At 34.1% G+C, this 144,179-nt stretch overlaps 3 protein-coding genes across 9 annotated transcripts; 2 read left to right on the top strand and 1 right to left on the bottom strand.

Moving 5' to 3' along the window:
- The first annotated feature begins 8,029 nt into the window (after positions 1-8,029).
- Positions 8,030-35,808, top strand: TCEA1_1 (Transcription elongation factor A protein 1). 5 transcript variants are annotated; one of them, XM_051210626.1, is made up of 9 exons: positions 8,030-8,148; positions 8,197-8,374; positions 8,413-8,590; positions 13,711-13,995; positions 14,037-14,245; positions 16,918-19,287; positions 21,389-21,640; positions 22,825-23,057; positions 28,939-30,085. In XM_051210626.1, exons 2-6 carry the CDS (start codon positions 8,315-8,317, stop codon positions 17,077-17,079), a joined length of 894 nt encoding a protein of 297 aa, XP_051070638.1. In that variant the 5' UTR covers positions 8,030-8,148; positions 8,197-8,314; the 3' UTR covers positions 17,080-19,287; positions 21,389-21,640; positions 22,825-23,057; positions 28,939-30,085. The 5 variants fall into 5 exon arrangements, with proteins under 5 accessions (XP_051070638.1, XP_051070641.1, XP_051070637.1 ...); XM_051210629.1 differs by lacking the exons at positions 21,389-21,640; positions 22,825-23,057; positions 28,939-30,085 and adding an exon at positions 19,364-19,938 and having other exon boundaries at positions 16,918-17,064; positions 18,001-18,072; XM_051210625.1 differs by lacking the exon at positions 28,939-30,085 and adding an exon at positions 31,753-35,808 and having other exon boundaries at positions 13,711-19,287.
- Positions 35,809-47,833: 12,025 nt separating this feature from the next.
- MS3_00010321 (uncharacterized protein) lies at positions 47,834-67,579 on the top strand (the record flags this gene model as incomplete). Its single annotated transcript, XM_051218683.1, has 12 exons — positions 47,834-47,897; positions 48,335-48,406; positions 48,448-48,575; positions 49,537-49,723; positions 50,889-50,974; positions 53,091-53,158; positions 54,827-54,877; positions 57,926-58,071; positions 60,240-60,375; positions 61,489-61,615; positions 65,091-65,320; positions 67,307-67,579. Coding segments are annotated over 12 exons (1,467 nt in total), but the record flags the coding sequence as incomplete, so codon positions are not given.
- A 2,525-nt stretch (positions 67,580-70,104) lies between these two features.
- On the bottom strand, positions 70,105-133,217 carry MS3_00001103 (uncharacterized protein). 3 transcript variants are annotated; one of them, XM_051208610.1, is made up of 28 exons: positions 133,085-133,217; positions 132,692-133,043; positions 128,980-129,027; positions 125,688-125,907; positions 121,931-122,062; positions 121,049-121,290; positions 117,780-118,199; positions 113,764-114,176; positions 110,945-111,009; positions 110,044-110,105; positions 107,416-107,498; positions 105,948-106,355; positions 104,072-104,152; positions 102,773-103,048; positions 99,554-99,765; positions 97,629-98,088; positions 93,755-94,282; positions 92,688-92,834; positions 90,377-90,784; positions 87,392-87,838; positions 86,516-86,745; positions 84,711-85,042; positions 83,117-83,453; positions 80,712-80,827; positions 76,926-77,645; positions 75,422-75,777; positions 73,836-74,197; positions 70,105-72,428 (listed from the first exon to the last, which is right to left on the bottom strand). In XM_051208610.1, exons 2-24 carry the CDS (start codon positions 132,741-132,743, stop codon positions 80,743-80,745), a joined length of 5,688 nt encoding a protein of 1,895 aa, XP_051070635.1. In that variant the 5' UTR covers positions 132,744-133,043; positions 133,085-133,217; the 3' UTR covers positions 70,105-72,428; positions 73,836-74,197; positions 75,422-75,777; positions 76,926-77,645; positions 80,712-80,742. The 3 variants fall into 3 exon arrangements, with proteins under 3 accessions (XP_051070635.1, XP_051070634.1, XP_051070633.1); XM_051208609.1 differs by having other exon boundaries at positions 70,105-77,645; positions 80,712-83,453; positions 84,711-86,745; ... (3 more) ...; positions 99,554-103,048; positions 128,980-133,043; XM_051208611.1 differs by lacking the exons at positions 70,105-72,428; positions 73,836-74,197; positions 75,422-75,777; ... (10 more) ...; positions 99,554-99,765; positions 102,773-103,048 and having other exon boundaries at positions 103,144-106,355; positions 117,780-118,878; positions 132,692-133,217.
- Positions 133,218-144,179: the final 10,962 nt, after the last annotated feature.

The following is a 144,179-nucleotide window of genomic DNA, read 5'->3' as shown; positions in this document are numbered from 1 at the left end:
GCATATCTCAAGGGGGCTGAAAAATAGTGGAAGGAAAAGAAACGACACGAAACAGAGCGAACAATGTTCTTCAAGGGATAGTTAGGCTATAACCACTCACTCTAATTCTCTTTTATTAATAGAGCCGTCACAACTAGGCTGAGTTAGGAAAAGGTCCTGCAGTACATGCGTAATGGATTTTAACGATGTTACTTGCGTACGTGACAAAAAAACTAGTGTTTATACCATATCTCGATATTAAGAAAGCTTTTGATGAAATACGTCATAATCTCCTAATCAACGAACTTTTGTCAGTTAAAAATACAAACCCCCTATTGCAATGGACTAAGTCTTTTCTCGCAAATAGATAACAAAGAACCAAAAGTGGCTCTACAATATCTACACCTCGACCAGTAACTAGTGGTGTTGTGAAGGGTGGTGTCATAGGTCCACTGTTTTCTACAATCTACATCAATAATATATGCATGTGCTTTAACACAGGTAAGACCCATCTTTACGCTGATAAATTAAAAGCCATCCATAAAACTAACATTTCGATGTATGTGGTACCATGAAAACAATCCAACAGGAACTCAACAAGGTAGACAACTGGAACAAGCGCTGGAGGTTGGAGCTAAACACAGAACAACATGGTTATGTATTGGAGCATGCCTCTTAAAATAAAACTATCACGTAACGAGAACACACTTCCAAAACTCACATCAGTAAACGATCTATGGGAATATTACTCACACACTATTAACTTCTGTGAACATATCCCAAACAAAGCATCTAAAATGTTGAAATTGCCAGGCTTCACTCTTCGTCATGTCTTTCAAAATGAATCTAAAATCATTCTCTACAAGTTACTTGTAAAGCCTACCGTTGAATATTGTCCGTTCTTATTTTCCGACTTACGCCAATCCGATATAGTTACGGTGGAAGGAACACAACGGGATTTCACCCGCACTCATTGACTACAGGTCCCAATGCCATCTTTTAGAACAAGAACCCCTATGGGAAAGAAGGGTTAGGTTCAATCTGATTTTCTACTTCAAACTCTTCAAAAACCTTACATACTCCACATGTGATATAGTTCTAGCCCAAAGCTTACATGAGTACGACATTCGAGACAAATTATCTATGGTCAAGGCTGAAAAATATGGATCAAAAACTCGGGAAAACTTCTCATCAAGTATGCATTAATATGGAACAGTCTTCATTCTCAAATACGCATGGCAGGTGGATTATGTACGTTTGTAAGACTTCTTGATCAGGCCCTCACTTGCACTAATCTTGCACGATCGAACACATCTGTTTTTCATACAGACATCATACGACCTCCGAATGTATAGACCAAATTAGACTGTAAGCTCAGTTAACCTTACATTCCTATTATGCATTTGTATCAGAAACATTTTCCTCCTTAATTTTTTACTTGAATTAAGCAGGTAACTCACTGGGCTTAACGAAGCTGCTCGATCTCCTAGGGACGCTCATTACTACCTTAAAAAACCGAGGCCACCTGCTTGAATATCTGGCTACCTATCCCTGTCATTTGGATACTTCGAAAGGCCACCTGTTTCCTTCGTTATTTCAACACATCATTATGCCTATTACTCACATAGCCTATTCAGGTGCGTTTGTGAAACGTTTACGACGTTTTGCTGTTAAAGTTACAAAAGAGCTCAATCAGAGACATCGTGATTGCCGGCAATATGCATCTAAAAGAATATACATTAATCGATGCCATTAATTTTATTTCACCACTCGTCTCCTTATCTATAACTCATATATTTCTATACTTTTCCGGCTCCTTCGGTTAACAACTACTGTGCATTATTCCTTTCCTAATGCCTACACTTTGTCCGGCAGCCTATACTTTATAACATAATCACTTAAAGTATTGCATCGATTCCTCACCCACATTCCATAATCTGTAATTGCCTGATAAGCTTGAAAAATGGTACTTGTAGAAAAAGTGTTTTCTAACAGTAAGTGAGACATAGAGCATCATGTGAGGTATAATGAACCTAACATCAAACAAGGAGGGAGGGTGAAGTTACTGACCAACAAGCATTGATGGTGAGGGAGATGACTTGAATCCACCGATGTCTATCAGGCTCTTTATGGCTAAGAAGGAATCACTCAATGTGTGATATTGAGGCTGTTCTTCTACGCTTAGCATTCAGACTCATGTTTTCAATTTTATGCTGGATTATCTCTTCTTCATAGACAGCCTATAACATTTTAACTAGGACTTTAACACTAGGACTGCGTAGCTGGCATCACATGAAAAACAATCAGACGATAGAAAATGTAGTTATTTGTTTTCTTAACACTTTACTCTCGTGATTCACTTTCCATTCCGATAAACAGCTTTCCTTATTCTAACTTCGGCTTTTCTTCCATAATTTGAACCCACTCCACCTGGTTAAATATCACAACTTATTGTTCTTTATTACTGCACTCTCTCATCTGAAGCCTCTGATCGCATTTCACTATAGCAACAAGAGCTAGTATGATTTAAGCCTACTAGTCTTTCGTAACTCTGTCTGTTCCACCACAGCATGTTAGGCACTGCTTATCGTTTATATCCAAGTGCCTTGCTACTCCTTTTTTCTTTTTTTTTCGGGACCTCGATCTCAGAGCATAGCTGTGAAGATTCTGACGCCTGTAACAAACTTGACGTGTGCGTTTTCTCAAGGTCATATTTCACACTAAGCGCTCTACAATCTACTTTATAACAGCTATAAACTTAAAAATTGTACTGCATAAGTACTTGGTACAACTGGGATTCCAGTTGCGCCGAGCTTGGATCATGTGTGAAATTGAATGCGATACCACTTTGGGAAAATATTTCAAAGACTGTATTCAGTGTGTAAGGTCCATTTTGGATGTTTTGTGTGTTGGTGAAAATCCCTCCATGTATATACTTGTACTTTGTTCCTATTGATCCCCTTAGTTGTACATTGTTGTCTTTTGATTACATTTGAATTGTTAATACTTGTATTTTTTATTATAGTTTTTGTTTTTCTTACGCATTCACTAAGTTTGTGTTTCTTCCCGAACTGCATCCGTGTTGTTTTACTTGACACTTGTTCTTGGCGGTAGCCATATTGATTTATTCCTCCTTTTGTGTGTGTGTTCTATCCAGTCAGGATAGAATAACGTTCATTTGTTGTGACTGGTAATTTTCCCTCATCTTCTATCAACACCTTTATTTATTGTAATTTAGATTTTATTGATTGAACAATTATTGGTTGAATAGCCGGGTAGTAATATTTGTTTAGGTAACGATTTACATTTAAATTTATGATGAATAATAGAACCGCTATTTACCCGAATACCTGTTTTGATTTCGACGGGAAAGGGCGCGTGTCTAACGTATCTGGATGGCTATTCATCTATCCAAACCTTAGTTTGGATTCTACACAGTGTGATGCTAAAACATAAGCCTAATCATTTACTCTGTAATACATTTTGTTTATTTAACGGCCCTACTTGGGAAGCTTACTGTAGGCGAACTAATTTTTGATTAGTAGCTCATGCCCATAAAAATGGCATGTGTTTGTCCTTGCAAAATTATGTTAGTATTATAAGTCAGTCAAAGAGGTGTCCAGGTCTTCAGCATTCAATCTGTGTTGGAGAGAGAACTTATAATCGTCTCTGCTTTAGGACTGCTTCACCCACGGTGTTGTCACCAACTAGAGTTTAGAGGTGAGTTGAGAACTTGGATGATAGCCTAGCACTTAATGTCTTCTCTCGTAAAATGCTTCGCATTATTCGGCAGTCTTACAAAGATTAGAGATTCATTATCCCACGTCTTAAAGTGGAGGACGGCTGTGATATCGTGTGATTCGAAAATAGGTTTAGGAACTCTCTGCAAGAGGTGGGAGAACGAAGCCTAAACCTTAGTATCGGACTCCCTCAGATTTAATATTGTTCAGCGTGAAGTAATTCATCAGTCGAATGAAACACAACTCAGGGTCACTATGATCAAATTCTGGGAATCATGGTTTTGTAGTCATAATACTGTCTATCTCGAAAGGAGCAGAGTGTGGTTGTACCACCGCTTCGATCGACCCATGTACTTGATTGGTCGACCTGGTTCGGTCACGTGTGATCTTAACAGATTATGCTCACATTTTTGGCTTTCACTCTTTTCTGAGTTCGACATTTTACAGTATACAGCAATTATAATAGCGAAGCGTAAACGAGGGAAAATAAACTTGGAGTTAAAAATAAGCTATCAGAAATCTATTTAAAAATATGTGAAAGACGCAGATAATCTTCGTGATATGTCAGAAGGTTTGCCTTATAGGGATTTTTCATGTTCAAACAAGCGCTCGCCACTTTTTGGACTGTTAGTTACCCCTTTTTCGATATTTACTGAAAGTTCATAGGGTGGTTACAGTGGGTTGTCACTATCATATCGCTGACACAGCTTAAGCTTGAGGTCGCAGGTTAAAAAAACAAACCTTTCAACATCCAGCTGAAGATAATAGGGGACTTAATGCCTACACAAAATAAAGTGATTTAGCTATAATGTCTTGACCTAAATAAGAGTTTCTTGTCCGACTCTCAACCATCCAACTTGAGCTGACAATTGCGTTTGAAGATGGTTTATGGTACTAAACTACTTTCTTTGTATTTCTGACTGTTACACTTTAACGGATGAGGTGTGAGAAGGCGATTAACTGACTGAATGACATGATCTTTCACAGAAGTCACACTGTACGATGCTTGATGAACCTGGTTCACTTTGACCTAGTGGTTGGGATGTTCTGCTTTACAAATACCCCTAGAGAACGGACAAAGACCTTCCCGAGTAATATTTTTATCAAAAAGAGCGGAGTATGATTGCACTGCCGCTTAGATCGACCCAATGTAGTTAATTAGTTGACCTGCTTCGGTCACGTTTGACCTTGATAGAGTCACAGACCTTCCATTTTTCACTGATCAATCTTCTAAAGTAGGGGCGGTCCATCTTGGTGGATGGCAGTGTTTTATGATACTTTACTGGACTTACATATCTATCTACCTTTGTCCATATTTGATGTTTTTCGTCTGTCGTGATACAGAATATCTTGCGAATCTTGTTTTTAATGTTAATTAATTATTCTTTGTTGCTTTGCTACGGTGATCACTTCTGTTATTCATTTACAATGTGGGGCCCAGTTAACTAAATAAACGAGATGATCCACAATTGTACTACTAAATCTGTGAAACGGAATTAAGAATAGCTAGTTACCTTGTTAAACTTAACATCTTTCAAGATTTGTGTGATAAGGTTGAGCGTATACATTTACCGACTTTGTAGTAATTATGGCTGAGAGATCGGTACAGGTATATCCGTTAGAGATTGGTTCTCCCTCATCTACACTCGTCAGTTTCCCTGCATTAAACGGTTGTCTCATTTGCATTTAGTTATTGGAGGGGTAGAAGTGTATGAGACACTCAAAGTCATATCATCCTATTCCGCTAATAAATCCATTAAATCTATCAGCGTTGACATAATATTTCAGGGATCTAATAGGGATGTCACGATAATGCATGTATCACCAATTCACTGACCATTAACAGAGAAGAATTTAGACGGGTTCATGCACTTGCCTCATTTATCCTTACCCGAAAGCTATATGAGGTGATAAATAAATTGCCGCGGCAAATAGATCTGTAAGTGTTCGACGTCGGTGCCGGCTTGATTATTTTCCCCTGACACAGTCCTTGCTGAAAGCGCTTGATCAGGCATCCGCACTAGACCGTTTTTCAGTGTACAATACCACACATTTCTTACACCAACTATTGGGCCTAAATTACATACTCCTCGACGTACTGGTTATTTTTCTTAATAAACCTTCGAACTCATTGAATATTGACTTCTGATTTGATTATCTTTGAGATCCGTGATTACTAAGTTGTTATAGTGTTGTTGCCATGCCCTAAACAACCCTGTCATTTTGACTTCTAGGATGTAGGAAAAATCATTAGAATATATGTTCACCTCTACAAGCTTAGAACAGTATATATCCAGTTACTGTGAAACTAGGAATGCTTAAAAGGCGTTCATAAGTAAGACCAGACAGTAATGTGAAAACAATTGGTTAGGGACTGTGAAAATAGTCTGAAAAGGTTATTATCACTTACAAAGAGGTGAACTCAGAGAAGTGATGGAACCCCACTACTTTCAGTACAACAAAATCCGTCGATATTGGCAAGAAATAATACCAAAAAGCCGAAGCTTTATCGAAATAGTTTAGTAAATCGTTTTCTACCAGCAATAAGGAACGGCTAATGGTTAATTGCGATTGGGGCGGCTTGTCAATGGATCCTGTATTTACTGAAAAAGGTACTGTCTTAAAAATACTTCAACAATTCACCTGATAAGTCCAGTGGTATTGACGATATTCATCCTACGATTATGAAAGCCCTATGGAATTTAATTACTGAACCTATAGACATACTGTTCGATAAGTTTCTTCAGTAGTCTAGACTGCCAACAGACCGGGAAGACGCAATAATTAGTCCGATGTATAAGGTGGGGAGCAGAGACTTATTTATTAACTATCAACCCGTAAGTCTGACTAATGGAGTTGTAGAAAAGATTATGTGGAAGGGAATAATCTTTTAGCCAGGGCACAACATGGTTTTTGGAAAAGCCTATCATGATTGACAAATTTGCCTATTCCTAGAGAAAATTGGGCTGCAGTAAAAGGTCGAAATATTCATGTAGATGTAGTTTTCACAAATATAAGTAAAGCTTTAGACAGTATCCCCCATTCGGGTTTTAAATTAATACTGGAAAGTTTTGAAATCCATTAAAAAGTCACATAATGGATAAGTGAGTTTCTCAGTGATAGGAGATAGCGGATAAGGGTGAGTCAAGCTCTCTCAGCGTGGGAACCTACAAAAGATGGAGCCTCACAAGATTCAATCCTTTCTCCTCCTCTTTTTTTACTCTATGTAAATGAATTATCAACTGTAGCAAATCCATCCGTTCTTCTCTTCACCGATGACATAAAGATTTGGAGACCCATACATAGTATGTCAGATAGAAGAGTATTACAGGATGATCTCATTTCATTGGTGGCATTGATGGGCGGGTTGTTACTAGAAGTAAATTCTGACAAGAGTGTTTTGATGCAAATAAATAACTATAATGATTCATATCACCACCCAATGTGATAGAATATGAAGATTTAAGAGTCGTAACAAGCAGCGACCTCAAAACTAAGAGTAACCTCAAGGCTGCTACTGCCAAAGGCTTAAGGGTATTATGGGCTGTTTGTACGTCTTTTCAGTACTTGGATGAAGAAATGTTTAAAGTATTATAGCCAACTGTCGTGAGACAGCACTTCGAATATGGGATTCAAGCAGCGAGTCCTTTTTTCAAGTATGAGGCAGATATGCTGGAACGACTCCAACAACGAAGGACTAAAATGGTAAAAGATCTCCCTTGGCCTATCTTGTGAAGACAAACTGAGACACAACTTATTTTCGTTATCGTACCGTAGATTACGGGGTGATCTAATATTGGCTTATCGTATACTGGACAATGACCTTGGTATTAATGTCTTATCTTTTCTTTCTATTTAAGACTGGCCATTTGGAAGGAAATTCTAAGAAAGTTCAAGAACGGAGATCAAATCGTCTACGTCTGGGGTTCCGTTTCTCTCACTGATTTGTGAATCACTGTAATTCTCTACCAGTCCATATAATATCAGCACCTTCTGGTGATACATTCAAAACTACACTGGACCTTCACAGCGTTACAAACTGCAAGAATTAGCGTGATTCGATAGACCTCTTGTCCTTATTACTGAAGACTGAAGAGTGAACTATTAGTCTTTAGGGTTAGGAGAGCAGATTATCTAGACAAACATCACTCATCACAATCAAAAATTGTGTAACAGCCCCTTTATGGCAAGACACAATAACAAGGAAATCAGCTATCTGGTTACTAGTACCTTGATAGTGAGGCAAAAAGGACGCCTGCAAGACAGAAATTGAAGGTCTAAAATAATGCTCTTGGAGCGCCCTGTTCAATCGTTGAGCGTGTAACGCGTTCAAACAGTACCCTACCAACTCTCAGTTTCGGTTCTCAGATTGTCCTGATCTTACGCTCGCGTCATTGCTAATTGTTGTCAACCGCTTTCATTAATAGATGTAACTTCATTTTGTATTCTTGGTGATTCATTTTCCTTATATCTCCAGATATCTTTGAACGTTCCCCCAGTACACAACGTACCACCACATATTAGCATCTCATTAAAGGATTTACTCCTACGACAATTCCAGCCGTTTAGTCGAGTTGCACATTGCAAACCACAGGATGGAAGAAACTGAACATGTTGCCCGGCGGCTTGACCGCATGCTAAAAAACAAAAAAATAGTATGCTTTGGTCCAGCTTACGTAATGTATTTTCTCAGGATGATGAGTCTGCGCTGAAATACCTTAGGAGATTGCGAAGCATCGAGATGACTCTGGAAATCTTAACGAAAACCGGTGTAGGTATAATTATCAACAAGATAAGAAAGGAGTCAGAAGATCCGGAGGTTGCTACATTGGGGAAAAACATGATAAAGCAGTGGAAAAAGCTGGTCCCAGGTAGGTGAATTTTGTGCCGAAACTCTTGAACATATCTCTTGGCTTCTGGGTTTCGTATTAATGAAATGTCTTGGGACGATAATCTACCGTTTACTGTCTTGAATTTTGACTCAAAATCTATTCGTTACTATGACCTTTATTCTAATTCCTTGTCCCAACCTATAATCCTAACTTCTAGTCTCGTTTCCTCACACTGATATACAAACATGTTTCGACCACAGCACGTGGTCTAGGTCTCTCAAGGACGCTAGTATTTCTCAAAGGTCGTCCGTAAATTTTATCGCCGTAAAAGTGGTATCATCAGTAGTAGCAGTAGTTGCGGTCAAAGTTTAATGATCACTCGTCCCAGACTGTTGGTTGAAGCTATCGTACGGACCTAAACCGGGTGATTTACACTTAACATGACAGTCGAGCTTCATGGACTGTCACATCCTAATCTGGCCACACTTTTGATTCATGCCCACTCCTACACTCCTACAAACCTGTTGGCATAAGCGGTAGTTGGACATACGTACTGCACATCCCGACCACCCTGATTGATGAAAATCAGCCACTTCATCAAGTGATTTTCCAGTTATCTAGTCCTTATAATGCAACTGTTGTACACTCAAACCAGTGAGGCGACACCTTTCTTTTCTTATGATAGAGTAAGGCGTACACGCAGTCAGTCAGCTACAACTTAGGACCAAGCACATATATGCATCGATCCAAGTTGCCAGACCTCATTAGCACAAGATGAACACCTAATTCATAGTAGTTACTTCAGTGGTAGTAATATATAATAGAAAGATTGTGCATAAGGATATAATACACGAAGAAAGGGTTAGTTCGTAGAAAGAAAGGTATGAGCCAATTTTAATCTCACGGTTTAAAAGAAGACAGTGTATACACTTACTCCATCGTGACCGATTCTAAGCCGTCACACAGTCTCCAACTACTAGTTACTATAGTCGCGCGGATCCCAACCAAGTAGTCTGAATCTACCAACATGGCTCAGACCAGATGTTAGTAACTTTATGGACTGATGCCACGTTTCGGTTTGGCCGCCCCTAACTTTCTTCCAACCATCCCGAACACTCGTCAGCATTGCACGTCGTGGTAGTCGGTGTTCAGGCATACGTAACACGTGGTCCAACTATCTCAGTCGATGAAGATTTACAATCTCATCAACTGATTTACCATCACTCCCTAATACTCTGCGTCTAACCTCACTATTACTTACCCGGTGATCCCAGAAAATGCCAGCAATATTTCTAAGACATCTGTGATCAACTACTAGTAACTTACGACTATCCACTACTCTTCATGACCACGTTTCGCAGCCGTAAAGTAGAACAGAACGAACTGTCACGCAGTATACTCATCCTTTAGTTGATAAATGAATATCTCCCCTTCGCCATAGACGACGTAAGGTGGAAAAAGCCAAACGAGCTTTTTGAATCCGTGCAGAGATTTTGTCAGACACCAACCCATTATGGCCGATCAGACTCTCAAGATAAGTGAAGTTATCAACGCGTTCTACTACTTCGCTTCTCATTCTTAGTTCAATTGTTCACACAGACCGGTCCTGAAGCAACAACTTGCATTTGAGGGGGAGTAGCGCATCCCAACACATACTGGCATCGTTGCTGTGTGCTACCTAGAGACTCTGCATTTGATCAGCGTCTTCACTAAACAGGACTATATCATCTGAGTATCCTAAGTCGATAAATGGACCATCCCTAAAATTCAGACAAAGAGAGCGTTATTTCCAGCAGTAGGTCTATGATGAAGTTGAACAAAAATGGGGATAGTAGATAGCCTTGCCGGACACCACTTGAGGTTGCAAAATCAGATGACAAGTCACCGTAAGCTCGGACTCGACTGGTGGTGTTCAAGTAAAGAGTCTTCACAGGGTCTATATACTTCTGAGGTACGCCTCTCACTGCCACAGAATCTCGCTGTCTGCAGAGTCAAATGCTGCTTTTAAGTCAAGGAAGACCACCATCGTTGGACGCCGATAAGCGTGCCCGTGTTCTAGAACCTGACGGATGACGAATATGTGATTGATGTTGCCACGACCAGGTCTGAAGTTAGCCTGACTTTTTCGTGTTTGCAGTTCACGAGTCTTTGTTAGGTGCCCGATAATTATTGGGGCTAGTATTTTAAATGCTATGTTAGTCAAACTAATCCCTCTATGGTTATCGCAGGATGATTTTAACCCTTACTTATATATTAGGACAATAAATGATTGAGATCACTCAAATGGGATTACGTTTAACTCCCAGATTTTAGCTAAAATATTAGTCAACCTAACCGCTAAGGTTAGACCACCATCCTTAAAGACGTTTGGAGCCAATCCATCTGGACCAGCTGCCCTTCCTCGTTTCAGATTAGCTATAGCTTTCGGAAAGTCAACTAGAGTCGAGGGACCTATTACCATTCATGCTGCTTGGGAATGGTATGTAGTTGTAGAGTAGCTGTAGGCCAGCTGAACTGCTCTTTACAGTGTTCCGCCCACCGTTCTCAACGTCTGGGCTGAGGGCACATAAGAGTGCCGTTTTTTCCGAGATACTCTCACGCTTGACTTCTTAATTGCAGTTTTTTTATTAGTCTGAAAAGCTGTCTGGTGTTACCTACAGCCGCTGCTGTTTCCATTTCTTCTGCTTTCGTTGCCCACCACTGCTCACAGTCGTTCCTTAGACTTTTGGTTAACCTAGATCTGATTTGTTTTCGTTCTCCATCGTATTCAGAGCCTGATGGGATGAGTTTATGAGGATCCGTCAGTGCAATAGACTTAATAGAAATCCACTGGTTTTTCGTAACCCCTTTGGTTTAAATCACTATTAGATGTCCTTGTTGTTCTCACAGCTGTTCGTATCTTTTTCCAAGTAACATCTGGGTCATCCTCGTTTTCAGAACTACCTAAGTGTGACCTCAGTTGTTCCTGGAATCTACTTTTGGCTTTCTCATCACTGAGTTCAAATTGATTTGGTCTTCTTAATGTGATTTTTCTGCGTCCAGCGAGGCGCGAGCAAATGCGTGCTTGTATTAGAGCATGATCGGAGTTCAAACAGGTATCCCAAAACGTGCGACAGACTTCTATAAAGCTTCTCCAACAGTGACTGATGGCAATATGGTCTATTTGAGTCCATCGTTGGTTTGGTGCAAGGGTTCGCCGTGTTGAACGATGTCTCTCCTTATGCTTAAAATTAGTGTTTGCTAAAAATAAACGATTGTCTGAGCACAGTTGCAGCAGACGATCACCATTATCTGTTCGCTGAGCCGGAGTAATGAAATACCTACCTAAATGTCTTTCTATTTGGTTTAAGTTACCTACTTAGGCATTAAAGTCACCTACTATGAGTACTATATATGAGTGTTTAGCTTTATGAAGGTGTTCAGAGAGCTTTCTGTAAAAGTTATCTTTCACTTCACTCAAGCTGCAGTTAGTGGGAGCGTAGTCAGAAATGACGAAAAGGCAACGACGTGTCCCTGTCTTTCCGAGTTCTTACGGAGCCGTTCAGCCGAACAGCACATAGGCGACTGTTAACAGGGATCCATTCTAATAGTGCTTAGTGCTATACCTACACCCACCAGTTCACGAGAACTACCCATCAGGTTGCCAGACACACGGAGGGTGTATCTCGTCGGTTCTCCGTTTTAGCGAGGTGAGGTCAAGTGAATGAACACACTAGAATCCTGTATGCGTGTTTTGAAGACACAGCATACATCAATGGTACGACATTCTATGGTTTTAGCCAGGGAGGCCTGTTGGTCGATTTGAAATAGAGTGAGTACGTTGAAGTCTCCAATCTGTAGTTTTGAGCGAGGTTTCAGCAGACTTGGGACAGTGTTTCGCGCGCTAAAATCGTTGGCCATGATGACACTTGAGGAGGAAGTTTAGAGTTGGAAGTCGACGTAGGAGGAATAATAGGGATTGTATAGCGAGATTGATTTTGAATACGAAGGTCTTGAGTACTGTTAGAGGTATGTGGGCGGTTATCACTTCCCGGTTGCCCACACTGTAGAAGAGATGTTCTGGGGGGACCTGAAAGTGAAATTCGGTTAGTGGTGGTCTTAGTGACCTGAGAGCGTGACCGCAGTACCCAAGGGAAAACTGCTTGAGGTTGTTCACACAAGACCATTTTGTGAGTAATTTTCGTGTTAGCTCCGTACTTGTTGAGACCTTACTGCTGGAGACGGAAATCCGTGGGATAAGGCGGTGTGCATGTTTAGGGTCGATCTATTCTAACCCCACCCTTCGTTGTGGGAAGGCAACATCTCTGTCATGCGAGTTGTCTGAAGGAGACACCTTACTGCTGCCACACCTCGGTAGTACGACTTCGCCCTCGGACCTTTGGTTTACTGCTTTTGGTCTTACCGCTTTTCAACCGACTTACCTGGCATGGTAGGACCTCAAGGGACAATTGTTCCAGCCAGTAAAGCTCGATTGGTTCATGAAGATAGACAAGCCCGACCACCGCGTCAAGGTAGCAGCAACGGTCGAGTTTTGATAGATTGGAAAACTAAAGATGGGTAGAATAAGGCATGAAGTCCATTCAGTCTTTCACTATCGTTTTTCTTGTGAATGTGAAACATTGCATCTAAGAATCGAAAGCACGCAGTGGTTGATAGCATTTGGACATAGCTGTCTGGAAGGGATTATTGGTGTACATTCAGACTTTTTGGCTAAGCAGTAAATCTTGGAATGCTACGTAAGTAGTTGACTGCCTCATATTACCAACTTTCAACTACTGAAGTAGCTGGGATAGTAAAGGCTTCAATGTAAAGTGAGATCGGAAGGTAAACAAAGATGGTTCAATGTTTTTATTTATAATTACTTCAACATATCGTATTAAGATATTAATAATAGTAGTAAAATCAAGCTATTTGATTTTGTTGTTCCGAATCTGCATATCTTTAAAGTATGTTATGCTTGTGTCAGGTTCACCTCTTAAAAGAGATCTTGTTTCTGTTCCCCAGGTAAAGCAATTGTTAACCTTGATGGCATATTATTTTCCAGCCAAGTGCTTAATATAATCATAGTGCTAAATCAGGGAACTATACAAACTATTAGTCGTTACTGATATTTTTGAGAGGTTACTAACGATTCCTTTTTATATTTTGTTATATTTTAGACAAAAGTGAAGCTCCTGCTTCTTGCACTAATAGTGTTGGCAATAACAATAATGACAATGGCAACAATAATGACAACAAACATTCACCTGAGTCAAATAACTACAATGTCTGTGACGATGGAGGACCACAAGAAGCCAAACGGTCTCGGCCAAGTGAAAATAAGGAATCTACAGAACTGTCGGGAAATGCAAGTCGTGGCTTTTTTCCTGTCCACACTTTGACTACAACAGATCAAGTACGTTTAAAAGCCCGAGAGATGCTTCAATCAGCACTAGAAAGTGGCAGTAAGTGACAGTAGCAGACCTACACTGATTTCATTTCTTAGATATTCCTAGCGGTGCTTATGAAAGTGAGTTCCTAGCAATACGAATAGAAAGCTCCATATATGATCTTTTCAACAATACTGATCCCAAGTACAAACAACGAGTACGTACTAGAGTTATGAATCTACGCGATTCTAATAATCCCAATTTGCGACTTAATGTCCTAATGGGACACGTGAGTCCGGACAAACTAGCATCGATGACATCAGAAGTAAGTTTTCATTATTTTGTTGAAAATCCATGTATATTTTTTCTCAGTAATCTACCATTTTGAAACTACCTTTACAGATCAGCTGATATCTTACCGAACTTGATTCTGTCATCGATTAATACTCCTATTTTAATAGTAGTGTGAATTAATCAGTTTATAACGTCTGGCTTTGCTCACATTAAGCGTGAGTTGTCCTAAACTCTTTCATTTGTATAGTTTCCTCAATCTATTCACAGAGTGTTTGAACTTGAGTGACCCACCTAACTCATTTAGCTGACCGATCTTTTATACAAATAGTTCAGTGATTAGTAATTTGGAAGCAGTAGCATCGTAGAGCTTGATATGTATGTAGATCAGTTCAAGTTACCATACCTCATTAGCACAGAGATGACATTGTCAGACCAAATCCAAGAGTGTCAGAGGTAGTGACAGTACCAGTGGTAATGGAAAGGATTAAACATCGAAGATAAGATTCAAGAAAATATAAGTTAGTGGAATAAAAACAAAATTATATGGAATTCAAAGATAATCTTAGGTGCTATTGGAGGTATGAGGACGATTGTTACTTCGCGGCTACCCACACCATGTAACAATGTTTTGCTGACTTACTAGCGAATAACCACTTGGTCTCTGTCAAAAAGTTCATCGAAATGTCGGAAAACCATCCGTTTTCTGTATCATTTATTTAGTAACCTCAATTTTTATTATCCTAATTATTTGAATGCTTATCAACCCACTTTGCAAGTTTGAAGCCTACTTTGCTTGAGTGTTGGTAATTGTCTTCTAATCAACATGTACTTAGCTAGTTAGTTGCCTATTTAAAGTTTGTTGGTTAGCGTTATATCAACGATATCTCACTCAATATCAATCTATTCAATATTCGTCATAGAAGTACCAATTTAAAAAGCATTGTATGATTTTGGTCAATTTTGGGATTCTTCGGATAGCTATGGAAGCAAACTTGCTACATTTTTGATCTATCTGTATTCAGTTGTAAGACGTGGTTTCTCGTATGTAAATCAAACTTAAACCTTTTACAACCATGCCAACACTACCACAGTATTAGTGTTATCTAAGACTACCACTGACCATTATGAGTTGCACTTTAAAGGGTTGATCGGATCAATCAAATAACCATCTAGGTACACTTAAAAGTAGGTTATTACGTACTGTCACTTCACTGGAGGCGTTTTTACAGTTTCCAACATACGTAACATACTCTTCCGGGGCAACATCCAGCGGTTGTAATGGAAGAGGTTGTACAAGTTTCTTGTGCACATATATTTCTTGTTTTTCCAAATATGTAGCAAATGCCTCGGCAACGCTAAGAAAACAGAAGCTCACTGTCCTTGACAGTTTTCTACTCACTTTATAAATGACTGGATACTGAGTCCTCTTTGGTGAGACGACTTACTTCCACATGGTGTTTGATTAAAGAGCTTCCTATTGAGTCATTGTCGCCTCTTTTTAGCCAAGCTGGTTAATGTTCTTGAAGTCTTTTGGATGAAGTACACATCGAACGACATATATACCTGGCTCCACAGGAATATGTTATTTGATGAACTCACATGGGATTGGTCAAATGAGTTAATTCATCTTTGAGGTTATTACTAAACATTGGCCGACTGGAGGACACTTATTGCAAGGTTGCTGCGAAGAACAATCTATTGAAAGTCAGCAATTATGCTCTTCAGGATATCTTTATTTATTTTGCCTCACTATTATTGCCATTGTTATTATTTTGAAAAATATGTATAGATTTGTGATTATACAGCTTTGAAAATGAATTCGCCGAAGAGACCTCTTCGCCAAACCAATCTTCCTTAGTTAATATGACAAGCTATTAGGTTAGACTAAATGAATACCTATGATTTCCAAATACGTTATGTAATTCCTTTTCAAAATAATCCAGTAATTCATTATCCGAATATTATAGTGCACCCAGTTTATCATTCATTCACAAGTATTTGAGGTCATAAAAATATTTGCATGCATAAATCCTCTACAAATTATTAAAGTGGCACAATTTTTCAAGTCCGTTTTTTAGAAGTATTGCTCTTGTTATCGAATGGTTTAACGTTTTAGTGACATATAAGGTTGATCGATTGAAGTGAACTAATACGTTGTGACCAATTAATTGACAACTAATCACGAGATACAACCTCCTGACTTGTTACAACAGCCTAATTATCCGTGCTATCTCTACTGAGTCAGTTGGTGGTCATCAGTATTCAGTCTATTCGGGTTTCTTTGTAATGCTCATTATTGATCATACAACTAATTATTTTCAGGACCATGTATACACAAAATCCACTTTAGTTTCCCGAATCTATTCATTAAAAGCATATAATGATACCATATGTGAAAGTTAGATCTGTGTTGTTTACGAAAGCTGCATGCACCAATTCAGAATGATTAAAGGAATAGCAACAGAAGTACTAGTATTAGTCACTTAAATACAATAGGACCTTGTGCTGTTTCCTAACGGGGCTTGCTTCAATAATGTTTTTGATTGACTGTTACAGACCATCTATCGATCAACATGTTATCCACTATTCTTAACCGGAATATGACTAAAGCTAATTCGAACCCCCCCCCCATGTTACAATTTAATTTTAGTAGGATACGTAACTATTTTCTTAAGTTCCTTATTTATTGATTTGATTGTGTAGGAGATGGCTAGTAAAGAAATGAAAGAACTTCGTGAGAAATATACTAAAGAAACTATAGAAGACCATCAAATGGCTGTAACTGGTGGAACGGAAACTGATTTATTACGATGTGGAAAGTGTAAGCAGACCAAGTGTACATATAACCAGGTTAGTTGCCTTTAATTATCCTCAAATAAAATCTGGAAATAAAAGTCATCATTGATGACGGTAGGTGATGATCTTACTGTATCACAAATTAACTGAAATTGTAAGTGCAAACCATTAGGTCCAAAGTGAGTGACTTATAAGTTGCAAACTTGCTGCGTGGCCCTAAATTTCTGGACTCAAGCTCCTTCGGAGTTATGAATGTGCATTGCTAAGAAATTTCAGAACAGGTAGATAGTGCCTTTTTCTTCTATCGCTGATGTCCTCCAGTAATAAAGCTATATTCACGTTAAACTAAGTAACATATCTTACTCGACTGAATACGAGATTATATAAAAGTATTTGTTTTTGATCACAACTCATATTCTATAATTACTTGTTGCATTAGAGAAAATCTGTTCACGTAACTGTTGTACGCTGACTAACAGTTACATGCGTTTTGCAGTAATGCAATCTTGTTAATGTTTAGCTTTAGTTCATTTCTGATTTAGTGCTATTTCTGTCCATAATTCGTTATGCATGAATTCTATATTCTCAATTATCTTGTATATTTTGTCATTCGTTTTTGTCTATATCAGGTTATTATATGAAATGTTTCCAAATAAAACATATTCATTTCCACTAAACATTTTTATGTGAATGCTTTTCCATGTTCTGTTATTTCAATCTAAAAAGTGATAATAAATGCGAGTCGATCGGTAGTCAGCACATTTTGTGATATGAAAACTTCAGTAAATATGTATCTGCTTTTCATAGGCACTGGTATATTTCGCTTATGCTATCCTTTGCTCCCTACCTATTTATGCACCTCACATTTTAATTAAAAGTTACAACATGCAGTGTCATTTTATTTACTTGATACGGTAGGATTCAGTCATTTTTGTCTTCTTTCAACTTGTGTTGTATTCTTTTAGAAACATATACTTCTTCTTTCCATAGGTCCAAACTCGTAGTGCAGATGAACCAATGACCACTTTTGTCTATTGTAACAATTGCGGCCACCGTTGGAAAGTAAGTCCCACTTAATTGCTTTGTTATAATTTCACATGTCTGGACCTTACTTTAGGGGGCTTATTTATATTAATCGCAATAAATCTCCCTAGTTATCTCGTGCGCTCTCAGTGAATACTCTTTTACTTGAAGCAACTCTAATATACTTTTGTTGCTTAGTAAAAGCTTTTCCAAATGAAGATATACTAAATGAAATCTTGAATTGTAACAAGTCTCGAACTATACATTTTCACAACTGGGGTGTTGTTATAACGTTCTCTATCATACTTATTTTAAAGCTGTTGAGCTTAAACCCTAACTAGTGATGTTATTGGATTGTGGCGCTGCTACATGGCCAGGAATAGTCCTGCACTGTTGATTGTAAAGTGAATTAACAAATTGACCTAATTTTCTATAGTGGTTACGGTCTATTTCACACTTACCAGCTCATTAGCATGTAGGTAGCTTGTTGGAGATTCAATCGATTACTGTTGACATTGATTCCAAATCTTTTCGCAAAGCCATGCCAAAATAGAATTTCCGTAATAAGCTTAAAATCTATGGTTAAACTACTTCTATGTTTTTAAATGCCATTCGCTAAAAAAGCATTTTTGGCGGGTTCTTCCAGAGTCCCAACTTGTGCTTATTTCTTATTCTTATCAATTTTGAACGTTGAATGTATCAGATGTAAACAAATAGTTTCTCATTGGAGACAATTCAATATAGTTGACAGGAACTAGTTTCGTGATGTAATGAAGTTGGAAGTAAAAGTGGATGACAATGTGAATATCATATAATACCACAAAAACTAAAGCAATTGAATAACTTATTTTTTGCATAGTAAGATTGAGTTGTATTAACTCCTCAGTCTGTTTTTGTATATTATGTCGTGATTTAAAAAAAATAGCTATGTTACTGTTCAGGTTCCTGGATCCAAACAGTTGTTTTTCCGAGGGAGCTGACTATCTTCAAGCTTGTTGTGTAAAAGCTCAATCCATAAAGCAATTAAACAACGTTGGGGAATGCATTTCCATAGTATCCGATGACTAGGTGAACGTAGATTATTACTCTATTTCCAATCAAAAGTCAAAATGATGCTTATATGTTCACGAGTAATAAGGAGTTTAACGCAAAACAGAAATCTGTTGTCATTAAGTTGGTGTTCATTAGCATGCGCACTCATGAGCTGATTTATTTACAACCCAACATTAATTGATCATCTAATCATTTTTTCAAGTAAGTTGTCTGTCTTTTTTTCTTGTAATTATAACATTGTTTACAACAAGCATTTGAAAATTTGTTTTTCTAACAGTTTTGCTGACAGCTCGGAAAAATCATTGTCCAACCACACTTATCCACTAATCTTCTGCTGCGATACTTAATTAAATTGTTTCAATGTGAACACTAATACTAAAGAAGAAACTAGAGAAGAAATATCCATCTTCGTTTTTGACTTTGTTCATTCTCGAAAATCTGTTTTTTAGGAAGAAATAGACTCATAGTTGGACAAAAAGATGAATTATTTTTTTTCTTGCGACTTGTTGTCTTACATTGTCTGTCCAAATATATCTGACACTTGTGTGTAAATATTTTGCGTGTATATGTTGGTGTTTGCGAATCGCTCTACATGAAAATGTCAGTTTTATTACATAAAATCTTTATAATATACTTTGGTAAAAATGTATAGGGAAACAGTTTTCCGCTGAGATTGTCGACCTGTAAAGTTGCTACTATACTCCTAGTGTATATTTTACCGCTTTATGTAACACACAATAATTGTTATTCTATTTTTAAGTCCTCATTGTATTAAAAAAACCATGATTTATTCATATATATTGTTTCTGTAATTTTGCTTTAAGACTTCATAATTAAAGTAATCTTCATTAATTCGTCTACAATATTGCCCTTCCTATAGCAGCCTTAAATTGTACACAAATAAAGTAGTATTACTTGTTTTAATCCGTATTTCAGAGTGATATGGTAAGTTATGGCTAATCAAAGCTTTGCCAACATTGTATCAGTTTTATTTGTTAGAGTATTGTCTAGACGATTCTTTCATCCATCCAGTCATTCGAACGCTATGTAGAACCTGGCATACATGTGCATCGGCTCAAGCTTCCACACCATATCAACGTAGGGAGATGCCAGATTGTAAACTTAATAGCAATATCCGTTGTGGTAGGAAAGATTCGGCATAAACAATATGATTATAGGAGACATGAATTTGTGAGATAAAAAAGTACAAGGGGATTTCAAAACTCGAGATCTGAGATCAGACAAAGATCCTTGTTTAACAAACACAAGTCAACTGGAGAGTGAGATGACCAACTCATTTACCCTTAACAAATCAAAATCATGTCACCTATATCTTACGATTATTGGTTTGTGAAATCATTTTAAACTCGAGTTTTTTATCGTAATGGAGCATTTATCTTTTGTTCAAATCAACTTTGTTTGACCAGCTATATGTATTAGATCTACCACTAACTGATTCATTCGACAAAAAGTTTATATAACTTTTCATGAGTATAGAGATCTACAGTGTTTATTAATTTAAACAACTATCAGTGAAATAGTTATGTTGCCCTCGTAAACACTGCAGTTTGTTTGCTAGATACGAAGCTGAATTGAGAGATTGAATTCATACATAAATTATTCGTTATTTACTGGAAAAACAGGATTTAGAAACTAATAAGTTAATTAAACTGCGAAAATATGTTACTACTGATTATAATCCTACTACAGATTTTAGACTTAGAGTACTAGGTAAAGATGGTAAGTCGGTTGGTGAAGTAGAGAATATCCATCGACTGTAGTGATTGGGATACGTATTATGTTTACCAAAACACAGTGGAAGCGTGTTGTTTGATGGTGTAAGATTTCGTTGGAAGAAAGCTAGGGATGGCCAAACCAAAACGTGTTTTGAGTTAAACTGAGGTAGGTGGATGAAGTTACGAAGCTATAACTTAAGGGTTGGAAGTTGAGTGCTTTAGCCTCTTAGTCACAATGGCTTGAAAATTCAGGTAGAAAACAATATTAAAGACAAATTCTGGTCATCCATATTGTCGGGTAATCTGAATCTCTAGTTTCGCAAAATGTACTGTTAGCATCCTGAATATGTAGAAAATGCAGGATAGGGTGTATCAAGTGCGAAAATATAGAATTATTAAAGTTTATTCTTAAACAAAATGCACACTTTGTCCTCAAGTACCTACAGAGAATTACTAAAGTGTAAAAAACAAGTTTTCCTCATTATAACATATACCGAACACTTAGAAACCCAATGAAGTGTATCATAAGCTTACTACGTTATTTTGTGATTTTTTTTAAATGACAGCTGTCCAAACATCGTTTTATCTACTGTTAATCAACTTTTGAAGAGTGGCTGCGATAAAATCTGATAAGCTTTCAGTTTACATTAAATATTACATTCACATCTGACAATTTTACTCCCATTTGTTGAAGGATTAGTATTTTAATTAAAAAATCCCTCTTACGAGTTTCTGGTTGGTAATCAATTTCATGTTATTGAATCATTAAAGTTAGTGGAAGCATAACTATTAAATCTACAATATTGTTATTCATTTACGTGAGTTGTCAATTTTAGTGTATTATATTGAAAGTTAAGCATTCTACCAATTAGTTGAAAACAAATTATAAAAATCTATCTAACTATTATACTGAGTAAAACACTGTATTGACCCCCTGCTAATGAATACAAACCACTACCAATACTTTTCTTACAAAAAATTAAAGTTTAAACCTTTAATGACCAATATACTCCATTTATAGTTTTATTGTCAGTTCAGTCTTCTCATTTATACATAACATTAGGGCGAATAGTTACACAAAGAAATAATTCACTTTAAATGATCAGCTTGTAACGTACACAGTTCTTAGTCCGGATCGAATTCTGTCGATTAAATTTGTCTAGTGGCCATTAAAGACTATATGTAATTGGTTGCTATTTCATACTAATATATCAATATGCTGCGTTTGAAGAGATTACGAGATCACTTAAAATCAGCAACACAACGACAAGACAAGCTTAACATTCCCGTTGCGTCCCAGCCCCGCTAATTAAAGGGGGAAAGACGTGGTACAGATGAAGGAGAGGTACATTCCACAAGTAGCCAGAAGTACTAACAACCGAACATACATCTCAAGCGTATATATGCAGCATAAAAATGTTCATCTGATACAAAATATTCAAAGGGAACGGATGAATGACATTTAGCGTCCTTTCAAGTAGGAAATACCATCTGAAGGTGAAAATAGTCGCGAAAACTAGGGATTCAAACTTCCAAAATAAAGTTACAAAAATAGGACGTTTACGAAGTGATTTCTTGTAACCGAGCATCCCCAACACAACAGGCGTTACAATCTTTATTCAGGCTAGTCGTGTCTTTGACTTCGACAGCGAGTAATATTGATTCATATCTCTAGGGAAGGGGCTCCAGCTTACCAAGGATTGAAACACTGCTTTGCTAATAAATAGGAACTATCACCAACCCCTTTCTAGGAGCTTTAATACTAGCTGTACCCGATCACAAACCTTTGTTTGTGATAATTGACAAAGATTTTTAGTAGTAACCGGTTAGTGTTAGATTTTATTAGTACAGAATAATGTACACTTAATTGGGTGAATTTCACAGGAAAAACAGCTTTCAAACTAAATAAAAATGTAATCTTCATGGTGCAACGTTTGGAAAGTTTTCGTATATTCTGTACATAACTACGTACAACTCATACCAGTTATGTTTTATTTTTTAGAGAAACAACTATTTTTATCAGTTTCCATTAAGGAAATAGTAGTAAACGGACATTAGTAGGATTCAGATTACATAATGGTAATTGAGCCTGTCATAATGGCGGAATTGGAAACATTTTTCAATCATTCTGGTAACTAATAATTAATTGGTGGGATACGAACAACTTACTAAATAAATCTGATAAATTTACTGCAGTAACGCAGAATTCGTCACGTCTATCAAGGATTCTTTATGGTAAACCTCATTAAATATTATTCATGGTTTTGTATTGTATTTGATTGACTAGCGATTAGTTGATACTTAAAAAATACCACAAACACAACATAGTACTTGTAAGTAGCAAACAAACTAATATTACAATTCCTTCCTTCTCTGTGGTAATTTACTCCCGACTATTCCGCAATAAATTTTCAAGTTCTGACTTATTAAATTGATAACATTAATAAATGTCGCTAATTGTATTCTGGAAGCGTGATTTTCAAAAATGTTGAATAAAATGGAAAGTTAATCGCAGTAGGAACGTTTACATATAATGGATGAAACGTGACGGTTAATTGTAAATATACATTGATAAAATGTTTCTGTCTGATATTTAATAGATTCCATCCAATTAGAGGTAACTCAGTAGAAATTCTCATGAATAACCTGAACATAAAATGAAGTGTTATTTAATATCTTGTTAGAAATCAAAGTGTAATATCAAGTTTTAAAATCTAACATTAGCGTTTTGCGTTATCCCTAAGAAATATATCATGAAATGTTTTTTAATGTGTATTGATCACTAGAAGCTGGTAATTATATCTCAGACTACCTTCATTACTCCATAAAATCTTACGGTAATTATTCGTTAAACGATGTTTCATACCTAGAATTTCAACCAGAAATGTGTTTAAAACACGTTCCAAACTCATTTAGACTTAAAGTAATTTGGGGAAACAATTATTTATACCTGTTACTCTTTGTGGAGGAGCATGGGCCTCTCACCAACATTCTCTATCCTGGGCAATCCTTTCCCGTTTCTATTCATTCTTTTGATGCCTGCTTTTGATTCTCGACTCAGTGTGTTCTGTGGTCTTTTCCGTTTCCCTTGAGGATTCCAGGTAAGCGCTTGCCTAATGATGCAGTTTGGTGATTTGCTCAATGTATGTCCTGTCTACTTCTAAAATCTTTTCCCAATTTTCTCTCCAACTGGGATCTGGTTTGTTCTCTCACACAGTAGGTTGTTGCTGATGCTATCTGACCAACGGAAATTAAGTATCTTGTGTAGACAATTGTTTATAAATACTTGTACTTTCCTGATGATGGTTGTGGTAGTTCTCCAAGTCTGAGCTTCGTACAGTAGGACTGTCTTAACTTTCGTATCGACGATTCTGACTTTGATATTGGTTGACAGTTGTTTTGAGTTCTATGCGTTCTTGAACAGTAGGAATGCTGTCCTTGCTTTGCCAATCCTTGCCTTCACGTTTGTATCGGATCCTCTTTGTTCATCGATGATGCTACTCAGCTACATGAAAGATCCCACCTCTTCCAGAGCTTTTCCATCAAGTGCGATTGGTTTGTTGTTCTCTGTGTTGTATTTGAGGATGTTGCTTTTTCCTTCGTGTTTGTTGAAACCTACTGATATGGAGGCTTCTTCTGAACAGTTTGTCTTGAACCTCATTTGTTGGTATGTATGGGCTAGAAGCATCAGGTCATCTACGAAGTCTAAGTCGTTTAGTTGCATGCAAGCTGTTGATTGTATTTCGTGCTTCTCCTGAGATATGGAGGCCTTCATATTCCAACCACCAGAAGAAAGAGGAAGGGAGATGGTAAGCATCCTCGCCTGACTCCGGTTGTCACTTGGAATGTGTCTGTCAGCTTTTCTCCATACATAACTTTGCACTGTAATCCGTCGTATGAGTTCCGGATGATTATCGATCAACTGGAAGCTGTCTTTATCAGTCAAACTTTAAACACTTAAGTCAGCTGTTAAAATCTTTGTCTCGTCCCACTGGTTTTTGTGATCAAACAGTATGGTTGTGAACTTATTGTGAAAAGAATAAAGCTTATCCATTTTATTTGGATCAAGTATCCAGCTGAGTGTACTTACAAAAAGACTTAATCAACGATACGAGAAATAAATCAAGTGTTCAGTACGTATTTTTATGAATCGATTATACGACTGAACAATTAGTTCTCATCACGGACTAAATTCAATCGGTTTACAATTATTTATCACCCAAATAGACATAAACAATGTCTTTGAAACTGGAGTAATTCATTCAATTAACCAACCGAACAATTAAATCATTATCCTTCTCTTCGCAATAAGTAATGCTACGTATACTAACTTGGATTGATCTTATTATCTCATTATCAAAAAGGTTTTCACTTTAAATCATTTTCATCATGTTGCTGAGAAAGAATTTTAGTGTTTACCATCTCTTCATTCATATCCATGGATATAAATCACAAAGAAAACACTTTAGTATTATTTTTAGAAAATAAATAATTTAGTGTTGGGACTCCTTGATTGTTCCTCGAAAAGGTTTCCAAAAGCGTAGAAAATGCTAAACATAATTCGACCAATTACCGCTCTTTGAAAACTTACAAGGAAAATCTAAAAAAAAGATTGATAGATCATTTCTCTAAAAACTTCTAGAACTTCAAAATCATACATATTCACAATAATAATCGTTTTCTGAGCATAATCTAACCTCCAAAATAAGACTTTCAGACTTTTCACTGTCTGTTTTTTGTTCATGGCTCAAGTTTAGCATACCTCTTTCTATTTGAAAGCGATTCAGAAATTCCTGCCTGAGTGTTCATGTAAAAGGCCTATCAACAAAATAATACAGACTGTACTTTTAAGAATCTGTCTAGTTTGCTTGTCAATTAAAACCTAAAATCTAACCTCTGAAATAAACCTGAACGTACTATATTCTGTCTATTTAGAACTACGCATGGCGTCGAACATATAATACCTAATAATGCGATTATTAATATCAATCTGGACACTAGTCTAATGACCCGAAATTTCATGTGCACTATTTGGGTTTTACTGAGTTGGAGGTTTCGATAGGCCTAGGTATTGCCTAGTCGGTTCAGTAGTGACCGTAACATAGAGTGACGTAGTTTACAGTCCCATAAATGATATCAGTTCCCTCAAAACGACAGATATTCTATGAAATTAATTTTGAGGAAACCCAGATCAAGGTATTCCTGCCGACTGCTTACAACTATGCAAAGCTTAGTTCTCTTGATAACATTGAATATAGAAAATATAACAATTACTTCTACAGGAAAATCTAAATTTATCATTCTATTTTAAATTTTTTCATCATTTACAAACATTTTTAATTTACAAAGAGTCATATGGTCAGTAAACAGACTTCAAATATATCGAATGTTAGCTTAGAAGTATAGGCTATCTGGAACTTGTAAGAAGCTTTAAAAGTAAAGGAGTATAGCACATTTTAGTCACCAATTTTTATTTTCGTGCCATTCAGTATTTATATTAAAAAAATTCTAAATGTTTTAGGCGAATAGAAACGACCTTTAATAAACGAGTTTCGTTTGAAAATACATTGGATCAAATTAAGTCTTTTCCAAACTTCACATCTAGAAATTATTGATACGATAAGTTATAGACTAAGAGGGACTGTACAACTGTTTCGTTCTAGTATGGGACTGTTCAGAAGTGGTCATCAATGCCCCCCTAGCGATTGCTGGTTTTTGATAGTTGTTGAACTGAGATCAGTCCGTGATGCAAACTATGCAATTCCACAATTTCAGCAAACCGTCTATTGTGATAGAAACTGATAAGCAATGTCATAGTATCCTCCATAGTGCTGAACAAATAGATTATGAGGAATACAGTGAAAAATGACTTTATCACAAGTTGACTGACAGATATTTTAGTAATACATTGTTATAGAGGTTAATTAATTCAATGAAGTAAATGCTGTATAATACAATAACAATACCATATAAATGCTGACTGATCTGTATCATAGGAACTGTGACCTACAAGACTTGGTGTTTTTGTGCAAAAATGTTCTTCATGTGTATACTAATCCAAATGAGTTCATTAATCAAATACCTTAAAGTTATAACAGGATTCATTGTAAAGTAAATTATGCCAATATATTTAAATAAATATTATGCATTTTCTTTCACTCTGTGATGATTTTTAACCACGTTCTAGAGCCGTCGATGAGACTTCATTAACTGTAAAATGTTCTATTAGAAATATTTTAATTAACTTCAGTGTAAGGAACGTTAGCTTTTATTTGACCACACATTTTCCAGACAAATAAACAGGAACCATATATCATAAAATATGAAAGTGTATATCATGTCCTCTGAATTTAATTAAGATTATTGATTAGATAATTATCGTGATTCTGTATCGTCTCAAAATGTTTAAATAAGTTTCACCTGAGTGTAAAAGTTAAATAAAGATTATATGCATTTGACTATTTATGAAACTAATTCTTAAATGAATACTTAGGTGGAAAATTTGCTCATAAGCAAATTTTTAGTATTAAATTTATCGAAAGTTAAAATTCAGATTTGAAAGGGAACCATGTCGATTGTTATGAATAGTATATTTTAGTATATATTAGAAGCTATCAAAGCTAGTTAATGGGTTTTTCAATATACAGCTTATGATTTAGGGAAACCGTTATGACTTTCAAGGTAACTAAATTACCTAACAGATTCACATAGCTCACTGCTTATGATCTAACCAAACAACGACGTAGGCCAGTTTTAAAGAATCATTTTGCCTTTAAATAGACAGCGAATCATCTCTAAAGTTTTTCATTTTTACTTTAAGCGTTCAGATGAGTTGTATTTTGGCTAGCATCTTCTTTAAACAGATCTGTCTCATCTATCTATTGTAAGTCAGTGAGAGTCTCGGGGTAGAAGATCAGTCCATGAAGAGATAAAAGATGGATTGGTTATCTCTCGGATCAATATATTATAAAAATAAACAAAAACAAAGATGAATTTCAAACGGAAACATACATAGTACGCTATAAAATAATGGGCTTATGGTTGGATTTCGAATTCACATGGCAAAAAAGTCTAACCACAATTCAGACCCAAATATTGACAACGGCATAACTCAAACTTTTACTAATACAGATCCAAATAGTACAGCTATAACAAACTAGGATTTTCCTTTTGTTTAATGCTTATTAAAATTAAAATAACATAGAAGCTAAACAAACGGTTATTAGTCCAAAATAAGTAGTAAGTATATTAATAAACTAGGATTCTAATGACACTGATTACAACCTAACCCAAATATGATCACCTTTACAGATATTTCTATAACCGGAAAATATATAAACAAATGGACTAGGCTTTGTCTACTTATGGACAAAGCATTTAATTGGCGTGATATATAGATAATGGGATATCGAAATGTTCATAACCTAATAAACGTATAAACTAGAGACTAAATATAGTACAATTTTTCATTTAATTATATAAAAATAAATCAGAATAATGGAGTTAGTAAGTTATGTTTTAACTTTTAACGTTAGTGTATCTTCATTATCTTGAAAGAATAAATTAGTTATAAAACAATTTCGAACTCTGTAAATTAAAAATGTTACATGACCAGTAAGGATTTATCATTAAGCCGTTGGAAATCATTAAAATATTTACTTGACGTCAGAATAATTCATTCGATTCTCAAAATTAAGAAGTATGTTTCATTTAACTATACATTCGTGTCAAAGTATTTATGTTGTAATATTTTTAGTAATCCCGTTAGATTGACCATTCGTTCTAATTTATTTCTGACTTCTCATGCAAACTAACAAGAACGAAACTCCAAAATAGCTGTGGTCGAGTTTCTTTTTCATTATCTAAACTGGTAAGCGAAAAATAAACATTGAGAGATCAACCAAACTTATACAGCTGTGATAATGTGACAGCCTGAATCGATGCCTGTTCATCCCAGGCCTACGTTTTCCATGTCTCATTGAGTGACTGAGAATTTGAATTCAAATATAAGTACAAATTTAAGTGTATAGAATAATCTCTTATTGTTCATCTCTTCTTAATGTTCTTGTTCTTCAAGCAGTAATTGAAATACTTTATTGTCTTTTCTTTTTTTCAGTACAACTTAACAGGAAATTTATAAATGCTTAAAACCTCTGAATTTAAATGTACACAATAGTCCTGTAACTGATTTTTATGCAGCACAGTAATTTTTCCGTACTATTTGTTCGTTTATGTTTCTTCACCCTTTATTTCGAATCCATCCTTTGTATCTCTGAAAAGCTTCCATCATATCAAAACACACATAAGAACAAAGAAAATTCTTTTCAATAAATTCTCTTCAGGTTCTACAGTTCTATTTTCAAATTAGAAAACCAAAACGTGAGCAGGTTCGAGCCAATTACATCGTTTCAAATTATAGTGTGTGAATTCAAGATTGTTTGTAAAATATCATAAAATTGTTAATGTTGAAACGATTAATATGCACCGGTAACTTGAATAGGTTGATACGTTAAATGAAATTGTATGATTATTAATGAGCATCAAATATAGATGACATAAAGCGAGAGAGATAATAATAATAATAATAATCCAAATCGAATTAAATAATTGGTCAATATTCTTCGTTGAGTTACGGGTTTAAAACTTGATTGAATTGCATTGATTTTAGTTGTAAAATGATATAATTAACCACTGCATACTAAATGTAACTCATAGTCTAACCACTTTCGAATTAAGGAGACTCTGCGATGTGAAATCGGCAAAATACCGGGAACTATAAATGATACTAAGTGATTTTGATGAGTTTATCAGGAACGTTTTTAAATTAAAAAACGATTAAAAAATAGTGTCAGCACCATTCACCAATCAATTTTATTAAGGAGTTAATAGGGAATCCTCAACTTTATCCTAAAACATAATAAAACCAATATAGTATTTATACAGAGCAATTCAGTCAATTGACTAAAAGTTTTACTGTATCATATTGTGAAGCATTCACTGCACAAACTAACAATAATATTCAGTGTGTAGGTAACGTTTATCAATCTGATTTCCTCAAAATTTTCTTGCTTTTTGCTCAAAAGAAAAGTCAAGTGTATTTGTTTGGTCTTTGCTACAACAGAAAATACAGTTTCAATTCTTATCATTTGGTCGTGGTTGTTTCATTTGATTTTCACCACATTACTATAAATCACACCTTTTAAAATAAATCGAAATCAATAAAGGAACCTGAGCATCTTTGATGTAGTATTTCCTATTCTTATTTATTAGATTAAAACTGGCATAAAGGTTAACAATGGTGATAGTTTCTGCATGTTTTTCAGTTTTAGGTGTAAATATAGTGAATAACATCTGTTGAAGTCAGTGCTTTTTTGATGTTTTTCCAGTTGTCCTCCTTAGCAGTTTCTTCTGTGAGTAAATCTTATAAGGCGTGGAACCTGCTGTTGAGAGCTATCTTGAATTCGTTCAGTTTGTGAGCATCTTGAAGGAAGGTTGTATTGAACCTTTGTAATTCTGTTTTTCCAGTAGTCATTTCTTGATAGGGTATGTTGGAATGTGCTTTCGCTCTTCTTAGTAAAGTTTCATATTCAGTCTGTCTTGTGTGCTGCTGGGTTTTTAGTATGTTATATAAAAATTTGATCAGTATAGGATGACTTCTCATCCACTTGATTCTCTAACTTTCCAGTGGCAGTTCCGGGGAACAACTCATCCAATAGTTGATAGTTTGCTGTTTATTTCCCTTTTCTTTTCACAGATTGAACTCTTGAGTCAGTTCAATCTGTGAAAATTTCTAAAAAAATCTCCACAAAACACATCCCTTTTCTTTTTTAAACTTATATCACAAAAATCGTTTCTGATAATATCGTAGATGCTTACCACTCCGTACTTCTTGATGATAATGAATGTGTTTTCCATACAACACATTTTGGGTTTGATCACTGGTTATTTGAAAGCTTATCCCTCGTTCGTATATGTGAATTTCTCTGGGATTAGTTGTTTTAACTGTTGAATTGGATGTCAAGAATTCTTATTCTAGTTGTATTGATTTTAACCTATTGAGAAGGTCTGGTTGATCATCAATAACTACCTTAATACACACTTAACACATGCTCTTGGAAGATGGACTATAATTGAAAGTCGTCATTTTATATTATTGCAACTACATCCTTGGTTCTAGTAGCCCTCGTGGCATAGATGTTAGGCTTTTAGATTTAAATTATCAATGTATCAAATACATTTAAATTTTGGGGTTGCTACATATTGTAACTATTTAATTACGCATCAGGAAACAAATATTCCACCTGTTTTATATTCATTCGAACTGAACAATTATGAATGCTAACTGTATGTACTGAAACAGAAACACTGAGGTTCGTAGTACATTTTCCTTTTTATCTATCCTTTAACAATTCGAGAGACAAATAAACTGAAATTCTTGCATTCAGTATCTGCTGGATGAAAGAATAGTTGTATCAGCTTTGGTAGAAAACCTTAATGACTTCAATATACATAGGAGATACTGATTATGGGAAGGATTTTTAAAATTTACTTTGAATAATTACAATTGAATGTATGTTAAACAGTTATTTGTTGAAACAACGGGCGCTGAGAATCCTTTACTTTATTGTATTTTGAAGTAGACTACATACAATTCAACCTATTGTCTCCGTTTCTTATTGGATATAAATTTCTTTAAATTAATTATAATGATGTAAAAATGTGAAAACTAGTGAGTTATGTAACACAATTGGTTATTATATAACTTAATGAGACAAAACAAAAGAAAACATTTTCAATCAAGGTCTACATTATTTAAAATTAGTCTAACTTTTACATAATTTAAAATTTAGTATAATACAATAAACAAAATAATTAGGTTAATCTCATCATATTCCTTTATTGTTGTAAATTTAACTTTAAAATTTCGCAGAATAATCTTTATCTGGATAGAAAGTTTATGTTTATTCCTTAAGTGCGCATTAGTTTGACCTTGACACGATTCATCAATCAATGGAATAGTAGTGGAATGACCAATCATACAGTTAGTAAACGATGTTGTTATGGTTACAATAGGAGTATATAAAATGTATTCCTCAAAGAGATTTTCAAAAATCATATTAAAATTTACGCGTGACTGTATCCTTCTCATATAATAAATATTAAGTGATTAAATCAGGAATAAGTAACATTATTTGAAAGCTTTCTAATCTGTGAAGAAAATACACATATAATAAAAACCATCAGATTCAAAAATGATTTCAACACCATCGTCTGCAATTAATCCAAATCATGAGGACAAGTTGAAATTATTAAATGCTTGCCGTCAAGGTGATTTAGACTATTTAGGTAAATTTATTGTTGATGGAGGAAATCTCCGAAATGTAATCGATAGTCAAACTGGACAAACTACATTACACTATTGTGTTAAATTTGGAGAAGAGAAAATTGCTAATGAAAAAGATGATAAAAAGCCGAATGGAAATGACATTCAGATATTTCAACGACAATTGAATAGATTAAAATGTACACGAGTCATAATTAAATCAAATCCGGAATTTTTAACTTACTACGATCATAATGGATTTACTCCGATACATTTAGCAGTTATTCATGGTGATATAGATTTTTTAAAAGTATTAAATGAATTTAATAATGTAGATATGAAAATTAAGACAAAAGCAAGATCAATAATGTCATCTTCATCATCAACAAGTCATAGTGATTCAAGTGAAATAAATAATACTGGTCGGACAATTATACATCTATGTGTTATTTACTCACAATTAGATGTTTTAAATTATCTTTTAACTAACAGTAATAATCATAATTCTATAAAAGAAATTGTAAATGAATATGATGATCAAGGTGCCACAGCTTTACATTATTCTGTTCAAGTGAATGCTGAACAAATCGATGAACTGTTTGAATTATTAATCAATATCGGTGGAGCAAATTTAAATGCACCGGATACACATGGTCGTACACCAATTATATGGGCAGCTACAGTTGGTTCTGCGCATGCTGTAGAAGTATTACTTAAATTAGGTGCTAATTTAAGTCATAAAGATTCACATGGTTTGACTGCATTACACTGTGCTGCATCTAGAGGTAATTTACAAACAGTTCAAACTATCTTGAATTGGATAACAATTGCAAACAAAGATGGTGAGAGTAAAATTGCCCTGCTTCGTGATGTAAATGATAATGATGGATGTAGTCCATTGTTTTATTCTGTTGCAACTGGTCATATTCATGTGACTGAATGCTTTATTAAAGCTGGAGCCGATGTTATGCATACAGATTTTAAAGGTCGTACTGTGTGTCATTGTTTAGCTAGATTAAATTCATTGTCCAATGGGATTAAATTTGACAGTCTTATCAAAACTCAATTGACCTGTTTAGTTGAGGCTGGTTTAAATCCATGGCTTGCAAATAAAACTGGTTTAACAGCTTTACATGAAGCATGTTTACTAAGAAATGTATCTTTTATTAAACAGTTAGCTAATTTACCAGGTTTTAATACGGTTGTAAATGCAACGGAATCTCAAGGTCATACCCCATTGCACTTAGTTGTAGCAGCTTCATGGAGTACTGAACCATCTGGTATTAGATTGTGTCATTATCTGTTAGAACATGAAGCCGATGTGAATGCTGTCACTCGTCTACCGAATGATGAATATGTTACCCCATTAAATCTTGCTTACTTAAATGAAACTAATGATGAAACATCGAAAAATTTACTCATTAATCTAATAAAACAATATGGTGGTCGGACATATCAGGAACTATCAAATGAAGGAGAAGTTAGCATTGATAAGTTTCAAAGTAGCGGTAATGATAGTACCAAAATCGATATTCGCACTAATGGTAACCATAATGATGTTAATCAAGAGAAAATGTCAGCATCTGGTGTTTTCAATCCAGAAAATGAATTAAAGCCAATAGGTAAAACAGACATTTCAAGTTCCATGGTTGTTGAAACAATAGTGGGAGAAAAACCACAGATGATTGATTCATCCACTGAACCAATAAGCGAATTTATTGTGTCCCTAACATTGAAGGATTCAAGTGTACAAACATGTCTGGATAGGAGAAGGCGAAAAAAGCTGTCAACACAATCTTTACCCTTATTGTCTTCTGAAGAACCAATGCATGAAACTATTAGCACAGCACATAATCGACATGTAACGGATAAATCCTTGAATGAATCACTTAGCGTCACCTCAACTGAAAGCTCTTCATCCATTACTTTAAAGAATGGAAGTGGAAGAAACAGCTCAAGTAATCATGATAATGGACAAAATACAAATACTTCAATACAGCTCATAGTCCGAGTACCAACTCCATCAGATTTAAAATTACGAAATAATAAGTCTAGTGAAAGTAGGACTATGGGAACTGAAAAGAAAAATGTTCCAATCACTTTGATCTCAACAGTTAAAAATAATATTAATGTACAAAATGACAATTGCCATCACTTTACGTCATCTGGGGTAGATGATAAAACTCCGAAAAATTCTAAACATTTACCATATTCACAAATCTACTTAGAAAAAGAACTACCTTTAGCATTGAAACGATATTTGGAAAAAGAGAATTTTAATTATTCACCTTTAACAGGACGTTCTCGTTTGCCCAAACCAAGTATATCACCCTATCTACAACCAGTTGTACCCGGTCTACCTTTATATGAAGAAAATGTTGCAATGTCTAGAAAGAACAATCACAATAAACGTATTTCCAGAAAACAGGCTCAGTCAGCTGGTGTATATAACAATAATCTATCTTATTCAAATAATCAACAGAACAAATCGATCTCTAAAATGAATACTAAGATAATTCATCGCAAGCGGTTTAGTTCGTCGGCATCCGCATCAAATTCTTCTACTATGGATGTTTCTATTCCTGGAAGTTATCATACAAATAAAATAATACAAAAAAATATAAAATATCCACAAGCGCGTTCACAATCATCAAGAAATTTACATGTACCCTCAAACGACAATCATGAAGTACAACAAAGTGTAGCAGATTATGAGTTTTATCGGTTCCTTAACCAGTTATTAAAACAAAATTGTCCAATAACACAAAGAAAAAAGAAAAGAGCCACAACACCAACAACAAAAACAATGAGTTCTAAGAATAAACAATCAATTGATGCATATGATGATCGACATTCCGCTATGGGAGGTGAACTAACACCTATTAATAATCATAGAAGTGAACCAAATGTAGACACTGAAACACAAGCTTTTAATAGCAAGAAATCAACCAGTAAACAGTTAAACATATAATGAAACACAGTAGACAGTATGATAAAAATTAACACCGACAGTTAACCTTGACAACATAAAATTCCGTCATTTAATCAATAAAGAATAGAACATTAAGTTCGTTACGGAAAAACAATATGTTTCATAACTCAGATATTACATTGCACTCGAACAGATGGATAGATGAATAGATATTGTGTTACACGAATGTTATCATTATATATCTATGTAAAACTACCTTTCTTAATTTCAGCAATTCACTCTTGAATAATGAAATTCCTTGTACCTTTTTTGTTGTTGTTTGGAACTAACTCATATGAATGACGTAAAACATTTCGAAATATTTATATCGATTACTTTTTTTACTTTTCTAAGTGTTTACATTTGGAAGTTGTATACAAAATTCAATTTTAATTGGACCATTATTACTATTATCATTATTTATTGAGAAACTTGGATTGGTATGTTATTTTACTTATGTTATACTATTGAATGTTTATCATTTGAATTTATTACGTCTATTAAGAAGTTATTGTTTGTATTATGGTTCGAGTGATAGTTTTTCCCTGCATAGAACTCGATAATTTTTTTTTCTTCATGTTTATAATCTTATGAATTAGTAGTTGCGTAGTTCAGTAGTAATTGCAACTTAGTTAAGAAGAGTAATATTTTATGAATGAATTTTTCTTTTAAAGAAAAAGTAGTTTGTTAAATAAATTATTTTGTGATTAGGTAGAGGAATTTTCAACTAACCTATAGATTTACATAGAAAGTTTTACATATTTGTATGTTGAAACATTTGAACTGCTCCTCGAAAAACTCTGCCCATCGTCATAGACGTCGATAGATGTTAGTGATTAGCATCCCGTCATCTTCACAGATTGTTTCGCTCACACCAGACTTCTTGCTGCCAATGGCTCAGATGAGTTGAAAGAACTTCCGGAAGTTATTAGATCCAGCTGCTGCTTTCAACCTATTGATACGCTCCGACTACCAGGCTTCTCGGTCCTTACTCAAGCTTTGGCCGATTCCATTACGTAACAGTCTTCGTTTGTGGTCAAACACGTGGTTACCTGAAGTAGGCCGACAGGCTTCAATGAGTTGTAAGGAGCCTGAAGAAACCCAGTGACATTTCGCAAACCCTCATGCGACTTCATTCGTCATTTTCATGGCGTCGTGCAACCCATCGGCTACCTAAACAACTCTCGCCAGTACCTACATGCCTGACCTGAGCATTCAAATCTCACGCTAGTACTACAATATCCGTCGAACGCACTTTCTGTAGAAAAACTTTTAGCTGGTGGTAAAACTCATCCTTGATTGCATCCGGGCTGCAATCTGTCAAAGCATAAGCGGAGATGGCGAAAAGACATCGTTTCTGACACCAATTTCTTCTCACTTTGATGGAATTTTCTAATCTAACAGCACATAAGCGACTGTTAATGGGGATCCAGTCTGTCAGTGCCACTGCAGCTCTAGAGCTTAGTGCAACACGAACGCCAGCAAAACTAGACCAAGATGCCACAGGATCCGCGGATCAACGCATGTAAAACAAGCTTTCCGAAGCGACAAACGGAGAGCGAGTTTGTATTATTTCACTAGAGTTTTGAATACGAGTCTTGGACAGACAACAAACATCGATATCAAGACTTTCTAAAGACGTAGCCAACCCTGCATTAGTGTGCGAACGTTGAAGGAAACCAGTTTGAATGGCATACGTGGTTTCAGAAAGACTGTTTCAGTATTCGTATTTGGTGGTAGCATTCAACGTTCGACCAGTCAGTGACTCGAGATCATTTAGATAGAACAGGGTTTCCACCATAGGCGAGCTGCTGTATAAATTGAAAAATAATATACGCGACATGAAAATAAAGGCGAATGCACAAGTGACGTAATATATAAAAAAGTAAAATTAATGCGAATTGTCTGAATTTCAATTGAAGCTAGAATAATATTTCCAGTATTAATTGTCATTCCATTTGATTTGTGTGAGGGCTATGATACTGCCCGGGTGTCCAGACCGAAGCAGGTGGTTTTCTTAGGGGTGGACACCCAGTGCCTTTGACCTAAATGTCTAATCCACAAGGCACTGGAGCAACTTTGAGAGATGCAGTCCCATGGTAGCCGATGACCAACAATTGGTCCATACGCCGTTTGTTCCTTCAGAATACTGAAGTTCTTATGCACCATTGGTTTGTAATCAAGGTTTTCAAACTCTCCTAGTTTAATCCTTTTCGTCCTCTCAATTTCGTACACAACTCCTCTGCCTCGAGAACGTAGTGAGTATAACTTTTCTGACGGTGGCTGTATACACGTGGCCATATGAGAGCATTTCGAAAGTGAGAGCAGACTGTCTCCACTCTCGACTCTGCCAGGGCATTTTGAGGCTATTGATGGTTTGGTTACATATGTACTACGTTTGATACGAATAATAAAGGCTTGAATCAATATTCCAGAACAAGAAGTGGGTCAACGACTTGGAAAATAGACGTTGAAATGACATTCATTAAAAATGACTGACATTAAATTATTAGACAGTGAGGCGCATATTTAAGACACTGATATCTGGACGAATAATATTCTTTTCAACAAATTCTCTTCAGGTTCTACAGTTCTATTTTCAAATTAGAAAACCAAAAAGTGAGCAGGTTCGAGCCAATTACATCGTTTCAAATTATAGTGTGTGAATTCAAGATTGTTTGTAAAATATCATAAAATTGTCAATGTTGAAACGATTAATATGCACCGGTAACTTGAATAGGTTGATACGTTAAATGAAATTGTATGATTATTAATGAGCATCAAATATAGATGAAATAAAGTGAGAAAGACAATAATGCAAATGCAAATTGAATTAAATATTTAGTCATGAGTTACGCAATAAATGGAATATTATGAATTGGGTAAGAATTAGTAATTAGTTGACAATCACTTTGTTGATATGGTAACACAATTTAATTAATGCCCTGACTTTTTTATAACTTCATTTTATTCATTAACGTAATGACATTATTTACCTGAGAGATTAACCTGATAAAATACCTTATGCATCAACTTGAACGCATCGAGCAGATATAGACGCCCCCAAATTGATGAATAAAACATAATGCATCGCATCAAATGCACCAGTGAAATGGTTTAGTTGAGGCTTGGCGGATCCGAACTCTGATCCCGTTAGGTTCCGCATCAATGAACTATTGTGACAAGCCAAAGAACTGCATCCATTGTTATCCTCACGTTTCCACGAACTACAGTCAAGCTTCCATCTATCTCCTTGGAAATTAAAAATCCTAGACAACTGAATTTCGATAAAGCTCTGGATAAAATGGCATTATTAAGTTTTTATAATTACCTTCTTCTGTGAGGACGATTGCGATTTCTCCTAACAGGTTTCCAACCACTTCTATAGCAAACAAACTTCAAATATGGTTTCTGATTCTAGTGAAACTATGAATGACGAATAAAAAAACAGAGAAACGTTGACCATTCGAATTCTCTGACTGTATGCTTTCGCGCTTCCAGGGACGGAAACTTTACTAGAAACAATATGCTTAGAAAAATACTTACCTATTACTGTGATCACGTTCGAACTTGAATCTGAAGTATCTTAAGAAAACTGTCAAACTATTCGTTCTAATCTTGACGAATATTCGTATAAAATATCTTAAGAAAAGTCTAGAACATTTATATTCGAACACCACACGATACAAGTGGTTGTTAATGAAAGAGTGGTATCATTTTTTTTACTCAATACATGGAAAACAGAACTAGATTTGTCCCTTGATGTCAATTGAAGTCATTAATGATTGTGACAATAGAAAAGCTGTAATAATTACGTGCATATAATTTCACTCTAAACGGAAAGACTCTACATATTATCCAAATTACACTAGAAAAAACTGATAACTATTTCTCAGTTATGATGACGATCAGTTTATTGCCAACAGATACTGATTTCTAATCACGTGTTTGTTGTACCTGAAAACTAATAAAATTCTGAATGGATAAAGAGAAAATTGTTTTCCATTTAACTATTTCAATTAATTAATTGAACCCATCATTTAAGCTGACAAGTTTTTTTTCACATGTCTTAAACTTATTTCCATTCACTATTATTCTCTGCCCTTGAAAAAATATGCCTTGACAACGAATGCAAAAGTAAATAAGCATAAACGTAAATATACAAGCATCTGAAATGAGAAACCGGAATTCATTGTTAACATTTCACATTTTTATGTGTTAGATGTAACACTTTCATCCTACAAGAAAACTGTGTATTTCAACCTTTAGCTTTATGTTCAGAGACAGTGATACACATGTACAGATGGTACTATGTAATAAGGGCAATTATAAATTGTAATGATCTCTGTGGCCTGGACGTAACACTGTATGTTCAAAACAGTTCGGGTACTGATTGTCTTAACCGATTTTAAAATATCAAGATTTTTTCTACTATCAAGTAATGTTCTTTTTGATGATCTTCACCAGACAGTAAAAATGCTGCAAATAATTTTTATTTCCTGTAAGATCCACGTTGCAACAGATTGACAAACATATATTAATTCATTAGCGGAATATTATTACGTATATTTTTATTTCCTAACTATGTTATTGCACGTTTAGTATGATTATTTATCACTATACACTAAAATAATATTGACGGAAGTATTGTCTTACCTAGGTAGATTACTAACATACGCTGATGCAATATAACGACCTACGTCGCTGTTATTATCCGATTGAAGAATAAATGAATGGTAGTTGCTTGGAATAATTTATGGTCTATTATTAAATATATTCTCACTGGATAATTATTATGTAATTAGATTATATATATATTCATATTTATCTAGTTGAACTATAGAAATCTCTTCAATGAGTAAAATATCAGCTCAATTAACCTACTCGTATCCGGCATATTTTTAAACACATTAGTTGTCAGAACGTTATAAGACAAATACTCTGTTAAGGTAAAATAATAGACTTTCATCACAATTTTTAGGGTTGAATGAGAATTATCAATATCTTTCGGTACATCTATTACAATGCCTTAATTTGAATAATCATGCTATTTTATGATCTTGGCTCTTAAGTCGTAATTGACTTGTGATAACAATATTTTCGCTGAATATTTTGTATGTAAATAATCGCTTCAGTTTTTTTCTATACGGCCAGATATTCAGCCCGTTAGGCAATGGTTCTATCTTTTGAAATTATTTCAGCCAGGGTTTGAGAATAGATTCATGTGAAAATGTTTGAATCAGTAACATCCATAATATTCAATTTCAATGTTCCATGTTTTCAAGCCATTGAAATTTTTCTGAAATAAATTCAAGACTTTTAGAAAAATCTTGATAGATCATGTATAGGTTAACACCTTATAGTTTAACTCAACACGTGTTCACTAATTCGCCAACTCAATACAGCTGTTTTAATAGTCTCCAGTCTCAGGTCATTTGTTGATAAATCAATTTCGTTTAATTCCACATGTTATATCCTAGTGGAGAGTAAATTACGAATATCTTCTGAGGACTATTAATGAACTAATATTGTATATAATATTCTTATTGTATAATTATTCAGTAACTAGATTATCTATATCTATATTCTTCTTATTATTGGCTTTATTTTGACTTATAGACTATCGTTATACGATTTACTGTTCTTTAATTATGTTCAGTTTATCAATTACCGTCTCCCACGATCACAGTCACTTCTTAGTTTAATGTGTTTTTTCTATTTTATGGCGTGATGTGGTCCGTTTGGCTTGTATATAAACCAGGTATGTTTGAAATAAATGATTCGCATATTGGAAGTTGTTATTTGTGTTCTGAACTTAACTGGAAGGGTTAGGCGGACAAATGATCAATAAGGAAACTAGGCTACTCATACCGGTCAAAAGTCATTGACTCGGCACAGTGCTAAGATTATATGAGTCATATTCCGATTGGCAAATAAATCACATGGTAATTAGCCAGGCTTAAAGTCACAACACCATATATATATATATATATATATATATATATATATATATAATATTCCTAAAGAACAAACCTATTTTTCATAGTATATGAAGTATATCGAGTGGATCTGATGATCATCTTATTCAATCATTAGTATTATTTTTATTAACTTAGAATAATGACTGTTGTTAAATTCTACTATTAAATCTATTGTAGTCATTTCACGTGGTTTAATATGCTAAATTATAAATTAGAGCTGTAATAACAAAAATTATTTACGCACTCTAAACGTTCAGCCTAAAAGAAATATATTAGATTATAAATTATAGAACATTAAAGGAGTAAAATTAATATTAAACTTGATTATACATCAATTTTTGTAAGAAATAAATGACAAATGACAGTGATTGGACTGAATTTATTACCACAATTTTTGTTTATTCATCAATGCTACATGTACTGTCGTGATAAGCACAATAACTTACCCATGTCTTGCGAAATATTGTGTAGAAAGGTTATAAGTTTTTGATATAGCCATTACGAGCTAAAATTGCTAAAACCTGCGAGTAACCAACGGTGATCAGTTCGTGATTTCAACTGAAAAATAATATAATCTCCACGATGACCCCTTATTAATAACACTTATACGCTCACTGGTGACTAGCTTCAAAATGTAACTCTAGGAATTCTAGTGAGCAGCCATAACAATTTTGTTCAAGCCATGTCGAGTGTGAGACAGTTATCCACTACAGACAATGGATGAAGGGTTGCAAAAGATAACGGATCGATTGAAGTTAAACGTTTACACCGCTGGATACCGACTCAGTGGTCTAGATGTTGAGCGGCCGAAGTCCTGGGTTGGAGTCTCACGTGTGGGATTGTGCATGCACATTGCCGAGGAGACGAATGCTAGGACGGAACAGCCGTTCAGTGTTCCAGGTTTACGATAGTGGTCCAGGTAATATCATATCATGATTCTAACCATGAAAGTCACCAATTTCTGTTAAAATAAATTTACAGCATTTAAATGTCACTTAGCCAAGTGGTTGCAGTTCTGTGTCCAACGATAACCTTGATCCAACTAAGATTGATATTGCGTTTCAGTATCTTTAGTTACAAAAGTTGTGCATTTAGTTTGTGGATGATAACGATAACACTATCAGAAAAGTAAGATAAGTTAATTTTTTGTACTTGAAGAGAATGAGGTTTACAAAGTGTTTTACAAGGAGCATTTTATTTTGTGTTTAAGGGTTCGCATCTTCCCGTTGTCAATGATGGTTACTAGAAGCAATTAGTCACCTTCCGCCATACGTGTATACTGAGAGGGTAACCTTGATATTCCCATTTAGTCACATGTTTTTGGTAAATTTGTATGTTGACTAGCAGTAGAATCCAAGTAAATTCAGTAGGAAAATCCCAAACAGAGTGACAAAAGCCTTTCGGGTTTCATTGTCAGATATTCTCCAGCAGTTTATTTTAATTTGGACTTCATTGTAATGAAAACACTTTTTCTGTTATAACATAGTGATCTTGAAATGAAATGCTGGATAGATTAATTTCTGGTTTGACCAGGCGAGAAAATCCGAAGAAACGAGTAATATAACCTGACTGATAATATTCATGGGACGAAATAGGTAAGTTAATGGTTAGAAGCTAAACGGCGTAACGAATCGTCATTTTAAAATAATTCACAAATGATAACGTGAATATGAATCACTCGTCGAACAGTTAATTTATGACAGATTTCTAATTGACCTTACTTAACAACTAGTTAAGCCGGTATTTTACGTCCCATTGTTTTCTTGCTAACGTGAGTGACATCAATGAGAAATTAAGGTGGAAATTCTAGAATTTTTGTATCTAATATTAGAAATAGACTTCAGAACTTTCTCAACACCGAAAGCTTCCCGATGAGTACTAGTAAATGATTTAGTTATAACTTGAATTTAAAGTAATGTGTGTTTCACAAAAGGTGCTTTATCTAACCCTTATCAATGAAGAATACATAAGTACCCACCGTTGAAAATCAAACGGTTTATCTTTGAAATGACGAGTAATTAATGTAAGGTTGCTGATATATCTATTTAAGTAGTATATGGCATCTAACTAAATTAATGTCAAATGAACCAGATTAGAAGTATCCTATCATATAAATCACTGAACATCACAAAACTAAATGGAATATTACGGTTTAAATAGTTTTTTTAGCTAACGATCTGCCTGAATGATACAAAACAAACCCCGTAGGGAAGCCATATGATGACTTTATCAGTATAATCACACCAAAATATAAGTTACTTTTTTCGATTTACTCGTCTGATATATATATATATCAGACATCTATCATCAAATCCGGTGCACAGTGAAAACGAAGCTACCCTACGAAAAGACTCAAAATCTATTGTCTATGATTTATTAAGCTGAAATAGAGGAGTATAATTCTATCCGTAAGTATTATTTCCATGTACTTTAAAAGCCTTCTACATCAAAAGTCATTATGGAATATTATTTTCTCCGAAAATACACTATATCCGAGCACACCACACTTTAGTGGAATACAAATGGCATAATTTATTGATTTAGAAAGTTATTTGCCACATAAATTACTAATGAATAATTTGTCAATAGTTCATGAATATTAGGCATTTAAGCAACTAAAGAAAGCTATGATGTCAATAATGAAAAAATATAGACTATTCAAAGAAGAACATCTTCCTTCCTTTGATATTATTTAATAATGCTTGTACAATCGTATTGAAATTAATGCAATATGTTTATGAGTTTATTATAAATAAAATTTAATTGGATATTAAATTATTTGGAAATATCAAATATCGAACAACGATTAATTACAACTGATTAGTTATTAGATAAGGTAACAAGAAATCTCAATTTTACAGGAGATTATTCAAAGCCTAAACAGCTGTGGATTTGGGTGAAACGGGTTCAAGTTAAAATACTGATGATCAGTTCCGTTAAGATCGTAGGTATGTCGCACGAAGCCTATGTCAACTACCTCCAACTAACTATCATAGCAGGTTATGTAAAGATCTAAGGACCAATTAAAAATTATAACATGAAAATAATTTAGAGATAATTATTCACTTGATTAATAAGAAAATAATAACTGAATAGTGAAATAACAGCTAGTCAATAATTATGAAGAAAATTATAAAGGAGTGAATAACAATTTATAATTAAGTTTTAAAGATAAACAGCCAAGTTCTAACTAAGATAAAATGAGATATCGAACGTGTTATTCTTTGTATAATCAGTTTAGCCTTAAATAGCTGGATTGCCAAAGAGTTTGTAGTGCATAAGTTTCACTTTGTTTGGTTTTATAGATGACTTTACTAGGGCGATGTGACCATAATTTACGAGGTGTTCGAAAAATTGAGCTGCTTGTAAACTCGAACTTTCAAAGTGTTATGATGTTATTGGTCTGAACAGTCCCCATTTTAACTGTACAAAGTACTTCATAGTTTACATTAAGAATTGACCTTTGTTAGGCCCCATGTAGCATATCTACGATCTTAACGGAACTGATACTCAGTATTTAACTCGAACCCGTTTCACTCAAATTCACATTCTGAAAAGTTAACACTAAGTTGTTTGGGCTTTAAATAATCTCTTGTAGGACTGAGATTTCTTGTTACCCCTTCCAATAATTAATAAATAAAATGTGGAGATAAGAGGTAAATGAAGCGATGTATGATCACTGACTCAATATTATCAGTTTCACAGCACCTCAAATGTATTTAGTTATGTACTAGAGATCAGGATTCTCGTCAAGGAATACTATGTATAAGTACAACCCTTAAAAGTCTATTTCTTATCATCAGAATCCCCTATACATATTCTTCTTTATTTCATCAATAATTATTTTATCTACAGGAAAACAACAATCTAAACGACTTTTTATTTTGATAAGTAAACAACGAAAGTAGTACGAACATCTATGATTACATGCATTGAATGAAACGAGAGGAAATAGTTTTCGAAAATAATAACAATAGAAGAAACAAAAAAGACAAGGAGTTTTTCTCATCAAAATTCTTGTTTAACATTCAGTGAATAAAGAAATAAATAAATGCCAAAGTTACAATTGAACATAGTCGTTTCCTGAGTATTTCCTTGTTTTATATTTATTAGTGATATTTGAACTGATGATAAGCAATAAACCATGCGGAATAAACTTGTCTATTTATGCATGTATCCCTTAAAAGTATTTTCAACTTGTCTTAGAGATTTAAATTTCGGTAGAGAAATTTATTTAGTTTTTTAAAGTGATCTCTTTGGAATAACATCTGTCGAAATGCTAAAAAATATCCTTACGCATAAAAGCGTTTAGTTTAACTTCGTTGTTTTTTTAATTTAATTTGAATGAACCAATTTTCATAAACCCCGCATTTTAGTAGTACTCACTTGTTCATCGATGCTAAACTTCGATCAGTACTTTCGAAGTCCTAAATAAGAAGTCATGACGGGTGAGATTCAACCGTGCAGGCAATGAAGTAGACAATATCGAAGATCTAATGATGATGATGATATCGTGGATTCAGTGTAGTCGGAAATATATGCATTTGGTTGGGGTTTCAGATGTCTAACGTTCACTTATTCATCACGCGATATCTTAATTCTATAGATGAGACCGTAAGTGAAATCAGTTGTGTATTCAGAAGCTAAAACAAAAGAATTATCTGGTACATAAAAAACTTTCCTCAGTTGATAACAGTCTGTAACACAGAAAGCCTAACTTCATATTGAATTGTAATTGATGAGGATTCAAAGGTAATAATACCTTTGCTAAAATATAAGTTTGACATAGTGTTGATGGTAGTTTAATGTATACATTACACTAACTCTAGTTAACAGTATTGTAAACTTTTATAGAATACTTGGAGATTAATTCAAACAACTGTTTACTTAGACAACACCGATAAGTCCTGGGTTCGAATCTCGCTAGGAGAAATAACGAATGCGCACTTCTGAGGAGTCTCACAATGAGACGAAACGGCCGTCCAGTGCTTCCAAGTTGCAGTCCTAAACATCAACGGCAAGATCCAAACAACCAATACAAAATTGAATTAAAACTTCACCTCATTGCACAAGCTAGTGGTCATCAGGACTCAGTAGCTAAGCGGATAACGCAGTGCCGTCTGAAGCGGACGGTACTGAGTGTGAGTCCCTGAGTGAACACTAACTTTGAGATGCAGGTACATCCAGCTGACGAGTCCCAAACAGGACGAAACGCGCGTCGAACTGGACTCCACTGCTTCCACCATCCATCTTCTCTTTGGTTTTGTTTACGACAAGAATTCTGGCAAGAAAGTTTTACTTTAACGAAATTCACGTAGTCCGTAAATGGAATCATTTATTATAAATTTCATCAAATTAATGTTGATATAAATTTATAATGAATTTATTTATATCACTAATATGAAAAGTTAGATCAAAGATTTTAACTACTTATTAACTCATGAAAGTAACCATTTAAACACATTGCCATTATTCACTTCAGATTTATTATATTTATTGAATATCGATTAGTTCAGTTAACTAATTAAGTTGCGTTTGTAAATTGTAATGAAGCCAAAGAGAGATTAGATACGAGGGAATAGGATGTTACTGGTAACCGCGTATCTTTCAGTGAAATGACCAGAAAGCAAATAAGAAAGAAGACAATGATGGTTGGTAGGACAGCCGTGTTCTATTTCACTTAGAGGTAGAGTAACGTGAGACTTCTAACTGGGTCTCTAGAGCAGATTGTGGAGTGGTCTGATGTTAATGCATATCCATGCACCTTCAGGTAGCTGGTGTTTTTATTCCAGTTATATTCTTAATCGATTTGGACAATGTGTTTTAGAGCACCATGTGTAGTTTAAAGACTCCATTCCCTAATTTGCAATGATGTGTGAACGTTCTTACAATTACATTACTGATAAACTGAGTAACAGATATCGAGACAATGTCGAATCTTTATTCGGTCCTAAGCTACAATTTTGTCTTGGAGGCTAATGATACTATCCGATTATTCAAACGAAGTAAATGGAACAGGTTTGGAATCTCCTACCTATTTGTTGAATTCGAAGTTCTCCAACCAACTTCCCATCCCTTAATTATGGTTGGTAGGTAGGTACAAACAACTTTTTAATACAAAAGTTTTACTTAGCTAAGGTCTAAACAAATTAACATATCGGCTTCAAATAAACAGCAGACCAACATCGCAAAAGCTGTTTTCAGTTAAATCCTATGATCCGTTTCAACGATATGTTTGACAATAGAAAAGGATGAGCATTTATCTCAGATTCATGAATAAGTCACATTAATCACATAAACTATCTCACTGATGTAACACTTTTTATATTTATTTTGACAGATTATCCACCTGAAACTTATCGCAGTTATTAATTTCAATGATATATACTACATTATACAATCATAATACAGATGTTATCACAAACTGACATTATCCATAGGAAGAATACGGTTATCCCTCAAATCAACTAAAAAAAAAAACAATAAAGGAAGTCTTTGGCGAATTTTTAGCTCTTAGCTTTTTAAAAAAGTTGAAATTTAGGAACCCATTTAAAATATGAACAAAATGCTGACTATGCCGGTTGTATTATACTTTTCAGCAATCCTGATTGGTTATTAAAGTATGTACACTTCCAACAAAATTATTCAAATTACATAGGCGAAAGATCCCACTAGAATTTGATTGGTTTAAAAGTTACTATTATCAAATACTATATATAACTATTGAAATTTATCGTTGATCGGTTTATTTTATGAGCGGGCACATCTGAAATCTAAGCGTAAAACTTTCTTTTCTCATCGTAAGAACAATTTCATAACTTAGAAGTTCGATTTTTTGATGAGTTCACTAATTCCACTACAGTAATTATTAAAATTTCCAAATATTTCCCTAAACTCAGGTATTTAATCATCCTTGATGCATTTATTTGTTGTCATTATAGTTTTTATTTACTATAGTAAATGAAAATAGAATCCAACTAATACACATATCATAAAGGATATGATACTTTGTTTGGATTAAGAGATATGTTTAGGAAACTTTTAAGTAAAGGGATTGAACTTCTGTTAAAATATAAACATATAGAAATAAGGATTATTCACAGTATGTGAAGTCATTTAATAAATTCCATAACAATATAGAGGATTATTTAGTAGAAAAAGTAATCTAATACTTTCTTCAAGATGATATTAAGTTGTAATGTCTATGAAATAAAGTATCAGTGTTTCATGCTTTTAGATAAACTGAAGATGTTTATGATGTGTGACCAAAGCATTGAAAACAATAACAAACCTTTAACTACTGAATTAAGTGAGTTCTAAATTTGAAACATTCTATGAATTAAACATTAGATCATGATGAAAAAAACAGTGAAATACATTCAATTATTATTTATTTTCATCCAATAACTGATGAAAAATCTAATAATCAATTTTATTTACAAGCTTTGCAAGAATTATTGAAATGTATAATTGAAAAGGTAAGTGTTGTTATTCTTTTAGTATTTTTCTGATATATTCTTTACATAACAATGATTACTGTTCTTATATTGAATAACAGTGGCGTAATTTCGTGGATTGGTTAAAGTTAGGCATTGACACCGTTGGATGTCGGCTCAGTGGCCTAAAGGTTAAGAGTTCACGCGCGAGACTGATAGATCCTTGGCTGGAATCTCGCGCGGGCAGGATCGTGGATGCGCACTGTCGAGGAGTCTCACAATAGGAAGAAACGGCCATTCAGTGCTTCCAGGTTTTTTATGGTGGTATAGCTTCAATTGACTCATGAAATAAATTACTGAATAACTTTCTACTTAAAAAATGATTCGTTATTTACTTCTAAATAATGAAATTCATGTTTGTTTGTTTGATCATTGAGTAGTTACCATTATTACGTTTGTCTAATCCCTAAGTGTTAATCAAATCCTATAGATCAAACTGCAATTTGGCTGCTAGTCTGAATGATTTGATATCGTGTGCATAATGTTGAGAAGTTAACTGATTGCAGATATTAACAATATACTCTGGATCTAAGTTTCTTGTTTGTCGACACTTATCAGCAAGATGTAATTATAATCTTGAATGAACTTGTACTCCCTGTGGAATTTAAACTTTACAGTATATCAAGTAGTCATTAGTTGCCCGAATAGCTAGTCAACTCAGATTCAAAGAGAAGAAATTAGATAACTGATGATAAAAAGATGTTTGAGATTGATCACTAGATCTGAATTCAACAGAACCATTAAAGTGTACAAAAACTGAAGAGTATCAAACAGCAATAAGGCATGTTACTGTATATTGAGAAAAACTCATGTTGACACATTTAATTTAAATTCATGTTCGGCAAACAAGGTAAACTCATAAATAAAGTCATTTTCCTATCAGTTTTTTTATTCCTTCTTCATGTCTGAAATACATTTATACAAACTAACCATTTTATTTTAGAAATTGAATCTTGTACACTTTGAAACGAGACCACCTTTAACTTTATCCAATGCAAACCAAGACATTCAATATTCTTGTTTAATAACTTTGGAAACAAATGAAGTAAATATGAATCTATTGTACGAAGAATTACGGTGCAACAGTTTTATTTCTAGAATAAATTTACCAAATAATCAAGAATCTCAATGTAAGTAAAAAATTTCGGTGACAGCATTGAAGTATTTCACTAATTATTGATTCAATTGATTGAATTAATGTGAACAAAGTTTTCATCATTAACTTATGTCAACTTAAATCACATGAGAAAATAGAGAGAAGTGAATAGATGTTTTGTTCTACTTTAGGACTTATCACATCTGTACGCTCACGAAATCCATGAGATTGGACACAAAGCACATTTTATCGGGTAGATGTCTGTAGTCATCTTGAATAAACCATTAAGTAGACGTTTTGATAAAGCAGTTTATAAATGAGTCCAGATATTTCGTACTTAGATATTTTAAACTCTGGCTTGATTCTTGTAAAAAGGTCAGAAACAATCGTATTCTTTCCTTTTTTCAAACGCTCATTCCCCTAATACCAGCTGAATGAGGAAGTATTATCTAATAACTGTTTAATAGAATATAGGATGGTAGTTCTGTGCTAGAACCCCAGGATATTGTTCCTTTTGAATCTAAACAGTTGATATCGTTTGAAGAGTAAAATCGTTGAAGCTTCCTCCTGTCTTATACTTATTATATCTCAGAATAAATTCGAATGATTAAAACTCAAGTGGTTCTACTCTTGTGGAAAATAGTTTAAATAGACTGTTAAGTCAATTATTGACTAACTTACATTTTTTTACTACCAGTAAACATTTATATGGTGAAAGTCCTTGCATAGTGAACATTCTTTTTTAGTCCTCAATAACGCTTAACAGTTATACATTTGAAAACTTTAGTTATCTCTAAGAATACAGTTCATCTATTGACTTCTAAATGTTTATATAAGTCAACATTTTTATATTGTTATTCAAGATATCTGTTCGTTATAGTTAACACAAATGTTTCAGTCAACTGTTTAAAGTTTGATCAGGTAGAGATGTTTTCGTGTTCTTGTTCTTCGTCTTCTTTATGTTAGCTAATCGACTTTAGTTAATAATTAGTTTCATTTGATCATAAGAAAAATAAAAAAAATTATTTAGGTATATAGATGATTTTGGTGGAGTTTTGTTCTCTGAGCTAGATGAAAGCTGCACGACCAAACCATCCATCTCAGAGAACAAAACTCCACCAAAACAAATTGAAAGTATGAAGAAGTAATTTTGTATTTATTAATATTTACAAATTATATTTTTGAATTCGATTTAAAAGATTGGTATCCTAAACACATTTCTGATTTGGATAAATGTCAACATCTACTGCTTAAATTTCAACCTGAATTACAAACTGATCATCCAGTAAGTTTTGTTAATTTCTTTTCTATTTCTAAAGCTGGTAATTTCTGAAATGGTAAAACAATTTGTTAACAATGATCAATACAAATACGTGTAATAATCATGAAATTTCCATCTTCATTTCTCAAATGGAATATTTGTTACATTAATGTGAAATAAAGGCTTTTTGTCAAGTCCGAACAACAGCTTGAATTAGAATCCAGGTTACTCGTTTCATCCTACTGGGATTCATTAGATAGATTTGTTTGGATCTGATTGTTAATGTGCACACTGAGAATCGAATCCAGTACCTTTTGTTTTAAGCCTCGATCCATTATCCACTGAGCTACCGAGTTCAGATGGATACTTAATAATCCAATATATATAAACTTGTCTCTAGGAATTTTTACCTTCCTGTTATCGATATGATGGACCTTAGCTAATCACTCACCATCTTAAGAATATCACCTTGATGCTGCCATTTCTTACGGGTTTTAGTAAAGTTAAATATATCAGTGGAGATTGATCAACTGCAACTTATAACATTAACAACAAGAGAATACAAAGTCTTGCAAAATAAAATTGTGTCAAATATTTCAAATGATAATCTCTAGGTATTAAATATCAAGATGATTTGCATAAGCAATATATTTAAGGAATTTCTTTAAATATCTATGAAGTATTCAATGACTAAGTCTATTTGTATACGTCAAAATATATATAAAAATAAAAATAATTTATTTCATGGAATCAATATCATAATTCTGATCAGTCATTATTTAACAATTAACTTTAATGGACATTTTGTTATCTATAGAACATAAGCCTATATAATACTCACTTACTCATTCCTGTTACCCCTCAGGGAGGAGCGTAAGTCACCCACCAGCATTCTTTATCCGACTCTGTTCTGGGAAATCCTTTGCAGTTGCTATTCATTCTTTTAAATGTCTGCTTCCATTTCTCGACAAGTCTATATATACAGTACCATTATTTTCTTTTCCCTTTAACACCCCGTTACTAACTCAAATTATACAGATACCCGCACTTGTAACCTAACATTTTGAATTTAAATAAAATAGCCACAAGAATTTAAATTATAAATTAAAAACTTTAATGTAACTGAATTAATTATTTGGAATATTAGTTTACATCTGTTCTTATACTTACGATCAACGTGTTATGAATATGTAGAATTCTTTATTCTTTCTAAAAAAAAAAAATTATATACAGTAATAATGTGCAGATGAAATAAATACTTGCAGAAAACTGACTGTGCACGAACGGCATTCAAAATTTTGATAGGTTCTAATTTGAAACTAGTTAGTAATCTATTCAACACTGATGTATATACATAGCATGAGGTAGTTCAAAAGATAGTCTTATTAGTCTTCACATGCATATTTCGTGATTCTTTAGACTGAATTACCTAACGTAATCTGATTTGTGATTCCTTGAGTTCCGAACGAATGTCGTGCTAGACAGAGGTACACTCAGGGTCACGACAGTGTGCAGTGGTAGGTGCACTTTCGAAGAGCCCCATCATAGGACGAAATCAGTAGAAAAACAACAAATTCACATTATGTATTCTACAACTCTTAACAACAGAAAACTTATGAGACAGTTCTTGCTGCCATTATTTTACTGTCAATTACTGGCTCTATTTATAATAGTTGATTAGTTTACAATTCAGATCCTAAGGTTTTTATTGTTATGAGTTACCTACAGTCAAATCAAGTTGTGGAATCAAGAGTGTGTACTACTGAAGAATCCTAAATTAAAAACGAATGGATGTTTATCGATCTTTAGTTTTCAATAATTCTTCAATTGATATCATTTTGTGATGGAAACCATCTTCTTAAATGGAAATTTTTAGGCGCGAAAATTCATAGATAATTGTCAGATAGGTTATGTAGAGTCACACAAACTACTTACAATGTGATGCTGAACTTCTGAGGAAAAAAACGTTTTTCAGATCGCTGCCATTGCTGACAGGTTAACCATTTTCTTCTGTGAGTACTATTGTGTTAATCTTTAAAAATAATATTATTTTAGGCATGTGAAAACCAACCAATAATGATATCTCTGATTATTGAATAATCTTGACAGATAGAGTTTTATCGGATTAATTTATTTATAGGGATTTCATGACAAAGTTTACAGAGAACGACGAGAAAATATAGCGAAAATAGCATTTCATTATAAATAGTAAGTTGTTTATTTCAACTGAATATATCTAGTTGATTAATTATAATTTTACCAAGAGTGTAAACTATCTAAAATTACATGTATTAAATGTCAACTTTTATAAACTTATTTTTACTTCTTATATTTCTGCTTATCAGCATGATGACGGTTGACTTTTGTAGATAATATTATCATATTGCATATTAGATAAGTTGTAAAAGGTTTCTTACTTACTTACGCCTGTTACCCCTCGTAGAAGAGTATAGGCCTCCCACTAGCATTCTCCAGTGAACCCTAGAAGAGTTACAGGCGGAATTTAAAAGGTTTCAGTATATTTTGTTTCAACTGTCTTCCGTGGAAGATGAACAATTTTCTAATGTAAAACTGACTCTCTGAATAGTAATCAATGTCATATATGTCTATTCAGTGCTGACCGAATTCTATCTGTCAAACCGCAGTGTGATCATTACTTTAAATGATGTAATATCGTATGCACTATGTTAGGTTGTTGTAGATAATAGACAGAAAACAGTGAAGCTAAGTTTCGTGCTAGTAGTCACTCACTAACTAAGAGTACCTGTTAATATTTTGAATGATTCTTTATGCAACTACGAACAACGAACCTATTCTTCTTTGTTTTTACCTGAGTGTAATAAATTAAATTTATGACCAGTAAAGTACAAATTTTTCTATAATGACGTGAAAAACAAGCTATTTATTATTCTATATATTGTCATAGTATAAATGTTCAGTGATCATTCTTCTCTTAACCTATGGTTTGCTGCACTCACTAATCTACGTTGCGATGACCTTAGCAAGAAACACTTCTGCTGAGAATTTAGCTAACATTCGTTCTTTTAACCTCAAGACTTTTAAAATGCTGAACTAGAACAATCTTCTGCTTTAGGTAAATGACAAAAGTACACAGTTTCACCATTTGGATTCAATGAATCTTTATATCTCAAGAGTTTCCTTGCTAGGTAAACTAATACAATTGACTATACATTAAAGTGAGTGCTTAAGAATAAACGTAGGAAAACTTATGTTTGTGTTCAGGAATGGTTTGATTGCTCCAAATAGTTACACAAGAATTGAGATGAAAAATCAAAGGACAATTATACAACTAGCCAGTGTTGGAAGCAAGGCCGTAAGTACGTTTCCTGGGTGAAGTATCCATGTTCATTTAAGTGAATTATTATGGTTTATGCGATGTGTAGAAGATGACATATATAAGCACAGAGCGAATTGTATATTATTCCAACTATAACTCCATCTATATCGATTGGATGACTTATTTGAACTGAGTATGTAAAGATAGGTCTTATTGATCTTCTTTGTACTTCTCCCATTTATATACGATTATGTTCAAAAATATGATGATGAACTTGTCACCTTTTACGCCGTTTGTAAATGGCTCCACAGTAACAATTGAACACATAAATATACAGCTTTTATGAAGCTGTATTTTTTATTTCTGATGTTTTTTTTTAAAAAAAATGTATGTTATTAAAAATTTTCCGAATAACTTTTACCTCATTCATTTGGTAGGTCTGTTGATATTTTCTTTTGGGTTAATGGAAATCTCAGCATATTGTAATATTATAACAAATATGAATATTTTAATTTATTTATACAAATGGGAGAGATATTATCCCGTTTATATGTTGTTGCTTTTTTTCACATGTTCAGTGGTGATCGTATACCTGAAGTTGAATATACCAAAGAAGAAATTGAAACTTGGTGAGCATCAGCTTTGTTTTTAATGAAATATCAACACACAAACATAAGAAACTTTAAACAAAAATAATGATAGTAATCATAACACTTGAAATCTTAATCATTAACAAAGTAACGTACCATTAGCTATTTCAGTGAAATAGAAAAGAATATAAGGCTATAGGTGTGTATTATTGATATTTAGTTTATTTTCTTTAAACCGAATAAAAACAAAGTTTCAGTTGATATCATTTAATAGTAGTTATTATCATCACTTGGAAATTGCACAAAAGTAAATTAAGAATTTATTCAAATAACCGGTTATCTCAAGAAAATGGTGTTGTAATAGGTTAAAATGTAGTGTATTTTGATGGACTCTTTGAAATTTCAACTGGACTTATCGTGACTCATTAAGAATTTTGAGGTATAATTAATCACCAAGATGAATAAACTAATTAAAATATAAAATTGCTAAAAACTGCTCAGTTTAATTTCATTTATTTTTCAAATAATTTCACTCTGCCATGTATCTTCAAATTTTTATTGCATGTCTGGTGTTTGGAGGTCTGTTCCAGAAGTCTTTAGATCAAGGTTTTAATGATTAATAATTGTCTACTGTAAACGGCGTTTGTCGCTCACCAGCTTAATTTATATGATTCACTTAGAAGATTATTTCTATGGGTATAGTTGCAAAACAGTGTACATATTTAATATGGTATAGTAACGAGCCTATTATTTAAATGTTTTTTTTCTAATCAATCAGTTTGTCATTGGTACAATCAATTTCATGACCGAATTAAGCTAATTTTTGTTGATGTAAAATGTCTTATAAGTGGGTAACACGTTACTGTTAACATTAACAAGCTGATTGGATTTTGATAAATGACTGACTGTGCAACTTGGTGTGCATGTTTTATATAAATTGTGATCGCATAGGTATATGTACCTCCTGGTGCTGGGAATAACTGTAATATGGTTCAATTTAGAACATCAACAGCAGAAAATTATGAACAATTACGACTATTTATAAATATAAAAATATGTGTGACATAATAATATATATATAGTACCCAGTAACACAAACAGAGGTTATTTGCATATACTAGTTTAGATGTACATGCAAAACCATGGACATTGAAAGTATAAAAAGACAGGTTACTGTACATTTTATTGAAAATAATTCGAAATATGTATGTATCTGAAGATAAAGTAGTTTTCTTCGTTTGATATTGCTCTACCAGATGGATAAGGCACTTTAGGTGGATATAGTAAACGAATTCAGACTAATCACTATATAATCTAACTCTATCTTATTCAAATTCGAGGAAGTGACTGCGACTAAAAGGCCCAAATCTCATCTTAGTGAAACTCTAATTTTTGGACGAACCAAAATGGGTTTAAGATAACAAGTCCTGGATTTTAGTGTGAAATTCATTCATCCGTTTGGCTAAAGAGCATTATGGTATTTTAGCCATTGTCAGTTTTTGATGAAAAATTTAAATCTAATTCCTAACCCTAACCATCAGTTGTAAATCATGATCCTTACTTTTCACAAATATTAATAACTATCATTTAGTGCTAGCAAGTAAGTGGACATTCTCAAGGCCGCTTTATTGAAGCTCAAAGGTCGTCTATAAATTTATAGTCTCACTCTGATCTTTGTTTTTGAAATAGAACTAGTAGTTAACTTTCAGCTGCTTAGGTAAACGTACCGATACTTTAAATTCTTCATTCTTTAATTAATTATAACCATCATTTCAACTTAAATGTCCTTTTATTTCTGAGACTCCTCCGTTTCATTACATTCATAAAATAATCTTAAATACTCTAAAATGTCACTTCAAACATCTATAAATGCCCCCTGTAAACGTTTTATTGAAAGGCAGTTCATTTTTTAAAACTCTAAAGTATGTCAGTATTTGGAAATAATTAAACGTATTAGCTTGTATGTGGCTGAAGGAAAAGTAAAACAATATAACGAATTCGTCATAGTCACAATTTATCAAAATATGACATCTGTTGAAAAAAGGATTGAGAAGAATGGCTCAGTATGTCTTTGTTTCGTGATTTTTTTTAAAAATTTGATAAGACTGTGTGATTTGAACTTCATAAATTCAAGCTCTTATCGTAAATTGAAGTTACATAAAACACGATGGCTGATCAAGAAGCGTTGATATAAGTGTTCCGTTCTAATTTGAAACTCCTCAACAATGACCACTGACTAAAGTCCATAGAATGAAGTTTATAACCCTTTATGTTTCCAATGAACAGGGCATGTTTAGATAATTAAATCCATGGAAAAATCTCCAAAATTAATTCCTTTCCTTAAATCGTTTAATTAGAAATTACTATAACGAAATGGGAGAAGCGCAGAGAGGACATATGTTAATTTATCAACTTCGGTTATTTAATGAAAAATTTTAAACCTGAACAATTTTCACTTGCACACATGTATCCTGCCTTCAATTAACATTATAGAAGTAAGTGCAGACAACTGCACACACAGAAATTTTGTTGATTAAGCTTGATTCAACGAAATTACACCCTTATAATAAACCAATATTCTAAGCACTTGGGGAGTTGTTGTTCAGGTAGTGATTTCATTAAGAACCATACCCTGGTGACGTTATTAAATCATATTTCTCTCATTGTAATTCAGTATTTATTCCTTTGTCATTGCTTGGTGTGAAATATCGTCTAAGAACTACTTAATACCACGAAAATCAATTTGTTATAATCTGTACTGAAGATAATAATGGCCTCTCCCTATTATTGAAAAAACTAACAACGACTAATCTAAAGAGATTTCAGTGATACTCAACAATTATTATAGCGTATAAAGGGTGAATAATGTTTAAGTGAAAGCTTCCAATATATTTGGTAAAGACGTAATTGACTAGGTGTGGCCATAAAATTGCATTAAATAAATGTTTTTTTCCTAAAATGACATTGTCATAGACAAACAACATATGACACGAAATTATATCTCATGTTTTGGTGACAAATTCTTCTTCTAGTATCATGATAAACTTTTGACTTACCTTGATATGTTTTAAAACTTTGCAAATATAGGGGCTTGGTTTTCACAAAAATGAAAGCTGTTCATGCTTCAAGAGCATGCAGAGAATATATTGATGGATTTCAACTCTTAGAAAAATATTGTAATTACAATTCTGAAAGCATACCCCAACTGCAAACAATCTGCGAATTTATGCATCGTAAGTTTTACAAAACTGTAACAAAAAGTAAATGGAAAAGTTTTCCATTTTATTTTATTTATCCTAAGACTGGTTCTGGAAACCTGTGTATTTTTAGAAAAAAGACGTCTAATTAACGATTAAAAGAATATTAACATGATGAAAATACTTAGCTTCGTTACTTTACAGCTTGACAGATATAAATTGATCTTATATTTTTCTTGAGGGTGGAACTTAATTCATGGTCATTAAGTTGACCTAATCATTATGGAATTCACATATATCATGAGCGTCATGCTTTTCTATAATAAATTATCATTTATATATGAGAAGCAGTAACCAGTGGAGTTCAACCAAGTCTGTTGTGAGATAGTAACTCACTGATGATAATGGTGGATGTGTCGCTCAATTTCGTGGATTAGTTGAAGTCAGACATTAACACCGTTGGATGCCGGCTAAGTGGTCTAGAGGTTAAGCGTTCGCGCACAAGATCGATAGGTCCTGAGTTCGAATTTCGCGAGGCGGCATCGTGGATACGCGCTGCTGAGGAGTCTCACGATAGAACGAAACGACCGTTCAGTGATTCCAGGTTTTCCATGGTGTTCTAGTTTCAGTTGGCTCATTATCTCAACTATTGAAATTACTATAATATCCACAAAAATCCCTTTTGATATATATGACTGTCGTATCAGAACCGATGTAGGACCTAAAACGCTCGTAAATTAAGGTGTAGATTTAGAGGAGCCTATTTTATACCTTATGACTAACATTCCGCCAAATGCTCAGTTTACTTGAAATTATGAAGTAAAACAGTTTTGATACATAAGAATTAATTAGTTTAAACAAACAAAAGTGATTAAACAGAGCTATTCATTTTCTAATTTTCATAAATTTTCGGCTGTTTGGTTAGTTTTTCCTAAATTATATTAATACTAATGTGATACTCAGAAAAACTGATAGAATTAACTCAAAAGTTTAGGTTTCATTTCGAGTAATCATTAATACATTAATTACACTGTTTCTGTTGCATTGCACACTGATACACCAACGACATAATTAATATCAAATACGTTGAATCATTTCGGAATCGCATTGAATGAAATTATTTCATGATTAATTACATAATAATATTCAATACCGAATTATCTAGTTAATTGAACCATGTTAATGGATGGCATAAGTTTAAGTTCAACATTACTGACAAGTAACAACCAGAATGTTTATAGCTCTCCTAACTACTCACGATAGGTTAAAGACATACTGAAATAATTTAAAGCAATTAGTCCCTTTGATAAATTCCGATAATGTAATAAGAACACGATAATCTTCGTCTTATTACATTATCGAAATACTGAAATAAGTCAAAATGTCTACATTTTATTGCATAGGATACCTCTAGTTCAACTTAAATAGTTTTCATTTTTGTGTCGAAATTTGAATCGTGTATCATATCTGTCCAAAATAACTATTATATTTTCTCTATTTGCAGTAAGTTTGAGTAAAGAGAGATTAAATGAGCAGTTAGTTTGCTTGACCAATCTTCAGTTATTCTGCATAAAAAAATCCAGTTTTTCAGCCAAAAGTTTAGTTTCGTGACTGTATTACGCATAAAAAGCACAAATGGATGGTGTCTAGCAGTGGAAGCAAGGACGCGCATTTTTTCCGATTTTGGACTCGTCAGCTCAATTTTCCTGCATTCTAGAGTCGGTGTTCACTCCGAGACCCGAATCTAGTACCGTTCGCTTCAAACGCCATTGAGTTATCAACATCAACTTTGGGATGCAGGCACATCCATCTGATGATTCTCAAATAGGACAAAACGCGCATCTTGGATTCCACTGCTAGCCACCATTTATCTTTGCTTATAATGCTTGTGAATTAAAGCAATATCGAGGCAATTCTCACAGGATGCACATATGCCAATAAGAGACTAATCAATTGCAGTCCTAAGCATCAACGGGAAAATTCAAACAGACAATACAAAATGAATTTATTTCTCATAGTTTCTTTTTAAAACCATTGGACATTTACATTTAGAATTGTGTACATATATTCCAAACCATCGAAGCTACTTGCTAGTAATGAAAGTTATTAGATTCTTTATTTGGTTTGTTTTAAACAGCAACCATATCTATTTTTATGAGAATTTTCAATTTTGTTAAATTGGATAATTTATTTTTCCCTTGTAGGTACTTCAGGATTTCGTATTCGACCTGTTGCTGGTTTAGTTTCACCAAGAGATTTCTTGGCAAGTTTAGCGTTTAGAGTATTCCAATGTACTCAATATATACGTCATCATTCACGTCCTATGCATACACCAGAACCGTAAGTTTACATTAGCAATATTTAAATGAATTATAATTGTAAATACAAATTTCAGAAAATATTACTGACAAATCTAATAGTAGTCAATCAATCGTTATTCTGCTGGCCAATATTCAGAATACAGACTATTTAACATTTCTGTCACAAAACCAAGACCAGAAATAAACAAACAATTACACATAAACAACTATATTGCTAACCATTGCAAGAGCCAATCGCTTGAACACAATAACAGTTGTTTTCAGAATTTAAAGATTATATAAGAAAATCTGAAAACTGATGACACTAACAGATAACATTCATATTTCTACTTACTCTCTTCACCGGCTTTCACTAGACCACGATACATGTAGACACAAGTCAACGGGACTTGACACGAACAGATTTAACCAAAATGGGAATGTAAGGTCCAGAAAACGGAATTTCTGTATAAACAATCAAAACGATTGGTTTCAATACAGTAACTTTATTTAGATGAGCATGGGGAATTCTCGCATGTTTCTGTTAATAGTTATTTCACAGACAATAGTGATACATTAATCTTAATCGTTCTCAAAAGTTTTGCAAACAAAGTAACTTTTTTGATGAAATTTAATTCTTTCATACTACAAGTAGTGACGACCAGTTTTTGTTTGATAAATATTTTAAAATCTTCATAAAGGCTAAGCTCTTAGTGATAATAACGGTAGGTTCTTTTGTAAGAATAGTATATTATTCAAAATATAGCTTATTACAAACAGACACTAGATGCTCTAATGTAGTAAGTAGATAACAATAAAACATCGGTGTAAAATAAGAATCTGCTTTATAAATGACACCATGGTTCCAAAAAGGTTTTATTGAAACAGAAGCAAGAATATGGCAACTCTTATGATATTTCATTGAAATCATGAACCGATCAATGATAGACCACCATTGAAAACCTGGAAGCACAGGACGGCTATTTCATCCCAGTATGAGACTCCTCAGCTGTACGCGTCCACGATCCCACACGTGAAATTCGAACCCAACACCTTCGTTTTCGCACGCGATATGGCATTCATCTACCAATTGTTTTTATAAATGCATGGTCTTATAAAATTAAATAACTTACATCATTTGTTATCAATTTAGGGATTGCATTCACGAACTCATTGGTCATATGCCTATGTTAGTAAATAGAAAATTTGCTGACTTTTCTCAAGAACTAGGTTTAGCATCTTTAGGAGCTTCTGAAGAAGAAATTATGAGACTATCAACAGTAAGTACATTAATTTAATGAATGTTTCGTAATATTTTATTGTTCAGTGTTTAGATAAATCCTTAAATTTACGTTTCGTACCAGATGACCCTAATTAACTGAGAAATTTTTATATCTTAACGGAAGTGATTCTGTCTGTTAGGTTCAAACTTATGTTACTCTGCATCAAAACTAGAGAATTACTCCCCTTATGATTGATTTGTATACTAACAACTGATTACTTACAGAATAGTTCTCGAGATCATATATGTCTACTCGTCAGTGTTGATCGAGTTCTATCTATCTGTAAATATGACCTTAGTGATAAAAAACGATTAGAGTTTGATGGGTTAAACTCAGAGATCTTAAAGAGTGATGATCCTGTTTTAGCTATTAGATTGGCTAAAATATTTGGCTAGAGTCAGGGAAGTGGACATGATCCCACCTGACTTGTGTCGATATATGGTTATTCTAGTCTGTAAGAAAGAAAAAAGACTCCTTTTGTGTTAACTACAGAAAAATAAGTTCAGCTAATATAGTGTCAAAAATATTGTCTCCAGAATCCTTCAGCGCCTAACTGAGACTTGTGAAGATCAAACATGGATGGACTTTCAGACAGACTTTCGCCATTCGTCATGTTCTGGAACACAGACAAACCTACCGATCTCCAACCATAGTAGTGTTTCTTGACACTAATGTAGTTTACGATTCCCTAGGTCGACAGGTTTTACGACTATTTTTTTCACGGAGAAGCGTACCGAAGAAGTATTTTAACCTCGTACGACCTTTATTTGGACACTACTGACTGAGGATTAGCTTCTGGAGGACTGACATCAGGATTGTCAATCTCGAGTGGCGGGCCTAATGGCCTTGTTCGCTGAACGAAACTCCAGTACAATCACCACCTTGAGTAGTGTTCCTCAGGGCTGTTCGGTTTCACTGTTTTTATTTGACTTCGTCATAGACATTCGCTCAGAGATAACAATCTCATCGTCTGAATTTTCAGGAATGACTTCTTACGAAGAAATTCACTTGTCAACTTAGAACATGCAAGTAATACAGTATTTTTAGTGAGGGCATTGACAAGACGCAGAGTTGTCTGATCACCTTAACCAATATTACAAGCATTTTCGGGATGATCTTCTTTTTCTCAAAACCCAAATTATTCCTACAGGACATTGCTAATGCCTGAAATAATGACAGAGGGTAAAGTTGTTGAGCGCGTTGTTAACGTCGTTTATCTTTGGAATATTGGTTGATCGGTGTTTGACGTGATCTTGGCACGAATTCAGAAAGTTCACCGGGTTTTCGACAAGCTGAATCACCTGTGAAGTACACGAGATGTCCGTCTGCAAACCAAATGACGAGTATAATTCACGGAAGTTCGATCCATTCTACCTTATAGTTATGAAGCGTGGTCTTTAAAAACAGAGAATGTTCGTAGGTCATTAGAGTTTGTTCAAAAATAACCTCAGAACGTTGCTCGCGTGTTGGGATCACGGAGTGAGAAATGGTGAAATTGGACTCAGGATACTAAGTAAAGATGGAAAGTTGGTTGGTGAAGTAAGGAATGTCCATCGATTGTAGTGATTGGGATACGTATTATGTGAGCCAAACCACAGTGGAAGAGTGTTATTTGCTAGTGTAGGAGTTTGTTGAAAGAGAGCTAGGGATGGCCAAGCGGAAACTTATTATGAGTCAATGAGAGCGTTGACTGCTGGACTGGGCTGTGTTTATTATGTATAAACTACCTGTTTAGGGTTTACGTGACTGTCGTGATTAATCGTTGGCTATAATGAGTGAGGTGGCTCAGAAACAGTCGCAATGAGGCAGATGTATTTACTGTCTTTCTTTAGATCCGAAGTTTCTAAATTATTATTAACTTTTTATCTCACATATCCATATTTTATTCTAGAATCATTTTTTTCCATTACCACTAATACTGTTGCTACCTCTACTTCTCGGGGATTTGTCTTGACAGTTTAATCTGGTTGTGCTAATAGGTTGTGGCAACGTAAACGGATGTATACATGGGCCAGGTTTTCTATTGCGTAAGACTGACTAACCAATCTGTGTGAGATGTTTTACTTTGTAGATGAAAGTTGAAATCTTCATGATTATAAGTGAATTATTACTCTTCTATCAAGAGTAGAAATATACATTTTATTGAACTTCTCAATAGCCATTTCATATGTACAAAATAGGGTAATTAACATCCACCTAATAAACTAGTCTGAAATAAACAAAACGAGCGATAAATATTCCGCAAACAAAAACCCCAGAATCCATCACAACAACGAAGTCATAAGTAACTGACAGTAAAAAGGGCAACTTAATAAGGAGAAAAACTCTCATTTCTTTCAAACTGGAACAAAAATAATGCTATAACATAGTTTATCTCGTTTTTTACTTCTGTTCTGATGGAAAGGTATTTATCTAAAAAGCATAATTTTTATTTTTCAAGTTTTTTCACATATCCTTTAGTCTTTTTGCTGAGTAGATTGTAAGAATGACTGGTGTCAAACTCAAAAGTCTTAAGTTTTCGAGTTTGTTACTTTATCATCATCACTAGTATACAGTATAAATTCATTATTTACACGTCACTTCACATAACGCAGTCAAATCCAATTATGTAACAAAAAGTATTTTCTAAAGTACATTAGTATATTGTGCAAAGCATATATTGTACAAAAATGTATTTGTCGCTATGAAATGATACCGATTGAAGAATCACTTATAACTAAAAAATCATCAGAGAACTATTTTATTCTGATTAAGGAATCCTGAACAGTATGTTTGTGTGACAAGATTGGTACCTTTTGATAGTTATATTTAACTAAGCAGACTATATATTATACTTTATTTTGTAATATTATTCTACAGTCAACGAATCCTTCTATGGGCAAAAACTAGTCAGCTCAGAAACATCTAAGTCAATTTCTAGTTCTGATCGCATCAGCGACTGGTATTAATATTAAACTTCAAAATTATCACAAAATGTACGAACCACTGGCGACCATGTTGATCATGAGTCAGATATAACTGATAGCAATAAAAAAGAATCGCCTTTTATCTCGGGTTTATCAAAGTTGAAGATATGAACTGTTAGATTCTAACTCAACTGTGTAAAGATACTGTGACCATTATAACCTCTGAGGGTTCGACTCTATCAAGTATTATCGTGTCCTGAACTAGAATGGAATAACTTTTTAGTGTTTTCCGGTTTCTAATTAGTTCTGTAATTAATGTCAGCTCGTAGCGAAAAATTCATCTACAAAGTAAAATGATGTCCATAAGAGCATAATGCTTGGGTAAAGTCTAAATGAGGATGCTAAAGAAAATAGAACATTAGTTGAGAAGCCGAACTTTCCACAGTTAGAATAGCTTTTTATCACGTCCAATCCTTCTGTCAGAAGATGGGAAAATGTAACATACTTTTGAACAATCATTCGAAATCAATACCTGTTTGAAAATAAACTTATCTTTTTTATTATAGTTATACTGGTTTACTGTTGAATTCGGCTTATGTAATGAAAATGGTGAAACACGTGCACTAGGTGCTGGAATTATGTCATCATATGGTGAATTGGAAAATGTATTTAGTGACCACTCCGTGAAACAACCTTTTGATATAAATAATGCGGCAGTACAAGTATACGATGATTTTGGTTATCAAAAAGTTTACTTTGTGACTGAATCTATCGAATCAATGAAACGGGAACTTCGGTTTGTTCTTATTTGATTTTCTTTTTAAAACGATCTATCGAGAGGTCATTATAATGATAAACAGTTTAGTGATGAATATGATACCACTTATAAGTAGTATGTTTCTTTGACGTGTCAGGTTTTTCAAACCTTCTCTTTTGTAGAAAGGTTTGACTTTCTGTAGTTTAGCTCAATTTGGAATTGAAATGTTGTCATGAGCCGAAGGAATAATTGTAGAGCGACTTATATTGAGTATGAATAGCTTTTTAGGTCATTAGGTCTGTAGATGCTGGAAACCATAAAACGAACTTTAATGACTTTCTGTTGATAAAATCAATAAATAATAATTATAAACAAGTTAGTTTATTTCTTTCAAGTCACTTAACAATGCATCATCCAATATTTCTGTTAATACATACATTCTTCATACAGGTTGAATGTTTCAGTCTCTTTTTGGGTCATGTAAATGTAACATCTGCTTTGATGCTGATGTTGTACACTAACTTGGCGCTCACCGACAACGTTGTCATAGAATGTAAAGAAGACCTACTAGTTTACTAGAGGTCTCTTAAGTTTTAGACTATTGAATCGGGGTTTAGTGATTCTGCTTTCTAATTTTTGTTGATCTCAGATATTGCTTTTTGTGATACCTGACAGATGCCTATAAATTTCTGAACTCCACCGGTCATGGCTTTTCACTAGAAATCCAGGAATCAATGTCAAATTTAGTTATTAGTGAGAACATGATAATTATTATTGTAGATAGCATGAGGAAATTTTTCACTTAATGACTGACTGAATGATTGTACTAATCTTTACAAATATTCAATGAATAAACAAGGCCAAACAAATAATTCTATGAATTGTGTAGCTGAACCGAGTTATGGTAATGACAAGATTGTTATAGTGAATTATACCACTGAAGTGCATTATTTTTCTATTTATTCCCATAGAACATGTCATACTTAAAAGTTATTTTCGACTCCATAAGTGTACATACAATTTTACATTTAAGACGATATGACCATCAATCAGAAAAACTTTTAATTACAAGTTAGACTGTCTACAACAAGAATAATTAAGCAAAGGTATTATTCAAACTATGTAACAGTATGGATTGAAGTCAAGAGTATAAGATCATGTACCTGGAAAACTTACCAGCCTAAAATAATAATTGATAAACTACTTACTTCTTATTATCATCACTCAGATAAAGTTTTAAGATTCATTTGTAATAAAATACAACATGAAAACAGAAAATATTCGCGGTAAATCAACTTGGATAACCCACTATTAATGGATCAGTAAACCAATCTTTTGACTTGAAAAAAATTAGTATCAGGAGAAGTTTTGTGGATATAACAGTAATTTTAATAGTTGAAATCATGAGTCGATTGAAGCTAGACCACCATGGAAAAGCTGGAAGCAGTGGATATCCGTTTCGTCCTATTGTGAGTCCTCTAATCAGGGATCGTGGATGCGCACTGCTAAGAAGTCCCACAATAGGACGAAACGGCTATCCAGTTCTTCCAGGTTTTCCATGGTGGTCTAGCTTATATATATATATATATATATATATATATATACGTTAGTCTTTCTAATATCACTGATTGAAATCATGAGTCAATTGAAGCTAGGCCACCATGGAAAACCCGGAAGCACTAGACGGCCGTTTCGTCCAAGTATGGGACTCCCCAGCAAAGCGCATCCACGATTCCGCACCCTGCGAGATCCGAACCCAGGACCTATCAGTCTCGCGCCAGGCGCTTAACCAACTAGTCTTTCTATTACTATAGTAGACATGCATTGGTCTAAATCCAAATAAACCTATCAGGTTACGTCAATTTATTAATGATTATACAGATAAGCGAAGTGCTACAAATAATAGTTATCACTTAAATTTAAACAGTTCATGATTAAGTAACAACTATACAACAAACATTTTTTTAAAATTTTTCTAACAATCTTTACAAATCGTTTCATCATTCTTTTTCATTTATTTTTTAGAAACTACATAAATTCATCTACAAAATCAACATTTCCAATTTACGATCCATTCACAGAAACAGTGCATATGAAATCTAGATTTTCCATTCGAAAAGAAATCCTGCAACATGTGAAAGAAGAGACTGATCAGTTGGATACATTGCTTAATCATTCTAACTTTACATTGTCATGAAACATGATTCTCGATATAGAATCTTTATCGTAAATTTATCAAGTTAAAAAACAGTCATTATAAAACGATGACTGTAACTATATGAAAGTTATTTGCTACTACTCAGAAACTTCTGTCTGTCTATTGTTTGTCCATGAACTAAACTTGACGTTATTTGTAATGGATAGTTTGACATTAGTTAAATTACTGATACCAATATCAATATGAAGCATAAATGTTCAGTGGTTTCAGTATATTAAGATACGTGAAGAAAATTCATTTCTAATTTATATATATATAAGGGATCCTCAGTATTATTCACCATGATCGTACTATGTATTGGATCCGGAACCTTAAGGTTTTACTGTGAACGTTTAACAGATGTTCTGTTTCTCCTAGTTTGCAATGGTGACGGAAATTCATGATGAATACCACTTAGAAATTAACTAAATTCACAAAAACTTCATTCATACTATAATATCTCATTTAATAAATTCTCATCGATTTCAATAGTTATTAGGCATTAATTTAAATGAAAACATGACAATAATAATCGGGATAAATACAGATAACTGAAACAAACGAAACCAAAAACATGTGTGCATTTATTAGCAGCTGCCTATGCTAAATACTTTAGACCCACTGGTCAGACGCAGACAGCTACCAGATGGGAAAAAATTGGGACGAGACGTCAGAATTTTATAGGACACACTTCACAAGTCATCAAACTGCATCATAATCCAAGCCCAAACATCTGGGGAAGGAGTATATACATAAGCCATATTAGGTTATTTTTATACTAGGGATGTGATCAGTAGATCGTCGGATCTGAGGTCCATCAAGTTAAAGGAAGAGGATGAACCTTCTAATTCCGAAAATTGCTTCAAAATTTTATTTCTGAAGGTGATTGCTTTTCTTAATTCGATGATTTTAATCTTAATCATCTCAGACAAACTACCGATAACAAAGTAGATGATTGAAAATAACTATTTCGTGTTAGCATCATTGTTCATTTGAACTAGATAAGTTAAGATGGATCAATTGAAAATCTTCACCAAACCATTATTTCATCAATGTGAAAGATATTCATAAAAAATCAGCCAATGAAATCGCTTCTAAGGTGAAAATAAATTATAGGTTATGAAACACTTGTCATCATATACATAATCAAACATCAAATTAGCTTCAAAAGCAATCGTACTATACTGTAAACAGTGGACGGACTTTGGTTATTTTTATATTTAGTCTACATATTAACCTACACGAACTTGCTAAACTATAGAAATCAATGTACATTTCAAATTTTTCCAAGTGGAGAAAGATGAAATGATTGAATCTGTGAAGTAAAATTTATTTTTCAATGATGAATCTTTGCTAAAATATTTTTGTCAGAATCAGTATTTATATCCAGCTTATTACCATATCCTTCTTACATCCACACACCCTATATAACTGTCAACAGATCTTGGTGTTCACCATCTTAAGCTACTGAATGAAGTATAGCTACGAACCTACTAAAGTTTTGTTTAGGAAATAACACTTCACGGTTTTATTAAGGAAAGTTGATTGCATTATTTTATTGCTCCTAAATATGATTTATAAATGGAGCATACAATATTATATTCTGCTTTGCATTACACTATGTATAAGGGATGGTGAAACCCGTCGACTAAAGCGAAGTTAGTGGTCTTGGGACATAAGCCGGTGATCTAGTGATTTAAACACAGGTACTTGAAACAATAAACGACAATAACACATTGTAATACATATATGGAACTCCATAACCTTATACTGACAATTATAGTGTGCTCACAAGTAACTGGCCTTGAAAAAGAATCCTCTGATTTCTAATCAGAAACCGTGACCAGTGGAGTGTAACCGTGTTGGGTGTGAAAGTTATTCATCGAAGACAATGGAAAATGGTCGTGTAACCTCGTGGATTGACTGAGGTTAGACCTCAACACTTGGTTGCCGGCTCAGTGGCCTAAAGGTAAAGGATTCTCGACCGAGACAGGTGATGGGCTTAAGTACCACGTGGAGCCGCACTCTTGAGGAGTCCCACTCTATGACAAAACGACCGTCCAGTGCCTCCAGGTTTTTAACATTTTTCTAACATTGATCTGTTCATGATTTCAATTATTTTCAGCAATCTCCACAACCTTATACTATTATACAACAGTAAGAGGTGAAAATATAATGCCCTCAGCAAATGACAGTGACTTAAAAAGTAGAAATCTATTACACCTAGTCTGTTTGTTTGTTCACAAGTAACACTAACATCATGTAATTCATTCTGTGAATTTTAATTTGTTATATTTGGCTTCTGTGTTTAAAGTACTAGTCAGCTGTTGAGTTAAAAGTCTCAAGCAGAAAAGTCTCTAAATAAGTAATTCAAAGGCTGGGGATTCAAACCTTTTAAATTATATTCCATTGTGAATTAACGAATGACTTTGATGCCTATCTTTTAACTGAGAAATAATAAAATTTCGGATTATTCACCTTATGAAATCAACCGGTCGTAAATACAACTCAACCAAAATATGAATTTGCGTTTTAAATTCTAAGAAAAGCTATAGGCAGAAAGATTTCATTCTGTTTGTTACTAATTGCTAAGGTGTATCTACAATCGCGTAAGAAACTATGAACCCTGCAAGATTTTAAAACATATCACTCACTATCATAAAAAACATTTCACCTCTGAACTGTTTAAGACGTAAGTGAACCCCAATAAGATGGGAATATTCAGCATGTGAAAAAGCGATAGAACTGAAAATAACTTTGGTCAATTATAACTAAAAATAAATCATTGTACGTTTCTCTTACGTAAGAAGCCTCAAATGTTTTAGCTGCTATTAGATTACAAAATTATTCACTAATTTTTAATTGGTTTAGTGACAGTATCTTAGTGACATTGAAGAGGGGAAATTAATGTTATTAAAATGTTTGATATCAACGCAAGTGTGAAAATCATGAGTAAGGTTGAATCTTAAAGTTTACATCACGGACTGAACTTAGTTAAACAACCGCTGCAAACCAAGAACAACTAGGAAGCTGTTTTATCAACGTATAGGATTCGTCAACACTGTGTATCCACTATCTTACAGGTGACTGGACCATCAAATCTTATGGTTAGCCTTAAACAATCTCCACAACCCCACACTGACAATTCATTGTAACCAATCAAATTCTTGCTTTAATGAATGTTTATTATCTGTTCGCAGAATTTACCCTCCTGTTCGTTGAGTGACGAACTTTAATGTTGTCGTTTGATATATATGGGCTACAAATTTTAAGCCCGGGTGGTATCTGGCTCTCCTTTTAAACGGGATTGAGCTGTACTGTTTGGGTTGTCACGTGAAAGTCTGGTTCTCCTGAAAACCAATGTAAAATGACCCTGACCCACAAGAGTATATTATATAACTTTCAGTTTGATAAATTTCGCTAATAAATATTATACATGTTGGAATTATTTATGAACTGAGTTAAATCTTCCTTGATTTCTCGTCATGATGCTAAGGGCTTCGATCGCTTATGCTATGTTGTGCGAATGGACGTATTCTATTGTGACTGATTCTGAGCAAATAACTGTTAAATAGAGATAATAGTTACCCCACTTTATATAAAGAAAACAGTTAATGCATTCAAGGAATTTATTACTATGATTTTATTAATATTGTATGATTACACAACCTCTTTCGATTTCATTTTTTTTTTCTCTCCTCTAAAAAATTTTTATTGCAAAGTCATATACATAAAAAATATTGACAAACATGAATAATTAATATAAAACAGAAAAGACAGTGAGAGGGGAACACTTTGTTAATCGCATCACAAAAGCACATCCACGCATACAAATGGCGTAAAACTCTATTAAAGACAAGGTGAATGGATATATGCACATTTTAGAAGGGAGAAATTTATCAAAATGTGTGCATAGACGACATTTAAAGAATTACTATACATGCACAACACATATGTGCAAGAAAGAAATCGTTTTTTTTTTTTAAAGAATCAAGTAACATTAGTAGTGGGATATAAAAAGAGTTTTGTTTAATACGGAAGAAAAGACAAATATGTTGGATACAATTATTTACACGTATAAAAAACATACAAGGAAAGGTAGGAGAATAAAAAATACAGAGATTTTATGAATACACAAGTGAGAGGACAAATAGAATGTGGAGTTTCCAAAAAGATCTACATTTCTCTCTTTGCCCACTAAGTGTTTAGAGATATGAGTTGCTCGAAATAGAAAAAATAGAAGTCGAGAATGAGGGTAAATAAATAAAGGTTCACAGAAGGCAAATAGGGTCATTTCTTTTATGTGGACAGAGAGGCACATGTGTGTGTAAATACACATATTTGTTTCTATATGAATCGATTATGCACATTAATAGTACGATGAAACGTAATCACATTAACAAAGAATCACTCAGTTTTCAATTGATAATTCATTTCAAACTTACTCTCACAAATCTTGCTTCTAATTCGCTTCCCCCTTATATCTTTCACCTGAAAAGCAACTTCGCAATCCTGTTTCTAGTAGTTTCGTACAAATTAACTGTCTAGCAAACATAATGAAATAGAAAATGGAATAAAGAATATATAAAGTGAAAAGTTCGCTATCCCTACCATTTTCCTTTAAAATATATTTTGGTGTAAAACATATATGCTCCTGTTTACATATGATAAAACATACAACAAAATTGAAGGATAGTGTCTAAAGACGGTCTTCGAGATAAATTTAATTATACGACAAAACAGATAAATTTATCTCATGCGATGAAAATCTAAAAGAAATATACAACAGTACACACAATGTACAGTTTATCCACGCAAAGCAAGAAAAGAAAAATGAATCACGTTGATATACTAACATAAACGGGAACTGATGTATTATTCAGTAAATTTTGATTCTGATTTCAAATATTTCTCGACTTCAATTAAAGAATTATTTGCGTCGACCATAAGCTAAACGAATTGGAAAGAAAAATAAGGCGTATAAATGTACATAAATTCCAAGATATTCAAAGTAATAACAAGATAGAATCGTTTGATTGCGTAGTCCTCGTTACTGAGTTCTAAGTGCTAATGGAATACATTCGGTCACTTTGCACAATGCGTGACTAACAGTCTAAGAGAATAAACATCGTAGTGTATATTTTTGGTGCTATAACTAATAGACAGAAATTCCCATGAAACGTAAAAGTTCACGTTCATTTGAACCCGTCAAAAAGGAGTAACAGCAATGTGAACACTTATCTTAGTGGCAATGTCTATGAGATAATGTGAATTCCAATCTGATATGTGATAGTGAAAATAAAATGTGATTGATTGTTGAGAGTGGACAAACAGGCACTTGGACTACTGACTATTAAATATGTGATCTCCTTTCCTCTCGTTGATCTATACTTCGGACTCACTGAGGGTGACTGCTTGCAGCTGTGTTGAATAAAGTATTATCTAGTCTATACTCTGGTTCTCTATTTTGGAATCACGAATCCTGGATCTGAACATAACGTGACCAGTCTCATCATCGTATTAACGCATTATCGTAGCATACTTGAGAGATAAAGAAAAATATTTTAAACCATACGTTATATATCACAATCTTTCAAAGAGTATGTTTCTCAAGGATTATTCATACGACTTCCGAACGAAATCTAACCGACATGGAACATTAATAGTGTAATGCAAGAGAAATAATTATAAACCATATTAGTGAAATGGTTTTTCGATCACTAATCCACATACTTCATTCTCAACCGCTTATAAAATATCAGTAGTAAATATCATATGGCCTAGAAAAAATAGGGCATTTAACGAAGATAAATTTGGGAATCATTTCTATCAAAAAATGACATCTATCACAAAAGTACAGAAAGTGTCCCACTTTAGTTTTAAACAGTTTATTATTGTTTGTACACCACTTTAAATAAAACTAAACCCATCACCTTCCAACGCTGTCTAATGAAGAACGGAACAACTATTTACACATTGAATAGAGAACCTCAATTATCCATTTATTCGTAAATATTGTCATTTCATTCTGTGTGTGGGCTGTGAAACTGCCCGGGTGCCCAAACCGAAGCAGGTGGTTTTCTTAGGGAGCCCCACCCCGGGCCTTTACCTAAAGGTCTGACCCGCAAGACAGTGGAGCAACGTAAGGAGATGTAGTCAATCTAAGGGTACGCAGGACCGTCGACGCGCATTGCTGTAGAGTTCCATACAAAGACAAAAGAGCCGTCCAGTGCTTCCAAGTTTTCAGTGGTGGTCTAGCTTAAATCGACTCGTGAATTCAACTGTGAAAATACTACAAATTCCACAAATCCTCACACAGATTCACATGTTTAAAAAAACACTTATCAATACACTTACTTCATCTAATTGAAAGTAAAGAAATACAGATTGTATTTTAGTTCGTATTGAACGTGAAAAAGGATAGGAACCAAGTAAATCAGCAATTATTGTATAGGTACACGCATTGAAAGGTTGTATAGAACCTTTGGAATTTTGTTGTGTAATTATAGCTTTATGAATAATTTGATCCAATGTATTGCTATTATTATCATGAGATGATGAACAGGAGAATACGTTCGATGATAAATTCGATATAGAATCTAACAGTTGATTACACCACATATCTTGTTCAGTCATTTGTTGGTCACATTGCGAATCTACACCAAATTATTTTATTTGTTTTTTTAAAAATACATACATGTAAACATTTACGGTTAATGCTGTGAATTAATTTCACATTTATCGACAAGGTATGACAAAAAAGAACAACAAAAAGTAAATGATGCAATGATGAAAGGATCATGTCAATGATAGTAATTCGATAAGTATTGTAGCAGTCAAATATCTCGTCTATACAACTAAAAATAATGAGTAAGCAATGGTTGTTTACCTAAGATCAATCTAAGATGTAAACAATGAAATTCAACAATCTCCGCAAACAGAATCTTCTGTTACATTAAATAGGTCATATGTAAGTTCTCACATTTACTGTAACAATTATTCTTTTCACTTTTTAAATATCAAAATATATCTCTTGCAACAACCACATTGTAATGGGTTTTAACTGATATAATCGCTTTAGCTTTAGGCACTGAAAATGTTCCAAAATGGTAAATGTGACAAGATCGAGTTTTCAAACTGAGACAGACCTTTTTTCGTTGTCACGTTTATGAAATAGTCAAGTGCGTCCCAATCTTATAGCCTTCTTTTCAGTAGGAGCACTGAGAGATACCAGAAATCAAACAATAGTGTATTAGCAGTATTCAGAACATATGACTCGTCATTAAATGCTTCTTACTCGAATGTAGACAGACGACTGATTTACAATTTAAGGTAGTAAAACGCAAACTGTTAGATTTCGATTCAATATATGGATAATAATAGTAATGACAACATGCTATTTACGAGATGAATACATTCTGACTTGAACCCAGTTGTTTGAGGGATTATCTTTTGTCAATTTGATTAGTTAATAAAACATGCAATCAAGAAAAGCATTTACTCAACGACTTTACAGTATATGAATATAATTATGGCAATTTTCAACTTCTACCCCTTACACTAATTTCCCTTACCAATTATATATATATATATATATATCACTGAGTGATGACAAAAGACGTGTTTATCTAGTCCTCAGTGGTGATCGAACTTGCAGCTAAGGCATAACACCTTTGATAATGAGGCTGGATGATGCAGGCCAAAGTCCGTCAGGAAGCATTATTTTTATCAAGCCTAAAGGCATATCTTGATGTTGGGTGCCGTCTAGTCCAAAGTGGCATGTCGGCTGCATTCATCTTACATATATTAAATATAGATAGGAACATTTTGCGAGTAATATGTGGACAAATAGCAACTGCTGGGAATTTACCTACTAAACAAAACGACTATTATTAATAATATTACACACATGTGAAAATAATAAAAATCGTACTATCACTAACCACTATTATCATTGTTAGTCAAAGAACATGAATAAGAAAGACATGTACTAGGTGATAGACAATTTGAACGAACTGATGAATTCACTTTATTTTCAGTATTACTCCATCTATTATTATTATTATCGTTGCTTTCATCATGATCATTTGTATTCTTCAACTGATGGTGATGCTTAATTGATAACTCAGGAGATTGTTCTACGTCAATACATTCTTCAGATGACATTCTTACAACAGATAATCTGGGCAAATCATTATCATTTCTAGTCAAATTTATTTCATTCACTTCAGATGAAACAAGCCAATTGTCAACTGCACCCAATTTTTCAATTGAATGATTTGGTGAAATACTTAATTCACTGCACACAACAAATGGTTGTAATGGATAAAAAAGAAAACAAAATAGATAAGTTAGATTTTACCTAAAAAATTACCAGCTAATACGAACAACAATGATACGGTTATTTTTGAATAGATAACTAATTTATTCAACAAACTATCATTATTAAAGAATTTCCACATATTTTAACATCATTCACTATGTCTTTATTGGATTATGACATATCAATTCGGTTTTACATCAACTAGTTTTTTCGTCCGATGAATCGATTGTTAAAGTCTATCAGTAAAACGCTGATCAATCAGTGATACGATTTGGCTGAGTGATGGCCACTCATGGAACCGATTCATTGACAATTCATCTCGTCCCGAACGGCTTGAGATCAAAGACAAGAGAACTAGCCAGAACAGAATTTGGAAACAAAATAAACATGATCAAGTGACGAGGACGATTGGAAGAAGTTAGTTTGTAGGCCATTCACTCTCCAATCAATTAAGACTTAAATATTGAGTTTCATTTTTGGCTGTCATATCAACCAGTGTAGGTATACACAATAACAAATAGATTCGACTTAGTTACCAAAATTACTCTAAAATACGTTTTTTCTGAAGAATGGGGAACTAAGAATCACAATTTGAAAACGATTGGTTGATTGAGGGGTTGGGCGATAATGTTCCACGTAAATACGTATTACTAAAAACCCAACTTACTTGGAATTATTCGATCTTCTGAACAAATCTCTGTGAATTTGCAGAGACTTCATAGCTGGATGAAAGTGGAATCCCAACCTATGAATCGATGCCGAGGAGAATGAGCTTCCATTACTATAATTAACGAAATTTACGTTAGGATCATTGTTAAAATCAATCCAACTAGCAATTTTATTCTTCAAATTAGATGTACTACTACTTAAAATTGTTTATTTTATTTCTCACAAGCTAATTGCTCGCTAATCAATCTCAAGTATGGGTTAAAGATAGTCTTATTGAATAAAACTGCTTTTCGAAAGTAGGAACCTACAAAAGTTCAGTGGGAACATCAATTTTTAAAATATGTGGGTAAAACATTTTACGCTACATTTTTGAAACCTTACTCAACCTGAACGGATCTGCGATGCACACGATAATGCTTGTGAGACATCTTAACACAAATAAATCAATTGCTTACTGGTTTTTATGCTCAAAAAAATTCTGATTAGATGACAATACAGAGGTGATGGAGGGCTGTGCAGAAACAACACGAATCTCATCAGATATATGTGATGATTTTTCAAATGCATGATTTTCTTGGTGCGACGAAGAAATATTTGGATGATCAGTAATTTGTATACTGGATGAATACAATCGATTTTCGTTGTCACAACTACTTTGCTGTATTGATGAACACTCACTGATATCATTTTTAGCAGTATAATTAGTAGTATCTGTTGATATTTCATCAGGTATCGATGATAATGTAGGTAATTTGTCATTAGAATATAAAGATAACATTAATTGAACATGCACAGCAACATCAATAAAGGATATTGAATGCTTGTTATTGTCCAGAGAATTCAGTGATCTAAATAAACAATGTGAATTATCATTATAAAAAGGTTTGATCGATATATTTGTTTTACTATTGAATAATGATGGAGGTGATGATAACTGAAGTGATTTAATCGGATTCTTCAATGTGTATTTCTGCTTATTTTTAGTATACTTTTTAAAGCCCAATATTTTTATATCAGTTGGTAAATAAATAATTTGATTTTTGTGTACACAGTGAAACAACGATTGTAACAACCATCTGGTATCCGAACAATTAGAATTAGGCTTTGAATCGGTCAATTCATGATCATCATGATCAACAGCAAGTGCTGATCCATTTGTGGTAAACGAAGGCGAACTGAAATATAATCAGAATGTGTTCAAAAGTATTGAAAATTGACAAGTATAAAAATTTGAACTTGAAGGAAAAACAAAAGTTTAGATAAATAGATATGTCAGCGTGTTCAGTTACTAAGGTCATTTTATATTATCTAGACTCTTGATAATAAAAGTTAGGTTTTAATGTAAGGATAGCAGACAAAAGGTTTTCTTGAATTCACATCTCACAGACCTTTGCTGCTATTTGATTGGTTATTTCCACTTTTAGTTCACGAATTTCACTATAATTCAAGGTCATTTTGGTGTGTTTTCAACAAAGTTGTTAAACTTCATATTTGCTTTATTTAATATCGACGCTTTTCTGACCACTTATTTTATCTGTCAGTTTACAATGAACACCTCAATCGTAAGTTTATTTTGATCAACCTTCAGTGATTTTTCTAACATAAATTACGATAGAATTTAGCACTTTTGTTCACGTAGTTTACTCAAACTACATTTGTTATGGTACATAGTGCTAATAGTTAGTATATGAAGGAATCTCACATTGAAAACATTTTATCAACTTGTTAGGGCGGCTTCCAGAAGGTGCGATGAAGCCTCCAGAGGCTTTAAAAAGCCGAAGATTCTATCAAATCACAGACCGATAGAATTTGTAGAATATCTACGTGGCATGTTGTGATAGGATAGCTGCATAAACTTCCGACTTGAAGATTGGCTGGATTACAATGATGTTACGACCTATACCAAAAAGTATAAATACACCAATTAAAAATATATGTAAATCAGACACTCTAGCTATCCATCTATTCAAATCGAATCTTGGTATACAACAACAGCACTGACAACTCATTCCAACGTAGTCTCACCATTCTATCATATTCTCTAACTCAAAAGATCAAGGATCTGTTTACTTGTTCATGATTTTTTACAATAATTCATTAGCTATCAATAGGAAATTTGATGGACGGCAATCACTTATTTTACAACTATTGTCGTCTTAACACATTTCCTTCAAGTCTACATCGTTACATATAACCCTCCTTCAGATATTCGTCTGTTAATGTACAAGTGATGATTCAGTGTTGTTTTTATTATTGTTAACTTTCTAAAATCATACATTGTTTTACTGAATTACAGGTTACTTTACTAGATATTTAAATATTTAGACTATTATCATTGAAACATTTGTCAAGTGACAAATTAACTGTAAATGCCTTTTTTTCAGTTTGAGTATGTGACATTGTCTGCAAAGCCATTTTTATTTTATCGGATGACATAATGGGATTCTTTCATGGTTAATTATGTGTACTTTCATGAATTCTAAAATGCTGTTAATTAATCAAAAGACAAGTTTCTTCACTGAACAATCTTTCGAAATTTTCACAGATTCAAATCATGAGTCGGTTGAAGCTAGACCAACATGGAAAACCTGAAAGCACTGAACAATCGTTCCGTCCTAGTGTGGGACTCCTCAGCAGCGCGCATCCACGAACCCGCACCCCGCGGGATTCGAACCAAGGACCTACTGTCTTCGCGAGCGAGCACTTAACCATTAGACCACTGGGCCGGCATCCAACGGTGTTAATGTCTAACTTCAACCAGTCCACGAAGTTGCGCCACCGTATACCATTGTCACCAGTGAGCTGATATCTCACAACAGACCTGGTTGAACTCCAGTGATAACGGCTTCCCACTAGAACTCCAGGAGTATCTCTTGAAGTCAGTCACTAGTGAGAAGATGATTATTATCAGAAGGGGTTTGTGGAGATTTTAGAAATTTTCACAGATTGAAATCATGAGTCAGTTGAAGCCGTCTAGTGCTTCCAGGTTTTCCATGATGGTCTAGCTTCAACTGACTCATGGTTTCAATCTGTGAAAATTTCTAAAATCTCCACAAACCCCTTCTGATAATCTTTCGAAATGTTAATCATACAGTAATATTAGACTAATTCAGCATTTAGCATTAATCAAGTGTACCATTTGCATTAGGTTACCACGATTACATATTCAGATCATTAGACATCTATGACAAACTTTGTCAGCATAAATCTATTAGTGAAATGATAAGTTAAGATAATCCATGAAAATGGTTAAAGGGAAAACCATTTCTACCTTGTGAATTTTTAAGTTTATCAATTTTCAGGTAATAGTAATTACCATTGTAATTAGAAATTTATAACTATTTACAATAAACTGATCATTATAGCCAATAAATAGTTATCAATTTAGTCTAGTTTTATTTGGATGACATGTAAAATCATTCCATCTAAATAGAAATGTACAGGTACATTTTTTTACCAATCCATTTTTCTTAGGATAATCAACAAATCAATCTATATTACTGTGAACATAAAGTTCCAATTATTACTACTATATTTATTAACAACGAGTATCATCCAAGTATTTGAAGTGGCTTTTCATTTCGTCAATCAAAATTTTGGCTTAGAAAACAATTCAACCGTCTAAGAGGATGTTTATATTAAAATAAAATTTTAATATAAAAATGTCAATTTCTACGTCCAATCGAAACAAATTACTCGACACGGATTTCGAATAACCCGATTACAATAATGTATTATTTACAGCCAATTGACAAACTGACACAGGAAACAAAAAGTGTGCTCGTATATACATTGGACACTCAATTAGAGGAATTTTTCAACCAATCACTTCCAAATATTTATAATCCTTCCCAAAAATTTTAACAACAGTCATAATGAATTTATACCGAAATCGAAACCAGGAAGCACTGAACAGTTGTTTCCTCCTAGTATGTGACTCCTGGGCAGCGCATATCTTCGACCCAATCGGGGATCAAATCGAGGACCTAACGGACACTCCCGAAGAGTCCTGCGCAAGGACGAAACAGATGTTCGTTGCTTACTGGTTCTCAATGGTTCCCGAACTAAAATCAGTACATGATATAAATTATAATATCCAATGGTTTTCAAAACCCTGTATACTAGTTAAATATAATTCGTATAGAACAGAACGATGTTCGAATGGTCAAATCATCATTGACACCCAATCACCAAAAAGTATACAATTTAATGGCAACAACCATACATAAAGGTGTACTCACTGCATTAGTATAGTTAACTATGTATCTAACATTATACCTTATAGGTTAAAGTTACGGACGGGTAGACATCATCAACAGAGCCTGGTACAGATGTGCTTTGGCTTGATTTGCCATACCTGATTAGCACAAGATGAAAATAACAAAATAAATCAAATTATTTGGAGTAGTACTAACGATAAAAAGGAAAACTAAACATTGAGAAAACGAAATCAAGGTGAATAGTGAATGCATCTGCGCCGTTGTGAGAGATGTTGAGACAAATTACCCAAAGTATTCAACTACTGATTGTGATTTTCACACATACCCCAATCAGGTAGTTTGCATCTACAAACACTAATTACAACAGCAGTCAATGACTTCATGGATTGGTGCAACGTTTGATATGGCGGTCTATAACTTTTCCTGTATAAGCAAATATCTTTTATTGAAGCGACTGACGATTGCATGTCTTAACCGCCTCAATCGAAAAAGATTTGCTATATTTACTAAGTACCAACTGTCTAACCTCAACATTGCACAGTCAATCATTTTAAGAAACGTGATAAATGCTTTGAAAAACCTATAGTTGAATATTATTAGTATACGAATATCTTGAATGGCCATGCTTCAAAACCATAAAAGCAGGATAGAATAACTGCTTCTCACTAGACCCCCCACCATTGGTTGAAAAACTGACATTACAATAACGACCACCCTGATGTACAATGGCATCGGCTAAAACAATATTTCATCCTAAACCAACTCAACAGGGCAAATGAGATTTGCAAGATAAATGGAGTAGTGAACGTGCCCAGCCACTTCGTGCACTATGATTAGCTTAAGAAGTAACATAAAGCAGTTCTGATCAGACGGCTTAATATTTTGGTAGTGTCTTTGTTAAACAGAACTGTCATTTATGTATTCTTATTCGAAAAATGAGTCACCTAGTAAGAGATCAGTCTTTGAAACGTGAGAGGACGAAAACATTAACTCTAAAAAGAATGTTTACGACAAAAGTAAATAAGAATTGGAAAAGTGGGCAACCATGCTCAGTACCACTTGATGGTATTTCGCCATAGATTCTGACTCGACCATTAATTTCTGAGTAAAAATCCTTCATGACCTTTATGTACTTCTTTGGTACGACTTACAATGGCAGACGCTGACAAGCAATATTTCAACTTGAATACACAGTCGCATTATATATATATAGTCATTAAAAAGCAATTTGTAGTGCATAACTATTTCAAAAACAATAATAAAATATTTAAATAACTGTATGTTCTGAGATTATATGTTGTTGAAACTTGAAATGAGAAATACAACTATTGCGAATAAGATCGAAATAAAACTAGATTGTAAGGAGGTTTATGTAACCACCTAAATCCTAGTAATCGAATCCGCTAAATTTGTAGTGTTGACAGGTTAAGAAAAAATTTTATGTTCAGACGATTTTCTGCAAACAAACGAGTCTTAAATATTCCCACTAATTACTAACACTAGGTTGAAGAAAGACATCACCAGAGGCAATGATATCGAAGCATCGATACATGAAAAAAGTTCGAACGTGTCACCTATTTCGTTGAAAATCAACCGTTTAAACGTGTATGTGTAGTAGTTATATTTATCACAAGCATATCTCAGACAAGTGACCAAAACTTTTCGTAGACATTAAACTTGAAAACTTTGCACTCAATACCCAAACAAAATTTGATCATATAACTAGAGGATTGATAATTCAAATATAGATAAATTCAGTTCAGTAAAAAACACATGTACACACTAAGCAGTGTTGGTGTGATGCACATAAAAATGAGATTTCAAAATATTAGCAATAACAGGTGTTCTGATAAAATGATCTACCACATATTTAAAATTATTATGAATCTAAAACAGTCTAAGTGAATCAGAGCGTATTTGAATGGCACAGTAAAACGTCAAAAACGTTAAAATCCAGAAAAGAAGAAATAAATCGACTGTTAGTTTACAAGTATAAACAACAAATCACGAATGATAGTCATGGGAGACGAAAATGGCAAGACGTATTTCGTAATTGCTCAGGGAACAGAACTAACGCATGATGATAGTACCGTAACTCGGAGCTCTAGCTAATGAAATAGTCACGTTTAAAACGGTGCTTAACGAAGTTTGTAAGTTGATAAGAGCACAAAGAACATGACTGGAGTATTAAATACCAGTGCTAATACTAATTTCGAAACTCCTCATATAATATTCAGTATCCGAAACTCAGTCGTTGTCAGGTATTTATAAGTAAGAAAAGATTTGACAATCCTAAAATATTAAAAATCTCCTATGGAACAATACAATAATCCATTGTTTCTTCCGAATAATCTAACAAATAACTTGGGTATATCATGTTTTAACAAAGTTACAAAAATTTAAAGTTCGAAAAACAGTCATCTTACACAACTTGACGATGTGAAATACAGTCACGATGTGTCCATGTAGAATAAAGTTGCTTAGATGAAATATTGACAGATGATACATCATAACTGAACGAATCAATTTGAGTAAAAGAATTTATTGAATGCTTTGGTTTAACAAATGATACAAAATGATGATGACTCGGTAAATGAAATGACGAATGTTCTCTTGATTCAGAAATTGGTGGAGAAAGCCGTCTATGATTAGGTGACCAACGACGATGCAACCACCGACGGGAACGATTAAAGTTTCCAAATACTTGACTACGAACTGACGATTTGATGGACTTTTGTGTACTAAGAGGAAGATTTTCATTTTCTTTAAAAAAATATTTAAAAAGTAAAGTATAAATATTATTGTGCTGAATAATCAACAATACAATAAAAACAAGAGTTAGTCCCACAGTTAGTTGCCAGTCGTATTGGAAGATAGTTGTACAACATCACGAAGTGACCGAAACTAGACATGCAAGCTATTGAATCTCATCTCAGTGGTCTAGAGGTTAAGCGTTAATCGCGAGACCTGAAACATACCGGGGTTCGGCTGCAGGTTGGGTTGTGGAAGCGCATTGCTAAATTCCATAGTAGAACGAGACAACTGTCGCAAAGACAGTTACTTTAGTGTATTTTCTATTATTACTTTTATAACATAACTAATTCACCAAATTAGCATAACACGAATCGAAGCACTATAAAGAAAATTCGCCACCTTATATTGCTTAACACCTGGATTTTCGACTATATTAACAGAAATAAACGTGTAAGTGTAAATCAAATTTTCGAAAACTAAACCTGCCCAAATAATCGGAAAATAATTTTTTCGTGAATTAGATTACACTGGCTTTCAAGTCCTTTGTTTGTTTAACCTCTCTTACAACACTAAAGAATACTTATCACACACACAAAAGAGGTTGGGACAAGAATTGTAACAATATACGTAAAGTATGTTTTCATCACGCGACTAATTAAACGACTACTAATAGTACTTTTTCTATTGTTTGTTATTTACTATTGCTACAGAAAGAGATATAAGTGAGTAATCGGTATATAGGTATAACCAGAATAGAAATTCTTTTCAACGACACAATCTTAAATTAATGGTATGATGATTAGTTCGTGAGAAATATTTTATTTTTTATTCATAGGTAAAAAGTTTTATCTGCAAATGATTATCTGTTCAGTATCGAACTCTCTAAAACTGTGCCTCTGTTAATATATTGAACTTGATTGACAATATTATTTTGTGAATTCCATCTACCTGCCAAATTGCGTTTTCTCTCAGAGTGACCTGTTAATGACAGATAATTGACTAATTGTCCTGAAAACTGCTAATTTGCACATCAATTCTAGTGTTTGAAAACACTTATTCGCATAACTGAGACGGAAATAGGGAGAGATAGACAGTTGGCATACGAGTATTTTAGAAGCTTCTGTAACAGTTTTTTTAATATTCTATGGTTCTATGATAGTTGGTGTTAGAATGGATAGGAAAACCAACCTTTAATGTAAAGAAAAGACAAAATAGATAAAATTGAATTCCAGAGTAAAGGATCAATATATATCGTATATATCTTACTAGTTTCTGCTCCAAAATTAGTGACTGGAGGAAAGACAGAAAAGATATCAGAAAGTAATCGATTTGGTTTTGACTTGGTTTGGATCATTTGTCCACTGAGTGATTGGATTTTCGGGTAGGCCAATATCTCATCTTGAGCTCCTTCGATAGTTTTAACATTTCTATCATAAAATATTTGAGGAATGAATAACCAATCGGATAAAGATTCATTGCACTTAAGATCATTAATGTGCTTTGATGATTGGTTATTTTGTAAGATTCCTAGACAGTTATTTTGTCGAAAAATTTGATTTGATGATGTAGCAATTAAATTCAAACAAATCCATGCAACCCTAATATTAAAAGAAGAGGTTACAGAAAAAAAATGAAAATTGGGATAAATTTCAAAGAACAAGGGGAACAAACTCTTAGAATTCAAGATTTATATGAATATGACAAAATGGGAGGTGAAAATTCCGCTAATAGAAATCCCACTAGACTCTAACATACAATTACATGAAGAATAAAATGCAGTATAAAATAGTTTAACACGAAACTAATTGTAGCAAATGAACATAATCCCCTGCATAACAGAGCTAAAGAGAAGCTGAGCCACAGTCAATAAGATATGTGGAGTTCCTAATAAAAAAAAATGCAAGAAACATTAAATAATTAACTGAACAATTTAGTGTTCTACATCGGGAATGATAATATGGCAACTCAACGATTACATTGGACGAGGGTCACACTATGCTACATTAGGATTGACCGGTTTTCAAAATATGAACCACAATGATTTAGGATATTTGTCTTAACAAAGCCATCCTCAAAGTCAAATCTCGAGGTCTTGGTTTTTTAGACTAGTGTGGAGTTACAGGTAGTCGATGCCATAGGGTTTGTATATTCGACCTGGAAACTACACTGTATATTGAGACAAACTGGTACTCCGTAACTGTTATCAGTTAACTAAAAGATTCGATCTTAATTTATGTGAAGCATCTGCACAAAAACCCTGTGAATCAATAATAATCAGTAAATGAATTTCAGCAACAAAACATATTTTTACTCTATAAAAATCAATCAATACTTCTCTTTACTAACTGTGGTAACCAAATTATTGAGTAGCTGTCCATAGGTAACTAACTTAGCATATTCCCTGAAAAATAAGCGACTTAATCCTATTTACGGAACACGACCAAAAATTATATCGCATACTCTCATCTTGAAATTAAACTTAATATCAGTACATATGTACATGAAAGAATATCAGATGACTTTTTTTTAAATAAACTCCTTAAGAACAGTAAATCAAAACTTTTTCAAAATTGGTGTAACCATTTAAAAATAGTAATGTTATCAGGTTATGATATAACCCGATGAAAACTGGTAGTTGAACGATATATTGAGCATAGCTTAAATTGAATGGATGAAATGAATGTTGAATGCGATACTGAATGAATATTGCAATAAATTAAAACGTGATAACTAATTTTATCCCGTCCTAACAAAGTCACAATAACAACATTAAATAGAAAAATAACTCAGAGATAACCGTTTTTAAAGTTGAAAGAGAAGATTGTTGTTTATGTTAAAGAGATCAAGGTACTCAAAATTAATTCAATGAAATATTTTAATTTACATAACTGATTAGTATTTCTAGCTTTTTTATACAATGTTTATATTAATGGAAAATGTATTATGTAAACATAAACTTGATGTTTAAGTTGTATTTTTAATCTTCCAGATACATAGATTTTGAAGGGGGGAAACGTATCAATAGTGATAATAAGAAATTAATTTATACATTTCTTTAAATGTTAACTTACGCTCTGATGTTCATTATATTGGAGTGTAAAGCAAAACTGGTTAATAATGTCATCAGTTCAGGATGTCTTAATAACCAGTATTGTCCGTAAGATGTTGAACAGGTATGAGCTAAAGCCCACATATCTGCTTTAAGTTTTAACAGGGAATTAGTATCATTATAAGTGTTTGTTTCTTCATACTTATCGTTGATTATTTGAGGCAAAACAGAACGTATATTAGCAACAGCGGTCTACGATTATTAGAAGAAAAAACAAAACCAACACATTATAGGATCTATTAAATCATAACAGAGAAATATTAGTTTATGAGAACAAGCTTTTATAAAGATACCTAAATATATACAACACAGGAAAAAATGGAAAAAAATATAAAAAGCAGTATGGAAAATCTACATTCAATATTGCTTTGCTGTTTTCTTAGAAACTAAAGATATATCTAAAACATGAATTACTTTCTTTATCAGTTTAATTTAATTATAATAATAATGATAATCATTTGTTCAGCACTGATTCATGTATACGGGGTTTTGAGCTATACTTTAGTTGTATGAGGGTGAGCGACACTATCCGGCTGAAGCAGGCAGATCACAGTTTGAAATTGAAATCTACAAATTGAAAGTTAACCTTAAAGTAGTGATCGAACTTGACAATCCTGATGAACTAATCGAGTTATAATAATCACCGATTCCAACCCCGCTCCATCTAGTTATTTTTTGGTCAAACATGTAGTATTATTACTTCTCACATTTGAAGTATGGCTCGAAGTCAAGTATGCAAATATATTAATCAGAACAATAATTGTGTGTGTGTGTTAAGAATAGTATAATCACATGAAAAGGTTTAAAAAGATTAGTACATAAAATGCACATAATTTACCTCTAAATCCTTTCTTGTATCTAACAAGTCGATTCCATTACGATGTTCAGCTATACATGCATAAAGATGTTTTGGAAGCGGTAAACAATGAAAACTATCATGTCCATCAACAACTTGATCAATCGATTGATCATTTACCAACGGAGGAGATACATACGTTCCGGATACTGAGTCAGTTTCTTCAATAACATAATTGTCTTCAAAATTAAATTCTGAATTGCTAGGTCGATCAACTCTCTCACTGTTTTCTTCATCATCATTATTTTCATCGTCAGTATTGGTATTAAAATGTAAAGGTGACAGTATTTGTAAGTTCGTTGTTGCTGAATCAAAAGATGTGAAACTTGTTGACTTATAAGATGTACCCGAAAGTAATTTCGTTCCATATGTAACAAACAATGAAGTAAACCGATCGTCCATTTCTTTTGCATAAGCTAAATTGTAGTGCTTTCGACAAAGAAAAACAAGGATAAAACATATGTTTAAAACATTAATACATTATCTATAAATAGGAAATAGCTATTACATAAATTCAAGTTTAGGGAATAATAAAAGAAAATAAGAAACTCTATTCTAGCACATCCGAACTATAACCTGACCCATAGAATAGACGCAAAATTAGCTTTCAGAGTTATCCGTTGAACTTGTCTTATGCTTTTAGAATTTCTCTACCATATATAACAGAAGTTATAAGAATGCATATTGACGAAACCAATTTATGTGTAAAGAAAACGTATTTATAGTCTATTATCCTGGCCTCCAACTTAATTACGCGTATGATTTCTAAAGTTTTTCAACCTTAATTACATCTAATTTATAACGTTACTACCACGTAATATAATTGTCCAAATTGCTTCGCATCACTTCCACGAATAATAATAAACATGTAGTATTAAGTATGCTCAATATCCAAGTAAAAATGAGATATGTGTTAACAAACAGGTAGAAGTAACTCTTAAAAATCTACCAATCTACTCACTTTAAATTTTTTGGAAAACAATACAAGAATCTATTATATCGAAATAACGCAAACACAAGCTTAATCACGAAATTAGGAAACATTTAAAAACATCAAGCGTACTAATCGAAACATTCAAAGCCTAAAGTAAATGTACAATCTAGGTATTATCAAACAATGACTAACAATAGACTACTTAATTTGCTATAATCTTCACGTGTGTATTAATAAATATTTTAAACACTTGGAAATACAGAAGACACTCTGAACTACAAAATATCAGCTTCATTTAACATTAAGTGAAAAGGTAGTCAATGTTAATGCGTTAAAAAAACCAGCAAAGATATTAGTGAAATATATTAAGTGCGAAATGACACCACATAGATTGTATGTAACACAATGGCCTAATGCAGTTTAGTGTATAAAGCTATGAACCAGAAGCACTGATGGCTAGAAAACCTCTTGACCTGATTTATTGAGAACAAAATGTCTGATTTAAACAGAAAATAAAAAATGAATGATTTGAAAACAGATTGCTAATCATTGAAAAACAAATTTAAGCTAAATTAACAGAAAAGATACAACTTAAAATCAAGTCAGAAATGTACAGACAGGTACAATTTGAATTATTCAGACTACTGTCATTATTAAAACAATTCATAATGATAGTTATTAGTATACTTTTATAATATAGAACATTCTACTAAGTAGTTATCATGTCGTTTGATATCAGCGCATTTGGTGGAAACGTCTATAATTCGGTCCCATTTACAGTAGCCACTCTACCACATCGTATCACTGAATTTCATTTATCAACCAGACATTATCCTTTTATTTTAACAATTACAAATTTCATTCACTTATTAGATCCTAACTCATAACAGTGTTAACGGGGATAGGATAATAGCGATAACGCTTCACCACACTACAAAATCAAGAGACTTAAGACCTTTTCTCATAGTCCCAGTAGTCAACAAATACTTGATGGGGATAATCGGCTTATTGTTTAATGCAAAATCACACAGTGGTTTAGTAAAATATGAAAATCATACATTACGAACATCAATCGCATATCTTCTTTGAATTGTTTAGTGCAACCTTCATTGTTCCTTCATTCCTGTTGTCATCTTGATTGCTTTTAGTTTTCTCCTCTCTTTTCTTCATTTCAGTCTTCTCAATTTTCCTCTCACCGGCTCGTCACTTCCGAATGGTGCTACATACTACTTATATCTGTCAACATAAGTAGCATACACATGCCAAGACGATTATCAAGATCCTGGTAGGAAGAAACTACCCTATCAAAAAGTATAAAAAACCTCACAACAAATCTATGTTCCACAGAAGTTGATATTTGTTCCAATGTTGAAGACTACAGTTTATAAAGAATCAGTAAGACAGAGTAATCTATTATACTAAATAGTTGTCCTCTATTGATTACCTCACGATACAACGAAATATATACATACCGTTTGTCAGTTTAAAAGTTCACTGCGTACGGATGTAATTATTATCACTCAAACAATCTATGAGAAATCATAAAACACAGAAAACATACTCTTATCAGCAGTTAATGTGTATTTTTGGTCAATCCAAGTAAAAATCATAAGTTCGAATGATTTAAATCCAAAGTAGTGTTTTTTCTACAATAACATGGTCTTTCAACAACATACCAGACCATCGAGACGGAATACAAATGAACATCTTAAGTAATACATAGTTTCAGTCCTAATAAAACTATGTATCTTTTTAAGTTGCGGTAACGCAGATCGCCTCACAAAGAAGGTCATTGAAAAGTGGGAAAGTAAAACAGAAGAGGATATATATAAATGAAATTATACAATGAAAAATATGAAATATAATATTAATACAACTAGCATCCAATATATGATCAAACGGTGAGTTATTGAGTTTGTATGTAATAAGAATCCATGGTATAACACACCCACGGGACCATAGTTGACCCGAAGGATATAATTTTATAAAGAGTTATAAACAAGAAACTTAAATGTTGCCCATTCAAACCTTACCTTTCGTGCAACATCTAACATCCAGTTCACTGGATCACTTAACACGGATTTATTGTTATTATCATTATTACTACTATTCAGTTCATTACAAGACAGACATGAGTTTGAACAATTCATATTCTTATTTGTTTGCGGTGTACAACAACGACCGTTATCACAATGAAGAAATGATGAATTTGGTTGTCTCCAAGTAATATGATTCATGCACAGTTTATCGAATATAGTCGTGATAGAAAGAATTCTACCAAATATTCTATGTCCTATTGGACCGGTATTACCATGCAATAAATAAACAGCAAATGGTGTTAAAAAGTTTTTTTGACAAACATTATTATTGTCATCATTGGTTTGGTTATGTAGAATATTTTGCGATAAAGCCTGAACATTTACAGGATCCCAACATAATTCCTGATAAAAAACAGAAAAAAATTAAAGGAGAAATTATAAACGAATATCATTCCAGTAAGCCATAAACAACCTGTTACATATCGGTATCAGTCCAAGCTCTTACAATATATCAGTACAAGAAAATGAAATTATCGAGATAGCAGAGTAGAAGTAGTAACGATATAAGTGGTAATATAAAATATTATTATAGTTTTAGAACAATGAATTTGCAGAACATAAGATAATTTCAAGTCTGAAGATCTAAGAAAACATATAGAGTGAAAGCATCTGCGTCATTGCAACCGATTTTGAGCAGTTTCACATGAAGTTTCCAATCAATACGAAAATCGCGCAGACCCAAACGAAGTAGTCTCACGTAGTTACATGGATCAGGCAATCACTTCACGTACCGGAAGCATGTCTTGGTTTTGTAGTGAAGAGCATGATTTCAGACTACAGTAGATCACTAAGGGTTACTGACTTTTTTGAACGTTATTAAAATTCTATTCTTTTAAAGGAAAGGGGTATTAAATTACACAGATAACGTAATAAAAGTTATTAAACACTTACATGAACACAGTGAATCAAATTTAATGAAATGTACATATACAAGAGCGAATTCACAAAAAAATCTACATTTGGCAGTTAAACTGGTTTGAGATAGAAGGAAATATAAATGAAGGTTAGTAGTTAGTAATACGTACACCTTGTCCACTTACTTGACGGATTCGGAATGGTGGCTAGCGGTACTGCTTAGTTCCCCAGGTCAGTAAATAAACTTAAAATGATACTGAAATCTACAAAAAAACTGGTAGTTGAAGACTAAGTACTATACCTGTAAATAAAGAACAATTGTTCTGACTATAAATCAAGTTAGACGGGGTGTTAGGGTTGTTAAAACCTTAGGGATTGAACATGTTGTTTCTAAACATATACTTTAGGTTAGCATTGATGAAGCTAAGGTTCTGAACACTGAAATGATATATAATCCCATTAAAATGTTTCATCTAATGTTGTAGACTCCTATTGAAGTATTTGAGGATCAAGTTGTTTGATTTGGACTCTTTTTTGTAAGCCAGGCAAGTATAATACTTGTAGATGCATGGACAAACAGCTCAACTTGTGAGGTTGATATAACCAACTTTACACAAAGAAGACATATAGATAAAAGCCGAGACGATCCATAATGTTAAAGATTATTTAGGTTGGGCCGCCACTCTATGTGTTTATCGCTTTACTTGTTCTTCTATAAAGCCAGAACGAATAAACAAAACTCCTTCAATATTTTGATTCATAATATTATGCAAACAAAAATACAACGCATAAAGTCAATATATTTTTGATACAGAACTGCATGACAATACAAGCACAGTAAACTGACAGTTATTTTTTGAACTCCGTAAGTCTACAATTAAAGTTACATGAAAACTCGATAGAAACAATAAACTGATTTTTAAAATTCTCTTTAAAATAAATACAAACTAAATAAATTTTTAAGGAATAACCACTAAACTCTTAATTTTTTGTTTTCCGATCCTTTACATTTATAAAAACAATTAAAATATCAACAACGTCCTAAATGCTCAATAAATGAGTTGTATCCAGCACTTTTAGTCAATTTCCCATTCATTTAGCGGGTGTGTTGCATATTTCAGTGAAATTTTTATTTCAAGCGTTTGGATTTATCTCCGTCTTTTATATGTTAGTGTAGTGCAGCTCAGCAAGCCGAATGAAAAACATAAATATAAAGTTAGGGCTTGAAAAGAAAGATTAAATGCAAATTACACTCTAATATGCAACACTCACCCTCTAAATAAACGGGAAAATGTCTGAGAAAAGCTGGTAACGACATATGTATTGAACATTGAGGAAGCTGAGGATAAACAGCCAAGAAATATTATACAGATAATCATAGTACACATACTTCTAATAGGCATAAGGCTAAACGACGAATTTTGTTTGATGGATCCATGCATAGTTTTACAACTAAATCTATACACCAACTTGCTAGAAACGGCAGTTTCAGACGAAATAAAAGACGAATCAAACGAATTGTATAAATTCGTAAAGGCTGAAAGCGAAGAAACGATAAAAAACATGAATAAATGCTTATATTACTCATTTATTTGAAAAAAGTATAATGTTCTGGATTTTGAAATGCAAGTCGTAATTATAAATTATCTATAACATTGGATGAATGAATGAGTGTAAACTTAAAACTATGGTGTTTTGTCTACGTCACAATGTCATCTATACGCAAATCATCAACATGAATTTCATATTTATTTTTTTTTGCAAATAACTAATAACATGAGAAATATACTGCTGTAGTAAAGTAGGATTGATGATTTAATCGAAGGAATTTTTATTGTTAAAGTGAAACCAAAGAACGCCTTTCAACAAACGATATGCAGAAATAAAATGTTGCCGGGTAACTGCGCTTCACCAGACTGAACAACTGAAGTAAACCCGCAAACTGAACTAATATAAAAAAGACCTGTTTAACACAATAAGCTCTTTTTTTCAAACGAAACAACAATAACTATAATATGAACATGATCAAACGTCGTAAGTGATTGCAGAGAATCGAATTTTTAGTTCACTTGCACTTCAATCAATCGAGACTTTCAGCTTAAATATTTAATCATCTTGTTCAAACAACATATAAACACAGAATATCAACGCAGGTCAATGTACGGGCAGCTTGCGAGTCTTAAATTGAATGAAGCATGCATCCTGAATCCCACTATAAACCACTATTCAGCTCAGCTTAAACTATCCAATAAGACTATTTCGATCAAGCAGTAGCAAGGACCAAAATCTGGAGTAGAAAAAGTTCTACCTCATCGACTAATGACCTATAAAGGTCGGTTTTTATCAATTTCAGCTGCTTTCTATTATTGTGAGAGAATATTTTTCTATATTTTGAAATATACATAGTATTTTTTCATTGGAAGAACAAAGAAAATGAAACGACAAATTATGACTAACCTTTATACCACTATTTACAGCAGTTGTCAAGAGCAAACGACTCAACTTAGTAGAATGTGTATAATCTAGACTAGATAATATAATTTTCGCATGATTTAGAAAAATGGATTGTTGATTACGCTTATCATCCGTATCATTACAGTGAGTTTCAGTATATGTATTGGAATTTTTTTTCAATTGACTAGGAAACATTAAAATACACTGGAAATCTAAACAAAGATCGCTTTTTTCCAAACGTAATTCACCGACTTCAGAATTGGTTAATCGTGATGCGGCAAATAAAATCAGACCACCACAACTTTTAGCCAAATAATTTGGATGGAATGTTAATATCATATTAGTGTTATTATTATTGTTAGGATTATTATTACTGTCTTGCGAAAGTTTCTGACTTATTGATTTATTATTACCGTTATTATTATCATTATGACTGATGAATGATTCATTAGATTGTTTGTTGAGTACATATTTTAAACATAGATGGAGTACAGTTAAAAAACGATCCAAGTATTGAAATGGTTCACTAGCCTAAATAGTAAATCAGAATAAAAGAAATTGAAAAATGAATAATAACAATAATAATATTATTATTATTATGATAATAATAACAACAGTAGTAATAATAATAATAATAGTGTCGATTGTAAGGAAATTGTTATTTTTCCATTGGGTTATTTGAGAAAAAAAATTAGGAGGAAATTGTAAATACTACAAAATATAGAGACTATACGTAGTTCAATCTATAACTTATCGGCGTCTTTCTTGACTTACAAGCAGCATTTGACTCTGTAGACCACAAGATTCTGTGGCAGTGTCTGACACTGAGAGGCGTACCTCAGAAGTAAATGTATGTATGCTCTACCACTGACTGCCCCGACGTGCGATGCTTTCTGTCGTAGAAGTGGGTTGGAAGAAAGCTAGGGGTGGCTAGACCAAAACATGGCACAAATCTATGAAGTCACTGACAAGTGGACTGAGCCATGTTGGTAGGTGTAGACTACCTGGTTGGGGTCCGCGAGATGATAGCGACCGATGGTTAGAGACCGTGAATGACATGGCTCAAAATCGTTTGCAATGGAGCAGGTGGATCCACTCTTTGTGTTCTCCCAAATTCTAATCTTCTGAATTCTTGGTGTCCATTTTTTGTCTTTCCAAATTTATTTCACTGTATTATACTCCTTGAATAACACCTTCAAACCCTAATCTTTCGGATTACTGCTTATACTCTTAGTACCTCTACTACTATGAGATTTGAATCGACAATTGTATCTCTGTGCTAATGTGGTACGGTAACTCGAACTGATGTATGTACGTACGAAGTTCTACGTTGTTACTGACTGACTGATACTTTAGGAAGTCACTAAAGTAGATTGCACTTTTTGAAGCCACCTTGAGCATGTACACTCAAGATATTCGTCATATGTTGTGTACTTTAACAATTAAGTTACTATTCTGGGCTGAATTTCGGGATTTTTATTTTTTAAACGAACTGATTGTTGATTTCCAGTTTAGATCATGTGGTCACATCGTAACGATACCTCAGGCTTAATTGTTAACACAACTCACCAAACGTAAACTAAGGTCGTAATAAACTACAATTGATTAGCTAACAAGGCTTTTTCTTTAAAAAAAATTATACAGTTATGTATTGAATATTATTACAACAAATATTAGCAAGTGTCATCTGAGACAAAGGTGGTTGTAAAACAGTGACTCTGATTTGTCGATCGGTCACCCATCAGTGGAATAAGGACTTGACTATCAGGCCTAATTCTTTACTGTTTACTCAGCGTTGTAGTAGTTAGCAGCATTTTCTAGTCTTTGGTTCATGATAAGATATCACTTTTTAATGACGGGTTTAATTTCGAACCACAATGGTTCCATAAAGTGTTGCTATCATCTAACTGTGTAATCCGAAGTGATTAAGGTGAATCAGTGATCCGATATCAAGTGCTTCAACTATGCAATTCATCTCTTTAAATAATCTTTTTATTTGTATTGCCTTTAGTTTAAGTGATAGAGTGATTGCTCAGTAGTTAAAATGTTCAACTTCCATCTACCTAATCGTGGACTCGAACCCTAATGCATGTATTTCGGTTTGAACAATCGGGTAATATCACTAGCCCATCATACTTAGAGTGTAGCTCAACTCCAGATACCCCAATCTGCACCTGACAAATGAACGAATGAGTTAAATATCGTGTGACCTTGATGAATTAATTCTAGTTTCATAAACAACAGGAAAATATCCTTTTTTTCTTGAATATATTTTATTTGCAAATAATTAACAATCGTTGTCTTCTCTTTTTCTAGTTATTTTAGCCCTAGAACGTCTAGTTGTACGCACAAATCCTTCAATTGTTAATCATTCGAAAATTAAATTATCTTATTCCAATTATTACCATTACTATTACCACTACTATTATTGTCATCATCATGATATCGATCATGCCAACAATCATCGACAGTTTTATTATTATAATAATAATAGTGATAATAACAAGTTGAACGTTTCAATTGATAATGGAATCAACGAAAAGTTACTGTTATTGTTTCCATTCATTGGACAAATTATAATTCAAGCTTTAATGACTACATTCGTGTTCAATAATAGTACAATGCATACATATCATTCATCACGTATTCACGAAGCTGTTATTCTGTCGTTGATTACAGTTCTTAATCGCTCAGAGTGTACACAACTTTTACCTAATAGTCTTATTTCGGTAAGATATATCTTGCATATTGTATTTTTAATTTATATACAATTGAGTTGAATACCAATATAAATTGGTAAGTTATGCAAATCTCACTTGTGAGTGCGGCCCGTGACTAGCACTTTTTAGAGGCAAAGTACTTCTGCAAGGCTGGTAGGAGCTTGAGCCTTCAGTTACTTTCTGTAATGAGTTTTTGGAAGTAGTCGGAAAGTTTGTGTATTTAGGCAGCTGTGTGTGTGCTGGTGGTGGCGTGGCAAGTGAGATCACGCTACGTATAATGTGAGGTAAAGCAGCTTACACCAATCTGGGTCATCTTTGGGCCCATTGTGATGTTAGTCTGGCTTTAAAAAGTTGACGTTACAACATTTCGGTGAGAGCGATCCTGCTCTATACCTACAAAACACTGACCTCTGGGTTGAAGATATTCGGTGACTTTGTTTCCCATCATCGTTGTCATCGAAAGATAGCTGACGTCCGGAAGTTACGTCTTGTTACCAATATGGAGGTTTAATGATGTGTATTTGGGTGCAGTGAAGATAACTCACTTGGTGTCAACATCTCGAAACACCAGCTTCCGTGGCTTGAACATATATTACGAATATCACCCCCAGTGAATTCTAAATTGTTGATTACTTTCCGACTCTGGGACTGGTTGGAAAAGGGTGATAAGTGGTCAGTTCATGGCATGACGCAGTGGTAAGGGGGGAAAACAGTATAGGACTGGGATCTGTCGGTCCTTCACGACTATCTAGTTGGGGTCCTAGAGATTGTGCAGCACAGTGGGTTAAGACGTCAACAGGCATGACTCAGAACGGAGGTTGATGGAGATCCTGCTGTAATGTCGTTTAGTAGTCTTCAAAATAAATAAATAAAAGGAACTTCTTTATTTGAGAGTATACTTCCTAGTCATATTATGCTATTCATTCACTTCTTTCTGATTCTATTCCTTACTCCCCACTTCATTTATCTCTCCACAATCAAGTTTCCTTATTTGTGTGTCGCATGTTTATTTCGGTGCTCCAGTACCAGTATTTATCCGTATTAAATAATTAAATTAATAAATTTGTAACATAACCAGAGCATCTATTTATCTACTATCTCCAAAACAAAAGAAAACATAGTTGTAGGAAACGTTAAACAGAACAGTGTAAACGTACTGGAGGATAGTATGCCAAATGTGTTATTAATCCAGCAGCTAAAATTCCAGCAGCTGAAGCATGAGGCCAATTATATGAAAGCCAAGCTAAATTGAAATTGGCATTCGGATTGATTAAATAATTCGATCGACTTGTATTAGAATTATTATTCATGATAGTACTTGTAGCATTAATATCAGACATGTTTTTCTCTCGAGAATATACTAATAAATGATCAGTATTATCGTGTGCGTTCAAAGTATTTACACTTTGTAGCACAAAATTACGATTATCACTGATCGCATTCAGAAGTCCATCAACTGGTAATAGCCCATCCGATGACTGCATAGATTTACTTGGAATAGAAGAATACACTACTGGAGGAGAAATCGGAATAGAGCATTTTTCAGTTTTGCAATCTGATATACCTGTTCTGCATGTCTGATCCGGTATCAAAAACTCCATGACTGCTTTTAGAAATCTAGATTAAATTAAAATATATATATAAATATGTGTAACCTTCAAATAGCCTATTGTTTTCTAATCGTTAGTACGACTCAGTGACCAAGTACATATCCTGTATACTAAGCTGTAATTCAACATGGTGATTTAGTGGTTAAGGATGTAATCTTTCAATAAAAGCATCACGAGTAGTATCACTAGTCTTCACGCAAAAAAATGTGACTTGAAGACAAGTAGACGAATGCGAACTTGGTAAATATGTTGACCCTGAAACAGTAATCAGCTTTCCAAACCAAACTAAATGAAGCACACTCAAAACTAGTGATTAAAGCAACAAAAATCAAAAGTCTAGTCCACTGAGCGACAATACGATACACTTCATTGTTATGACTAACAGCAGCAGATTAGAGCGCAGCGTTTTATCGATCGGACCAAAGACGCGTAAACACGTAAGAACGGCCTAGAGTTCTGATTGGTCCCGCCTCCCTGTCTAGCACAGCCAGTTGAGTCCAGAACGCAAGTCTCAGCCTCTGAGATATGAATCGTTATATTTCAAGCATACTGAGTTTATATACCAATCAAGCAGACCACATCGTACCATAAAATAGAAAATAACATTTGACACGTGAAATAAATATTGTCCAATAGGAAAATGATATCGTCTCAAGTCCAAGAATAACATTAGACTTAATAATTTTTGGGATATTTTCCTGAATATCTCAACATTCATAATCTCACAAAACAAGAAAGATACCCAAGACCCAGCACGAATTTTTAAAGGCAGTACAAAAAAGCAATTAGATGGATCACAGATTTTTATCGACACTGCTTAGAAAATCCGAATATAATCGACTGTTCCTAATAAAGTGCTATTTCATAATAGCAAACATTTTATTAATCATCTGTAACGCGATGAATTCAAGTAGTGGATTGTTTCATAATTTCAAGGCTTACAAATGGAAGCCACCAGAATCCCAGACATCATTTAGCAGAAATATGAAAAGCACGATGAACAAATTATCCACCCGATAAAACTTCATATTATGATCATGAGACAACAATGTAGATTCAGTATAGCGAATTTTTGTAGAGCAAGGTATAACATAATAGTTGCGTTACCGGCCAACAAACCAAAACACTATATTTGCTCATTTCCCTGTTCGTTTTAACGTATTTAAACCTTTTTGCCATCCATGGACTGATACAAGGTATGACACACTTAGACAGAATACTCTAGTCCATGGGGCTCTTCTACTTAGCAGTACACGTCTATTTCTAGTCTACTGTATCATTTTTCATAGCTTAAAAAGGGTTAACGTTTAAAACTAAGTCCGAGCATTTTCACACGTTTTATACAAGAAACTATAATTCTCTAACTCATTAATATTTATGTAACTTATAACTAGATATTTCTCGTCAACATAGAGATTGGTTCAGGAATAAAACAAGAAAAAACTAAATAATTAGTAGTAGTCTATACGTACTTCATATGTGATTTTGATTCCCAAGAAAATGTGCATCGAGTTACAGCTAAATGACGGCCTAATGAGGTTAAAATGTTCCAATTCCATAACTCCGGTGATTTAGTATCATATGTAGTCACCTGACATTGACTAAAACGACCATGTTGAGATTTTGACTTGAATGATAACACATTTGATAATGCGATCAACTGATCTAGAGTTGTATCCGTAAGCTTAAAACAAAAGTGAATAAGAACGATGAAACATACATGAATACTCTTATGAGAACATGAATAGCGTTTGTAATATAATGACTTTGAAATCATCTTACTTTTTGGTTTGCATTGATGGTAAGATACATATTTATTGTTCGCGTAAATATTAGCACATGACATTGATGGTACTAGTTTCAACTCATTCAAAGTTCAAATTCACTTGAACTTAAACAGATTTATGTGAGAAGATGAATGGAAAAACTGATATTTTGATTGATCTACTTACTCGTTTGTGGGACATTATCCAATCAATCATTAGGAAACAGGATAATTGAGAACAGAGTTATTTAGAATAACCTAACAACAATTAATGTTATACATGGACAAAGCTTTATTAATGTTGATGGATTAAATTTCGTTAAGAACTATAAATAGTATCTGCATCTAAGTCATCTAGCTCTAAATCAAGTTGAATAGTTGCATGCTCAAATCTGAGAAAGCTGATATCTAATTTCCAACTAATCAGAGCAAGCAGACGAATTAGGAAGATACTGTAAGATTATCATGTAAACTCAATATAAACCGTAGTGCTTTTATTACTGCATATTTTGCGTTTAGGTTTACTGGAATATACTTTGTTCCTACTTGATTCTTGTTCCGATTTGGAACAAGCCGAGTGAATTATCGTGTTTAAAGGATGAGAGACAGTGGAAAACGTAAACGTGTAAAACTAAGTTAAAAATGGAAGAATTACGATAAGATGTATATTTCACTTTTGTTATAATAAAATTTACTTAATTTTACCACATACATATAAATTATTACGATAGGAATATAAGGGCCGAATTACTTTAAAAAATAAACATTAACATTTGATTTTTGGGAAAAAATAACATCAACTACTTTCTAAGCAGACCTGGAATGTGGTTAGCAGTGGAGTCTAGGACGCTCATTTGGTTCTGTTTGGGATGTATTTGCATTTCGAACTTGGTGTTCACTTCGAAATCGGGATCAGGTATTTTTTTTGGTTCAAACCTAAACGCGTTATCCAAAATCTAAGTAGAAACTAGCTTATGTAATAGGGTGAATTTTAATTCATTTGTTTGGGTTGTCCGAATCTTCCAACTGGCGTTTAGGATTGGAATTAACAAGCCTTTTTCTGTATATATGAGTCTTGTATGTTTTTACTTGAAGTGAAAGGTATTAAGTACGAATTTCGAGGTGAACATCAACTCTAGGAACCAGGTACATCCACCTCACGAATCCTAAAGAGGATGAAACGCGCGTCTTTGGTTCTACTGTCAAACATCATCTATCTCTGCTTAAAAAGTGTTTGTGGTTTAATAGTATCGACGCAATCTGCAGAGGATGTACATGAGTCAAAAGAGACTAATTAATTGCAATCCTAAAAGTCAGTGGGAAGATTAGAATGACCAATACAAATGGATTAACATCAACTAAGTTGTAGGAAAAACAATTAGGCATAAATAAATGTCAGTATCTGGTCTGTTAGTTTTAAGCAGAAAAACAAACGCATGTGTAGGTAAATAATGTGTCACCTGAAAAAATTAAAATTACCAAATATACATATAAAAGTGACATGGAAATAAAATAACGCATTTATAGTAGATACCAATGCGGTTTACTTTGTGTAAAGAGCATAACTCTACAAAATGATAACAATAAATTGCCTAGAAATTAGGATAACGATTAATTTACTGTAGGAATGTTTATGACCACGAATAAAATAAAATGGAGAAAAAGTATGACTGAAGAAAATGACAAAAATAATCAAATATTCGCCTCATAAATCGTATATATATACATGGTTTATTTTGCTGCAGTCCAGTATATCATTGAGTAGAACTATACTATATTAAGACGTTCAGTGGTTATACAAGTGACCTTGAGATTAACTGATCAAAATTAGACAATCATGATGTAACCGATGTAGAAGAGTTTTGATACACAAAAAGTGATAAAATTATAAAGGATTCAGATTTAACGCGACTAATGAACTTATTGGGGCGAACTATTCGAAATCATAGTATTGTAACCCAGCCCAACACTAACTCCTAATCCTAGCAACCTGATCAGAACTCTTCATTCCACATGAAAATCATCATTCAGTCCTTTCAAAATACGAAATAAAGTCGAAATCGTGACGTTCAGCAACAAGTAATGGCATTTTAAATTTTTCCTAATGGTTAACTTCGGCTATCGTAATTTAACTTGGTCGCTAACAGCCGGTGGTATAGTAGTCTTACTTATCATTGATAGAGAAAACTTGGGAGACACACCCATTTCCCGAGAGTCAGACAAGATCTTTACATAAATATCATTTAGCATTTGAAAAACACAAAACATATACCATATATACTCAGACTATGCTGGAAGAATTACTTTTGTCAGAGACGGAGATTGTTTTTGGATAAATGAAGTCAAACTACACAGAAACGCCGGCTTAGACTACTTGATCATGTTTTACGTATGAAATCCTGATATTTTGACAAAGGAATACAGATCACGAAACTTCCCATGATCTCATAACAAGTATAAACAGGTTGTTTTAAGTAATTGAAATATTCACCTTGTGAAGATGATCACAATAATTCCATATCTGGGTTGGTTCGGCTACCTATACATATATAAACACATTCGGGCATTAGCACTAAACCTTTCACTGCATTCCTTTTATTTTCTGATTATATAGCTAGCTATATATATAGTGGAAGGTCAATAATGTTTAGAGTGATAAACGGGGAAGAGGACTTCAAAAGTATGTGTCACTGGTAACTGCTTTTAACATTCCATCGTCCATTCTCGAATATGTCTTAATTACTTACAATTATTTTAGGTAGTAAAAATCTTGTAGATTAATCTATATCGAATTTCCATCTAATCAGGTATACAAAAGGTAGATTTATACTTACATTTAGAGTATCCTAAATCGTCTCACTAGTTTATCGCAAAGTTTCACTTTTAATGTTAGTTGAATCTAAGAAAAAAACTTTTTTAAACATACTTCCATTTGATCTTGTAGCAATGGATTCAAAGGATAATAAGTTGGAGAGATATTATTTGCAGATTGTTTGGCTAAACATTCCAGAAAGGGAGAATGCAATGGCACGTGAATAAGGTTAGATGTGTCAATTAGTTGAGTTTCATGCAATTGCATAGCACGATGTATTCGTTCCAACCACAAGACAGCTAACTGACTACCTGGAGTATCTGGATGCAATAAACCAGCATGATGTAAACGCCTACACGCCGGATGTTCTTGAGGTAATAGACTTTCAACCTGCATAGTGAAAACAAAATATATATATATATATATATATATATATATATATATATATATATATATATATATATATATATATATATATATATATAGACAGATAGATAATATATGTGTACTTTATACCTAATCTATAGTGTACCTAATACAGGATACAAATTAAAATTCTATTACCAGTAAACACTTTTTAGCAAATCACCTTTAGACATTGGTAAACCAATGTGTTCTTTTTGCATTGCGGTGGGCTTTCTCTCTTTACAGATAAATGAATCAATAACCAGTATGACAAAAAGTTTCAGTTGTACAAATAAATATCCCTCAATTTACAGAATAGTTGAATGGAATCAATTTATCATACTCATATTATGCTACTAAAACATAGAACATTGAAAAAAGAACTGAATAGAAAGCTTAGACGATCTTTATTGAAATATTGTACAAAAATATTAAAACAATATTAACTGTTTTAATAAATGCGCTCTCAGTGATGCCCTAATGGTTAAAAAGCAGTTGATCAATCCAAATACAGCTTCACTTTATTCGGTTGTGAAAGAAGCTTGGTGCTTTTGCAAACTATTACTAACTCTCTTAAGCATACACAGTATGATAGAGATGAGTACTTAGATCAGGTACTAGGTAGTGAGTGAATAAAAATTGAAACTTGAATTTATGTAACCTTAATGGGTTTAAAGAAATGATTGTTTAAATGGTAATGCATAATGATAATACATCATTTCCATTTATATCGTAATTTTTCCTCAAACAATTTCTTTAGAAATAGATTTCTATCAATCATTAGGTTAACAGTAAGTTAAAGCATTCAAATTTTAACAATTAAGTTTAAAGTTCGAAACCTGTCACAAACAACCTCAAATTTACGTCAATGAGTCGTAGTATTTTTAAACATCTCAACCAAAATGTTGTTTGAGTAAATTTTAATTTGGTAAATAAGTTCCACTACTACTACATTTTTGGTAAAATGTACAAAATGGAATCAGATCAATGACATTCATGTAAACTTACTTTGTAAGCCAACAAACCAAGAAGATAACCAGCACGAGTAGATGTTACTTGATTTGAATCGGAAACTGCACGAATCAGAGCCTGAAAAAAAAGGAAATAAAATCATTAATATTTCCACATAGATTGGTACACAACATTGTCCTCACACTGTATTATGTGAACTGATAAGTTTAAAGAAGTTAAATAGATTATCAACTATTAAACAAAAGTAATTGTATGTTCTCAAGAACTAACTAACATAATCCGCAATTTTCGTGAGTGAGATCAATAATGTAACTATGTAAAACTATTTGTTAATAATTTAAGAAAATCGACGTTGAATGACTGAATAGAAGTTTATTGGGTAAGACTATAATTTACGGAACATCTTTGAGCAACGTTAAAATGATCTTAAAATGTCCACCTACTGACCAGGGTTAAATGAGGATTATATATTAGTGTGAGGAATAAGAATTAGGATTTACAGTTGAACGTTAGGATTAGGAATTAGATTTAGTGTTTTGACCACGAACTAACATCAGCTACCATGCCCAAATGGTATTTAGCCAAATGAGCAGATGAATCCCGCGCCAATATCCAAAACCTACTATCTTAAATGTGATTGATTCGTCTATAAATTATAGTCCCATCTTTCATTGCTAACTACTAAGGATTTTACACTAACGTAGCCAATAATTCGAAACAAATTCGATCAGTTTTCAATGGCATATGGATTTACCTGAACAGATGACACGATTTCGTTAGCATTTGCATTTGAAGTGAAGCTCCAAATTTAATATTCATTGCTATACATACTGGAACTGTAAACCGGGATAGATTATAACTTAGGCTACTGAAAATATGTACTGAGTCGAACATATAAGACAAGCATCAAGTCCCACATTAAAGACACAACACTAATCTATTCATAATACAACGGAAATTAACAAGAGCAGTTGGAATTATTATATTTCAACAACAGCACGAAGAGATTAATTTAACAAGACAAATACTGAAGGAGTTACATAATAATCTAGCAGCAACAATGATGAGGATGAGTTCGGAAAGATAGAATGCAGGAATACTGGAACTGAAGATCTAGAGGAAGATTGAGAACGAATGCATTAAGACCGATTATGAGCCATGTCAATCAATGTCGTCAACCACTAATCGTGGTAATAGTGTGGGTTCCAACCAGGTAGCCTGTAACTATCAATAATGCCCCACATATTTAACTAACAGCTTGTCATGTTGACACAAATTTTTATTAGCTGTTGTCCATAATTGTGTTGTCGTTGTTTGGACATTTATCCTGATTGCCGTCTACTCTGGGCAGCTCACTGACCTTAACCTTGAAGTTGCTTACATTTTTCATGACCATCTATCAGCTGACTCCAAACATTTAACCAAAAATTAAAGCTATAAATAATGATTCTCGTCGCAATAACCTTGCAACTGGTCAAACATATTTCCATAAATATCCAAACAAGCTTTGAGTCAAAAATATGTTTACTGAAAAGTAAATACGAGTGTACTAGTTTCTAGGTATTAAATTGATTGCGTCTTAGTAAATCCGAGCCTACTTTTAGTAAATTTGGTAAATAAGTTATTACTATTATTAATAAGTGTTAATCGATATATATAATGATTCAGGTTAACTTTACATACATAAAATGATCACATATTTATAGATAAACTGAGAAGATTCGGATTGATTTGCATTTCACACTGTTATAATAACCAAATAAAAAGACAGAAAAAATTATACAATCTAGGCAAAAGTTAAATGGGAATATTAAGCGAGAGAGGTAGTTAACACAAGTAATTAAGTTAATAATACCACTGCATATTTATACACGTACATACATAAATACAAAAAACGAGATCAAACACACACCTCATATAATCCAGCTTGAATCAATGTAGCAAGTAATATGGCATAATAATTATTCATTAAATCAATTCCAATAGAATCGTATTTAGTTAACAGACGACAACCTTCTGCAGGAATGAAATCACCTTCAATATTCCAAGCACTAGATGACGATGATGAAATACACCTTACTGGTAATAGTGAGAATAGACGTCGTGAAGAACTGTCCAAATATGAACATGACATTTCATTGCGTAAATAATCACTTCTCTTCCCTGGTGGACTCGATAGATTTATTACAGGCAACAAAGAGAACGAACCAGTAGACAGTGCTTCAATAAGACCCAGTATGGTTGGTTCTAATTCCTTGACAGATGAATGAGGTATAGGTATTGTTGGGAATAAACCATATAATAAGCTTAATATTTGGTTCTATGGAATAAAGAGAAAAACGAAAATAAAATGAGTTCAACACTTTAATGCAAGAAATAACCCTTTATCTATTTGCGTTGCATTTTCTGAGATGCATCATTCATCTCAAAAATAACACCAATATCCTTATTCTTAGATACAAGTATACTTTATGATCTCACTCCATGATCATTAATTTAAAGTTACAGCTTAGTGGAAAAATAACTCAGTCGGATAATCGATGTATCTGTGTTCGAACATTCTATTAATTATACTAATTTTCTGTGTCCGTTGATTGTTTTTTTCTGTGACATTGTACGAATTATAGCAATCTGAACAGGCGTTTTATTGTGTGCTTATTGTTGTATTTACTATCCGTCTAAACATACATGTCACTCCAGACTGTACACACTGAATCAGTCAGTTAATCATAAACAATGCAGCGCCGACCACAACTGCATATCTAAGTCATGTTAAATAATTAGTTATCAGTGCAAAGAGTACAGAAATTAGCAAGTTGAGACTTAGTGAAGGGAACATGATTATATCCATTCGGATAAAAAGCTGAATATAGAGAAGCTGTAATTCAAAAGGGAAGAATACAATTCAAGAATGAAGTGAAGGATGACATTAGGCTTAAAGTTTTAAGTAAATAGCTAGAATCACTAACCTACATGATATAGGAAGATTTGAATTGCACTATAAAGTCAGAAGTCTGAGTCTCACTACACCTACCTATATCTGAGTGGCAAGGTAGTTAAATAACTCACCGTAAATATGAATCCACAAACTAATCAACAAAGATCACTGGGTCCTCCTCTTGTTACCATTAGCGATAATAAAGCCAGTCCCAGCATTTCTTTACCAGGTCTATATGAAATCTAACCTTAAGCACAAACATGAGGTGCAAACGATTTTAATCCAGAAACTTAACTGGCAAAAACTTATATATAATACAAGTTAGTGTATTTACATTGGTTAAATTGGTAGCTATAGTGTAACTGAAAATACGTTTTTAGTATATTTTATCAAGTGAATAAAAAAATCTGATCAAACAAGTTAATATCTTCTGACAACTCACTCTTATTTCTGTATTACCAACAGCCAACGTATACAGTAAAGTTTGTAAAGTTGGGAGACCATCATGAATAAAATGGAAAATACCTATTAATAATAAAATAGAAATAAATAAAGGCTTAGAATGAAAAATAACAAATATGTGTTTTCTTTAAGCTATATATTATGTGGTTATGCTGTACATCCAAAAAACTATATATTGTATTAGAATAGCTAACAGTCAGTCACAAAAAATGTAGAACCTGCCAAATATATGCATTGGTTCAAATTGCAACACAATAACATATCGAAATGAAATTAACAAGAAAAATCAGTGTAATAGGAGTAATAACAACAGTGATGGTAAAAGAAGACTATATGGTTCGAGAAGAAAGGATGAATGACCTGGTAGCTTTTACTTAATAACACGGTTTAATTCAGCAGTCAATAACTTCATGAGCTGATACTATAACTTGGTAAAAACTATGAAAAACCGTTTTTAATTACCACTAAATAACGAAAATACTAGAAAAGAAAACTAAAAGATCGAATCAAACAAAGACATAGTTGAAAGCAATTCGCAAATGTGATACCCGAGCACACACTACAAATAAACAATACAAGAACAATACTACGAAGTTCATAAACCTCCTAAGTTGTGATTAAAAAAACGAACCATGACAACTAAGTATAGCTATTAAATTGTAAAGAGAAAGTTAACAACTGAGTAATATTGTTACAAAAGAAGGCTCTATGACTTGATGAGACGAAACTTTTGGTTGATAGGTGGATAAAGTGAGGATTGATAGATAAACCTCGATGATACGTACTGATCAAGTGGTTGCTGTTGACGAAACCAATTCACTGACGGATCACCCCCCCCCAATGCTTTAAGATCAAAAGCAAGAGCACCAGACGGAGGAATAGGTTTTCCAATGCCATAAAATGACATAGTTAATGTTACTTGAGGTAAACAATTTACAAATGTAATACTAATCAAGACAATAGTAATATTCGCCATTTGACACTCGCGCGTTTAACATTAAGAATAAACGGAATGTTATCCAGCTAACTGCGAAAATAAAACGACTAGAACCCTTTATTTTATTGAGAACAAGGACTATCCAGTTTACATGGACTGTAAAATATAGTGTTTTACACATTAACGCAATAACCACGGGAATGCTATTAACATTGGTACCGTTTAGTTTAAAATTGATCAATAGTATATCAAGAACACAAAGAATAATGTTTGGTATTTTCTTTAGATATAATGTTACTTCTCCATCCTTAGTAGGATAAGAATAGTTCTGGGTATGTTGCATCTATGATTTAGTATAATCAAACGGAAATTAGGATATTTTTTCTTCTATTCCTCCGTCCCTCTCTCTTACTCCCTCTCTAAGACTAAACATTGTGGTCTGCAATAATAATAATTTATGTCTTCATTGAATTAAGAGGAGTGTAGGCCTGTTTGACGGATATTATGAAGAGGGCAACAAAATTTTCCAAAACAGCTTTGCGTTATTGATTTCTAGAACAATGGTGTTCGAAGCAAACCATAAAAATCAAAAATTCAATCTTCGGTAGGGCTTTAAGCACACACTGATGAGAAGTGGTATACACTAGGACCGAAACAGCTCTGTCAGCTGTTATCAATTAAAACAATTTTCCAAATGATTTTAGTTAGTTAACACAATTTAGGAAATATACTCCAAAAAAGTGTCAACGAAACCATTAGACTGAGAGTAATATTATATTTTATTAAGTCGTCAAAAAATAATAATACTTAAAAGCTACTATTTGATTCTGTTAATTAAAAGAGAAATATTGACAAGTCTAAAAGAACAACTATGGTGTATGGAGAGCACTACTCACTAGAACCCTATCTATCTAACAATCATATTCAGAAAGTATACAGAACTCATAAACAGGATATATTATCCGATAGCCATGACAAGAACAAAACAGAATAAATTCAAACCGGTCTATGCTTTAGCTTAATGAACTTGCAGTTCGCATATCCTCTAATAGTTGTTAAATAACTTTTAACAATGTTTATTCGTGTATTCAATATTTTATACATAAGCGTGCTATTTTGTCAAAGGAGAAACCTATTCTGTCTTGACTTCGTATGTCAGTTCAATTGACGTCAACAATTTGATCTCGTGAGTAGTTGTCACTCGATGTGTCGATCGGTATTCAATTTCACTTTAACAATTACAAACCTTTTTTATGTAACAACCTCTAATTCATAAAATATATAATTTTAGATAAGCGATTATTCATGCAAATTTGTATCAATTCAAAAAGCTGTTTGTTTTGAATAGACACTACGAAAAATGGTACATAACAACTGAAAAATCAGAGTTTTGAACAGTTCTTGAATCGTCTTTAACGATCATATTTAATAGTATCTATTCACAATTAAAAATGAGAGATCGAATATGGATTCATGATAAATGTGTATCTAATAAATCATGAATTATGCTTTATTCACACAAGATGACAGAAAGGAAAATTAACTCTAAAAAACAAAATCGATGGTACCGAAATACATATAGCATAAATACGTCCATAATATTATTAAAATCATCACATATTCAAAGAACAATTAAAAAAATGAATACAGAAAATTGCATGGAAACTTTACCTGGCCATGAACGAAGGAGAAGAATTAGACAATTTCTAGCACAGATTGGAAATGAAGGATATCTATCATCGCAATCCAGTGAGAATCATATTAACAGAGAAAAAAGAGAGAGAACACAAATAACATCATATAACATGTCAAAAAGTGCTGATTAAAGCTTTAAATTTTTAAGCACTAGTTTACAGAAAAGGAAAGGAAAGTTAATCAGACTAAATAGGGGTTAAAATATTGATAGGCTTTCGAGATCGAAACGCACAGAATGAGTTTAGATATACCTGTTTTTTTAGTTCGACAATTATCGGTCAACAAATCAAATGAAAAACAATTTTGTTACAGTATGTCAATAACCATTATCATAGGAACCAAGAAATGCAGAAAGTATGCCATTCCAAACAGCGACTTTAGTAAACGTTTAAAGTCCATGAATTTATATCCTTTATTTCCACAAACTGAGTGTCCTATGAAGGAATATAAATGGTCTTTGATTGATGTATTTTAAGTCAAAGGTTTTTTACCAGTATAGGGGTTGTGGAGATTATTAAGTTTTTATCGTACCGTCACCTTTTGGTTTTCTCGAAATTCAAGATTTATATTTGTCTGTGTTTGGATAGTTTATTTACCCAATATCCTATTAGAATACGCTTTTTTCACCCAAACAAAACACATGATTCTCACTGTCAGCTCAACGGAAACATACAAACATATAACTACGATAAACTGATTGTGTATAATTATAAAAAATAAACACGTTTGAAATTCAATAAGGAATAGAGACGCATAGTATTTTAACTCAAAAGCATACTTTGATGCTATAGAATGAATTTATTGCTGATTTTATTTTCTTGAATCCTGGCATAATTTAAAAGAAAATACATAATTTTATTTATTGTAATAAACTCACACATTGAAAGGTAATTTCGATCGGGGCAGCAAATATGATGGAGATGTGAAAGTAACGAAGAATTTCTGCAATTTAGTTTTTTGATGGGAGAAGAATAGTGAAAATACATTACAAATATTTTTAGAAAGCATAGAAGGCACATGATAAGTGTTTGGTAATAGTCTAAAAACTATACCCCACAATAATACAATTATTAATAAATTCATTATTTATGCACTTCAAAGTAACGGAATACTATGGCTGAGTGATATGAGTTAGAACTATAGTGGTTTAGTGGTAAAAGTGAGTTGACATTCAACTGTTGAATTTCTAAATCGGTTATATATCACAATCGACTGAGTAGGCTGAGACATGTGCCATATATCCCTAGCAAACGCCTATTTCGACACATAACATTGGAACAGGTCGAAGTAGACTTCTTATTTGAAGTAACTTTAATCAATGGTTTAAGAAACTGGGTGACATGAAACGAAAATGATAACAGTGGGACAAATGAATCATCAGCTAGATCTTGAATTTCAGTGCTATTACATACCTTTTATTCTGTAAATTCATTTAATCTTTCTGAATTATGTTCTCCATGACTAGTACGGTTTATACTATCATTGACACTAATATTACTAATCTGAGCTTTTTGTTATCTACGTTGTTAATGCTGGCTTGCTTTGTTGATGTGGTGAGGCGACTTGGGATGATATGCAAACATACTGAGTCCTAAGTTGAATATGACGACCTGAATAGTTCATTTAAACAATATTTAAGCCTACTTTGATTTGGGTGACCGGTAATTTATCACTAGCCCTCATACTCGAGAATGCGGCTAAAATCCCTGTACATAAGTTGGGACTTCATTAAGATTATTTTCTTACTACACAGAAGAAAACAAATATTGATAATTATCAATTAAGGTTGGTAATTTGTATTTTATCAACTGTTATAACCATAGTCTCTAGTAAGTGTGTCGCTTTAATTATAGACCACACTTATCATGGCTAGCAGAAATATAAAATAACGATTACATAAGAACAATTCGGTTAATCAGATTTAAGTAACTAACATCAGATTACATGATAAAACCGAATTATAGGAACGACCTTGAGCGACATATTAACAAATCAAGAAATAATGTTTGCTTATGAAACAAATATTGATAAACAGCACTAAACTTTCAGTAGATAAATAGTTTTAATATGATTAATGAACTCTTCTGTGTTGATTTATTTATTTTAGTAAACGAAAAGACGATCAAGTTAGGTATCAGAGGTCAGGAGAGTGTTGTGAGTTAGGGTTAGGAGGGTTGGATTGGGAAAATAATTCCTATCCACATAAATGCCCTTGAACAAGCACACAGTTAGATAAAGTATAGCTTATAGATCACGTCACATGCATTATGGAACTCGATATAAACCAGTCTTACTTAGTTCTTAATTAGATAAATGCTATACTTCCCTGCGCCTTCAAATTTAGCACAAGAATCGGGGAAGGGATATCTCAAAAATGATTGGCTCACACAAGGTCATCAGTACACTGAGGTTACATCTAACAATTTTTGTACAACGCACACGTACACAGTCTGTGCGTCAAAACTTCCCAATTGCACTGATCTATAAACAAATAGCGCAAATAAAAATAGTCAGGCATCACAGTCAGTACTATTTTGTAATAAAATAGTGTAAAATTTTTCATTATTAAATAGGCATTAATATCAACTGAATGATTGAAGCAGAAGTTCATGACATTCTTTTACTAGAGCATAAATCACCAGTTTATTCATTTATATATTTAGTACAGATAAATACTGGTACAATAGAGCACCGAAATAAACATGCGACACACAAATAAGGAAACTTGATTGTGGAGAGATAAATGAAGTGGGGAGTAAGGAATAGAATCAGAAAGAAGTGAATGAATAGCATAATATGACTAGGAAGTATACTCTCAAATAAAGAAGTTCCTTTTATTTATTTATTTTGAAGACTACTAAACGACATTACAGCAGGATCTCCATCAACCTCCGTTCTGAGTCATGCCTGTTGACGTCTTAACCCACTGTGCTGCACAATCTCTAGGACCCCAACTAGATAGTCGTGAAGGACCGACAGATCCCAGTCCTATACTGTTTTCCCCCCTTACCACTGCGTCATGCCATGAACTGACCACTTATCACCCTTTTCCAACCAGTCCCAGAGTCGGAAAGTAATCAACAATTTAGAATTCACTGGGGGTGATATTCGTAATATATGTTCAAGCCACGGAAGCTGGTGTTTCGAGATGTTGACACCAAGTGAGTTATCTTCACTGCACCCAAATACACATCATTAAACCTCCATATTGGTAACAAGACGTAACTTCCGGACGTCAGCTATCTTTCGATGACAACGATGATGGGAAACAAAGTCACCGAATATCTTCAACCCAGAGGTCAGTGTTTTGTAGGTATAGAGCAGGATCGCTCTCACCGAAATGTTGTAACGTCAACTTTTTAAAGCCAGACTAACATCACAATGGGCCCAAAGATGACCCAGATTGGTGTAAGCTGCTTTACCTCACATTATACGTAGCGTGATCTCACTTGCCACGCCACCACCAGCACACACACAGCTGCCTAAATACACAAACTTTCCGACTACTTCCAAAAACTCATTACAGAAAGTAACTGAAGGCTCAAGCTCCTACCAGCCTTGCAGAAGTACTTTGCCTCTAAAAGTGCTAGTCACGGGCCGCACTCACAAGTGAGATTTGCATAACTTACCAATTTATATTGGTATTCAACTCAATTGTATATAAATTAAAAATACAATATGCAAGATATATCTTACCGAAATAAGACTATTAGGTAAAAGTTGTGTACACTCTGAGCGATTAAGAACTGTAATCAACGACAGAATAACAGCTTCGTGAATACGTGATGAATGATATGTATGCATTGTACTATTATTGAACACGAATGTAGTCATTAAAGCTTGAATTATAATTTGTCCAATGAATGGAAACAATAACAGTAACTTTTCGTTGATTCCATTATCAATTGAAACGTTCAACTTGTTATTATCACTATTATTATTATAATAATAAAACTGTCGATGATTGTTGGCATGATCGACATCATGATGATGACAATAATAGTAGTGGTAATAGTAATGGTAATAATTGGAATAAGATAATTTAATTTTCGAATGATTAACAATTGAAGGATTTGTGCGTACAACTAGACGTTCTAGGGCTAAAATAACTAGAAAAAGAGAAGACAACGATTGTTAATTATTTGCAAATAAAATATATTCAAGAAAAAAGGATATTTTCCTGTTGTTTATGAAACTAGAATTAATTCATCAAGGTCACACGATATTTAACTCATTCGTTCATTTGTCAGGTGCAGATTGGGGTATCTGGAGTTGAGCTACACTCTAAGTATGATGGGCTAGTGATATTACCCGATTGTTCAAACCGAAATACATGCATTAGGGTTCGAGTCCACGATTAGGTAGATGGAAGTTGAACATTTTAACTACTGAGCAATCACTCTATCACTTAAACTAAAGGCAATACAAATAAAAAGATTATTTAAAGAGATGAATTGCATAGTTGAAGCACTTGATATCGGATCACTGATTCACCTTAATCACTTCGGATTACACAGTTAGATGATAGCAACACTTTATGGAACCATTGTGGTTCGAAATTAAACCCGTCATTAAAAAGTGATATCTTATCATGAACCAAAGACTAGAAAATGCTGCTAACTACTACAACGCTGAGTAAACAGTAAAGAATTAGGCCTGATAGTCAAGTCCTTATTCCACTGATGGGTGACCGATCGACAAATCAGAGTCACTGTTTTACAACCACCTTTGTCTCAGATGACACTTGCTAATATTTGTTGTAATAATATTCAATACATAACTGTATAATTTTTTTAAAGAAAAAGCCTTGTTAGCTAATCAATTGTAGTTTATTACGACCTTAGTTTACGTTTGGTGAGTTGTGTTAACAATTAAGCCTGAGGTATCGTTACGATGTGACCACATGATCTAAACTGGAAATCAACAATCAGTTCGTTTAAAAAATAAAAAATCCCGAAATTCAGCCCAGAATAGTAACTTAATTGTTAAAGTACACAACATATGACGAATATCTTGAGTGTACATGCTCAAGGTGGCTTCAAAAAGTGCAATCTACTTTAGTGACTTCCTAAAGTATCAGTCAGTCAGTAACAACGTAGAACTTCGTACGTACATACATCAGTTCGAGTTACCGTACCACATTAGCACAGAGATACAATTGTCGATTCAAATCTCATAGTAGTAGAGGTACTAAGAGTATAAGCAGTAATCCGAAAGATTAGGGTTTGAAGGTGTTATTCAAGGAGTATAATACAGTGAAATAAATTTGGAAAGACAAAAAATGGACACCAAGAATTCAGAAGATTAGAATTTGGGAGAACACAAAGAGTGGATCCACCTGCTCCATTGCAAACGATTTTGAGCCATGTCATTCACGGTCTCTAACCATCGGTCGCTATCATCTCGCGGACCCCAACCAGGTAGTCTACACCTACCAACATGGCTCAGTCCACTTGTCAGTGACTTCATAGATTTGTGCCATGTTTTGGTCTAGCCACCCCTAGCTTTCTTCCAACCCACTTCTACGACAGAAAGCATCGCACGTCGGGGCAGTAAGTGGTTGAGCATACATAACACGTGTCCCAGTCATCTCAACTGATAAAGCTCCAATACTTCATCAATTAATTTGCCACCCTTACCTAGTACCCGTTTCCTAACAACTGCGTTACTTACTCGGTGGTCCCATGATATACGAGCAATGCTTCGAAGACACCTTTGATCAAATACTAGTAACCTACGAATATCCTCTTCACTTACCGGCCGTGTTTCACTGCCATAAAGTAGGACGGAACGAACTGTTGCGCAGTAAACCCGTCCTTTGGTTGGTAGACGGATATCTCGCCTACGCCATAAATGATGCAAGTTCGCAAAAGCTAGCTGAGCCTTCTGTATCCATGCTGAGATTTCGTCACACACCAGACTACAATGGCTGATGAGACTTCCGAGATAAGTGAAGCGGTCGACACCCTCGACTACTTTACTCCCTATCACTAGTTTGGGTGACGATGAAAGTTAAACAAGAATGGAGAGAGTGGACAGCCCTGACGAACACCACTTGAGGTAATCAATTCTGATGACAGTTCACCATAAGCTCTCACTCGACCAGTTGTTTTCGAGTAGAGCCTTTATAAGGTTAATGTACTTCTTTGATACTCCTTTCAGTGACAGACACTGCCATAGAACATCACGATCAATAGAGTCAAATGCCGCCTTAAGGTCGAGAAATACTACGATTATGAAGCGTCTGAATGTATGTCTATGTTCTAGGACCTGACGTAGTGTGAATATCTGGTCTATACAACCACGTCCAGGTCGAAAACCAGACTGATTTTTACTAGTCTGTTCTTCACGAGCTTTGGTTAGGCGTCGAAGTATTATTGAAGCTAATACTTTAAACACTATATTAGTCAAACTGATTCCTCTGGGACCGTCACAAGAGGACCTTTGTCCCTTCTTATAGACTGGCACAATCAGTGATTGAGACCAGTCAGATGGGGTTACGTCCAGTTCCCAGATTCTACCTAAGACCTCAGTAAATCTCGCTGCTAAAACTGGACCGCCATCCTTAAAAATCTCAGGGGTAAACCTGTCAGGGCCTGCTGCTCTCCCACACTTCAGATTCCCTAAAGATTTTCCAACTTCGTAGAGTCAGAGGACTTACCTAAAGTATATCATTCTATGATAAAATAGTGTGACGAACTCAAGAGATAAAACTATACAGACGAGGAATTCGTAAAGCATTAAGTACATATCTGGTAGTTAAATGAGTTATGTCTATTTTTATTCGTTTGCTATGTGCTTTAAAAACTTGCTGAGAGTGAACTATATATATATATATATATATATATATATATATATATATATATATATATATATATATATATATATATATATATATATATATATATATAAGAGAGAGAGAGAGAGAGAGAACTGAAACGACCTCATCTTAATACAGTCACGCTGCTTCGGCACATGTGATTTTACAGGATACCAGCTTTCTAAGTACGACTCTTTTTCCATTATCTCTGTCTACTTCTTATTATGCCAGTACGTATGCGATTACTGATGAAATTAGTGTGAATATTAATTTGCATAAGTAAAAAATGATATAATAGATTTACCAGACTTATTATTTAACGCATTTCTTGTTTATTAAAAAACGATAGCATCAACTACAATACAACCATACTAAAACGTGTGACAAAACGACAATATCTTTTTGAAATTTTATTTAATACAAATATGTCCCGGTACAACTAATGAAAGTATACGGGCAATCCTTTAGAGGTATAATTATGGCAACGAAAACTAATCAGAGTCCAATTCTATTAATCAACAAACGGGATAATACAAAAGCTTAACGAGTAAAAATCAAACGCGTTGAAAAAGCTAACAAACATCTGGACTTAGTAACTGAAAGAGGCAATTATTTATGGAACAAGTTACTATTCTTTCATTGATGCTGAATCATTATTAGTGAATAAATTGAAGACATAACTCACTAATTTCTAGATTGATTTATTCAGAGTTGAGACTCACAGTAGAGTGCAAATTTACTGAATACTGATTGATGAAAATAAAATCTTAGTAAAATAAGAGAATTTTCATGAAATTAAGAAATAAATTAATCGAAACATGGTAAAACAAAAATAAGCAATAAATGTTTTTTTTAGTTTAGAAGGTATAGACAGCCAAATCAAAACGCTCACCTAATTCAGCAAGAATTAGTAAACAACCCCGGATAGTTGTATCTAGCTCCAGATCATTAAAATCATTTATTTTAACTTTTGCTTCTCCAAAATCTCCAATACGACAAGGACGATTTTGAAGTATATGACGTGATACAACTGCAGGAACTCCCACACCTGATGCCGCATGAGCATCTCCTTTATTACTAGATTCATTTGAATTAGCAATCAAATGACGATGAACTTCTAAACAAGGAGCAGCAACAGCATGAATTATACTTGGAGGAATTAATCGTGGTGTAAGTTGAGTGAGGTAGTAAATCAAACGCAGTACAATTTGGCGCTCACCAATAGAAGACAGAAAAGGTGGTGAGGAATTTCGAGTTGTTATAGTTGATTTTATAGGATGATCAGTATCCGAAAAACGAGGACGAGAGAAACCTATCATAATGATTTTTTAAAAAGTATTCCAAAAAAAATTAATGTACAAGAAATTATTACCATCAATTTATGTTTAACGACCCATTCCCTGATTGGGAGCGTACAAACCATTAATAAAACCGATAATCCAGAAACAATGACGCGAAAATTACCAGTCAGTCATTACTGACATAGAGCCTACAACACCATCGACCAATTCCCCACCTTTCTCCAGTAACCTCCGTCTAATCTTAAATTTACTTACTTGATCGTTTCACGAAGCACAGGCAATACTTCGAAGAAACATATAGTCAAAAAAGTTGTGGCCATAAAAGAATACAGAGTAAACTACTGAGCAATATGCGACCGCTTTAGTTGGTAGACAGATATATTCTCTACTCTACAAGTGATGAAAGTTCCCAAAGGTCAACCAAACTTTCATACCTGTGCTGAGATTGTCGAAATTGTGGTTGATTGGTAGTATCAAGAAGACAACATGCTACTTGTATAAACCAGTGTCTTTTCTAAGTTAATGAATGACTTTAGGTCGTTATATTGCCCAACTAGTTTGATCGACTATTAGAAGACGTACATCAATCACATTACTTCCACTGTGTTAAGACCTCGGGAAAATATTCCTAACACCACGCGCAAAAAGAAGATTCATTTATCTTTATTTACCACCCAACTGAACAGTTATCTAAAGGAATTCAAAAAGCTATAAACAGGAGCTGACTTCTAAAAAAATAGTAATAAATAACTGTTATATAAATAAATTATTATCAATCTCGTTTAATTTCAATAAATACTTCCCATATAAAATAAAATTTATTAGCCTTGGTTTTTATGACATGAATTCTGTCCGTAGAGCTTTAGGCAAAACTTTTACAAGAAAAAAAATGCAAAACACTGTATGTGCATTCATCACTTAAACTAGCGACACAATTTGATTTTGACTAGTACAATTACAACGATACCTAAAAGAACTATTGTACTATGATTCTCTAAATATTGATTTTAATTCTCGTTTTTCTTCTATCGTGTTCTGTTTTGACATATTTTGTAGCTTTTATCTTATACTAAATTATGATGATCATTATCATTTTTACCATTTCAATCGCTTATATATCTCTTATCACTAGGCATTTCCCAATACAACTAACTATCAGATCTCCACATCATTAGTCTTGTATATATATATATATATATATATATATATATATATATATATATATATCACTGGTCGTTAGAATTATACCAGCTCAAACAAGTAAAGATTGTTTAATGTCTCCTTTACAGAGTCCATTGCAAAGACGTGAGATTATAAATTATATCAACTAAGCATCTTGTTGCATGATTAGATAAAGAATTTGAAAAGATTAATTTTTTTTATGGTATTAATCATTTCCGTGTATAGATTCTTATCATCGAATTTGACTAACGATGTTCATTTGAGGGGTTAATACTACAATCCAGCAAACCAAAGCCGAAGTAGGTAGAGCATAGTTTGAACATGAAAGATAGGTGCTCTAAGCACTAAGACAGACAGATCATATTCATCAAGCTATGATAGATACCTAAAGAGCCGTATGTTAGATTATTCAAAATAAAGCAAATCAATTAGTAGAGATGTCAAAATGTTGTCTTTATAATCACATCTGAGAGTGAGATCACATTCACCCATAAAACTCCCTTCAAAATTCAACAACCAACCAAATATTAGTTGACCTTGTCTCCTATTTCTAATGTTTCATTTTTAAGTGCTTTCTAGGAGAGTAGTATCCTTAGCTATTGTATCGAAAACCAAGCTCAAAGTCGATCACACGAATCTGTACTTTGTAAGTGAATTACATTAAATTTAGTTTGTGCTCGGATTGTATGAAACGCATAGAAAAAATAACTCATGAGGTCTCAATCAGGTTATGGATTCCATATTCACATAGCCTCTCTCCACTAACAAACATATGGCAAGCTAACAACCGGTTTATTTAGCTAGTAATTAGGTTTGACTTTTATTAGCTGAAAATGACTGTGGTCTGGGACTGCTTGTTATACTGAAATATTTATCGACACATTGAAAGTTCTATACAAAGGTAACTTAAACAATATTAGAGTACATAACTGTTTAACAGCTTCGCTCCCTACAGATAGTTATGCTAAACTAGGTTGTCTGATCTAATCACTTCAAAAACACTTTATGTTTATAGTGACAGTGAAGACTTGTAAGTTGAAGGTTCTTCATATTTGAGTAAGCCGACAGTATCTCATTGTGCAATTATATGCAGACAACTCAAACTTCACCTAATCGATCGGTGATCAGTATCCATAGTGTTTCAACAAGGCATTAGTTACCTATATAAAATTAAGAGAAGTTTTTGCATCCATCGATCTCGGTAGTGACCTACTCACCATATTGAGAAGTTTGTGTCTAGATAGGCATCTAAGAACTATTGGTAGTGTTGAAAACAGGACAATGTATATATCAAACCCCCCAACTTTTTATTATCACATCAATCCGGATATAAAATGCCTATGGGTATGATTTTACAGACTACGTAATCAAATGGCTTGGATACGAAGCAAACCCGAACTTAGTAAAGACTATGTCATTTTCTTATATTCTACATAGACAGCAAGATACTCTTTTGACAAATGAAACCTATTCTGGTTCGAAGGGCTGGTTTTGATTACTACTATCAGACTTATTATCATTATCATTTTCCCTGCTCGTTTTAAAACCTATTGAAACATCATTTCGCATAGACCATTGCTTAACACCCAATCGTTAAGTATACTATCACATGAAATAGCCAAATAGCACCATATAGAATACGAAATAATCAAAACTAACATAAAACAATGTAACATACGGGTAGCATTTGTCCCTTTTAATAAGACTCCAGAGGATTGATAATGATCACTAATTAGCTGATGATTTGATGATTCTTCACTCAACTGGTAAGATGAAGAATAACACGTAGAACTGATTGGATTCGATGTGACAAGGAATTTAGTACGCGGATTATTATTTGCCCTCGAGGTAGCCGAAGAATTTCCAGACAACCCATTTGATAAAATAAACTTTGTGGGATAATAAGATAAGTCCATACATCTACAGTAAAGTTTTACAAAAAACATACACAATTGACATTTTTTCTGATATTTAATATGTGCATATAGAAACATGTTGATCAACAATAGACACATTTATTTTTGCAAAGCTTCAAGATTAAGATTACACCTCATAGACAGTATTAGTTTACTGAAAAATTTAAATGTATGCGATTCAAAGCAACAATTAGTCCAAGTATAGTTTTGGAATCTCGTGGAAAAAAATCAAAGTTTTTAAACGACAAATTAAATGATGAAGAGACTCATAGCTCAAGAGGAGGATTTGGGAGGTACTGTGTTCTCTGAGTTGGACCATTTAATCACGTTTTCTTTGTCCTTCTGAACATTACCAGCTCCTAATAAGGAATGAAGTGAGCTTTAAGAATTTCTTGATAATCGACAAACAAATTGTTCTGTTGAAACTAATATTGATTGTTGTTCTTAATTGTATTGCCGCTGTCTGCAAATCTATTTTTATTGTCTTTTTTGTGGACCAGATAAACCAAATTCTTATACTTATGAATAAAACCTTTTAGGTACTTAGTCATGTCAAAAAAGGAAATTAAGTGCAAACAGAACAGCGCGCAATCGTTTATAAATACCAGAGACTTGAATCTTATTTTGAAATATTTAAAACTCACCGAGCAATCAATAGATCTAGACGACATTCCAAGAGTAGCTCAACATCAACGCTGTTATGTACATAATAACGAAGGCAACGTAAAGCTGCACATCGCAGTGAAGGGTTGTGGTGCCAAAGTGGTAAACGTAAACTGAATAGAAAGTTAGTATTATATAAGAAAGGGTTAAAATGTTTAAACTTTACGTATATGATTAGTTTGGAAAACCGAATAATACATATGAAACTTTAAATCTTCTTTGAAATACATTTAAGCACTTAATAATAGAAAATACGAAATTAATTACAAATAACGTTTACCAACGGCGACAATCAAATGAGTAAAAAATCAAAAGTAAAGGATTCCCACCGAGAAAGTTAGATAGCTACTAATCAGTGTTCTTCAATGAGATTATACTAATATTGGAAATGGATTGAGATGAAGTCAAATAAATCAATGAATTTTGACTAAGTAGAGGTTAAATGGAACCAATCATATTAGCAGCAGGATTTATATATTACTATCAATCCAGAGTTAGCACATATATAATGGTGATGAGTCTTGAACTAGACTGAAGCAGTCGTTCAATCCTTTTGATGTTTAACATTAGTCTACGATGAAAGGAAATTCGATATTAGTTCAAATAACCTTGAGTTTCCACTTTTCCTTGTGACAACTAAAAAATGATTTGGAAACATTAAGGATTCGATGAAGAAATGCAGTCAGCAAAGTGCATGGTTATTTTATTATTATTATTATTATTATTATTATTATTATTATTATTATTATTAGGACTATTCTTGTTTCATTTCTATAATCATTACTAACTAAAAAATCATCTCCATACAGTTATTGAGTAATAAACAAGACATCGGTATTCCTGATATTTCCTTACAATAATCAAGATACCGAGACGAAAATACTTGATATAATGTCAAAAACTTGAGAAATATTTGACGAAAAATTAAATAGATGATAATCGAACTTCATCTAACAGACAGACACCGGGTGATTAATTATTAAAATGATAAATATGTACATAAACTTATAGTTAATTGGTCGTATAGTTTCTGTTAGCTCAAAATTTAGCTTTTGATGTGAAACAAAAATATCAATAACCTACTAACAACGCTAATACAATGCTATTTTATCATTTCACAAATATGGAAACGAGAAAAACGTCGTTAAGTAAACTTTAGTCAGATTATAAGAAAAATAATAAAAAAGATGTTCAATATATTCGGTGATTGGACTTTAATATTAATGCATCGATGACCACTCAAACATCAGTTTATCATTCAGTTATAAGAACCACAAGAAAATAACTTAGAGATGATTTAAAAATGTTAAATAACTATGGACATTATAGCTTAAACATAGAATAAAAATGTAATTAGAAGTACTGAAATCAATCACACTAAGTATCCGTGCATAGATTATTGTACTAAACTACTAGTTACATCTATTGTGATAATTATTTAGGTTGCTTGGTCGCCCAAACAATTCAGTCATAACTTTATTTTTATCAATCATGCGAACGATTTTAAGCCATGTCATTCAAAGTCTCTAACCATTAGTTACGGTAATCACCCAGACCCCAACCAGGTAGTATATAAACTACTGTCAATGACTACATGAACTGATGCCACCTTCTGATTTGGCCGCCCCCAACTTTCTTCTCACCTACTTCAACACCAGAAAATATTGCGATGATTGGCTATACATAATACATGTCCCAACCACGTCAGTTGATGAAGATTTACTACCTCTTTAATTGATTTGCCATCCTCACCTAGTACCATATTCCCAAGCCAGGAATCGTCTACTCGGTGGTCCCGAAATACACGGACAATACTTCGCAGACACCTATGGTCGAATACCCGTAGCCTACGAAGATCTATTTTTAATGGCCATGTTTCACACCCATAAAGTAGAACGAGGCAAACTACTGCACTATAAACTGGTTCTTTGGTTGGCAAACGAATACCTTGCCTACTCCACTAGTAGCGCAAGTTGGCTAAGACCAATCGAGCTCCCTGAATTCGTACCAAGATTTCGTCAGACACCAGACCATCAGGAACAATGAAACTTCCAAGATAATTGAAGCGGTCGATGTACTCAACCACTTCACTTTCTATCATAAGTTCAAGCGCTGATGCAGGTCAATCCTAAAGCAACATTCTGCATTTCGGAGGTGAGAATCTCATCTCAAACATGCTTCCATTGTTGTTTAGTGGTCAAAAGGCTGCATTTTGTCAGCGTCTGCACCAAGTAGAACTATATCGCCTGTGTACTTTAAGTCAACAAGTGAGTATTTTAGTAGAAGATCGACCTTTGGGAAGTCTGACAATGAGTGCGTTAACTCTAAAGGGATGTATGTGACAAAGTTAAATAAAAGTGGGGAAAGCAGACAACCCTGATGAACACTTGAAGTTATCGACTCCGATAAGAGTTCCGCATAGATTTCGACTCGACCAGTAGTGTTAGAGTAGAGAGCCTCCACAAGGTTGGCGTAATTGTTTGGTCAACTCTCAATGACAGACAGTAGTAAAGAGCCTCACAATCAACAGTCAAATGTTACCTTAAGGTCAAGGAATATAGTTATTGTCGGACGTCGAAAAATATATCTATTTTCTAGAACCAATATACTTAAAAATTCCAGGAGTATATCTACCAGGCCTTCCTGGTCTCCCTCTCTTTAGATTGCCTATAGCATTTTCAACCTCACTAAAGGTTGGAGGACCTACATCAATTCACCATTTAGACTGCTTGGAGACAGTGCGTAATCGAAGCGTAACTGAAGGTCAGTTGAACTGTTCCCCAAAATGTTCTGCCCATCGGTCCAATCTCCTGGATTGAGAGTGAACAACGGACCTGTCTTTTTCCAAGAGTCTAGCTAACAGCCGGAATTTTAAGACCTACACCAGCGAGGCCAAAAGAATTACAATCGGTTGTGCAGATACGCGAAGGGTAAATCGTCCCAGTTCTTTATATCAATAAGGTGAAGCCAAAAGAATAACCGTACTTGGATCCTGTATGTGAGTTTCGGAGACACAGCATACATTTTGGTGGAGTTTTGTTCTCTGGGCTCAGAGAACAAAACTCCACCAAAATCATCCACCTGAGCTACAAATCTTCACCATCTCAAACACAGCATACATCGATGGCGAGAGATTCTAGAGTCCTAGTTAAAGAAACCTGGTGTTCTATCTGACACAAGGTTCGAACATTAGAAGCTCCAACATGTAGTTTAGAGTGTGGTTTCAGGAGAAAAGGAATAACATTTCGTGAACTCAGATTATTAACATTGGTGGGGTGTGGTGATAAAGATATACCAGCAGGGTTAGTCGTGGGTATGGCAGAATTATTAGTAGGTCATGGAGGGATCTAATCGCCAATACCGTGATATCGCGTGCTGATAGGGGTATGAAGACAGCTGTCACTTACCAGTTGCCTACACCGCAGAAGGATATTTCTCCTTAAGGGACCTGATAAAGAAGCTGAATCAGTAGTGGTCCTATAGATCTGAGAGTGTGACCGCAGAACTAAAAACCTGGTTTTATTTTTTATTCTCAGTTATTCAATATCATCGATATTATTTCTCGTACACTGTTTCTTAACCTGTTAATTTCTCTTCTCACTTTGCTGTATGAGATGCGACAACTTGAACAGATACAAATTTGTGACTGACCAAGTAACCAAACCAAGTAATCAATGATAAAAATTTTATATAGTGAACAAAATTTAAGAAATTATAGCTAAATTAGTTGTGACTTACATATGGTATACTGATCGGAGAAGAGGAGTTCTTAGGTGAGGTAGTCCACGTACAGCCTCGAATACACGTTGTGATATAAGAACTAACACATTGAGTCGTGCAACAATTCTGCGCTGCGCAGACACTTGAAATGAAACATCTGATTCTTCAAAGCGTCGATAAGCGTTAGTAAAATCGTTGTAAATCCCTTTTAATAAATTATTTAAAACACAAAATGTGTCTGCAAACAGAAAAAAATATAAAATGGAAACACAAAGTATGACGACAAGCAAAAGGAATCAGAAAATGTGATAAATAGGTCCGAGGCAACAACTTTGGTTTGATATTTAGACTAGTTTAACTAAGTACTGCAGACAGACTATTTGAACAACTTTGTCACAAGTGTTTGGACCAATTTCCATGAATTCTTAGCTATTTATTCATTTATTTGAAAACACAAACATTGGTGAAAGGGGCACCAAATACGTATGCACCATATAATAAAAATGAGGTTGTGAAGAGAAAGAGGTAAAGTGCGTATAATAAAGAGAACAACGATGAACAGAAATTAGTGTATGAGAGTGAAATTATTATTATTACTATTATTATTATTATTATCATCAATAATAATAATAATAATAATAATAATAAATAATAATAATAATAATAGGAGAAACAGTTCAGTTAGGAAAAATACAACCAGCAAGAATTCTTCCATCTGAATAAGTTACGTTTATTTTTATGAAGAAAGCAAAATAAAATTACAGTAGGATCGCTAATTGCTTCTATTCTGAGCCATGTCTGATAACGTCTCAAGCCAGTGTTGCACTGTCTCTAGGACCCCAATCACGGAGTCGTGAAGAACCAACAGAAGCCAGTCCTGTATAGCTCCCTTTCATACTACGACATCATTTCATACACTGACCACCTCTCCGACTTTTAGAACCAGTCCCAGAGTCGGCAAATAATACACGACGTGGAATTCTCTGGGACGACATTAGCAAGACATGTCCAAGCCACCGAAGTCGATGCTTCAAGATAGTGGCATCAACTGAATGATCGTCGTTGTTCTCAGACATACGATGCCAAACCTCTGCATTACTAACATGGTGCTACCACTGAATGTCAGCAATCATTCGGAGACAACAATGACCAAACACAGAGAGTCGTCTAATATCCTCAATTAGGAGAGGCCAGATTTCACAAGCATAGAGCAGAACTACTCTCACCGACGCGTTGTAGATCCGACCTTTTACAGCCAAACTAACATCACGAAGGCGCCAAAGATGGCCCAGATTGGCATAAGTCACCGTGGCTTTGACTATACGTGGACTGATCTCATTACTCACGCCACCACCAGCACTTATGCAGCTACCCAAATACACAAACTTCTCGACTACTTCTATCTGCTCACTATCCAGGGTGAGTACAGGATTAGGATCCTGCCAATCTTGTAGAAGTACTTTGCACTTTGAAGGTTCAAAGCACATACCATACCTACGGACACTGATTGCCAACTGATTAAGTGCGGATTGCATGGCTTGGACATTATCGCACAGTAAGACAATATCATCCGCATACTCAAGGTCGAAAAGTCTTTCCCCAGGCAACAGATCCACACCACCATTACTTACATCCATCAGAGCTGTTTCCAGAATGTCATCGATGGCAAAGTTGAAGAGGAATGGTGAGATTGGGCAACCCTGCCTAACCCCACTGCCCGAATGGAACGATGGGTAAAGGTGGTTGTATGCCCTCACTCTGCCTGAGGTGTTTGTATATAGGGCTTTTTAGGATGTTAATAAACATCTCATGCACACCCTTCTTCGATAGACAATCCCAGAGAACAGTCTTGTCCAACGAATCGGAGTCAGTCCTGATGTCGAGAAACACTACGATTGTTGGCCTGTGATAAGTATGACGGTGTTCTAACATTTGGAGGAGGGTGAAGATATGATCAATACATCCTCGACCAGAACGAAAATCAGCCTGCTCCTTGCGAGTCAATCTTTCTCGGGTTTTTGAACAACCTACAAAGTATGACGGAAGCCAACAGTTTGGACGCAATCGGAAGTAGACTTATCCCCCGATAGTTGTTACAGAAACGACGTGAACCCTTTTTAAAGATAGGGACAACTATCGACTCATTCCACAATGTTGGAACACTCTCTAATTGCCAGACATTTGCAAACAACTCAGTTAAATCCTTAACCAGAAGGTCGCCAATAACTTTAAAACGAATAGGAGGTAGGTCATTTGGGCCTGGTGATTTGTAGCGCTTCAAGAGTTGGAGTTCCTTGCAGACTTCCGCCTTGTTAGATGGATCGGTCGTCACAGGCCGTGGAGGGTAGGACGATCTGATCGATGTTGCCGGGGCAGCGGAACAATTGAACTGCTCCTCGAAAAACTCTGCCCATAGTCATAGACGTCGATAGATGTTAGTTATCGGCATCCCGTCATCTTCATAGATTGTTCCGCTCACACCAGACTTCTTGCTGCCACTGACTCGGATGAGTTAGAAGAACTTCCGGAAGTCACTAGATGCAACTGCTGCTTTTAACTCATTGGCACGCTCCGACTAACAGGCTTGTCGAGATCATTTAGATAGAATAGGGTCTCCACCATAGGCGAGCTGCTGTATAAGTTGAAAATAAGGATACACAAAGTGGGAATAAAGGAGGGTAGATAAGTGACGTAGTATAAAAGAAATAAAAACGAATGTTATATGATTGTGAATAAGATTCTTAGTATATTCGCAGAATAGATAAATGGCCAACAAATGTACCTATGACAAAGAAAAACAATTTTCAGGCAATCCTAACATATAACTTATAAGAAAAGAAATCATTATCGGTTAAGATGAATTTGTCATATTAAATTCAGTGCGGACTCCGCTTATCGACTTCCAATACATTCTTAATATGATTTGTGTTTAGTGACAAATACTCAGTTCATGAATTCTAATCACTGTAACTGATATATAATCGGTCAACTTAAGTGTATTTCAAATATACTGTGTTCATCATTAACAGAACCCCCACTACTAAACTATACTTCTTGCTTTAGCTAGTGGGGGGGGGAAGGATAGAAGTCTTGTTCACTATATTGAAGTCGGAGTTGTGAAATATTAGCATAGCTCACAAATGGAACGGTCGTTCAAATCACTAATAATAAAAATGGATAAGAACACTATCAGAACTACATTTCGAACAATACGATCACACTGCTAGTATATCACATAGTTCTGATAATATTCGTCATCTTGTTACACTATCCAAATTTATCAAAGGAATTTTTTTAAAGATGGATATACCTTTCTTCAAATCAATTTGCAAGAACGTCACGCTATATCGAAGTGAAGCTGAAATAAAAAACAAAATGGTTTATTATTGATTTTAAGAAGTTTGGTTCAGTGGAACATTTAATGTAATAGATTGAAGTTAGTTCATTGCATTTCGGGAGTACTAATCAGTAATGAAAGACATGAACTCGTTCTCAAACTCCACGCTTCCAAACCCTAGTTAAATTTATGTGAGCTCGTACCTTTTATATCAATCCATATACTTGTTCTTTTATTTCTATATAAAATGTTATTTTTTATTTTTCCGATCGTCTGCGTTGTTTCTAAACAATATTTCTAAAAGTTAACTATCTACGTGTCTTCATAACGAAGAATGTGGATCTAAATGTGAAGGTGTTCTAGTAGTTAAAACACTCAAATTTCAGTTAGTGAGTCACATGTTTGGGTGCTAGTACTCTTATTTTAGGTAGTTCAATATCATGACTAATCCTGAGATAAAAAATATGTGGTTCTAAATACAGTACACAGGTTTTTACTTGGCTGACATTAATATCTACTTGAATAATAATAACAAACACATGGTAGAAAATATGTTTGAGAGACTACCAGTCTTATCGTGGATATGGATGAACTAAAATACCTTTAAAAATATCGAACTAGATTTCCGTATTATGTCCCGATAAGAATAATGAGTAGTAACTCTTGGGATCCATTTATGGACCAATATTATGCGTACATTTTTATCGTTTAATTGTTAAATAACTAAATTATTCATATGCATTTCCCTCTCATTATGAGCTTTATTTTGACCTATGAACTGTTATTATACGACTTACCATTCTTGAGTTATGCCTTGTCTATCAATTACTATCCCCCTTATTCACAGCCACATTTGGCTAAATCTAGTACAAATGTTGTTTCTTATTTTATGGTACGATGTGGTCTGTTTGATTAGTATATAAACCCTGTATGTTTGAAATAAATGATTCATATCGCAGAGGCTGAGATTGGTGTTCTGAACTTAACTGGTTGGGCTAGTCGGTCAGTCAGGACCAATAAGGACTCTAGACTGCTCGCACGTGTTTTATGCGTTGTTGGTCTGATCGATAATCCACTGCTCTCTGATTGGCGGTATCATTACGTTATACATTAACAGGACAAATAGGCCACAAGTTATAACATTCTGCCACTGGAAAAGTCGCATACATGGAAAGATATTACCTGACAAAGTGTTAAACTGAGTAATTTTGAATACTAAAATTCCGTAATGCAAAGCTTAGACTTATCAACGCCTTGTTTAAAGTGGCAAGCCCAGTGTTTCATTAAAATAACATTTTTCGTACTTAAATTTATGGAATGAAAGTGAATATTAGAGAGAACAGTGTGGATTGGAATTGGTCATAAACTTTCATTATATTAAGGACTATGTTTTAGAGACTCACGTTTTTCTACACGAATGAATTTACATTTATCTAAAAAGTACAGTTTATTGAAATGATCGTTAAGGATGACCCACTAGGTTGACAAACTAGCCTTTTAATACGAGATATAACATCAATTAAAAATCAATAATCACAAAGTTACGTATTAAGCCACATATAACTAGCACGCCATTAACAGTTAGGTATTGAATACTAACTGAAGCGGTGGCTTGGAAGCTAAGGCGTTTAATTTACAACCATTAAGTCACAGATTTGAGCTCCAATATCAAGTACTTCGGTTTATCCAACCAGATAGTCACCAGCCCCACACTTAGAGTGTGGTCCAAAGGCGAATACGTTATATGATTTGAGTAAATAAACAAACGACTCACCAAGTCAACCTACAGTTAGGGACAAACGTATGGTACCCCATGTTGTCATATCACATCACCACAAAAAGAAATTATCAAATATGAATAGCTGGGCTGAAATAATAGTAATGTTAATGATAGTGAAAGACTGCACATCGAAGAATATGGTTCGAAGAGATGACTTCAAAGGATAGAAACTATGAAATACGGAGGTAGTCGGGCATCCCTAACATACCCAAGACATCTCAGTCGATGATTTACAATCTTGGCAATAATTCGCTACATTTGCCAAGTACAGTAAGTCTAACCAGATCACTGCTGTTACACAATAAGCAAACTATGTACTTGGTGAGCTTTATTCGTGATAACGGATGTTAGTTCAAGACAATTTGATATAATCCGCCCTTTAATCTGTGGGAACACATGTCATGATATTTTTACGTTTAAACTACTTTCCCACCTTTTAGTTACTATAACACTTATAAAACCTCATAGAAAACCCTTTCATCAATAGTGAAAACTAAATGAGAAGTATTCAGACCACCTGGTTTATGAGCACATCCCAACATGGAAATAGGTATCCTTAGATTACATTGTTGACTTTTCTGACGCTAGCAACACTACTCTGCAAAATACTAAGTTATTTCTATAGAAGATATATAAGTAGAATTTTAGTTGTTTGTTTAGATCCATCTTGAGAAGCCAATAAGTTAAAAAAACAACGTACGATCTGGGACAAATGTCTATCAGTCTCAATCGCACCCTTCGCATCAGCTGAGAAACAGGGAACTGACAACCAGAAAAGCGAAGGATTATCAAAAAATACGGACGGTGAAAAGAAATTAAAACAAAATATAGTTCAAAATAGACAGGTGACTTTTTGGGGTGAGGGGTATTAGGTAATACTAGAAGCGAACAAGCATGCTCAATATGTTTTGATCATAGTTCATAAAACAACTGAGTAGCTGATTACAAACTATCCAAACAAGGAGTACCCCAAGATGACTATTTACCACAACTGACATTATAATAAACTTGATAGGAAACCCTTTATAATCAAACTATGAAAACCTCAGTGCGCCTTGCAGAGTTGAGCTTTAATGAATCGGACCAAATGTACGGCTTTGAAACACAATCGGACATGCTTTCTAATTTAGTCCTACCATTTTGGCACATCACATTCAAAATAATTTTTATTCCTCGTTAATTTGTAGAACCAACTACAACACATCAGATTCCCCATCGACATAAGTAGCTATGGTGAATAACAGTGAATAATCAAGAATTTCTAGACGGACAACAAGGTATTTGCATACATAGGTGGGATCGAAATGCAAGATAGCTACGGACGATTGCTGATTGCTAATTACTGTCATAATTAACACAGTAATGGATATCTTAATGCATTTGAAGCTTCAGTATGACTTTGATGTACAGAATATGTTTTTAATTGGACGCTTTATTACAAGTTGACTAGTCTAGTCGATAGCAATTGAACTCCGCTACTTAAGGGACTAAAGTGATCCCAGAGGACAAGATAAATATCAACAGACGAAATCAATCGGTGAGATTTTACTACTATCTGTTTGATTTAATAAAGCATAGGATGTTTTCTTTCTTCATTAGTAGGCAGTCCCAAGAGGATATTAAATTAGCAAGCTCAAACTTTCATTTGGTATAGAAAATGATAGTTAAAAAGTTCGCCCATCACTTTATATTCCCAGATAATATTTAAAATAAGACGTAAGTAAAGGCCACTCTCGGTTTAAGCACTCTAACTAGTTCACAGACGAGTCGCTCGAACAGCACCAACATTGCCAAACAAACATCACTGTGTCAGGAACCATTTCGGTAATGAAACACATATCTGGACTCAAGCGGAATAAAATTTACCAAAACAGCAATAATGAGTGGAACATACAAATGTCTCACCTCCAGTAGGTCTGAATCCTTTGAAGTCACGCAAACGACACTCTTGGTGCATTTAAACGACCCTGAATACGAAATTGCTAGTCCTTATTGTTCTATGCAACGAAGGTTCCCAAGAAAGTTGTCTGTCCCTCACCATAGGAAATACCCATAAGACCTGATAATCTAAGGACAGTGGCCAGTCGAAAATCGCGCCGGATCTCTGTCCGGGTTTCTATTTCTTCATTTTTATAAGCATCTAGAGTATATGTAGGTATACGCAATCGTTCAACTCCTCGTGATCAAATTGTTGCCAACTCAGTCTTTCGGGGTTGCAGTGGTAAAAAACTACCTGACGGCCTTGAACGATTGCGCCCTATGGATTTTGCAAGACATTAAAACTGAAGTTAAGAATACTTCTTTAGATGTTATAAACCAAGTAAAACTCAATGGAATCAGGTTCTTGAGTGCTTAAGATTATAAAAATGTCTATCATGCAGCTAAGACGCAATTTTAGTGACGCAATGAGGCCACAAAGTACGTGTGCCACACGATAAACGCCGATGACCTTGAGAAACCTAACCTACAATGGTCAGGAAGGGTTTAAAAATTAGTGTGGGTAATCAGGATCTGGAATTCGGAGTTAGAAGTTCAAGTAAAGGCTTTCGTGATAGACGGATATCAGATATAATGCTAAAATGCTACCCGCCAAATTCCGGGACTCAGCATAACTATAAAGATGCCGCAGGTATTCGAAGTTTGACAACGTTTTAACCAGTAACACCTTCTATAATCGAAATATGACAACCCAGTCAAATCGGAAGTCGGAAGCGAAGAGGTTCGAAAACATATTTGATAGGATATCAACATATCGAGAAGTGGTCAGTCTATGTTGGCTAGCAGTTGTAGATGTGATGAATGCAATAGTAATACATGATCTTGGGCCTGATATATCCCTTGTATTCCCTCCTAGTGCCCTCACTTTCAATTGACTCATTCAAGAGGGAACTGTTCACCCACGCAAGCGTACTAGAAAGAGACAAATACAGGTCGTCAGTCTTCTAACCTAAATTTATATGTCTGCGTGTGAATCTAGTATGGGACTACTCAACGTATAGAGGTTTATTATTCACATTGAAGCTATTCGTCCTCTGCTATATTACTACTAATTGTTGTTTCGCAACGAAACACTGCTTCCTGACTTTTGGATAAATAGCTCAATTTTATCGGTATGGTATGTTTTGACCCTACGATCCTGTTGCATTGTAGAAACATATAGCAATAACTCTTATTCTACTTGTCATATGCATTGATGCCATCTGGCTTTTACTAATCTGAAGGCTATATAGCCGTAGGGGACGCATATAGGATTAACGTGTTTTATTTCTTGAAAACCTTCATGAAGTTCTCATCTGTTGAAATTGAGTTATCTTTGTTCCATGCCTGTCAAGCAGTTGGATATAAGGTAAATTTAGCGTGTGAAATATTATTTAATTTGTGTAAGTTTCTGATACATGACAAAAAATTGGTTATAACGATGGCACATACGCGCAGCTATAATAATTAAGTTGTTTTACATTAATTGAGTTTTTGTATTTAGATAGTGTTCACACGATAAACTTGATGAGCCAGACGGCCAACGTGTAAATCTGTAACTACTAGCTGAGAAAAAGATCCCACCGAAATGCCTTGCGCATTCGATTCACAAATTAAATGAAGAAGAGTAGTGGCCGGTAATTTAGTAAACGTTCTGTGGCAAAATGTTTGGAATAAATAACTCGCTATAATATCACTGACTGTTTGTGAGCCTAGACGGAAAGTGAAAATCACGAGTGATTGATAACTTGTGTATCAACCTGTGAACACAATGTTTTATTACCTTATGCACATAATACACTACTTTAAGCAACATGCACCACAGTTCTCTTGCATTTTAATTCTGACTTGGGCACTTAGTTTTTGGAGTTCTTCCATAAGCCCTTAAAAACGTAATTGATTACTGACTCGGACATATATGGGTTTTTAAACTGTGACACAAATATTCTGTTCGCTATTATTTTAGGCAGTTCTGGCTTACTCCAAATAACTCTACAAAATCGAGACTTACAAGTGCTATCATTCATTATTTTGTGGTAAGTATATTGGAAGGCTGATTGGAGTGTCATAATATGAACCGAAATTGGCTTCAGTGATTCATGAGGATTCTGTCCTCTAGTAGTTCGATCCAATTAGTTGTAATAAACGGTAATTGCAACCTATTGAGGAATCACGTAATTTTTCGCTGAATCCAGTCAGCTCCCACTGTGTCTAACTACTCAAATAAATGGGGGTGTGAGTCCAAAAGACCACGAACCCATGCCACACGCATTCTTTTTTTTGTTTATCTTGACCTGTTCTGCAGTTATGCCGTTACCGATCAGCCAGATTTTTAAGGGGTGAGATTATTCGCATACGCATCTCATTATGGCCTGTAAACTTCAAGCAGAAAAGTAAGTCATGGTAGAACTTGAATATTAACTACACTTTGTGATATGGATGTTTTAGGTGGTGACCTAACAGTGATTTTCGGAAAACCGAATCAAAATAATGTACCAAATCGGTGCTGAGTTAACAGACGATTAAAGGTTTCCGGTCAAAATATTTGCCCTTAGACTGTCTACTGTTGTGCAAACACTCAGAGTATAGATAGTCTCTGACTACTCAGAGGTGCACGCACAATTACTGCCCTTTGTTCTTGTCTCTCAGACAAGTAATTTTGTGACATACATCATCAATTTACCAACTAGGTTTCCTTGATTGTCGTCTTGATAGCTCATGATCTTGGTGAAAATTAACGTTAACTGTGTATTAATAAAATTGTCTATTAACTCATTGGCTTAAAACTTTACTACTTTTTACTCGTGTCCCCACTAACCAACCAGCAGAACAAAGAAACTGATTGCACTAGAAACGTCCCATCAGCTTTGCGAACCGAATTCTGAATCAGTCTGAAGAAATAGTGTCGCATTAACCGACCAGTGTCAGGAGTGTATTGGAGAATCTGCTAGCGGAGTACATATTCGTCACTTTATCTAAATAGGAATTTATTTGTTTATCTGGACCGAATGTTGATTGTAAATATGTGTTGAGTGACGTCTTCTTTTCTCATTTTACATTTTGCACACATCACAGGAACTTGAAACAGCTCTATTTAGAGCCGCTCTACGAAATTATCTAAAAGTCTTGCACTTTTTTCGACTCTGAAGACGTTTTTGAAGAACAGATTTGAAACATGTATGATAATTTTAATCATTAGATATAAACTACTGTTGCTATTTTCTCGCTACCTTCAAATGCTGGTAGATTAAAAATATGCACTTTTAACAGAACCGATTGTAGTGAAGTCTTGATTAGTTGGTTTTTTAGATAAACCAGCCAAATAGCTCAATAATTATATAAATTTACGCCCAGTCTGAGTACGTTTACTAAATGTCACCAAAATGGTATGTATGTGATCGGAAGTTTTACAAGCTGTTTCCCAAGACGCTGAGACATAAGTCTTTACATTTTGATAAATAACTTGAATGTGGATGGTGACTGTGTGATTCAATCCTAAGGTTCTTTTACTAGGGTCCTCTATGACCTTTCCACCAAACGGATGTACCTTTTATGTTTAACAGTCTACGGTGATAATTACTAATGTAGCCATAATTATAACATTATTGATAACAATATCCATATGGAATTAACCACTAACATTCACGAGCTGTACGCCATAATCGCTCAAGGGATTACTTGACAATATAGATTGTTTGAGCTATACTGAGTGTACTTGGTTTGTCCTGATTATTATATTTGATAAAAATAGATCATGATTGTTATAAATAAAACAATTAAGGCTCATTAAAAAACAGATAATTCTTTACAAACAAGAATGGGTGGTGGCTAGCACTGGAGTTCAAGACACGCGTTTCGTTTGATTTGGGACTCGTCAGCTGGGTGAAACGCGCTTACTGGATTCCACCGTTGATCACCACCCATCTTTGCCTAAATACTTATGACATAAGGCTATATCAAGACAACCCGTATAGGATTCACATATACCAGTAAGAAACTGATCAATTGAAGTCCTGAATAACAACACGAAAATTCAAGCAAACAATGCAAAATGAACATGAATGACTCTTTAGTCTGAAAAATTTACCAACGATAATAGAAGATTATCGCTCAATGTCGTGGATTGAATAAAATTATGTGATAACACGGTTCGGTGACGGCTTAATGTCCAGGAGGTTAAGTGATCACGCATGAGGTTGGAGGTTCTGGGTCAGATTATTACACGCAGGGTTTGCGATGTGCACTGATGAGGAATCCCGTGCTGAACTGAAACGGTCGCCCTGTGCTTCTTATATTTCAACGGCGGCATGATTTAGGTCGGTTCCTTACTCCGATGGAACATTCATACTATGGAGCATTCGTGTCATCAATGGTACCAAATGAAGCATTTTTATGCATACTTGTACGGATGAATGTTGATAATGAAAATACTATTCGCTGTATAAATTAATAATTCACTTTTCATGGTTTTGTTTCATAGACTGAGTTTCACATCAAGCAACTGTTATTTGGTTTTAAAGCAGCGGTAAATGCAAACTTCTCTTTCATATAGCCCTCACCTTGTTTGTAGCTAATAAACAAACCGCCTACCTGGATAATTTAATTTAAATAAGAAGCAATCTTTAGTCATCCATATCTGCTTATCATCATACTTGCAGTGACATGTGCGTATGATGAATTTCTTAAAATATTCGTAGAAAAATATTTTTAAGGGTTTGGTTTTAAGACTTGATTAACTGTTGGTCAACAGATTACTGAGGCCTATAACACTGAAAATCGAATTCTTACACCTAACATAATAAAAATCGGATGAAACAGTGAGATTCAGCAAAGCAATATGGTGAATTTATCATTAGCAAGTGCCACATGTTTGACCATCATTTTAATAGGCAGAAGATTTATTTCATGGAAATAAGTATTTACAATTTTCACGCATTAATTAAAAAGGTGAATACAATACTTCGTTTACATTTAGTTTCACTGTTGCTTAAACCATTCATATTACATATTAAAATTTAATACTAAGATAGAGTTCATAATATAAATATCTTATAAGCTTTCGTAAACACTAAAAAACTTAGTGAACTAATATTAATAAATAAACCCGCTTCCTTTTAAGAACTTGGAACTCGGACTATCGACATCATCTACTGAAGCATATCGTTCGCTTAGTTTCAATCAGCTATAATTTAAAAACATTTTACTTAGTGCTGAACTTATTTTTGGATGAGACCTATTATACCAAACTCATTTCACCGCATTTTGGTTAGCTATGGCATCCTTATTTGTGCTTCCGTCATTTATCACATGATTTAACATACTGATCACTTCCTTTGATTCTTCATAACGTCCAAATTTTTTCAGTGGAACATTTATTGAAAAGACTGCTGCAGTCTTTTCATCAAGTAGATAACGAATGTTGATTGTCAAGTTTCAGACCTTACAGCAACCTTTCAGACTTCTCCATAGAACCTTCTCTACCTATTGATATCAAAATCTTAGTGTCCTCAGAAGTTGGTCATGGGCGCGAGTGGATATCCTGTACTTCTTGTAAGTTCAAGTCAGTAAGGGAGGTTAACTACGAGACCTTAATCCCATCGCTACATACATTTTTGTAACTACACTTTATCTACTTTTTCTTCTAAATAAACAAGTCTATAAATTATTCAATAAGTGGATTTTGAATTATAATTATTGAATGTATTGTAGCATCAGTGAAATGAATATGCCTAGTGAAGTCAACCCGATGAGGGATGGGTGTCACTGAACAAGAATTACTGAACAGTTCTGGTAGGTTGCAGGGACTATGTGTTTTCCTTATGCAGTTCAAATTCTACAAACACAATAAAAAGCCACAATGAAAACAGCGTACTGCTGAGTAGTGATAAGCCTGGAAAGCAGGTGCAATAATTCTGTACATTCTCGGCAGAGAAATGCTTAAAAAGAAAGACGGCCAGATCTTTTATTTTGTTGGTCTGGATGTGGCTGAGATGCAGGCTGGATATAGCAAAGTATTGATCGAAATTCCTTTGTTACCAGTAACTAGGTAGGCCTTTTTGTCGATATAAATTTACATAAACATGTTCAATTACAACAGACTTACAGCCCTCAGCACCAACTGAAAGTAGCAGTCAAGAGGGGGAGTTAGCAATATGCGTAGTCGCTCTACTCTCATAGACCATCAAAAGGGAATGCCGCCTTAAGAAACCTTGTAGTAGTTATCTATGATTTGTCTGCTGAAATGAAGCAAACAGAGTGCATTCCAAATAATGAGTCACTAAATGCACTATTTAGTAAGGTCAGACTGTTAGTTTAATGTCCCCCTATCAAATGAAGATGATTTGAAAGACCCCATGAATATATTCCTAAACGGAACGGACAGATTTGTAGGCTTACATATTTCTCCGGATAATAGTTTAAATGTCAAATGGTGTCAAGGGAGCTGATTTGTTGACACCACTGATTTTGTGCGACCGAAATCACACTTCGCTTTCTGGCACCCGTAACACCATACGGTGGTCTTCTTAGTGATTTGTATTGTGTTAGAGACTTGTAATTAATGGTTGGATTCAACAGTCAGTGAAGATACCTAACAAAGTACATTTATTCTTATTATTGCTCACTAGATACTTTATTGACATCACCCCAGTATTACTATACTAATGAACAAACTTGTTGAAACTACTAAATAAATGGATCCTTGTGTCACTGTTTGCTTACTACTTCTGTTTTAGGGGTTGGGAAAAGTCGATAACACTGTATTTCGCTCTCAATAAAGGAGTTAATACTTCAACAGTGATAGATAGCCAGAATGGCCGATCTCAAAACGCTACTTGAACTTATCAGCGTTAAAGGCTTCCGTCAAACGGAAGAACTAAAATATGAACGAAGAATTTCCAACTCACAAAATAAGAGCGTTTTCACAATATCCACTCTCAAAAAGAGACTAACAGTCCTATTGTCGTAAACGTCAAAGAGGAACTTACAAAAGACTCATTAGGATTATTTGAGTTGCTTAATAACACATTTGTGCAAGTATTACTAGGGTTCTGCCCAGTCATATTCAGTTGCATGCGTTTCCTGGACCAATAGAAAATAGGGTAAGTACAACGTCATTTTACAAGTTTTACTCTCAGCCCATCTTATAAAGATATATGTGAAGCACGAAAACTGGGTCCCTTTTGGCTTGTATTAAACCGTAACTTACCTTAATGTCAAAACTCTACATAGTAAAACTACAATACATTGTGATGCCTTAATGGTTGGCCAAAACAGTGGGTACGACATTCTAAATAAGAACACTGTGTCAAGGATATCAAGCAAATCAAAGTCACCTTTTGTCGTTACACGTTGAATGAGTCTCTGGAATAGATTGTCAAAGAACATCCGATCAAGCAAAACTTTCCCAATTCAGATCCTCTCTGAACTGCTTTATAGAACACTGAACAGGCAGACACCCACTTGAGCTTTCCTCTAAACTTCACAAGATACTGCTCAACTACTGATGATATAGCACACACTTGAACTCAAAATTACCCACCACCCTGACCCAATAGAACTTAATTCATTTAGGGATTGCTCGTGTTGGAAATCTGAAACACTTGGCCATAACACAATACAAACCTCTTCTGGTCTGTTCCCTTGTTGTCTTCTGTTTTTAACATACATTTTACTGTCCGACCATCGATTCTTAAATGTTTACTCATTGCCATAAACGTGTTGGACTCTCACACTCTTCTACTCGCTAGTTTGTTCATGTAAGCTGATTTTGATTCCGAATTCATAATTTATCTTGAGCTACTATGCCATACTGATGCGATGTTCTACCAACTATCTACCAGCTTACCTCACGATATGTTTAGACATGATGCTGGCATTTTACAACAGTGTGGAATTAAAGTTTAATTTCAAGTTAACAATCAATTTCAATGTGCACAACATCAAGTGGAGGGAGAATGAAGTTACTGACTAGCAAACACTGATGAAGATTATAATTTCAATTTACCCATGTTTGTATGGTAAATATCTTGCTTGTCTCGGACTAATTACAGTTGGTGACTAGGTAATCGTTTCATAATATTGAGGTTGTTGTTTCATGTTTTCTGTATCCTAGATAATAAGATAGCGTTTGAAGCGAACCGTATAAGGTTCGAGTTTCAGAGTGGACGTGAACCCTGGGATGCAGATACACTCAGCCAACGAGCCCCGAAATGGGACGAAACGTGCATTCTGGATTTCACTGCCAGCTGCCACTCATCTCAATTTATCCCACATACCTTAGTTTAATAAATTACAAACAACTAACTTTCGTTGATCACCCTCTGCAGTTAGCTCTCCTACCTCCTTTTTCTTCCCTCTCCTTTACGTTGTCATCGCTGATGCAACACACGATTGCAAAGTCTGAACAATGATGTGAAGTCCCCAAGGTCATACTACGTAAGAGGTAGTTTTTCAATATATTTTGGCAATTACGAACTCATAGTACAGTATTAACACCCAAATCTATGCATTAACATGATGGTATATCAGCGTGAGTGCTCTATCGTATATTTCCACTGACTTAATCCGGTTGATAACCCTTCCAGTCCAGTATTTTGTCTGCGAGCCATTTATTGAACACTTTTGTTAAAATGGCGTGCACCTACTGTTAGAAACATGTCGTTATTATAGTTATTAAAGAAAGTGATGTATTTGAATGATAGGGGTCTGCTCGATTTCAACAGGAATGGCGTAGCCTACCACTTCATGTCCAAGTTTTATCTTGCGGTTAGTGCCTGATCCAAGTTATCCTATCACAACAAATATCTTATTTAGCTTTCTCTCTAACTGGCTAAATGATTACTCCTAAATGTCATCAGAATAAATTGGTAAAGGCAGATAAGAGAAGTACCAGTTCGAACCACTGCCTCATGCGCCTGTCCACGAAGTGCTATTCTGTAATTCGTGTTAGTCATCCATGACCATGACGATGATCGATTGACTGTACAGCTATTAGCACTCCATCCTCCACATTAGAGGTGGCTAATACTGATGGCTATGACTCAGTGACGCTACACTAATCTTAAAAGAGGTACATTTACATTAAAATTTCTAATATTCATCATAACAGGAGAAGGTGGTATTTAAACATAGCTTCGCACAAATCGGAACCAACTCCCCCTAATGGTGTTAACTTACCCTTAAGTTTGCCCATAAACTATATTATTGATTTTTACTTGGAGATAAAGATGATAATGTAGAGTAGAGTAGTCGTCTAGTTAGATACCACGCACTTATATATTGTCAATCAGAAAATGAATTTAATGGTTGAATTCGTGGGTCAATGAAAGCTCGACCACCATGGAAAACCTCGAAGCACTTTTGATGGAGATTTCTCTGAGCTGGATGGTTTGGTCGTGGAGCTTTCATCATTCTTCTGAACAACATCATCAGCACAGGCTTGATGTAGAAGAAACCATCCAGCTCAGCGAATAAAACTCCACCTAAATCATCCACCTGAGCTACAAATCTTCTCCGCCACCTGGAAGCACTAGACAGCCGTTTCCTCCCGGTATGGGACTACTCAGGAGTGAGCAACCACGATCCCACACGCATGATTCGAACTCAGAACCCATCTGCCTCGCGGGCGAACACTCAACATCTGGACCATTAAGCCGGCATCGAACGGTGTTGATGTCTAACTTCAACCAATCCACGAAACTCCGTCACCATCCACCATTGTCTTCAGTGAGTTGCTATCTCACGGCAGACCTGAGATCGTGAATGGGCACTGCCGAGGAGTCCTATACTAGAACTAAACGGCCACCCAGCGCTTCCAGGTTTTCCATGGTGGACTAGCTTTAATTGACTCATGGATTCAGTCATTAAATTACTTAAATCCCCACAAAACCCCCTCAGAAAATGAATTGTCACGTTGGTACTTTATTATTGAGCTAATTCCTACAACTAAAGCATACAACCACTGATCTATTTACAAATGTTTATCGAAGACGATATACTGGTTTCTCTTTCTATTGATTTAGTAACCAATTTCAACTGAGTTTCAATGTTAATACTAACAATGCTACAGCTGATTTTCTCTAGAGCCCATGGGCTTACATATAGTCGATGAATCCTTTTATCCTTTGTCGATAATTTTTATGAACTCTAAATGAATGCAAATTATTGCAGATTATAGATTTAAAGCTGTTTTGCGATATGTAGGACTTATAAAAGAACATTTGCCCATGCTTCTCCCGAAAAATGACCGAAACCTACATCCTTAAGTGGATTATTATTAAAATCACCCTGTGAGCTCGTTCAGTCATATTCATTTTGTTTCAGGTGAAGTTTTTGCACCGGTAGGTACACCTCGTTCTATTGATAAAAGAAAACAGACTAGTAGTGAAAACGCCTTTATATAGATTGTCGGACAGCACACAGTGGAGCGAAAGGTTACCTGTTTTAAACACACAAAGCTCTTCAACATTCAATATCAAATAACAGGAAATATGGTACCTATACGAACTGAGAAACTGAATGACTACCTGAGCCCTATTGTTTTGACATACACTTAGGTGTTTTAAGTCAATACTTAACCAACCAACCTTAGTTGTTACATGGTCATAAGTTTTATTACCATACCCTGTTAACTGTTTTACCGTTCAACCATGGAGCATGGAACTTATCACGATATTCCATTGTTTCTGCTCTCTTAACTACTTTCCGTTCGTCCTGCCTAACTTGGTTGTGATGCTAGTTTATAATCTCGCTCGTAGTTCACAAGACGACATTTGCATAACAGTCGACCCAATGATATTTATTAAGGTTACGATTGGTCTGCTGCCTTGGCACACCTTAATTCTCATATCTTAGTTGACTAAAGCTCATTCAAAATTCATGGTTGTTTCTCTTTTGCTTATCCCTTTTTCCACTCTTCTTAAGTGTCACGATACAATACATAAAGTGTGTCTATAAAACATCCGTCTATACCCAAAATCATTACCAAAAAATGTTTTATTAAAGAGCTCTCACCAGCACAAAGTGTCTTACTTAATAGTTTTGTTGGTTCGCCCTACAAGGCGCCTAGCATAACGGTTAAATGGACACTGCCAGCAAGATGTACCAAGAGGTTTATCAAGGTTTAAATCTCTACATAAAAAACACACCTATACAGAACCGCGTTAAACTATAAAGAGCTCACATCATTTCTCAATTTCCAGCATTCATCGTAACAAAATTTTTGTAATGTCAATGGTTCGAAACCGTACATTTCAGTTTTGATACTTGTCACATGTCAACCTAACTGAATAATTTACCACGCCAGGCACAAAACTTTGCTCTAGTGACTTGATCTTTCTTGCTAAATAATGTGCTTCTTATTGCCCCCGGTTCTTTAGGAATAAATCATCACCATTATGTCTTTTCCAAGTATATT

The sequence above is a fragment of the Schistosoma haematobium genome, chromosome ZW, assembly GCF_000699445.3.
Source record: "Schistosoma haematobium chromosome ZW, whole genome shotgun sequence".
Taxonomy (NCBI): Eukaryota; Metazoa; Platyhelminthes; class Trematoda; order Strigeidida; family Schistosomatidae; genus Schistosoma; species Schistosoma haematobium.
The sequence above is the reverse complement of the archived record's forward strand: the minus strand, read 5'-3'. Positions and strand labels throughout refer to the sequence as shown.

Coding starts and splice junctions, on each gene's coding strand:
- MS3_00001103 (XM_051208610.1), bottom strand. CDS start 132,743: ATGCACCAAGAGTGTCGTTTGCGTGACTTCAAAGGATTCAGACCTACT. Junction 114,177..117,779: donor ACTAATTCTTGCTGAATTAG/GTGAGCGTTTTG, acceptor CTCTTTTTCTAG/TTATTTTAGCCCTAGAACGT. Junction 85,043..86,515: donor AATATAATGAACATCAGAGC/GTAAGTTAACAT, acceptor TTTTAATATTAG/GGTTGCATGGATTTGTTTGA.
- TCEA1_1 (XM_051210625.1), top strand. CDS start 32,075: ATGATTTCAACACCATCGTCTGCAATTAATCCAAATCATGAGGACAAG.